Source organism: Triturus cristatus, chromosome 9 (genome assembly GCF_964204655.1).
Source record: "Triturus cristatus chromosome 9, aTriCri1.1, whole genome shotgun sequence".
NCBI lineage: Eukaryota > Metazoa > Chordata > Amphibia > Caudata > Salamandridae > Triturus > Triturus cristatus.
In genome coordinates, this window is record NC_140592.1 from 182,618,590 (window position 1) to 182,762,768 (window position 144,179).

The window sequence follows — 144,179 nt, forward strand, 5'->3', positions numbered from 1 at the left end:
ATTATGAATTTTATTAAGACTGCTGTAAAGTTAAGAAACACTAGAGGGGTGGGTGCTTGAAGGGCCCTGTGTTGAGCATTGTTTTAATCGTTTTTATATTTTAACTAATGAAATGCTGGAATTCATAGTAATGTAACTTTTCTTTTTTAAATTTGTTGATATGTGTACTTTTATGATGTTTTTAACTATCGAATAAAGAATTATAAAGAAAGAAATGCAGAGTAATCCAAGTACAAGGTCTTTCAGCAGCAGCAAACTTTCCTCCTTAGTCCTGTGGTCAGTGCTATTAAGGGGGATAAAAAACAGAGGGGCGTGGGGTCTTTAAAGATGAGTGTGGCTGAGGCATACTTAAGAAACTTTTATTGGAACTGAGTTCTTTGGAACTAAGGCCAAATTATAATAGATTTGGAGTGGAAACCCGTGGATGATAACTTCACAGATATATAAATATGCCTTAATTGTAAATGTATATATATAACACTACCCCGGGAAAGGCACTGAAGTGCTTTTTCGACCAGTAGCAAGCAACACCGGAATCCAAGATCAGTGGTTAGTAAAAAAAAAAGAAATTGTTGTTTTTCCATGCTTTAAAGAAAGTTTAATTGAAATCAGAAAGAATAAGATACTCACCCGTTTATATAGCCCCCTTAGACGATATATGAGCAAAAGATCAAATAAACACTATTAGAACGTAGCTAGTGCAATACAAATTATTAGGTTCACTGTTTGATTTGCTTGTCACAGGCCTTTGCGGACCACAGTTTTAGTTAAGGGTTGCAGTGACTGGGGCACAAGCATTGGAATTAACGTCCTATTTGTGGAACAAGGACTGGCATTTTGAAACAAACATCAGAATAAATCTGAGTTACCTCTCTTGGACCCCGGCACAGGCCACAACAGCACCATCCCCTTCTGTGCCCAGTTAGTTACTGAATCTGCATGATGTTGTGACCATCAGTGCCTGACCTGTAACTGTAGGGGGCGCTGTTGCCCCCTCAAAAATAAATCAATAGAATGAGAAAGGGACGTGCTTTATTTTCTAATTGTGTTTGGCAGCTAGTTTAATGAAACATGGGAAAACGTGTTGTTCTGTAAATTGATACCACTACAATGCACCTTCATTCACATATACCTTGCATCCAAACTCAAAAGAGAAAAATGATTGGCAGCTGTCCACGGTTCGATTTGAACGTGTAACTGGTGTTTTAAAGTGGCTATTTAAGCGCTTAGAACATTGACTTGTAACTGTGACAATGTCCATGTGTAGGTGTGCTGTGACTGTCTCAGCACAGGTCATTTCTAAACGGTAACCTTTACTTTTTAGGCTGAATTGGAAATGGAACAGAACAAATTCCCGGAAGCTACAGCGAGACAAGTGCAGGATGGTCTCCGATTTACAGTGAATGAGCCTTAAGAAGGGGTCAAGTGTGCCAAAAACGTGGCTGAGTTTGAGGACAATGGCGCGGTGCTGCAGAGAGAGTAATCCGACTGTGCAGAAATTACAGACATGAAAAAGAATTAGGAAAACATCTTAAAAGGGTCACGTTTGTGAATGGAACACAAGCAAGAGATCTCTGAGCGATTAAATAAAATGGCTCACTTATGTGTTTTTTAAGGGACCAGTTTGCCTTTCCCTGGGGTCTGTTGAATGAAGAGTCACTTGTGCAGGTCAGTGGTGTACCTGGCCGAGGCACAATTGTCAGCTCGCCACAGCTGCGAGATGAGTGAGAAGGAATAGGCTCAAGAAGGGTTTTGCAAGACGTAAGCGCCTGCAGTGTCTTTTCTTAATTCCCCTATAACTTCAGGTAGACCTCAGCGAGGATGTTCTCGGCTAAATTATGTACTTTGTTCCTTTCATGCAGAAGTGGCAAAGCCTAGACCAGGAAAAATGGAAGGCGGGAGGGAGCACACTGCCTCTCTTCTCAACACAGTTCTCCCAATTGCATTCTGGTGAATGCAGTACACTTACTTTCAAAGTCGCTGTAGTTTTTCACCAAAGTTGGTGCAGGTAGTGCTGTTATCTCTAGACACCTGTTTCTGGGTTTAGCCATTCATCAGTAGAGAGCAAAAGTAGTAGAAAGCAGAGAAAAGTCATCAGAGGTTGCTGAAATGGTGCCCACGTCTTCACAGGTCACAGTACCCCTCCATAGGCACACAGGTGCATCCCAGGAGAGTTTGTCAGCTGGTTGGCTCAAGGGAGTTTTTTAAACACAAGGGGGGAGGGAGCACACTTGGAAGCACTTCCAGCAACCTCTAATGACTTTTCGTTGCTCTCTAATACTGTTGCTCTCTACTGATGAAGGGCTTAACCCAGAAACACGTGTCTAGAGATATACAGCAATGTCTGCAACAACTTTGGTGAAACACTCCAGCTAATTTTGAAGTAAGCATGAACTGTGTACTGCATTTACCAGGATGCAAAGTGGCGTACTGTGCTGGGATGTGAGGCAGTGTGCACCCAACCCTAATTCTACCAGGAAAAATGGACCAGTTTTTCAGAACTGCCAGCGGTGAGGACTGGCTAGTCCCAGCCCACTTAAAGCCTTGCCTGGGGTTCAGGCCCTACCCCTAAAAGAGAGCTAGGCAAGATTGCTGCATTTGCACTTCTATTTAACAGGTTTTCAACTCTTTGTAGTCAAAGAAGAATAGTATATATGCTGCGGGGGTCAGTATTTGTCCAGTCCTGGGGCTATTCGTCCAAATCCAGTTCTCCATTCAGATTTAAACTGCTTGGAACCTATGAATATGGTGCATTTTTCTTTTCGGTAGTCTTTGCATCAACCATTTTAACATGAAATTGCCATTCTGAGTTTGTGTTGCTTTTCAAACGTATTCTCTCAAGCAGCACAAAGAACAGGATGTGGGGGTTGGGCTGGCAGCCACTAATCATTCTAAGCAGTGAGCCACTTGGGGTTGCCTTTTCACAATCCCATTCCATAGGTGTTGCTCTGGCTAGGTCAAAGGTTGACCTAGTGGAACTAGTTTGATAAAAAAAGAATGACCAAGAAAATAGTCTCTTTCTTTCTCCTACAGGAAGTGTAAAAACATTGCTGCTGCATTTTCTGGGGTTGACATTTGTTTTCTGGATGTACGTCCTTTGGGAGGCAAAATATATTTTTGAATTAGTCAATGGGTGTTAGACCTGTCAGCCTTAGGGTGGTCTTTCCCCAAACCTTTTGCCTACCTACCTCCATTTATTTCTAAAACACATTTCTGTTGGCCTTAGGACCCTGCACTTTAGCACTGCTACCCAGAGCTAACTAAATTGCTTTTGCTCATGTCCCTAAACATGGTCTGATTTGCATACACCGGAGTGGCATATTTAATTTACTTGTAAGTCCCTTGTAGAGTGGTATACCGTATATCCAGGGCCTGTAAATTAAAGGCTGCCAGTGGATCTGCAGAACCTATTGTGCCACGCACTTAAGTAGCACGTCAAAACATGTCCTAGACCTGCTGTTGCAGCGTGTGTGTGTGCAGAATTTATGTGACATTCCGACTTGGCATTACAAACCCCCTTGTTAAGCCTTAAAGTCCCTTTTTATTGCGCATAAGTCACTCCTAAGGTAGGCTCTAGGTAGCCCGTAGAGCAGGGTGCTGTGTAATTAAAATGGTAGTGAAAAACCAAGCTGTCTTCATCTCCATAGCCTTTCGATGAGGATTCATTCCTTTGTGAAGAGGGACTTCAGAAAGGCTGAAATCATAATTGGAAAAATAATGTTCAAGATCATTCTTACTATAAAATAATCTAAGTAATATACTACATGTAACTGCATACGAAAGTGGAATATGATGGTAGGTCACAAATCCTAAATGGCTGACGCCAGAAATTGTGAATAAACCATTAGGCATTTCGAAATGCTATAAAGACCTGACTTTTTCCAGCGTAGTGTGTTTCCATTTCCTGGAGTCGTCCATTGGCACTTGTGCTTAGGTAGCGCTGGGACGTCCCGTCACTGGGGTAGCTGTGCGCTGTACAAATTTCGTAAAATAAATAAATAAAGAAATAAAATAAACATAACAATATTTAGATTCCACCATCTGTGTTTACTCTTGAACTAATCTAGAATATACATTTAATGTGAAACCTTCCTTTGAAGCCTTTAATTTTCTCTCATCTACTTCATGTGCAGGTTGAATCCTAGGAGTCATAGGATGCTCAATGGGTTCCACCTCCTGATAGCCCCAAGGTCTGAGTGAAACAACAGACTCGATGGGGAGATCAAGTGAGGGAAGGAAAGGATGGGAACAGCGGTTAGGGAGATCTGTAACGAGATAAATCACTATAAGTATAAACACACAAACACCAATACACAAAAAGATAATTCTCAACAAGGCTACGCCTGGCGCTAGTACCTGTAAAGGAAAATAACGGTTCGAATTTCCATGAACAGGTTGTTCTATACGAAGTGCAGCCACTAGTGAAGGGTGGAACAAATAGAATCATATATAAATTCTAATAACCTTCCTCACGTATGAAGGGTCACGAAATAAATACCAAAAGGACCTTTTAGTGGCATCTAACAGGGGAATGCAGAGCTGCCTCCTGGAAATGCTCGACAAGCCCCTGCTGTGGAAAAGATAAAGAAACAATCCAAGGTAATGGCACAGTACTTATAATATCATAGTTTCATCAAGCTCCAATGAATCGCATTTCCACAAAACAACTGGTTGAGGCTCCAATCTGTCTTGGACCCTTCGCTAAGCATATAAATCCAGTTGGGAAATACTGTAAAACCCCCAATACCTCTTGAGCGTTCAACGTATTTTTAGGCCAGTTGTTATAGAGACAGTGTTTCTAACCCAGCTGATTAGCCGATGTACCTTCTCGGCTACTGCGGGGTTACAACATCTCAGGGAGATGAAACAGCGAGTTTTCAAAATGCTTGGCAAGAGTCCGGCAGCCGCGTAACAACGCGAGCAACCGGTTTCTAAAATAAGACTTTTTGCGGTATCCTGATACTACGATAACGTTCAGAAGCCAAGTGCGCAATCAAAAGAAAGCAAGTACCAATCCACTCGAATAGCCCCACAAGAGCTGGTTCCTCGATCGTCCAACGGTGCTACCCAATGACTAAGCTCAGCTCTCACACGTTAAGTAACTGCAGAACTCACATCAAGAGCAGTTCAAAGTTTGTGGTGCAATATGCACCCCTACCAGTTCTCCTCTAGTTCCACGGAATATCGGCTCAGCTCCTGGAATCAACGGCAGCCGACTGGTGCCCCAGAAACCCTCATATCCCAATGCCGGGAACGTGGTGACGTCACAAGCATCACTACCCCAGCGCCTCTTGAGAAGTGTGGTCCTTCCTAGTGAACCCAGCAGAGGCGATGACAGCGCGTCTCTGCAGTGTTCTCCGACGGCCGTCACGTTGCGCCGTGACACAGGTGATGTAAGTACAGGTGTAGATTTAAGTATTTCCATTTCAGGGGTGTGATACTCATACCAATTAATAAGGCTATGAAAACTAACATAATAACTGTTAAGGTAACAGAAAACACTATTCTACATCTAGCCTTGGCAAGGAAACACAAATCAAACCAGTAGAATAAAGCTGCAGGCAGACTTGATATCCTGCTTTGGTTTCTACTTGTGAAAAATGAGCAAAACTTGTAGTTGTTATTCTACCATTATTTCATTCAGGTTATACACAGAAGTCTTCGTGTGGCATCCAATGTTCCCTCTAATTTTTTTCCTCTGTGTGCGGCAGTGGAGGGTGTCTGTGCGCTGCAACCATGGCTACGTGCGCCAGGAACTAGACCACGCGTGAGTGCAGCGCCAAATATCACTAAATATTTACTTAAAAAAGTGAAAAGATGGTGCATTTCCACACATACAGCGCCACATTAAGGGTCTTAAAGGAGGTTTGTTAATTGGATAAACACGCCATGACATGAATTGGTTACACAGACATGTACACTTCAGGTTTAGAAAAGCACAAGACGCCAACGGTGGTACCATCATAAGGTTTTACTAAAGAAACGCCACCTTTCTCTGCTCCGTTCTGCCATAACCCTGATTGTTCACTGCTGTATTCATGTTAATCACAGCCCCTTCATGAGTACATGCTGTGTTTTTAAACTTGCTGTACTCTTTTGAGTAAAGCGCAGTGCGGGCAGATTGTGTGCTTTTATTTAAGTATTCATGTTAATCACATCTCGTGAAGGGGCTGTGATTAACATGAATACTTAAACTAAAGCACACAATATGCCCCGCACTGTGCGTTACTCAAAAGAGTACAGCAAGTTTAAAAACTCAGTGCGCTGGAGGTTACACGAAGATCTCAGTAACAGGAGAATCACATTAAACATAGCTCCATGGACACTTCGCAGCACTAAGGAGCAACCGACGGGCTCAGCAGTCAATCACAGTGCGATAGATACCGACATTAACAGCATCATTTATGTGCATGCCTGCCAAGTGCCACGCATCAGGCGTGGGAATAATGCACTTCAGTGTGGTGACCCACATCACCGTACAGAAATGGAAAGTCACGCATTTTAGGTACAGTGCTTGGCTCGGTAGTTAAGCCGTAGCGCTTCTATACTGAATGAAACTATCGGGGAGCAGTGGTGGCGCCAGCTGATCCCCGCCCACCCACAGCGAATCTCGGGTGACACAGGCCAGAGCACCGCTAGGTTACCCGGTGCAGGACAGAGTTTGCAGCTGTAAAGTGAATGCGCACTACACACTTGCAGCAGACATTCAAGCACTGAGAGGAGCAGATCGCTCCTCCTGACCCCAGAACTGCACAGCGAGGAAGCCTGTGCCCTGGAGGGTGGAAGGGGTTGTGTCTGGACCGGCCACAATGAGGGAATCTATAGCTAACTTGGCGCTGGACGGGTGGGCTGCCCGGAGCTCAAATGAAGCTTACACTGGCCTCAAGCTTTTTGTCAGCGCACGAAGGGTAGAGCTGAGACCAGCCCCCTGAGATGAGGCTGCAGCTATCTCTTTCGTTGCTGTTCTGCCACCAGTGCTTTCCAATCTTGAGGTGACCGGTCAGGTCAGTGTTTTGTCTGTTTGTGAGCTTTTCGAGCTAGGGCTGGACTGAGGATTTTTCTGAAGAAAAAAAAACCCTGCAGTAAGCTTAAATGGACAGAATCTGACATGCAAAACACTTACATAGCTATGAGGACACCCTGAAACCGTGTTTGCTGTGGTGTACGTCCTGATCTCCTACTGTTGCACTGACTTGCTATGCTATATAAAATTGCTTTTGGTGTCACAGTCACGTTGCTCAAATGGGTGTAGTTTCTGATATTTATGTTTCCCGCATTTTCATTGCTTGCAAAGAAACTGTCACTTATAGTCGATGAAATATCACTCATAATTCCACTAGAATCATAAAAATGTCACACATAGCGATCTGAAACCTTGGCAGCTATGGGTACCTGAACCTTAAACTTGCCTCCTTTTTGGGGACATAGCGCTTTACTCAAAAGAGTACAGCAAGTTTAAAAACACAGCGTGTACTTTCAATTTATTCTGAAAGTACACGCTGTGTTTTTGAAGTGTGAGTATAAGAGGTGTGATGTAAAAATTAGAAATAATTATCTTTCTCTATCATATCATTTAAAAGCATACTATGTTTGATATTCTAAATCATGCTTTGTTGCTTGGACTAAGATTTGACTGAAAATTCCACTTAATGTTTAGTGTGATGGTTGGTTTCATTTCTCAGAGGCACTTGTGCACCTAAATTCAACTTAGCAGTGCAGATGTGAGAGCCTAGCTGTAATCAGTGGAGCATGATGTATAAGTGAGACAAACACTTTGGACATTGTGTCTGACAGCCCACCCTAAAAAGTGTGTACCATCTGATGCTATTTGCGTCCTCTAAACAACAAGGAGAATGAGAACGGTGGAATTTGACTACCCAGTTCCAAATGACCCTCCGTAAGTCCTTTTATTTTTTGCTAGTCATCAATTATGAATACAAGGTTCACGCTTTGCATAAGAAAATTCTTTAAAGTGGATAAGAGGTGACATGTTTTGTTCTATAAAAAAAACATATTTAAACCTCTGATATAAACTATACGTTTAATTATATTTGTGGGACTGTGAGAAATGGCCGAATGAGATACCAGTGAGAAATGGATGCAGGAAATACCAGTGAGAGATGGAGGAAGGAGATACCAGTGAGAAATGGATGCAGGAAATACCAGTGAGAGATGGAGGAAGGAGATACCAGTGAGAAATGGATGAACTAGATACTAGTGAGAGATGGACGTAGGAGATACCAGTGAGAAATGGACGAAGGAGATACCAGTGAGAAATTGACGTAGGAGATACCGGTGAGAGATGGAGAAAGGAGATACCAGTGAGAGATGGACGAAAGGGATACCAGTGAGAGATCGACGAAGGAGATACCAGTGAGAAATAGACGTAGGAGATACCAGTGACAGATGTAGAAAGGAGATACCAGTGAGAGATGGACGAGAGAGATACCAGTGAGAGATGGACATAGGAGATACCAGTGAGAGATGGAGAAAGGAGATACCAGTGAGACATGGACAAAGGAGATACGAGTGTGAATGGACATTGGAGATACCAGTGAGAAATGGATGAAGGAGATACTAGTGAGAGATGTACATAGGAGATACCAGTGAGTAATGGACGAAAGAGATACGAGTGAGAGATGTATGAAGGAGATACTAAGCAGAGTAAAAAAGAAAAACCTGGGAGAATAAAGGACTAACAAGAAAGCAGGGACATAATATAGGAAGCGATGGGAGATGAATAGAAAAAAGATCTAAATAATGAAAAGCTGAGGCAGGAGAGAGGGAGGAAGGAGGGTAATTGATCATAGCGGGAGAGATGGAGGACAAATGCAGAGGGCAGAGAGAGAAAGAAAATGCGAGACATGGAGGTGAGAGAAGGGAGGAAGGAAGGAATCAGGGAAAAATAGAGAACAGGGTAAGAAGTGAGGATAAAAGGGGACGGTGAGGGGTGGAAATGAGAGGAAATGCATACATGCCAACATTTCAGAAAAGCAAAGTGGGAGATTAAAAAAAAAATCGGGAGAATGGGGTCTTGAATCGGGTTACTGTCATGTATGGGCTTTGGAAGTGTGCTGCTGCAGGATTGGACATTTAAAAGCAAATGCACATTTTTTTCTTTTCTTTCAGAAGCATGACAGGTTGCTGGCAGTGCATATTATCCCAGCCCTCCCCCCCCCCCCCCAACGCCCCCCTGTGTGGCAGCCCGGGCTGAAACAGCTTCCCGTGCACACTCAACCGCCCCCGAGTACTTCACAGGTCTTTAAAAGACCATTCCCTTGTTAATGAGGCTTTGTTGGGTTTTCACCCCTTCTAGAGCCCCTGCATCGCCACTCTCACTGTTGCTGAAAGAATTAGCACGTTACACAATACCAAGCCCCCCTGTCTGCTTAAACCCCCAGGAATCGGGTCTTTGCATGCAGGAATCGGGAGGCGGGAGACTAGCCTTGAAATCGGTAGTCTCCTGCCTGAATCGGGAGGGCTGGCATGTCTGGAAATGGAGAGAGAGGAAGGGAAAAGAAACATTAGAAGGGACAAGAGAGGCAACATAAACAGAGGTAGAAATAAGGATGACGGAGAGAACGGAGGAAAAAGAACACAGAAAGTCTAGACATAGGTGCAAAAAAGAAAGGGAGGGAAGGGATTACATGGAGATCGGGGAGAATAAATGGAGGTTGGGGGACAGAAAACTGCTGGACGCAGAAAGAATAAAGTAAAGAGACAAATTGGCATAAAAGGAGATGGCTTAAGGAAAATGGAGATAAGAAATAGTGAGAAAGGGAAGAAGGAAATAGGGTCGAATGAGAGACGACAAAGAGTGGACAGTGGTAGAGAAGAAAGAGGGAAAGGGGTAAAGAGAGGAGAGACATCATCGCTGTGGGTAGGATAGTAGGTGCTGTGTCACCGGTTCCGGGGGTGCCCAGAGCCCACTGTACCCCGGTCATGACTGGCTTTTAATCCCGACCAGCGGGAGGTCAGAGGGCCTGTTTTTTGGTTGATTCGGTCCCATACTATCCTTGCTACGCTACGTCATTGATGACGGGCATCGGGGGTCTACACTGAGCTGTCAGCTCACTGAGTGACATCGGCACTGAAAGAGCCTGCCTTCCTTTCACGTTGTACTTGGGCGGGGGCGCCCCATGGCCTCTCGTCGCCCCCTTCTTCAGCCGTTTCGGTCCCGCCTTGGTAGCCCCCTGACCAGTGATCTTTCAGCGTCGCCCTAATGGCGCATTACTGTCTCTGTTTTCTTAGTTACGCCACAAGACCCGGCGCTGCTGCCACTTAGCTGCCATGAAACTGAGCCTGCGCGGCGCTGCTCGTCTGACCTGGGCTGGCCGAGGAGGGCAGGTCACCGTCACTCACTGCTGGCCTGTGTGAGGGCTGCCGACCCCCTGACACCCGTCAGAGCCCCCTCCCCTCGCGAGGAGACCTCTGTCCTTAAGTTAAGTGCTTGTGTATTGTGTCCAGGCCTGGACAGGTCACAGTCTGTGTAAATTCACCTGACCTCTCAGGTACCAGTGAGCACAGCGCCCGTTATGCGCTGCAATTAAGAGGAATACTTTCAGAAATTCATACAATCAGCCGGAGCCTCTCACTATTGAAAAAAAGGCATGCATGAAGTCCAAAAGCGTGACGTGTGCTTTACACGTCGTGCTTTCTGACTTGCTTCATTTCTTTTCTAAATAGAGCGTGGCTGGGTGCTGATTGTGGGCCATTGTGAAAATATTTATGTTAATTGCAGCACTGCAATTAACAGGAATCCTTTCACAAAGGCCCACAATTAGCACCCAGCGGCGCTCTATTTAGAAAAGAAATGAAGCAAGTCGGAAAGCACGACGTGTAAAGCACATGTCACGCTTTTGGACTTGATGCATGCCTTTTTTCAATAGTGAGAGGCTGCGGGCTGATTGTAGGAATTTCTGAAAGTATTCCTGTTAATTGCCGTGCTTAACGGGCGCTGTGATTATACTTTCACAAAGGCTTCAGGCAACAGGGAAATTGCCGTTTTTCACGCTCACGTCTTAAAAGCGGACAGCGGCGCGAACGTATGCGCGCTTTACACAGGACACGGCGCGCTCAATTAATTAAAGGTGCGCGGGCGCGCAGGCGCGCAGCTTCCTGGGAACACTGGTGGCATCCCTAGCCTTACTCCATCTTCTTCTAAGAATGTCAACCCTACTCTTCTACTGACTCAAGGAAATTCTTCTTAATTCTTTTTATTTGTTTTATTTTTTCAAGCAATGATCGTTATGTTTGTTTATCAGCTGTCACAGTCTTTTACAATAGTTCAGCTCAGACACGGTTCATAGTTCGAAGGATCAAGTATTGTTGAATTAAATCATACATCAAGTGTCAAACTTACTTATGAATTTATTTCAAAGGTTTGAATCGTGTGCTGTAACAGTGTGGTATCTCAGGGGGAATCAGGTGTTTATTTTCTCAGTTCATTGGGATCATAGGCTCCTGGATTAGGCACACTATCTGTGTAATATTTCCATTCAGGTGCTGAATACCTGCAACAAGGTACTCTTGTTCCCTTAGTTCTCCTAGGTGTCTGTGATCATCTCCCATTTAACACATACCACTAGATTCTGTTTCTTCTATAATGGTCTGTGGTATGCATCCAACTGACACACTAGATTTTAGTTGCCTACTCTTTGGCCAGTCTTCCTTCCTTCCTTAGAAGTCTCTCAACCCTCATGCTTGTTCCTTCACCAGGGTTATTTGGTTACACTAGTGGGGATTCTACTCTGACTGCTTTTTCAGGTCTCAGTTCTTTGTCTTCAGGGGATTCTTCCACACTACTTCGCGAGATTTCAGGTACCTGGATAGATGAGGAATTCTGATGGATGTCACCCTTCTTTGGTGCTTCAGGATGTGCGGACATAGTAGGATGTTGTGGACTTGGCTCAAATGTCAAGTGGGCACCTCCCCCTCTGGGTGTTTGAGGTGTGAATCCATTTGGGTATCCCACTGCAATTCACAGCAGTGTTGGTAATCAGGATCACCTGACGGCATGTTCCACCTTAGCTCAAAACAGAATTTTCTAACATGTTTTTTTATTAGGACCCAATCAACTGGGCTAAGATCATGGCACTGCTCCTGACTTGGGATGGTAGTAGCAGCTACAACCTGGTGGGAGATAGAGCACACCAAATCAGTATTTCCCATGCAGTAGTCGAGAATCATGTAATCATTGTTACAGATTCAAATAATCCATTAATTGATATTTCAAGACAACTTAAGTACCACATTAGAAAGAATCATAAATACAATAAAGAAAGTTCAGCAAGTTTGTTCCATAAAGGTAAATCCCTCATCTAAATGAATGGGAATTTTGGCACAAAAGACAATTTTCTTCAATAAGAGGAGGGAAAATGTCAGTTTGAGAAACCCAAAGGAAGGGCTCTGGTGAGAGAATAAAACTGCAGAGGCATGAATCCTCAGCACTTAAGCAATGAGAATTAGCAAAAGCTGGAAAGTGTCCACAAAACATCATTAGCAACACATCTTGCATTCCCTGTTCCCACCAACCAATCAGTTTCCAGCATATTCTGGGAGCAGGTAAACTCCCTAGTTTCTGATGTTTTCACAATGCACATCAGAATCATGTCTTCAAGTTGTGTTTCCTGCCATCACCTCTTTTCTTTGTGAGAACCTCACTATCAGTTGTCTAATAAATAACAAATGCCTATTCACTAGCTAACCGAAGGCTTCTGAAAAAGTACAGCATCTGCAGTGGAAAGAGAAAAACATCTTCTGCAAAAACAACAGTTTAATGCAAAGTAGGCCATTTAAACAAACGTGTAAAGTTGGCATTTAACATGGCATCGGTAGTCAGGCTAACTTAAGTTATGTTATTTACTTTGTGTGCTTTTAATGTCTTAGTATGATTACCTACTACAAATTGTGCATTATTTATCAATGTGTTATCCAACATTGAAGTTTTGCACTTTTCAGTTAAATTGTTTAATTTTCAAAGTGATGATATTTGCTCTAGAAAGCACCAAATTTGCCCTATCTCAGCAAAGACCGTTCCTGATTCTAAAACTCTTTTCAAAGTGTTCCTAGTCTTCTAGAAGGTGACGCATAGTTTTCTCGTGATCACAATGTTTTGGTATAGTGGGTAGACCTCATGTCGTCTGACTCGAGTGCCAGCAACTTAATCTACCACTAGACCACTTAGAGATAAGGTTTTGGCAAGTTTTATTGTTGGGAAGATCAAGTAAAATCTATTGTGCTTTCTAAAAACAAAATATCTTTGGAATAGGTTATTTGATCACTTTAGTGTTCGAAGATTCATGTAACTTGTTCTGCATTAACATCTGTAACAGTTGTAGTATAAAAACAGCAAGTGGATATGTGGATTATGCATGGGAGACTTACAGGAAGGATTCAATCAATTTCTTGTAGCAGCGTACAATCTTTATTAGCATTGTGACAATTGACCCAAGTGACGTATTAATTGAACATTAACAAAGGAATATACTTAATAGTTTGTATGCAAATCAGCTGGTCAGTATATCTTTTATATGTTAATACATGTGAACATAGTTTTCACACTGCAGACTTACTAAATACTGGTATTTCTTTTTTTTTCTTCATTAACTCTGACACAAACAACATTGGATAAGAGATGTGTCCAGATCTCCACTGATGCTTGGGTATGCTTGACATCTCTGCATGCAGATGATGTTCTAGAGGACCTACACATTTGTACTGCCTTGGTTTCCCAAGCGGCTTTCACCGCTGCATCACTGTTTTAAATATTGTTGTCAATGTAATTCCCTTAAGAGGAAATGGAAATTCTTTTAGTTTAGCAAAATATATTGAAACCGTGCAAATATCCTGTAGCTGATAATTTATTTGTTTGCAGTGTGCTTTCAGTAATTGTTAGCAATGCATACTATGCTTTTCTAAAAACCTCAACAAAACCAATTCACCCTAAAACCTTACTCCTAATATGACATTTCTTTTTAAAATTCCTTTTCAGACTTTCCTAGATTTGATCAGATACAGGTCTATACTCTTGGGCAATTACACTGAATGTGCCATTTTACCAAAATAATATCTTTCATCATCAATGCAATTCAAGTGTTCACAGCAAATGCATCTATAATCAGCGGCATGTTGAGAGCAAAAGGGGTTAATGCATTCGTCATTTTGTACCGCTCCTTAGAAGGGATATGAAAGTGCTTGCAAATAGGGTTTTGTAAAACAAAAAAAAAGGGCACAGTACATTGTACCAACTTCCTCTTCCTGTCTCGCAAAGTACATTATAAAAACATAATGCTGTGTCTTATATTCATGTTACTGTTCTATAGATATGTTATGTTATAACAATTTGTTAAGCTCGAACAAATACTCAAAGGTGTCTAGGCGCTGCACAGTGGGAGCAAAACAGCAAGTACAATAAAAATTATTTAGGAAAGCGCTAGGTTTTTAGGTTCTTTATGAACAGAAGCAGGTTTGGAATTGACCTGATAGAAAAGAGGAGTGAGTTGTTCCATTTCCTAGCAGCAGAGTTTACAAACAGTCTTCCTCCCCATTTTGATAGTTTGAACCTATTGACAACTAGTTTTCAGCTGCCCGTGGACCCTAAGCTTCCTCCTGTAATATTCTACTGAAATGCGTGTTTCAGGAACTGAGAGCCACCTCAGGGCCTGCTCCATCCAGAGCTTTGTGGGCAAGGCAGAGAGCTTTAAATTTGATGTGCTGCTTAACAGGCAGCCAATGGAGATGTTTAATAGCTTTTGTGACCGATTGATGTTTCGGGATTCCGGTAAGCAAACTTGCCACTCCATTTTGCAGAACCTGAAGTTTGTTGAGATGGTGCTGCTGCATGTTAAGATATAAAGCATTACAATAGTCAATTTCAGAAAGTATAAGAGCTGTGATCACAGTTTTTTGGGAGTTGTCTGGAGTGAAAGGAAAGACTTTTCTAAGCATCCTTAGGGCATGAAATGTCGAAAATGTGACCGCATTGACCTGCAATCAAAATGTCAGCTTGTTATCTATTATCACTCCCAGATTTCTGGCTTTGCACACTGGTGTAGGAAGGGAACCCAATTTTTTTGGCCAACACGACAGTGTCCATAAAGACGAGGAGTTTCCAAACACGATGACATCAGTTTTTCTGGAATTTTAGTTTTAAACAGTTCAAGGTCATTCAATTTCCTACCGCAGTCATGCGGTCGTAAAAGATGGAACCTGCTTGATAGTTTGAAGCAGACAGAGCCACCACGATTTGGGTGTCGTCTGCATAAGAGGTGAGATCCAATCTGAATGATCTAATGAGTGAGGCCAGCAGTTTAACATACATTTCATATAACGTAGGGCTGGGTGTGGAACCCTGAGGTACCCCGCATGGTATTGCGAAGGGTTTGGACACAAATGGATCCAGGGCTACAACTTGAGATATGCCAGGTAAGGAGGATTCTAGGAATTTAAGTGCCAGCCCCTCTATCCTAACAGCCCAGTGACGCTCAGCCAAGACCTTATGGTTGACGGTATTGAAGGCTGCAAATAAATCCAGGAATATAAGTGCTGCGTAGCCGCCTCTGTCAACTATGGACCTGATCTCCTTGGTTGTTTTGATTAAGGCGCTTCCAGTTCTATGACCGCTTCTAAATCCAAATTGGGTGGTGTCAAACATTTGCTGGTCAGACAGGAATATGATTATCTGAAGATTAATGGCCTTTTTAGTTACCTTGACTGGAAAAGGCAAGCGGGAGATTGGCCGATAAGTATTTGGATAATTGAATTCAGATTAGAATTTTTCAGCAAGGGCAGTATGGAAGCTTCTTTCCATATTGTGGGGAATTCTCCTAGTTCCAGTATGGAGTTGAAAATGGTATTTAGGCATGCTGCCACTGTTTCTGCAGCCTGAATTGTAAACGGCGGGCATGGGTCTTTAGGAGACCCTGATTTGATAGATCTGATGAGGAAAATAACCTATGATAAGGATGCTAAGGAGAACTTTGAGAGTTTAGGGAAAAACTCTGCTAAGGGTGATTGAAATTGAGTTACTGCACCTAGGGAAGGATATTGATTGAACTTGTTAAAAATCTGAACCACTTTATCCAAGAAGAAATTAGCCAGAGTCTCACAGAAGGTTTGGCTATTATTTGTGCTAATATTTGTGGGAGGTAAGATCAAGTTGGAAACCCTGATGAGTTGTCAGCAGCCGCTATCTTTTGCATGAAATAAGATGTTTATTCTTCAAGCAGGAGCTTTATAGTTACTCAAGCAGATTTTATATTTTTCTTTTTCTGAAAGGTCATAGCCCTTACTCCAGAGTCTCTCCTGTCTTCTACATGCCTGTTTCTGAAGCCTAAGGTTCTCAGTGAACCAGGGGGCAGAGGCAAGGTTCCTCCTAGAGCTACAATAGTTTTCAGAGGGATGGTGATAGCTATGGCCGACTGAATATATATAGTGTAGTTGGACGAGGAGTGTTTTAACTTTTTAGAGGGAGGAGGCATTCTATCTACTAGGCCTTTGTTCAGGGTCTCACCCTGTAAGCATGGGTATTAATCTTTTGCTTAAAATGTTTTCCAGGACTGGATTTTTGTTTGACTTATATGTTAAACAGAACTGCGTGGTGGTCGAACCCGGGTTAACGGAATCAGGTCTTTCCTAACTACCGAAGGGTTACTTGAGAACAGTCCATCAAATGTATGGCCAGCTATGTGAGTTGGATTCTTCACTAGTTGACACAATCCTAACCCTTTAAGTGTTTCATTTAGAATACGCGTATCGCAATCCTCAGAGGTTTCTAAGTGAAAGTTAAAATCTCCCAATAGAGTGAACTCATTGTTAGTCAATCCTTCCTCAAGAAGGGTGTCTATGTGTTGAATAAAAGTGCTCCTAGGATCCGGGGGGGCATAGGCTGGTATGCCCCGAAGACAGTTGGACCGTGAACTGAAAAGCTTCACCTCCCCATCATCCTTCTCCATTCCATTGCTCGTGTTAAGTTCTAATACAATTGTGCCAAATAAAGGTGGGTGTTAATCTATTGTTCATTGAGTGAGCTAATCAATCAGGTGATGTTTGCAACCTAGAATACCCGTCCGGTGTGGGCATGGTTCAAGCACAAATCTATTGGAGTCAAATATTTGCTGCCAGAATTGTGTCTTCTGTATTAATATACTCTTGCACATGACAATATATTATGATGAAGCAAGATGCTGAATTGTCCCAGACATGAACCACTCTCTCCTCTTACTACTTCCAGGGATTTTTCATTCCTCATTAATCGAAAACAGGTTTAAATATGGAAAAACAGCGTGTTCTACTCATATTCATTAATTTTCGTTCACAGCCGACAATGACATGACGAGGCACGGGGCAGTGTTTGACAGATTTATTCGGGCAGTTTCCGCAGCTCACAGAGTCTTAGCAGCAGCAGCTGCAAGGAAAACATATATTTTTCAGTCTGAACTTCCTCGTGCTCCTCTTTGAAACCCGCTGGAATTGCTTAGATGTCTGAACGATCTCATCTCCCAGACACTCGCACTTCACGAGCTCCGCTTGTCTTTGAGCAAGAAGTTGGGTTGACTTTTCAGCAACTGTGTGTATGAGCTCGTCAACCTAAGGGAAATAATACCATAGAAATATTATGTTAGAAATAAACATACAGGCAGCTGTATCTCTGATATCATCACCCTCAGTCAGATGAGTATGATAGAACATTTTCAGAAACACATAACAGCATTTTTGAGAATTATTTTAATGGCAGTGATGAAAAATGTTTTCAACTTGTCTAGAACCTACAATTCTGCCACTCAAAATGTATATTCGTGACATACACGTTTATATGTTGTCCTACATATTCTTGATGAATTTCAAGACAATGGCTAACACTACTGCAACCAATTCAAGCTAACCAGGGCAGGGCAAGGTCTAGGCTGATTTGGCCACTCCGATACTGAATTATTCAGAGATTGTTGACAATGTCCAGATTACTTGCTGTTAATCTTCATTACTCTTTATCCTACTTGTCTACGTTACGTGTGGTGGTTCCAACCTCCAGAGATATCAAAACTCTAGAAAATGCTGCAAATGTAAGCGCAGTCCACCCTAGTTGAAGGCTATAAGAGAGCTGGTATTTCCAGCATCCTCCTGTCTCTCTGTTGGAAAGTGGCTTATTAGTAGAGGTAAATATGCATCTACCACTGGCAATGAGGCCCCTAACGCAGTCTAGGGCTCAGAATAGGTCTCAGAAAACTATTCCCATGCTCAACCCTTGGTAGCTGGCTGCGAAAAGGCAGGCATAACTTCAGAGACAGGTATGTAAAGCATTTAAAAACACCAATTCAGTAAAAAATTTAGACACAACACACGCAAATCCAACCCCAATTTATGAAAAAATGTAGGGAACCAGAGGTATGAATTTAAAAGATTTAGCTCTATATAGCACATAGAAACCTATAGCGACTACTGGGACAGTTGGTCACGCTAGACGGGACAAAGTCTACGTTTCAGGCCTTCCTCTTGTTAGGCTTCTGTCAAAGTTTTTACTTTCCGATTTTCCTCCTGAGGTTCCTCTAAACTCTCCAACCAGTCTGGATTCGGTGAGAGTTCGCCGGCTTGCCTTTCGACGCGCTCCTGTCAAACTTATGAAAGTCACACCTCCGGAGCGTTCCAGCGGGACGAACCAAAGATCCAGGCCGGCTCATGGTTGAAGGTGGGTGGCTTGACTCTCACAGTTGGAGCCAGTCAAGTCGGTTACCTTCGGACTTAGAAACTTTTACAGAGTTTACTCCCAGGGAGCCTCAATGCTCTTCAACAGGTCGGATTCGGTGAGGGTTCTCCAGCTTGGGTTTCAACTAGCTCCTGATCAAACTCTGGAAGTTTGACCTCCGGAGCTTTTTAGCGGGATGAAGTGTTGGCCGGCTTGAGGTTGAGGGTTGCCGGCTTGGCTGACCAGGTCAAGTCGGTCCACTTATGGAGTTTTTTTTTCAAAGTTGCTCTAAACTTCTTCAGACTTCTGTAACTTCTTCCTGAAGTTCCTCTGAGGGTCTCAAAGTGTCCAAAACTTCAACTCCCACAATCCACTTGGACAAAACTCTTACAAATTCACTGGACCCACTGCAGGCTGGGGATTCTTTGTGGTGATGGTCCAGGTGAGCTCTGTTAACCTGTAGCTTGCAGGGAGTCCACCCTTTCGTCCTTTAGAAGCAAGTTAGGTCCTCAGGGCTGTGGTTCCAGATTGTTCAGCGGGCCCAGTCAGAGTGCAGGGCCTGGTTGGTGCCAAGCAAACTTCCAGCATGGACACTTCTTCTTCTGTTGCTTCAAGCAGAAGACTTGAGATGCTCTGCCCCTCTCGGATACTTATTCAGTGTTCTCTGGGGTCAATCAGGTGGGCACCCCTGTCCAACGAGGTGCAGAGCAACACCCCAAACCATGACCATTTCCTCCAAAGTGTGGCACAATGGTCTACCAGAAAGCATTCTTCTTCCAAATTAAATATGGCTGAAGTCTCAGCAGAGAGGCAAGGGCCAGCTAATCCAACCTCGAGGAGGCTCATCTCCATAGTCTCCCTCCCCCTGGATTCTGCAAATTCCTTCCTTAAGCCTGCCATTTGGCTGAATTGAGGGGGGGTGTGCATAAATGGCCATGGCTTTCTCTGCCTGTCCTCATCTTCTTTTGAAGCTCGTGGTTTACAAACCCTTCCCTTGCTCTGACATTCCTGTGCAGCAGAACCCTATCCTCTCAGGATGGCTCCTCACCCCTGATGCCACTTATCACTTCATCAAAGAAGCCTGGCTAATCCACTTAACTTTGACCAATCAGGGCAGGCCACTGGAAGGCTGAATTTTGGCTTACAGGCAAAAAATGCTTATAACTTATTTTCTGTACATGGTAGGATAAATTCAACAACAGCATATTGTTGGATTTATCAATACCATTCTCCTAAATCCTTGAATTATATTTTCTGTTGTCCTTTGCTGTATTTATTAATTAATGACGTTTTGCAAGGTTAACCTATGTGGCTGGGGATCTACAATGGGGAAAATGAAACGTCAAATTTCTCAAGCACCAGGGCCTATAAAACGCTTTTATAAGGACCCTGCTTATAACTAGAGGACCCCTCAGCCCTGGGACACCTAGGGGAGACTTTAGGGGTTTTGAATATACAAACGTTATGTAGATCCTCACTCCACAGTGCTCCTAGAACAAAGGTCGATGTTGGGAAGCACTTTACTGCAATAAGGGAAGTAAAATGTGTAATTTCACCATCTCCAAGGCATATAAAATATCTTTTATAAGGGTCCTCCTTCTAAGTACCTGACCCCCCCCCCCCACCCCTGAGACATGTAGGGGAGACCCTTGGGGTATCAAATATGCCATTATATTGTAGGTTATCAATTTTAAGTGCTTTAAACACCAAAGTCGATTTTGGGCACAATTTACATTTTAAAAGTAGTCCTGTAACCCGTGGCTGCTTTTAAACTGACCTCAGGCTTCAGCAGTGCACACAAACAAGAGCAGAAAGGGCTGCTGGCCTCTAAACAGCCATGCCCTATTAAATACTAGGGACTTAAAGGTAGTTTTAAACCCCTTTCCCTATTCTGTACTAGAGCCTTATAGGAGAGGTCATGCCAATCATAAGGGTCCCAAACCCTCAGTGTACCCTAGTGTATGTAGGTGTTTTCACTGTATTCTAAGTGTGTTTTCAGCATATCACTGGCCCTGGGCCTGGTTAGGTAGAGCTCAGGGACAGTCAGAGCCAGTTACCACCAGTACCGGTCAGTAAAAAAAAAGGGGTGTGTGCAGGGTACAGGAGGACTGTTCAACACTCTCTCAAGTACAGTCGAAGGCCAAAATAGTGAGCGAAGGTGAGCAGGATGTTATGAATAGAGAGACAACGAGTAGGGCTACGAGTAATGAAGATTACTGGTAACTCCTCTGGACTTTATCTCTACATCCCTCACTCTTGTCCCAATCATTGCTTGTGCAGTATTCCCAAGCTCAGAGATCTTCAGCAAAAAGATGAAACAAGAGCTATTGAATACAAACCCATGAACGTTTAATGCATAAACTAAACATCAAATGCAAAGATAATCATAAAACCACAATCACTGAAAAAACACATGATGTTTCACGTAAATGAGAACTCCTGAACCAAAGCTTTCTTCATCAATCGGGATTCCTTGCAAAAAACAAGCTTATGTAATGGCCACCAAAAGACAACTGGAGGTATTTCATAGCTAAAAGGAGATCCCAAAAAGGAGACACAGGACGAATAACTGGTCCGAAAAATAAACTTTTTCTAGACTCAACCAACCTACACATTACCTTTCTTGAAACAGTCCAAGACCCTCAAAAAGCTTCGGTTAAAGCTCATTTTGTCAATAAAGTGGATAGAGAAAGAGTTGGAAATCATCCCAAAACAATTGCATCAATGGAAGGAAGAGAACATTCGCCAGCAAAGATAGAATAAGCTGTTCGTTTGAAATGGAGCCCAGCGCTTAGAATGTGATTTTATAGTAGAAGGTTGATCTCTGCTTGGCAAGCCTTTTCGTTCAACCTCTTGACAGACAGGGAGAGCCTGTTCAGAGGTGGAAGAAACAAAACCTGAACGGAGAAGTCACCAGCCGAAGAACGCGAGTGGGAAGACTAGCCAGACACTAAGGGCCTCATGTAGGTAAATAAATTTTACCGGTTCTTAAATACCGAGCCGTACCGAATCGGTAAATTAGAATCGGTAAGTTATATGTAGGTAAAAATTCGGTAACAGTTACCGATTCGGTAACATTCGGTAAATACGAATCGGAATTCACCGATTCGGTAAATACCGAGGTGATAATTACCGATTCGGAAAATACCGAGGTGGTATCTACCGAATCCGAAAATACCGAGGTGGTATCTACCGAATCGGAAAATACCGAATCGGTATGTACGGATTCGGTAAATAACATCACATGACTTGACGAAACAGCTAATCCTGTGCAACGACAGCCCACCCAACCAGGAACTGCCCACACCCAGGCAGGTGTACACAATTAGCCGAAGTGGCCACACCCAGGCAGGTGTACATAATTAGCCGACCCTGGAGAGGCTTGGAGTGCAGAGGAGAGGCAGGGAGCAGTTGCATGTGCGAGCGGGAAACGAACAGCATGTCCAGCCAGAGAACACAGAAAGACGGAGGGGAAAGGAGGAGGAAGCTCAAATTCAGCCCCAAGGAACTCCAGGTGCTGGTGGAGGAGGTGGTGAAGCAGCACCAGAAGCTGTTTGGGAGGCAATCCCTGCAAGTGCCTGAGGCCGAAAAGCGCAACATATGGCTGGCCATCCAGGCGCAGGTCAATGCTGTGGGAGTGACCCACACGGACATTGAGGTCCTCAAAAAGCGCTGGTATGACCTGAGGATTGTGACCAAGAGGAAGATGGGCGACATCCAGAAGGAGGCCAGCCAGACCGGAGGTGGAACCAACAGGGCACCTGCCCTCACCGAACTGGAGGAGCTGGTGGCGGCCACAATCGAGCAAGAGAGCGTCGTGGGTCTTGGGGACGCCGACAGCTCTGCCAGAGCCGCAACACACCAAGGTAAGACGAAAGCACAGCAATGTAGCCTCCCCTACCCCTATCCCACATTCCCCATTGTGAAACGAGAATCACACTGCAGTCCACACGTGTCAGTGCAGACAGGCAATGCATTCCGGGAGATGTAGTCAGGGCAACACTAACCATGACGTAAATGTTACAGGGCAACAAGGCATGTCACGCACTCGAGGCACAAGGAGACTGAGGACAGATTGGAATGTGAAATGATTCATTGTGACGCTTGCAATGCAGCCCTTCGGGGACACTGAGCCAATGTTGTTTTTCTGTCCACAGATGTGACATCATGCAGTACAGGGCATGCTGCAGGGGAGACGGCACACCGGCCTCAAAAATCACCTCTAGCCAGCACGAGTTCAGACCAGGGAGCAGGCCCACTTGCAGCCGCACCACCAACACAGCCAGCCTCGCCGCACACAGAGCCAGCATCACCTCACCGAGAGCCAGCATCACCACAACCACAGCCAGCATCGCCACTCATGTTCGAATCACCGGCCACATCTCCGCTTGCAGGTGTGAGCATGAGGAGGCGTCCAGCAGCCAGGCTACGAGCCTTCGACACCTCGTCAGACGACAGCATGGGCCCAGAAGACCGCACCGGGCCCCAGGAAGGGAGCCATCCCACTGTGCCCCACACCTCACAGGCAGCACAGACGAGAGCAAGAGGGCGCCGCAGGTCGCGTGTCCAGAGTCCACCAGCACCCACTGACGGCCATGGTGTCTTCTTGGGGCTCGAGGGCCAAATGTTGAAGCAACAGCGCCTGCAATCAAAGGCAGTTATGTCAGTCCAGAGGCACATGCGGGTGATGAAGACAAGCTTAGTCAACATGGACACAAACATTGGCGGCATGGCTGCGGGCATTCGGGACATGTCCCAGTCAATCCAGCAGTTGTGCAGCAAATTGGATGCTGACATCGAAGCACGGCGCCGGGAACGCCAGAGAAGGGACACTACCAGCAGGGCACTCAACCGTCTGGCAACTGCGACTTCCCTACTTTGCCGGCGCTCTGTGACGATGCAGGAGGGCCTAACACAGTGCTGCAGCGACCTGTCTCGGGGGATGGTGCAGGTGACAAGTGCACTAGGGGTGCTATTGACTAGTCAGGCGTCGACAACTGCTGCAGGGGATGCTGCGGAGAGCATCGACACCAGCAGCAGCATCACACCCCCCGTCCCCGAAGCACGCAGGAGCAGCAGGCGGCTTGGGGTTGGCTCTAGTGAGGATGCACAGGCCGTGCAATCCACCACTGCAGCGCGTATGCGCAAACATTGATGTGGCCCTGCTTAGCCACTTCCCATTGGGTGACGTAACCCTGGACATACTCCTTGTATAGATGGTATATTGCCAGATTGGCCTGTTCATGTGTTCATGGCGTGGTGCCACATTAAACTACGTCATGACTTCTCACAACTCGCTGTGTCCCCTCACTTACTCAGAAATAGTTGCATGTGATCTCTGCCCGTCTCTCTCTCCCATCGATTGCAGTTGGCACTCTAGCTGCGCTGCCCTCTGGCTGGCCTGACTCATCCTCGTTGTCCTCAAAATATGTTAGTTCCACATCTGTACCTTTTTTCGTTGCAAGGTTGTGCAGCATTGCACAAGTGGCAATAATCTTGCAGCAGGTGATGGGTTTGTACTGGCGTGCGCCTCCGCTCTTGTGGAGGCAGCGGAACCTGCTCTTCAGTAGTCCAAACGTGCGCTCCACCACATTGCGTGTTGTTTTGTGGGCCACGTTGTATCGTCTCTCACTCTGGGTTGCTGGGTGTAGGTAGGGAGTGAGGATGAATGAACAGCATGCATATGCACTGTCGCCTGGATGAGTAAAAGGGAACCATCAGTTACATGCCTCTATACACTCTGATTTGCAGGTTTCAAGGGGCGTCACTGTTACTTACCCAGCAGGTATCCCTCTCCGAATTCTCCGGCACTCAGTCGTGTGTAGATCCCACTATTCTGGAAGATGTAAGAGTCGTGGGTGCTCCCAGGAAACTTTGCAACAATATCTGTGATGATGTTCCCTGCATCACAGGTCACCTGCACATTGATGGAGTGGGTGGACTTCCTGTTCCTGTAGATGTGCTCTGTATCAGCTGGTGGACAGATTGGGATGTGTGTACCATCAATACAGCCGATGACATGGGGGAACTGTGCCATGTGATAAAAGTCTGTTTTTGTTTTCTGCAGTGCAGCCTGTGTGTTTGGGAAGCTTATGTAGTGGTGCATTCTCTGCATCATGGCATCCAGGAACTTCCTGAAGAAACGGGACAGGCAACTCTGGGATACACCACCCACCGCAGCTATCACCACCTGATAACTGCCGGATGCCAGTAGATGTAGGCTGCAGAGCACCTGCACATGTGGTGGTATGGCGTGCGCCCTTCTTGTTGGCTGGTCCAGGAGTGGGTGCAGGTCCCTTATCAGGTCCATGATGGTTTCGGGGTGTAGCCTGTACCTCTCATGTATCTCTGCATCAGTCAGCTGGAATAGTGTGATGCGCTGTCTGTAGATTTGTTCCTCCCGTCGCCACACCCTCAGTCCTGCTGCCTGTAGACGTAGGCGCCTTGCAATGACGTACATGGCGGCCATGTTGTCCACGCTGTTGCATTTTGGGATTGCTTATGTGCATTGTTGATGGTTACCACCTGCTTTCAATCCGTGTTAATTACCGACTCTTATTTACCGATTTTCCTGGATTTCTTAATTACCGACTGCTCCTACATGTCATTTTAAATTTTTACCACTTCATATTTACCACTTCATATTTACCGATTCGTTAATTATGTATTCGGTAAATATGAATCGGTATTTTAGAATTCGGTAACTATGAATCGGTATTTACCGCCTCATATTTACCGAAAAGTGGTTTTTGGACTCCTACATCTCACTTGTCTGGATACCGGTCGGTAACGGCATATTTACCGAAAATCGGCCGTTACCGACCGGTATTTCGCTACCTACATGAGGCCCAAAGTGAGTAAACTATAACTTTTGTGGCTGAACAGAGCCACCACAATGAATTCTGCTCCTGAATTCTGTACATCAATTTAATTAATGGAGGAAATGGTGGGAATGTCGACAGCACCATCTTGGGTCACTTCACTGATAACGCATCCACCATCATTTACCTTCCTCTGGACTGCTGGTGCAAAATATATGAAGTTGAGCATTGCTCTTTGGTGCAAAAGGACTCGGAAATGCAGTGGTTAATCTCATGTATACCTGGAATGTAGCAGGAGGCACAGCAAGTACTGTGATAGGGAGAACCTGGTCAACTGATCTAGCTGAACCTAGTCCTGTTTCTTGATGTGAACAGCTGAGAGGGATGAAAGTGATGCTTTGGCCTAAGGTCTTATTTGAAATGCCACTGCATTCAACGATTTGGAGTGAGTCCTTTCTTGGTGATTTATGTAGGCCACTGACAAAGTATTGTTGATTCTCATTAGTACATTTCATTATTGAACATGCGACTGAAAATGTTGAAAGCCTCGAAAAACTGCTATTAACTCCCTCCAAATAAAAGACGGATCAAGAACCATCAGGCTTGACATGTCATAGAATTCAATGTTGCTCCCCACACAGGGAGCTGGCATCTGTTGTTAACATCAATGGTATCCTTGGAAACATTGTCAAACCTTCAGAATGTGTTGTCGATTCCAACCACCACTGAAGGGCCGACTGTTTTTTATGATGTTAATGGATCCACTGTTTACATTGATTGAGAGGCCAGCTGCCAATGTTTCTGAAGATTTAACAAAAATGGATGAAGAAGTAGTCTGACACAAGGATCTGTAAAGCCACATGCCAATATGTGACATTGGATTTAGCATCTTCTTCCTTTCTGGCTCTTCCGAAGAGAGGTGATTATATGAACAGTAAATGATTTGCTTCTATCAATCAGTTCTGTTTTGGAGGTTTAGACTCATTAGATCCATTAGTCAGCCTGGGACCGAGGAAGATTATTGAATAGTTCCTTTCAGTCTTTCTGGAATTGAACCAGGACTCACAGCTTGCTTCTCCACAAGAAGAGCTATCTTTTGTTTCATTGCCTCCCTATGATGAGACAGTTCAGCCAAGGAGTGGCTATGGTTCCCTAATCTGGAGGAAGAGATAGAAACTCTGGGAAACAGTCTTTATAACGCGGGTAGAGTCACACGTGATGTTTCCCCAAAAAGCGCAACCACGCTTGACTTAACCACGCATATGCCTGGTTAAGGCAGTGTGCGGTCTAGATGTCTGGATAGGGAACACCAGGAACAGAAAGCATCAGGACAGAAAGCTTGACTTGGACAGGAAAAAGGGGCTGGTGCTGGCTTTGAGGGGGTAGGGGAGTATTTTTAGGGGTGTGGAAGTTTTTAGGGCTCAGGTTGTTTATAGGGCAGGGGCCAGGGTTTTAGGGCTCAGAGCAGGGGGTCAGGATAGTTTTAGGTTTTAGGGGTGGGGGCAGTTTATACAGCTCAAGGGGGGTTGGATTGTTTATAGGGCAGAGGCCAGGGCTTTAGATCTCAGGGTGGAGGGGCTGGGGTGTGGCATTTAACAAACATGCCTTTACCAGTCAGGCCTTTACTACAAAATAGCTTGGCAAAGGGCATGCATGGTAAAGGAATGTGTTGTTCAGACGCATTCATTGTAGAGGCAGGCGTGGTTTACCCAGACATGCCTCTGTCATACAGCCAGAAACTCTATCTTGTATCCTCTTCCGATGACTTCTAGTGCAGATGCCTTTGAAATAGATTTTTTCTTTTTTCCCATTCTTCCAGAAAAGGTTTAACCCTGCCTCCATTAAAAAACTTGGGGCCAGTGCCTGCCTTGAAACTTGGCATAGCCAGAATTAAGCATTCTTCCAAGGAGAACTCTGCTTTTGTATATGGGAAAATCAGGTAGAGAAACCTTTACCTTCCACATTATTGGACAACTGTATTGACTGCTAACTTCAGGGTGGCTGATGAAAAGAAGTCTTTCACTTAGAAGATCACGATTTTACTGGAGACATCCAAAGGAATAAGAGTGTTTTCTCTCTTTGAAAAGACAATGCATGTTACCTTCTATTTCTGTGTCAAAATGGCGAACCCCATAAAACAGCATGAACGAGGAAGTGGATTTCTGGGCTACCAGTTTACATAAGCCTATCCCCGTTGAGCTGCACGGTAGGCAGCACCCTGTTTGTTTTAGAAATTGTCCTTTTGTCTTTTCTAGTGACGTCCCTCGTTTTTCAAAGGGTTTGAATTGTTTAGTCACTATTGTTCTAATTTTCAAGTTTGTTGTCCAGTGTCTCAATTTGGTAATACTGAAATTGAATTTGTTTGCTCACTTTAAACACACTTTTTCAATTCTCTAGTGATCCATCTTGTCCTTTGTCATATAGGTCTGCAAAGTAATCTACACTTTTCATCTTGGAACTGTATGTAATTCGTGCCTTAACATATTAGTGTGAAATATACTTTCTCCTTCTTGCTACTGTTTGTAATTTGTGCCTTCATTTGTTGGTTTGAAATCTGCATGACAATGGATAGGTATCATCAGCTCCTTGGTTTGTGCCAAAATACCACATTTCTAAAGCTCTGCTAGTGATCTGGCTGAATTACTGTGTCTGTGGTCTTTTGCTGACTTCAGCAGCCAAAACACTTCCCATATTGTTCTACCGCTCTCCCCATAGGTACCCAGTGGCTGCCATCAGGGACATTTGAAATTCCTACTTGTGAGGTTCTATAACAGTTTCTAAAATCTGGAAAGCCCAGTCCTCCCCAAACCCATATGTAATTAGCACTTTTCATGGGTTTATTGCTCATTTTCCTTGCCACACAATGACCAATAGCTATTGCTGCAACCTTCTAAATGACCTCCCCATCTTAATCAGGAGTGCTTGTAATAAACAAATGAGCCTTGTTACTATTATCATTTTATTTGCGGGTATTCTCTTTAACCATAACCTGTGATTTCCCACTAATCACGGATTTGAGGTCTTCCCACAAGATACCTCATGATGTCTCCAGCTTGTCGGTAGTCTCCCCTTAATCTTGAATAGTTGTGTAGCTATTTCTACCCGTTGCTTCTTATAGTAGATAGCGCCAAAGACTCAATCTTCTATCCCTTGGAGCTTTGTCTATCCCATTTACGTTTACCTCAAGAGGGGGTGTGGTATGATACTTCATGGAGGGACTGGGGAGTGCATGCCTCTCACTGTCCTTCTCATACATACCTAAGAGATGTGAGGCCAGGATATCCCCAAATTTGTTAACATTCTGCCACCAGGACATCGCTTCCCGAAACCTTACTTCTGGCTTCTGGGCATATATTTTATTGGATCTAGTATCTCAGGTGTGAAAATTGGTTAGGGAGCCTCCAATCATGCCCAGAATGGTAGTGACCTTGGGAGGGATAAGGAAACTTATCTTGGTGGACTAAAAACTATTGTAATAAACTGTAAATGGACCTGGGATATCAAGACCGTAGTCCTACACTTGCCCCTCAAGTCTTGCAATTGCTGGGACATCTGCAGAAACCCTCTGTGGTTCTATCAGTCTAGTAAGCATTCAGCTCAATCTCTCACCCTCTTTGTACTGCCTAGCTGAGGTGTACTTGCACTTAAATGTGACCTCCTGTTCAGCTACTTCCAAAATTGTGCCAGATTTCCCTCTAAATGTTCTTGCATGGGTTTTCCTTGGTGCAAGCCTCATCCGGCTGCTCACTAATTTCCCTTTCTAATTTCATGAAATGGTCACATAGGAACCTCAATACTTCAGCATATTTAGACATGCAAATCCCCAAGATATACCTTAAATGCTTCCCAGGTCATGCTAGCATTGTTAAAGGCCCCTACATTCATGTCTAACTATTATAAATCAGCTGTGGTATATTGGTCTTAAACCCTGCATTGAATAGCAACTATAAGACTCTCTTGTCCAGCCAACTATTGTAGACCAAGGTCTACAATAGTTGGCTGGGCAAGAGAGTCTTACAGACAGGTTGATCAGTGAGTGATCTGATAGCGAACAACACTAAATAGAGACATCTGTGATTTATCGGCATAAGGTGCTAGATATCAGCTCCTCGTTAGAAGGAAGAAGTGTGTACCATGGAGTAAAATATTGCACCTGTCCCTGTCTTTGAGTCTCCACATATCCAGTAGCTCACATTGTTGTACTATGTGGTGCAGTGTTTTAGCACAGATGGTGTATGCATTTCTAACCAATGATTTGTCTAAAGTAGGGTCCAGTATTGCATTGAAGTCACTCCCCTATATCATGGCATTAAGGTCAGTGGACACCTTCAAGTGGGGCACTTCCTTGTAAAAGGCTAGATTGTCAAAACAAGGACCTTGTGTATTAACTATAGTCAGATGTGTGTCATAAACCCTGTGGTATGAGGGAGCGTACGTTTGAGTCTGAGATGGTACTCAAGTATAAAGGTTATTCCCTTCCAGCTCATGATGGCAACCCCGGGGTGAAGGTACTGTATGATGAAAAGTATTTATGGGCACCCCACTGCTGTTAGTTCTTTGTTTAAAGTGTGTTTCTTGTATAAATGCAATAGTTATATTGTGTCTGTTCTTTGTTCAGGCCTCACAAAGTCACGAACATTAGTTTGATTCTAGGAATTTGTCTGTCAACACTCATAGATGCCTGGGAAAGGCCAAAATTACCCCCATGAAGTTCTACCCTCTTGTCGCATCATACTACGTGTCATCAGGTTCTGGTTCATCAGTAACATTTTATACAGATGTCAATGTAAAACATCTTCTCAAATGTCTCCCCACCCACTCTGACCACCTCAAATATCAGTATACCCCATCTTCCCTACTCCACCCCATGTAACAAACCACCTGCCCACCTATTCCAGATAGGGCCAACAGGATCCAGTATCCAAATGGTATGTAAGACCAATACAAACTCGTCCTAGGAGCTAAAGATGAGTTGCAAGCTGAAACTCGCATTGGTCCCAAGATCCTGCACTTACACGATCTGCTGTGCCCTGCATATATGAACAATAATACCCAACCATAAGCAAAGAGGGGATTTATACCCATTCTATCCCCACAGCAGTCATATGTCACCATGTGAAAGTACCTTTGTAAGTATTTCCAGAGCATAAGGGCTTCTGGGTGCCCACTCTCCCTACTAGTTCCAACAGCAATTTAGTATGAGAGTATAATGCAGGGCCAAGGGGTTTAAACCCGTTAGTATATACCAAAGTTGTATTGGATAATAATAAAAATCACTCCTGCTTGTTGCCTCTTCCGCTAAGTGGCTTTTAGTTCTGTTTGATCGCTCCCTCCTACAGTGTTTTTTAATTAATGCGACAGCAACCTTTGAGTCTTTGCAAATATGTGCTTTGTTCTTTGTGAAAATCTCAAGTAATGCTAAATATAGCGTAACATATTGAAGATTCAGGTGGTGCAGTTGCCTTTTTATGTTAGTGAAGTCCCTCCTAACATCCTGGAACATCACAGTAAAGCCCGGAGAAATTGCAAGTCTCATGCTTTTGTAGTTCTGATCATTTGTCTCCTTGCCAAGTGCAAGATTGTGTCCCTGTCAATGTATGTAAGGAGATGAGCTTTAATCAGATGTGGAGAAGCTCCAGGCACCAGCCTACATGCCACGGCCCTTTCCAACATGAATATGTTTTTTCAGTTGGGTCTTGACAAATAGATCTGTTGACAGTTGCTCTATGTAGGGTTTCATCATGCTTGTATTTGTCCGTTTGGGGTAGCCTGTGAGTCGTAAGATATTCCACTGGGATCAAGCTTCATGGTTTTCATTTTTCACCTGAATTACTTCTAGCACCCTCTGCATTTTCAGCAGCATTTCACCACTAATGTTCACTTCATTTTCCGCTTCTGGGATGCGTCTCTACACCATATGAAATCTGGTTGCATACTTTTCAAGTTTCTCATTTACGCAGTCCTCGCAGTTGGTGAGCAAGTTAATATTGCCGTCAATGAATTTCAGGATTTTGATCATTTTCATCAACAGCTCTTACATGTCTGGATCGTCTCCAGTATTTTGGATCAAAACAAGTGCAAGTCATTCAAATGCCTGTTCTTTGTTTTCAAATCAAATGAGATTTTGATATTTTAGCTCACTTTTGCCAGTTGTGTGACTCTAAACTAAGTTGCTCCACATCTGATCTTCCCAGGCCAGCAGTGTTCTTGCTACATGGGGAATGTCCAGCGCTGTGTGCAAATATTTTGTAAGCTCACTCATCATTCCCCAGGGGATCATCTAGTACCAAGGTGTCTGTTGTCATCCATCTCAGGTGTTGGTCAATTGTTTTCCAAGGCTGAGCCACATGTCCAGCAAATTACACATTAGCAGGGGCTCCAGGGACTCTTACTCTCACCACTGCAGGTCCATGCATTGGCTCACCAGGTAGGCTCATGCACCCCTTGTTGTCAGATACACCATTCAGGGGGTTCAGTACCCCAGGCACAGCCCTCTCGATTATACAAAGAAGCCCACTGCCAGTCTGGGCATCTCACAAGGGAACTCTGATCACCTAGTGTACTGGTGTAAACAGTCCACCTCAGGATCTGAGCCTGGGCTTGCCTTTGAGCCCCTGCTAGTGCCGCTCTTGGCACCTGTAGAACATAGGCCTGGTTAGGGGACAAGCCACACAGGGAGGTGAGCAGAACCTCCCTCTTAAAGCCACGCTGTCAGCCTCAAAGTCAACATTTTCCGACAGGCCCTACCAATCTGTCTTCTCACGAATGCAGCTCCCATAGACTTACAGCTCTACGTTTCTTACAATGGCCATCACCTTCGAAAGCACAGTGCGTTATGGGGCCAGATGGCCAGTCACTGATGTCTAATTTGGCAGGATTGAGGATGTTTTTGCTATAGAGTATTTGCTGCTCCGGGAGCCTGATCAGAATGCAGACATCTTGGCACCCGGCTCTCCAGTGTCCCGTCAGATTAGATTCCATGACATTCCGCTACGACAACCCTGATGGTAATGCAGTTACTTGTCAATGAACTCCACACTGTTTGCTTTTTAAGACTTTGACTCAGACTCTTCTGGGTCAAACCGAAGTTTGTGTGTCCCTGTGTGTTTTTTTTGATCTTTGATGCAACTCCAATGGTTGTTCTTTGGATAAAAGATGCAAAGAAATGGTATTCATCTTTGATGGTATTTTCTTGCATTGCAGTTTGTGCTTTTGCTAGTATTTCTTCTGGGGCGTGGCATTAGTGTTGATGCAATATGTGGTACCTCTTGCACCAGGGCCCACATGTGAGTTTGTTGTAGGAATTATATCTCATTTTGTGGGAGTCAGTAGCACAATCCTTTGACACTGCTTCATCTGGTGCTAGAGCTGCAAACCTTTCAGTTTAAAGGATACTTGCACACTTGTGCAGAGCAATCTCATCAGGGCATGCTTCTGTCAATCTACTTGACCCCTCAATCAAATTCTCCACACTCAGCACACCAGCCCTTGTCCTGAGGAGACCCCCCTAAGTTATAATAGGTCGAAACACATTGACATAAGTCTCTCAAGGTAAACAGGTCTAAAACCTCCCCACAAAAATCATCCACGCCATAGGGACACCTTACCAAATATAATAATTAAAGGTCGCCCTTCACAAGCAACCCAGCGGCCCCTCCCTCAACTTTAGGCCATTAATACTGGGGTCTAAATAAATAGTCTTTAAACAGTTAAAATTGCAGTATCACTTGTGCTACAAAACGTAGGACTGATGCATATAGTTTATCGTACATAGCAGATGCTATATATAAATGGATAGAACCTGTTTTTAATACTCGCATTTCCTTCACCTTGATCAGTTTCATCACTTACACTGGTGAAGGATACCTCTATCCTTTTCTCATTACCTTACCATTGATTATTTGTCGTCATTGCTGAATATTTTGTTTCAAGAACCTTGTACATAATATATTTTGCCTACATATATTCAGTATGTTTTTTGGAACATTGCAAATAATGAAAGCACGCTACGGTAAACAGAAAGTAGAAATGCAATTATTTGATGCAAATATTGAATGTATGTGATATGTCCACTTAAGACAATGGAACTCATCTCATTTTGATAAAAAATTATTCATCAAACTCTAGCAGAATTGGAATACTCACTATCTCATGTTTCAGAGGTCCTAAGCCTGGGGGGCGTGGCTAGCGCCCGGGGAGAATGGCGGCGCCGGCGTGAGGGCTCCGCCCGAGACGGAGCGCATTGGCGGTTCGCGTGTCCTACACGAACCTTGAAGGGTAGCCTCCGGTGCCTGAGGATGTCGGGAGTGCCCTGAATCCACTTCAGCCGCTGGGGCGGTATCATTTCTAACGTTGCTGCTCCTCTTAGTTTCGGTCGCGGCTCGGCAACAGCCGCGGCCGCCATTTTGTTTATGCAGAATCAGATTCTCTTCAGTAACGCGCTTCACCGCGCATTGGCATTCCGATATCTGGATGAATACATAATGCTTCCAGCTTTACCAGTGACGCGGATGGCATACTCTGGCATGTTTTTTAGGTGACTTTCTTACCAAGTTATGGCTCTTCTGTGACTAAATGGTTATTTCCTACCCTCCTCAAGCTTGGCAGCCATTTTAAGAATTCACTTTGCTTTTCTCAAGTTCCTGATATTTTCTGGTCCCTGGCCTGGCATTTCTACCCGTCAACTCCTTTTATCTGCCTCTTTTATTTTTATTTCTTTGCGCTCTTGGAATCCTGCGAAACGTCTGCTCTGCTTCAAGCTGTATTGTGTGCTCCCAGTGACCTGGTACTTTATAGTCGCGTCGATGGCTGAGTGTTCCACCAAAGTCCATAAGCGTAATTATATTAAGAACTCCAAGCTTTTTACAGAACTGGCCCATCTAGAAGCTTCTCAGTCCCTTACCTCCACTGAGATGACGACGCATATGGAACCCTCCTCGCAGCCTTCCGCGAAAACCATGCCTAAGAGGTTGAAAAAAGATCCACCTTCGCCTCCCAAGTCCTCTTCGACTATCTCGATGGAGTTACTTCTTGATGAGATACGGGCCTTGCGTCCTTTTATGGAGGAAACCAACGCCAAACTGCAGGTTCTTACTGACAGTTGGACTATGATGGATGAAAGAGTGTCGTCAGTGGAACGTGATGTGTCCTCCCTTCAAGACTCTGCTGCCAAGGTTACCCATCTACATGCGCAAGTCTCCTCTCTCCAGCAGCAGGTGGAGGACTTGGAAAATCGAAACAGACGCAACAATCTTCGCCTTTACGGCCTGGTGGAAGGTTGCGAGGGGAATGACTCTATCAATTTTTTCAAGTCCTTTCTTCCCAAGCTTTTGCACCTGCCCGAGGACACCACACTAAATATCCAGCGTGCCCACAGGCTTGGGCGAGTTCCTTCTTCTCCTTCTGCGCAAGCAAAGCCCAGAGGTGTAATAATGTATTTCCTGGAATACACAGATCTACTGAAAGTTCTCTCCGCAGCTAGAGCCTTTCCTCGTCTCACATGGTCGGGCTCTACTCTATTTTTCGCGCAAGATTATGCCAAAGCCACTGCAACTCGCCGTAAGGCCTTCTTGGACATGAGACCTGACCTTCGCTCCATTGGCGCCAGATACGGTCTCTTCCATCCCTGCTTATTCAAAGTCACCTATAATAATAAAACTACGACATATGAAGAACCCACACGACTTCGGAGCTTCCTGAACTCTTGCGGCCAGACCAATATGGAGCTCTCTGAACCCTCCTCTTCTCACCCACCGTGACTTTCTCTGAAGTTGTATCACAACATCCCAGTTGTGCTTGCTTGTTGATTTTTTCTAACTCAAATGTTCTCTGACATATATATTCTCCTGATGAGTTTTTGCTGTTTATTTAATTACTTGTTGCTCGCGTTACAGTTTCTTGTTCCATTCTATCCATTGCTTATTTTGTGTTTTTGTAGTTTGTTCTCACCTAACTTTGTTATCTTTCTTCCCTCATAGCTTATTGTCCTGCGTTCCGCCTTGTTCCTTTGCTCGGACGTCCCACCGACCCCGAGTGCCTTGCCTTCTTCAGTTGGCTCTACCTCCCTCCCCTCGTCTCCACGTGCGTCTTGTTTTGTTCCTGTTCCTGATCGTATCTCCCCTGGTTTACCCTTTGTAAGTATTCCTTTTACCTTTTTGGGAATGTTTGTTTTTGTAGGTTTATTGGTGTCAATACCTTTTTTACGACCTTTTTCCTCTTCTCTCTTACTTTACTCTTTTCTCCTCACCTTCCATTGGCTCCCTCGGTCATGCTTCCTTCTCATTATACACTCTGTTCCCTTGTCACTTCACTTCCTCCTTGACTTATATTTACTTTTCTCTCCCTTTGGCCGTTCTCTCTCTTATCCTGTTTCTTTATTGGTCTTTTTGCGCATGTTCCTTTTTCTCTTCCATTGGACCTTTACTCATATTATCTCCGGACTTTATTTTATCGTCTCATCGATCTTAGTAACACCTTGGCTTTCCTCTATCTTTATGGTATCTCTCAGTCTTCTCTTACTTTTCTTGTTCCTGTCCACTCCATTTCTTCTCTACTCTTTTTCTTTCTTTCTTTTTCCTACGTTTTTTATTTTTCACGAGGCTTTCTCTCAATGTTTTATTCCCTCTTTGCACTATTCTTTTAATAATCTTTAATGTCAGTACGCATTTTATCCTGGAACGTTAAAGGTCTTCACTCTCCCATTAAGAGGCAAAAAATTATTTCTCATTTAGCCAAGTTGAATGTAGACATTGCCTTCTTGCAAGAAACGCATTTGTCTGATGTGGAAGCTGCTAAGCTCAAGAGAGGTTGGGTTGGTGATGTTTTCTCTGCTCCTGGGGATGGTAAAAGGAATGGTGTGGCTGTCTTAGTTCGCAAATCTCTCCCACATTCTCTCCTGTCTTCTGAGTCAGATCCCGAAGGTAGATGGTTATATGTCAAACTTTCCTTGAAGGGTATTCCCATTTCCCTTTTCAACATTTACGCACCTACTGGTGGTGACCCCGCTTTTTGGCGCACAATGGCTTCTCGTATTTCCGAATACGTTGATGATAATTTTATTATGGCAGGAGATTGCAACCTACCTCATGACCCCTTTTTAGATAGGCATTCCAAATCCTCCTATGTCCCTAATAAGTCTCACAAATTGTTTGTTCAGGCAGTATCCCAGCACAAACTCGTTGATGCCTGGCGTTTGTGCAATCCTACTACTAAAGAATTTGCCTTTTACTCCCCATCTCACCAATCACAGTCCCGTATTGATTACATTTTTCTTTCCCATCATATATCTCAGTCCCTCACTCACGCTCATATTGGCCCCATCCTATTTTCTGATCATGCCCCTGTTCTGGCCAACATTGATGTCTTACCCAAGTCCACTGGGCCAAAGCGATGGCGCTTTAATAACACACTCCTTCTTGATCCCAATTTCACAACCTCCTTTGTTGAATTTACCACAGAATCTTTTGCCATCAATGATATGCCCAATTTGCCCAAGCATGTTATTTGGGACGCTTATAAAGCTGCAGCTAGAGGTTTCATCATTGATTTTGTGGCTAAAAAGCGTAAATCCGCACGCAAGCGTACTTGCGATCTCCTACTTACGATCAAAAAACTGGAGCACGCTTTTTATACCTCCCACTCGCAGGAAATTTTGACTAATCTTGTTGAAGCTAAGATGCAATTTAACAAACAATCCACTGAAGATACTTCGTTATATCTGTTGAAATCTAGCTCAATATTTTATGGGAGTAAGAACAGAGCGGGGAAGGTTTTAGCCAATTATTTAAAAGTTAAGCAACATAAACTGAATATTGAATCCGTTTTTGATGATAATTCTGTTTTAAGGCACACGGATGCTGATATTTTAGAAGAATTTTCCCGCTTTTATGCCAAGCTCTATTCATCTGAAACTCACCCTACTCCCCAATCCCTCGCTACCTTCTTCTCCAGCATTTAGACTCCCCCCAATTTTCCTGTAGACCTATCCATTCTTGAAATGCCCATCTCCAGTTCTGAACTACACATTGCACTTCAGTCACTTAAGAAGGATAAAGCCCCGGGTCCGGACGGATTTACAGTTGAATTTTATTTGCAATTTTCTAAAGTATTATTACCCAGATTACATTCTCTTATTGATTCTTTTGTCCTTAGTGGCACCTCCTCTGGCACTTTCTCAGACACCCACATATGCATAATACCCAAAGAAGGAAAAGAAACCCAGTATTGCAAAAATTACAGACCAATCTCTTTAGTTAACATTGATTATAAGATATTCGCTAAGTCCCTTGCTACAAGACTAGACCCCTTTCTTCCCGAATTATTGGGCCCAGAGCAGTCCGGATTTGTTAAGGGTCGTTTCATCACAGACAATACTAGACTTCTGTTCAATGTCCTGTCCAAATCCTCACGATTTCAGGATTCGTCAGCAGCAATTGCTCTGGACGCAGAAAAAGCGTTTGACAGAGTAGAGTGGACTTTTCTTTTTTCCGCCCTCAGATGGTTTGGGTTTGGTCCCAATTTTATTTCCCTGGTTTCTTTCCTTTATTCTAATCCCAGAGCGGCGGTCTGTGCTAATGGCCTGGTCTCTTCTTTCTTCACCCTAGGTATAGGAGTTCGTCAGGGCTGTCCCCTTTCCCCTTTCCTATTTAATCTGGCCTTAGAACCCTTCCTCTCAAAACTCCGCCAAAATCCTAATTTGCACGGTTTCCAATTTTCTCAAACGAATATTAAACTTGCTGCCTACGCAGATGACATCCTTCTCTTTATCTCTAACCCTGCCATCTCCATTCCTGCATTTCTAACTGAAGTTCATGAATACTCCCAAATTTCTGGTTATAAGTTGAATAACGACAAATGTGAAATTTTACCTCTTACAACATTTACTTTCAAACCCGATTTTGTTACGTCCAATTTCACTTGGTGTACCTCACACATCAAATATCTTGGATTACACATTGCCCCCTCCCTTTCAGACACTGTTTTGTTATGCCTTAGCAAATGCACCCAGAGATTGTCTGACCTTACTTCCCGGTGGCACCCGCTTTATCTTTCCTGGTGGGGTCGCCTTGACACGATTAAAATGATGCTCTCCCCAATAGTTCTCTACACTATTTCCAATATCCCAGTCCCTATTCCAGCAAAATTTTTTAGGAAAATCAACACTATTCTTTCTTCCTTCCTCTGGTCCGGCAAAAAAGCGCGTATGTCCCTGTATAGATTACGACTCCCCAAATCAGAGGGTGGGGTCAATTTTCCAGATTTTCCCACCTATCACAAAGCTTTCCTTCTACGACAAGCTTCCCTTTGGTTGCGGGATCCTGCTGAATCTTCCCCTTTATGGCTTGTTATTGAGCGTCTTTCTCTATCCCCCTTTATTTTCGCTGAATATCTTTCATTTTCTCGTAAACCCCAGCTCACTTCCACTCCCATCCACAAATTTACCACCAAGCTTCTTCTTTCCACTTCCCCAAGCCCTCCTTCCTCTGTAGCCGATTTCCTCAACACCACTATTTGGTATAACAATAGCATCCTCATTAATCACAAGCCCTTCTATTGGAAATCCTGGAGACGAAAAGGATTGATCTGGGTATCCCACCTCTTTTCAGGCTCTGACTTCTTATCTTTCTCCGTTCTTTGCCATACTTTCAATCTCCCCTCCTCCTTTGCCCGTAAGTACCTCGCGCTCAAGAGTGCAGTTATGTCTACCTATACCCAACTTTCCAACTCTCCTGTCCAACCCGATCCTCCCAACCCTACGCTGCGCCTCCACTCCTTGCTTCGCACTCATAATACTGCTTCCTTCATTTACCACTCATTTCACAAGACTCTTACACCCAAGCCAAAATCCATGGTAGAGAAACAATGGGAGTCTGATTTTGATATCTCTTGGCCCACCTCTCTTTGGGATAAAGTGTGGACCAAACTTCGCAAATCATCCAGGGCTGAATCCCTTATGCAAACCCTCTTTTTTATCTACAATAGACTTCTTTTTTCACCCCATATGCTGAATAAGAGATTTCCTTTAACCCCTGACCATTGTTGGTCCTGCTCGACACCCAAGGCCACTCTTTTTCACATGCTTTTTTTATGTACTGCTGTGAACAATTTTTGGAAACAAGTATGGGCTCAGATTAATGCCATTTTTCACACTTCTCCTTTGTTAATGTTTTTTTTAGGAAGTCTCTTTTCCTGCTGGGCAGATGTTGATTTTAAAGTGCAGATTGTTGACTTGTTGCTAGCTGTTGCATTCCAGAAAATCACTGTAAATTGGAAAAACTTTGCTAATATCTCTTTTAAAGCATGGTGGTACAATGTATGCCACAATCACAGGCTAGATACCGTTTTTATCCATCCTCTTAGTTTGGCTAAAAAGCGACATGATCTTTGGCAACCTGTGACTTTGTACCTTGATGCTTGTGCTAAACGCTCATCTCATTTGCCTCCCTCTCAGCAGGAGGTTTCCAAGCCTCCCTGATTGCCCTTTTTTTTTTGTTCCTTTGCATTTTCTACAATCCAGTTTATTGCTTATTATTTCCAGCACTGCTTTTTGTTCTATAGCCTCAATTATTTGTTATCTCTCAATTTCATGTTTATTTCCATAGAAATGTTTACTTTCCCTGCTATATTGGTGTTATGTTTTGGTTTTTCTTATGTATCGACACCTTTATTTCTCTAATAAAGATCTTTCGAACTGAAAAGAGGTCCTAAGCCTCTGATTTACAAGGACCCATCCCCATTAGTCTGCACTTTCAGTGATGTTATTTTGCAAACGCCTTAAAAGGGAAAATCCCAGACTGTGGGGCTGTTCCTTTCTTTGTATATTTTTTTTTTTTTTTTTTTTTTCACAGCTAATTGAAAAGTTTAATTCGGCGATAGATGGCTTAAATGAAATGACGGAGCTTCAAAATTTATAACACCAGACATCAGGGTGGACACTAGGTAGACTTCCTTTGAGAGCTTGTGATTAGTCCAACAATTATTATCAATACAGTTCAACATAAGTTTTGGTCCCTTTGATGTGACATAAGGTTTGAAATTTTGTTTGAATACAGCTGCATTAATGGTACAGGTTAGACCCAAAAAACTACAAATTCCTGAATTTCACGCATGAATATATGCACCTTTGGATATTTAAATACCACTTTTTTCCATTATTAATCAATGAAAAAGAGAATAAAACTAAAATCCCACAATGCCATGCATATGCAATATTCGATACAGACTTTATGGTAGCACACAATTTCAAGAAAAGGCATTTCTAACTGGATGTTAGTGACTTTGTCAATAAAGTTTTATAAAAAGTACAATGTGTAATGAAGATTAGCCTGCATACAAGGCAATTTTCAAGTAAGGGAGACCATACACCCTGCTTTTGATGAACTGACCAATAAAAAGGTATTGTTCTAAAGTGGTGGAACAACAAGCAATTCAGCTGAGCGGAACAGAGAAATCACGGAGGACGCACACCGGGAAGAGAATTCAAAAGAAAGTAGTTGAATGTTTCGTTTTTTTTACATTGCACAACAAGTAAGTGAAGCATCGCAGAGTATGGGTGTCATGCTTGAAAGATGAATAGACATTCTTTGATGGCATTCGGAGGTCTGTTAAAGTGAACAGGCCACATGGTTCTAACAGCCGTGCATAAACAATCGTGCTTTTTTAACAGACGTTTCTTTCGACTATGTGTATTCTTGAAGGATTGGGATGGGAAACAGTTTTACTGATAAAGGTTGTTTTTGAATTATTGCAGGTGTAAAGGTTTTTGTGGATTGGTTCTTTCTTACCCAGTAGAAGTTTCTTTGGACGGAAAGATCCCTTCGATAAAAGTGAGTTGCGGTGCAGTTGTTGTTTAGTGTCTAGTGATTTTTTTTTTTTTTTTTTTTTGAAAACCTTTATTTCGAAATTCAGGACACAGCTATTCAGCCGACAGCCCGAAGGTTCGGCAGCATTGCAAGTTAGATACAGTAATGCGTCCCGGATACAGTACGAGGAGTAATGCAAAGGTCCAATTTTAAATAAACACAGAAAAAACACACAACAAACCCCAGCAAGGCAGAACATTGAAATCCCATGGCGAAAGCCCCCGGGGGAGGCAGGACCCCACTCATCTACTAAGTATTAGACTGTGTGCGGAGGAAGAAGGGGAACAGCAGAGGCCCAAAATGGGTACCAAAACCAAACTGTGCTGGAAGGTAGGTCAGGGGGAAAGCTGTTCCTCGGGAGGTTCCGGATCCGGGGCAAGACATATTCCCCCCCTGTATTGGTTCCACCGCCCCCAGATGGCATGCCACTTCCGGGGGCGACCTCTAGAGCAGTAGACCGTCTTCTCCCTAAACATGCTCCAATCCATGTTCTCCTTCCACGCGGTCAGTGTAGGGGGACCCGAGGAGCCCCACAATCGCGCGATATCCCTTTTAGCTACCATGTTACCCAGAGTCACCCATTGGGTCTGTGCCTCGTCGAGATCAGTGGGCCCCCAAACGTTCAGGAGGCAACACCGCGCCTCCGGCTGTAGCACAATGCCCGTCACCTCCCCCATAACTGCATGGACTCTCCTCCAGAACTCCACAATGACACCACATTCCCAAATGATGTGCAGAAAAGTACCCACCATACCACATCCCCTTCTGCACAGGCCATCCTCCGAGAATCCCATGTGGACCAGCCTTGGCCCCGTAACATACACCCGGTGCAGTATTTTAAGCTGCACCAGCCTCAGACGCGACGGGATCGCAACCTCCTTAGGCGAAGAAACCGCTGACTGCCAGTCCTCATTATCCAACTCGAGGCCATCCCTGGTCCACTGTTTTCTCAGCCCCAATAGCAAGTCTGCCCGGACGTTTATCAACTTCTTATATATGAGCGAAATCGTGCTCTCGGGCATATGACCATCAAGGACACGGTCCTCAAGGGGAGAGGACTCCGGCACCTTCTCACCCTCCACTAGGACTGATCGGAGGGCGTGACGCAGCTGGATATACCTAAAATACTCTGAAGGCCCTAGCTCAAACTCAGTCTGCAACTCCTCGAAAGACTTCACCCTCCCCTTATGCAGCATATCCCCCACCCTGGATATACCTATCAGATCCCACTTATCAAAGCCCTTCGTATGCCAGAGTCTTACCAACCTTTCCGATTCAAACAATGGGGTAACGAGGGTTAGCCTGTCCTTCCAGCCCAGCGAGTCGGTCGCCATCTTCCATACGCGCACCGCCACACCTGTGGGCCCCGTGAGGGACGAGTCTAGGGACCGCGAATACAACGCCGTGTAGTAGTTGCCGCCGCGCAGCAGCCACCTATCCATGGCATACCCAGGGCTGAGGGCAGGGCCGTAAAACCCATGGTTGATCGCGCTCAACTGCGTGGCCCAGTAATACCGTCGGACGTCTGGGAGCGCAATGCCCCCATCGTACCATGGGAGCGTCAACTTTGAGATAGCTATTCGCGGCCGCCCATCCCACAGCAACGTCCTTTGGAGGCCTTCGACCTCCCGAAAGTATTTAGCCGGTACCCAGTCCAAGGTGTTCTGGAGGGCGTAGAGGAAGCGGGGAAGAGACATCATTTTGAACAGGGCCGCACGCCCAACAAGGGAGAGCGGCAGCCTCCGCCAACCTTCAACATCTCGCCTCAAGCGTGCCAAGGGGGGGAGCAGGTTCCTCTCATAGCGCACAACAGGATCCATGGATATAAAAATCCCCAAATACACAAAACCTTGCTGAGCAACCTGTATCGAACATGTTCTAGGGATAGGTGGGACCTCGCCACTAAGAACGTACAAGTACGATTTGCCCCAATTAATCACAAGCCCCGAGTTCCTACCGAACGATGTGAGTACGTCACAGACCACTATAAGTGACTTCTTTGGTGAGGCAAGATACAGCAGGATATCGTCGGCATAAAGCGAAATACGGTCCTCGTGATCAGGCGACCACCGAAGGCCCCGTATATCCGGGTGCCAACGTATCCACGCAGCCAACGGTTCAAGGGCGAGGGCGAACAACAGAGGCGACAGGGGGCAGCCCTGCCGAGTACCCCTTCCAAGCTGAAACGGAGCAGATGCCCGACCATTCACCACAACATTCGCTAGTGGCCCCTCGTACAGCAACCGGACCCAACTCACAAACCCGCGACCGAAACCAAACTTGGCCAGCACGGCCCATAAATATGCCCACTCCACCGTGTCAAAGGCCATCGTGGCATCGAGAGATGCCACAACAGCCGGTTCACGCAGCGTGCCCGCCCTGGCGATGACGCCTAAGGTTCAATGCTGTGTTTCGGTGCGGGATAAAGCCAGACTGATCAGGGTGGACCAGGTCCCCAAGTACCCTAATCAGACGGGTAGCCAGGAGCTTGGCCAGAATTTTCGGCTCAGCGTTGAGGAGTGAAATGGGCCGATAGGAGGCGCATCTATCTCGGGGTTTACCCTCTTTGTGTATGACCACGATCGACGCCAGCCGCTGATCCAACGGAAGGATCCCATCTCCCCGCGCCTCCAAAAACATGGCGCGCAGGTGAGGGGCGACCCTATCCGGGAACAGTTTGTACAGATCGATCGCCAGTCCGTTCGGTCCAGAGGCCTTACCCGAATTCAACGCGCGAATCGCCCCCGCCACCTCGTCAACCGTGATATCGCCATCCAAATCGTCCCTATCTATGTCAGAGAGGCAGGGTAACTCGATATCACGGAGGAGATCAGACGAGTCTTCGGGCGGCCTGTCCGACACAGAGGAATAAACCCTATGAAAATACTCCGCGAAACACTCCACAATCCCTTCAGGTTCCACAATCGCCTCTCCCCCCTCTCCAATCAACTCTGGCACCACTCTATTGACCCGTTCCTTCCTGTCCAGCCACGCCAGGAGTTTCCCTGCCTTATCTCCAACATCATACAGACGGCCCTGTTGTTCCTTGCTGAGGGTCTTGGCGGCGTCCGTCACCAGGTCCCTATACTCCGCCTGCTTCAAGCAAAGCTCATGCAATGAGGACTCTGTGACCTCCTCCTCCATATCCCCTTCAAGGGCCGCAATCTCCTCCTCCACTTGCCGCACTTCGCAATCCCTCCGATTCTTGGCAGTCACCACCAGGGAGAGGGCCTCCCCCCGAAGCACGGTCTTAAAAGCTTCCCACAGCGAGATCGCCGAGTCCACGGATCCCAGATTGTCCTTAAAGTAATTATCTACCTTCTTTACCAGGGCGCTGCGCATCTTGGGGTCTCGGAAATACCAAGGGTTAATGGGGGCCACCCTCCCTCCTCCCTCCCGACCGAGATCCAGCCGGATCCACACTGGCGAGTGATCAGAGATACCACGTGCCATGTGCCTCGCATCGGATATCAACGAGGCATGTGCGGCCAGAGTGAGCAGGTAGTCAATCCTGGAGAGGCTACCATGCGCCCCGGAGTGAAACGTATATTGACTCTGTGTGGGGTGCCGGAGCCTCCAGCAGTCTATCAGGCCAAACGTGTCTAGGAGGTCTGGAAGCCATTTCTGAGCCCCCCCTGTGTCCCTGGGCGGGTATCTATCCAGCAGTCCGGAACCCACAGCGTTGAAATCCCCTCCCACTACCAGCATGCCCCCCGGGAGAGTCAGCAAAGCCCTGCCCAATTCAGCAAATGTGGCGGCCTGCAGGGCCGGCGGGACATAAACCGAAACCAAAACCAAAGTCCTTCCTTCCCACCGCCCCGCCACCGCCACAAACCTCCCCCTATCGTCAACAATGGTGGAGTCCACCTCAAAAGGCAGCGATGCTCTAACGAGGATGCCCACACCCCTGGACCCAGAAGAGAATCCCGAGTGTGCAATGAATTTATACCCCTTCCTATTCAGGGCATATCACGTATTGCCTATGAGGTGCGTCTCCTGCAGCAGCACAACGTCTGGCATTGAGCGTTTCAGAAATTGCAAAACAATCCCCCTCTTAATGCGATCCCCCAAACCATTAACATTCCAGCTTATAACACTGAGGCCTCTACCCCCCATCCTCAAACGGAAAGAGGCCCACCCCACACCCGAGGCGCCACCATGGAACAGCCCTGAGGATAATCATCATGCCTTGCAGAAATAAACCCCCCAACAACAAACTCGAACTCCCCATAACTCCCCCCACCCTGCACCCCTGCTGTAGCTTAAAAAGCCCCCCCAACTTGCAGTGTGCCTGTCGCCCTACAAAAACAAAAATCTACAAAAAGTACCCTAAGGGAGGAAAAGAGCACCCATCGTCCTCCCGCAACCCTCCACAGTTACTGCACTCTGTTCAAATCTTCAAATATGGTCAAATCAAGTCAGGCCGGCTTTGAGTTATCAGCCCTGTCCATCCCGGCCACTGTCTCCATGCTCAGCTATGTCGTCCCCGGTCTGTTGCCGGGGCAAAGCGTCCAGCCATTCGTCGGCCATAACAGGAGAGTCAAAAAAGAATGTCCGATCTTCATGCACCACCCGTAGTCTGGCGGGGAAAAGCATGGCATATTTTAGGTCCCGCTCCCGAAGCCTTCGCTTCACCCCCAGGAAGCTCTGTCGCTGTCTCTGCACCTGCTGGGTAAAGTCCGGGTAAAAATTCACCGACGCATTCTGGAAGGGGACTGGGCCCGTCACCCTCGAAGCTTGCAGGATAGCGTCCCGATCTCGAAAATGAAAGAGCCGGGCGACAATCGGCCGCGGCGGGGCACCCGCCTTGGGCCGTCCGCCCGGCACCCTATGGGCCCTTTCCACCGCAAAAAACTTTCCAAGGCCCTTAGGCTTCAGATGATTGAGGACCAAATCTTCCACAAGCAGGTCCGCCGAAGCCTCATCCGAGGACTCCGGGACCCCGATTACGCGCACGTTGTTGCGCCTGGACCGGCTCTCGAAGTCCTCCAGCCGGCGGGCGGCGAGGTCACTCTCGGCCCTCAGCTTCCGGACCTCGTTCTGCAGGTCCGCAACCTCATCAGTGAGGCCCGTGGTCTTGTGGTCCAGGTCCTTAACGCGCTCGTTAGTCTTGCCCAGGTCCGAGCGGATCAAGTTGACATCCACCAGGATGGCGTCCACCTTATGCGCCAGGGCCTCGAATTGCCTCCCCATCGAGGTCTGCATCCCATCAAGCGCGCCCATGACATCCTGCAGGGAGAGCTCCGGGGTCCCAGGCGAGTCCTCCTTCTGGGCATCCGGCGCCTGGCTCAATCCACTCGGCGATGTCTTCAGGAGGGCGTAGCGGTCCATACTGTTGACTTGGGAATACGTTCCCCGCCTGGTGGACTTAGTCTTCAGCCGATCTCCTTCTGCCTTGCCCGACATAATGGACTCCAGGCAGTCCAATGCAGTGAGGACCGTCCCCTCTCAGAGAGAGGTATAAAGAGTGAGCAGGTCCGCCTTGTTCTGCCCAAGTAGCCCACCGAGCGTCCCCGGGGTTATAGAGCCACCCAGAGCACTACAGTGTCCGGGCAGACAAAGGGAACGAAACCGAAAGTGAAAGAGCGAGGGCCTCCGACCGGCAGTTCACACCTCACCAGGCCGTTGTTGATCAACTAGGAGTCGGGCATCCTGCCAACTCTAGCCCCTGGCATCTCCGGGAGTTAGGCCGCAATCTTTCGCCAGTCATAAGTCCGGTTCCCGATGGGCGATCGGACCGCGGGTAGCATCAATCGCCTCCCTGACAACTCAGCAACACGGTGCCATGCATACCATCAGGATTAGAGTCAGGATAGTCGACGGAGGGCGCGAGGGTCTCGGGAGCTCTAAGCTCACGCGGCCATCTTGGTCAAGCGCTAGGCTCCTCCCCCCTTTGTATATATATATTTTTTTTATTTTTTTTTGAGACCGTTTATTGCATTTTAGAAAAAAATTTACAAGTATGGGCCTACAACCATCCGGCCGGCCGCTAGAGTGGCAGAAGCATATGACATACATACAGTAAGAGTCTCTTGGCGGTGCAGATTGGTAAATCAGGAGATATCAATAGCGCAGGCCACATAACTCCAAGCCCACAATACGGTTTCCTTTTATCAAAACAGAACAACACAAAAAGCCACACCCGCAAGGCAACCCGTCATCCAAAGTGACGGCACGTGCTCCTTAAGTGGGGGATCCCAACCAGCAGCCAAACTCTGAAGAGGGGGATGGGAATAGATCAGGGACTGGGGAACCACATGCCCACGGCTGAGGGAGGGGGTCGGTCAGGGGGACGGAGCTGGTGAGGCAGCCGGTAGCAGTGGCGGCTCACAAATACCCCCGCGATAGGCGTTCCAGGGGCCCCAGATTTTCACCCACGCCCCAGGCTTACCCCTCGCCACGTACACTACCTTTTCACGAAACATACACCAATCCATATGTTCTTTCCAGGCCAACACCGCCGGGGGCCTCTGGGATCCCCATAATTGAGCGATGTCACGCTTAGCTATCATGTATCCCAGAGTCACCCACCGCTTCTGCGGGACCGAATAGTCATTTGGTTCCCACACATTCAGCAAGCATCTCCTCGCTTCAGGCAACAGCGCGACACGCGTAACCACACGCAGGACCTCATGCACACCACGCCAGAATCGCTCCACCTCCGGGCACTCCCACAGAATATGCATGAAAGTTGCCAAAGCACCACAGCCACGCTTACACAATCCGTCACCAGCAAAGCCCATACGTATAAGCCTTGGCCCCGTCACGTAAACCCGGTGGAGGATCTTAAGCTGGACGAAGCGAAGGCGAGCCAGGATGGCCACCTCCTTCGGAGAGGCCACCGCGGAGATCCAGTCCTCGTCGTCCAGTTCCAACCCGTCGGCAACCCAGGCCTCGCGGAGACTAGTCAGCAGGCACGATCTGTCGTTGATCAGTTTTTTATATATAAGGGAGATCGTGCTGTCTGGGACATGGCCATCCAGCACTCGGTCCTCCAGGGGGGAAGACTCCGGAATGGACGCGACATCCGGGAAGACGGAGCCCAGCGCGGACTTGTAAGTACCGAAAGTACTCACTGCCTTGCAGCTGAAACTCCGTCTGCAGCGTCTCAAAAGTTTTGAATCCCCCCCTCGTCCAGAGATCTCCCACTGTGCTGATTCCGATCGTGTCACACTTCTCGAAGCCCTTCGATGTCCACAGGGAGCCCAACCTCTCAGACGCATATAGCGGTGACGCCCGGGTCAAACGGTCCTTCCACCCCATAGCTGCATTAGCCGCGTGCCAGACACGCACCATGACACGCGTCGGTCCCGTCAGACGGGAGTCGGGCGCGCCAGAGTAGAGCGCACGATTGTAATCGCCACCGGGCAGGAGCATCCTGTTCATTTCAAATGCCGGGTTCAAGGCGGGCCCGTAAAGGCCATGATTAATTGCAGCTAGCTGGGAGGCCCAGTAATACCGTTTAATGTCCGGGAGGGCAACCCCCCCATCGTACCACGGGAGCGTCAATTTAGCCAGAGCAATACGCGGCCTCCCGTCCCAGAACAGGCGCCGCTGCAGGCTCTCCACCTCACGGAAATAGCGCGCCGGAACCAAGTCCATAGTGTTCTGGAGCGCGTACAGAAAGCGCGGCAAGGACATCATCTTAAACAAGGCCGCTCTGCCAAGCGGCGAAAGCGGAAGACGCCGCCAACGCGCAACGTCCTCCTTCAAGCGCTGGAGGGGGGGTAGCAAGTTCCGCTCGTAGCGGGCCTCCGGGTCTAGAGTAATATATATACCCAGGTACCGGAACCCCTGGGAGGCAATCTGGATCGGGCAGTCCCGTGGTAGGGCCGGAGCCTCCCCGGAAAGCACATATACGCAGGATTTCGCCCAGTTGATGACAAGGCCTGAGTTGCGACCGAAGGAGCGCAAAACATCAACCAGGACAATCAGCGATTTACGCGGGGAGGCGAGATACAAAAGGATATCATCGGCGTAGAGGGACACGCGGTCCTCATGCTCGGGGGTCCAGCGGAGACCACGGATAGAGGGGTGCCACCGCAGCCACTCCGCCAAGGGCTCCAAGGCCAGTGCAAAGAGGAGCGGCGACAAGGGGCAACCCTGACGCGTGCCCCGCCCCAGCGCGAATGGGGCCGAGACTCGCCCATTCACCACCACCTGCGCCAATGGGCCCGAATACAACAATTTGACCCAGCTAATGAATCCCGGTCCAAATCCAAATTTCGCCAGCATCGCCCAGATGTATGGCCATTCAAGCGTGTCAAACGCCATGGTGGCGTCTAAGGACGCCAAGATGGCCGGCTCTCGCACAAACGGGACACGCGCGAGCACCCCGTGCAAGCGTCGCAGATTAAGAGCCATGTTGCGATGGGGTATAAAGCCTGATTGGTCTTGGTGGACCAAATCGCCCACCACGCCGACCAGCCGGTTGGCCAACACCTTGGCGAGGATTTTGGGCTCCGCGTTCAAGAGCGAGATAGGCCTATAGGATGTGACCCGCTCACGGGGTCTCCCCTCCTTGTGGATCACCACGATTGTGGCCAGACGCTGGTCCGGCGGGAGGGAACCCTGCGAGTGGGCCGCCAGGAACATCGCGCGCAGGTGGGGCGCCAGTACATCCGGTCGCAGCTTGTAAAGCTCGATGGGGATACCATTGGGGCCCATGGCCTTGCCGGATGCGACCGAGCGAATAGCCAGGGCAATTTTGTCCGAGGTGGGAGGAGCGTCCAGCAAATCCCTGTCCTCCACCGTAAGGGAGGGCAGCGCGATGTCCCGAAGCAGGGCATGGGAATCTTCCTCCGAGCAGGGAGAAACCGGGGAGTACACCTCGCGGAAGTAATCCGCGAAGCAGGAGACAATGGCTTCCGGCTCGGTGACACGCACACCATCCATCCCCTCGATCAAAGGAACCACACGACTCGCTCTCTCCCTCTTGTCCAACCACGCAATCAATTTACCAGCCTTATCACCCACATCATACAATCGCCCCTGTTGCTCTCTACTGAGGCCCCTGGCCGCCTCCGTGACGAGGGCCCTATAGGCCGCCTGCTTGAGATGTAGAACATGCAACTTGGCATCCGTTACCCCGCTCCCCAGGTCACCCTCTAGTTCCGCAATTTCGGCCTCCACCCGGGTTACTTCCTCCCGCTCGCGCCTCCGGGCATGGGAGATAAAGGAGAGGGCCTCCCCTCTGAGAACTACCTTAAAAGCCTCCCACAGGGAGGTGGCCGAAGGGACAGACCCCACATTCTCATCAAAATATCGCTGTAAGGATTTGATCAAGTCGGCACGAATGGTGGGGTCGCGCAAGTACCAAGCATTGATTGGAGCCACCCTGCCCTCCCCCCTCGGGAAGACATCGAAATGTAACAGTAATGGGGAGTGATCTGAAATGCCCCGCGCCAGATGGCACACCTCTCCCACCCTCCCAGCATGGGCCGCCGGGACAAGGATGTAATCCAGCCGCGAGAGGCTACCATGGGCACCCGAGTGGAAGGTGTATTGCAGCTGCGCGGGATGCTTTAGTCGCCAGCAATCTACCAGGCCCAATGTATCTAAAAGGCCGGACAGCCACGCCTGTGCCCGGGGGAGGTCCCTAGGGGGATGACGATCCATAGACCCAGAAGCTACCGCATTGAAGTCCCCTCCAACCACCAGCAGGCCACCCGGAAGGTCCAGGAGGAGGCGCCCCAGGTCAGCAAATGTAGTAGATTGTAACCCAGGCGGGACGTACACTGATATAAAAACAAACACTCTACCCTCCAGTCTACCCACCAAGACAGTGTAGCGTCCCCTCTCATCATGGCGCACCTCATCAATCTCCAACGGGAGCGAGTTCTTGATCATGATACCCACCCCCCGTGAGCCCGAGGTGAAGCCCGAGTGGGCCACCAAACGATAGCCCCGCCGATTCATGGCATGAAAGGAGTTACCTATAAGGTGTGTCTCCTGCAGGAAGACAACATCCGGTGAAATACGTTTCAGGTACTGCAGGACCACACCACGCTTAATCCTGTCCCCCAGGCCGTTAACATTCCATGACAACACAGTCAAATCCCTACCCCCCATCATACGTATAAGCAATCAGTCGTCCCCCACAGAGCATCTCGAGAGCAACAATACGGTAAAGGGTTTGCCTTGCGGTGCAAACAAACAACACCCCCCCCCCACCCCCCCATCCCAACAGAACTCCCCCCTCCCTGCACCCCTGCATGAGCCCAGACAGCCCCCCCAAAGTGCAGTGTGCCTGTCGCCCCATAGATGAAAAACCAACTAGTCCCCCAGAGGAGGAGGGAAGCCCCCAACAGACCCCATACGACCTCCATAGGAGGGGAACATACACGATCAGTAAGTGGTAAAGGAATGTTGTCCAGAGCAAGGCCTATTATTCACCCCTCAGTTCTGATCCGGCGGGCCCTCCCCGCCAACCGCACCCCCCCCACCCCCTCGGCCCCGATCTCCAGGCAGAGTGTCCAACCAGTCCCCAGCCGCCTCGGGTCGGTCAAAAAAGTGCGTGCGACCATCCACCTCCACCCTTAGCTTAGCTGGAAAAAGCATTGAGTACTTAAGGTTCAGGTTCCGTAGGCGACGTTTAACTCCGAGAAAACTCAGTCTCTGCTTTTGGACCGCCGGAGTAAAGTCTGGGTAGAAATGCACATCCATGTTATCAAGCTTGACCGGTCCCTGTTGCCTGGAGGTCTGCAGGATAGCGTCTCTGTCCCGAAAGTTAAAAATCCGGGCAATGAGAGGCCGCGGCGGGGCACCGGCCTTAGGTCTGCCCCCAGGGACCCGGTGAGCACGTTCCACCGCAAAAAGCTTACTCAGCCCCCGGGGCTGGAGATGGGTAAGGATCAATTCTTCCACAAAAAGATCTGCCGCCTCCGCCTCTCGTCCCTCCGGCACCCCCACAATGCGAACGTTATTCCTCCGGGCCCGACCCTCGGAATCCTCCAGTCGCCGGTCCATCAGGGCGCTCGCCTGGCCAAGCCGGCGCACCTCCTTTTGGAGGGCCACCACATCCGTCGTGAGGCTCGTTGTGGTGTGGGCCAGGGAGTCGACCCGGTCGTTTGTTTTGGACAAGTCAGCCCTCACAAGGCTCACATCCACAAGGACCGAGTCTATCTTTTGCGCTAGGGTGTCGAAGCGCTGGTCCACCGAGGCCTTCATCTCTGCGATGGCGCCCATGACGTCCCGGGGGGTCAGATCCACCGGCTGAGCAGACGCCTCCGTCGGGCCCGCCGGGGATGTGCGCGATGCCTCCGGAGATCCCTTCTGGAGGGTGTAGCGGTCCATACTGTTGGATTGATGCGCTGGGCCACGGCGGGTCGTCTTCACCTTCGCCCGGTCGCCATCTTGTTTGGTGGACATGCCTGCTCTCCCACCGTCGTGCCAATCTCCTCGAAAGGGCCGATGAGCCAGTTCACGGGTTCCGGGGGGGGAGGGCGACCACTGGGTCGAGGACGACTCACAGCCGGCGGGTCAGCCGGGCACCTGGACAAGGCCACACCACCGCACCCCGCTCCGCAACCCTACCTCGCTTGAGGGCAAGGTGGGCGCAAAAGCGAAAGTGAAAGCGCGGGGTACGCGAGTCGCCCAGCCCTGCCCGCCGCTGTTGTTCGCTTTGTCCCCGGATCGCCCCACTACTCCAATCCGGGGGGCCGGCGCGGAGAAGGCCGCAACCTTCGATCGGTGCTCCCACCGGTGTCCGGGGTCCGATTCGAAAACGAAAAACGGGTGGCGCCTCAGCTCGGGTTCACCGACACAGTCCCCTCAACAAGGACAGGATATAGCCAGGATTAATTCAGGAGGTCGCGGAGGTCCTCGGGAGCCTCGCACCTACGCGGCCATCTTGGTTGCGCGCTAGGCTCCTCCCTCCTTTGTATATTTTTTAATTATATTTTTACATATTGTTTTAATTTGCAAAAACAAAAAAACTCGCTAGCCAGGGCTTGTTCCTAGAACACTCACTTAAAAAAAAAAACTAATTACTATTTCTCTAAAGCAAGACACTCTTCTTGTAAGATTCCTAAATGAAAGACATAATTTTAATAAATATTATTCTTTATCACTTAAAAGTAATAATACATTTTAAAATGTATTAATGGCTCGCTGCTTAGATGTCCCATTCAGTGTTTCAGCCTACTGAGACTTCTGCTTCAATCCCCCATCATAGTCAGACAAAACCATTTACGGGTCAAGGATTTTATTATTTCTTTACAAGAAGAAGTACATTATTTAAAGGGACAGCTGTGGGTGCCTTTTGCAGGCATGGCCACATCTCACAATGTAATGATTGTGACTAGGAAAAAGGATACAGTGATATATACTCTATAGACCACCTAAGAAATGCTAAATAATATGTTTTAATGTGTGTTTAATTTTAAAACTAAATCACTTGCCATGAAGCTGGTTTTAGTGAAAACACAAGGGAATCTGGATTACAAAATACAAATAGACGTAATTGCATAAAATATAGTAAAGATAAACATTTAATGTTACTGTACTTATGCACACAATGGTTGACATTTCTATATTTGTTTGATTAATAATTTCAGGCCATACGAAACAAGAGGAATTTGTTTGTTGAGACCATCACCTGCATCTGAAGATTCCCAATGGTTAAATCTGACTGTCTTCTGCTGTCATCCACGTTTTTGTTTTTCTTTCTGACACCACGGAAGTGCTTCTTTTTAGGTCGATAAGGAATCTAATAAACGTTACAAAAATATTATTAACTTTTTTTTCTTCATACGTGCTTGCTCAGTGGAAAAAAAAACACTGTCATTGACATTTTAGTAAAATAGGCAACATTCGTGTTTTTAATAATAAAGAACTGCTTAAACTATCTACAAACTTCTTCAAGTGCACAAGGTTATTTGAAAGCAAATTTACTCATATTTTTGGATTGAGAGGGGTAGCAATCTAACGTGTACTTACACATTTTCCTCAGTGCAGCATGGATTCATTAATTTGCATTGTATTGCTAAACAAACGGTTGCACATTACAAAAATGCAAAACTGACTTTCCCTTTTATGGCCATTGAAATTAGAATGTGACGCTAACTAACTTTGCCCTATTTTTAGGCCGAGTCTGAGCCAGTGTGCGAGCGTTGCTCTGGCGATCTGTTGTAGGTAGAGTATGGAGGAGAAGCCCCGCCCATATTTTTCATTGGCTTGTATCTTTGTCCTTCGTAAATGCTGGCTTCTGATATCTTAATAGGCTTGGTAGTCCCTCCTTAGTACGGCCATGTGGTTATTTGTAACGTCCCATGGCTACTGGCCCCTTTACTTAGGTGTTACATGGTAGACGATGTTTAGTCTGTAAGCACTACTTTTATTAATGAGTTTCACATTAGTAAAGCTCCTATGGTGTGCATGTGTGGTGACACTTCACCCATGAGGTACGTGCCAAGCACTTGTTGACACAATGCACACTTTGCGTCTTTCAATATATTTATTACATTATGAAGTGTAGGACCTTACCAAGGGATTTTGCACACTACATACATTCACTCCAAAAATAAAAGGCATAGGTAAAAAACATTGGACAACGTCAATAGCTCTAACTCACAAATGTGAAACCTATTTGCATTGCAAATGCTTGTTAAAAGTCTTTGTCATCTTAATGACCATTGATTCTAGACTGCTTGTGATCAGCCAGTGTGCAACCTTTACAGCTGAAATGTTTTCAGGTACTGGCCGCGAAGTCTGGCGGACCTTGTATGGTCGCAAGTGAAGACACAGGATGTACATGAATGGCAATACTTTATTTCTTGTAAACTGTTTACAAGTGACCATTGCCAGAGGAGCTAGTCGGAGACTTCTTTTAAGGAACACTTTGAAAAAACAATGTTTTGCATTTGAGAATGAAAACACAAGGATGATAGTCTGCTGTTCCTTGCAGGCCACCATTACAGTGTTTGTAGCCAATCCCAGGGGTCTCAAATAGTTGGCTGCCTAATAAGCATTCATTCCGCTGGTTGCTCGGCGATGTCCTGAGACTCAAGATTTTGCGATGTGACCTATCCGTACACAAGTCTCCTTGAAAAAATACAGACAGGTTGAAAATAAGTAGATGGATAATTTGAGACCACTATTTATGACCTGTCTGCACTTACATTGGGCAATCGTCTCTTAAAATCTTAGCTACGCCCTAATATGAGGGAGATATACTTTTGATGTGGCTTCTCAATAGACACTTACTTTTAAAAGTTCTCACATTTCTGGGTTTAGTAATACGTAATGAATCCGTTGTTTTTGTAGAGTTCTCACATAATCAGGAGCATGCTACAGAGCACTAATGAAAAGAGAACATGTTCACACACTTCTGTGGTCACCTAGCCCACATCTCCACCCCAGTGGCATCTCCCCAACTAAGGCAGAGGAGCGTCGCCCCACTGCTTAGCAGCAGTGAAAGAAAGGAAAAATAAAATGATAAAAAACATAATTTTATTTGTTTGTGCTGCAGCGTTTTGGCTGGGCGGGCGTGGCGGCTCTGCTTGGCACACAGAGCAGGCCAGGGGAGGAGTGGTGGGAGCACTGTAAGAGTGCATGACGTTTTGGCCAACTGTCTCGGTCAGGTCAAAGCGGCATGCGCACTTAGCATGTTCTCCAGCCAGGCTGCATTACAGCCTGGATGGAGATCCTGCCCAGGCCCCCATTCCCTGGCTGAGTGCCAAACCGCAGTGTTCAGACCCAATTACACAGCTGCATTGCAGCGTTGTGATTGGCTCAGGGGAGCCTGAGTGCTACCTGTTTCCTATCAATCCCGGACGCGCAGGAGAGACTACGTGGGAGAGACGCGGCAACAAGGTAAGTTGTTTTTGTTTTGTTATCATACACCCCCTTACTCCTTTCCCCTGCCCTGCCACCCCCAATCCATGCTGGCCGCCATTGCTCCACCCTCACAGGGTCTGTGAATAATTCACAAAATGCTTTGCATGGTGCAATGGCGGGTGCAACAGAAATGTTGAGGTCACTGTAGCCAATCTCATTGCAGATGTTTGTGAACTGTCCACAGACCAGCTGCTGACCAATCACAGTCCATGAACAACAAAAATACAATGGGTAAAGAAACGCTATACCCCAATCAAATATGTTTTACATTTAAAAATGAGTTTCGAAAACAGTTTGCAAATGTTTTGCAAACCACAAATCTATGGGGGGTGGTCATATAGGATAATTCTACCAATAATACATTTTATTTTCATTTTAACTTTCAAACGTTTCTCACAAACTTGATGGGTCTATAATTCATTGTCCTGTCTTGTATGAGTAAAGAACTTAATTGAAGGAAACATGAGTCATCTTGTCAGATTAAAAATAGATTGAAAACTTTCTGAAGAAACAAAAAATATTGAAATATAAATTCAAGCATGAAGAATGATGATGATGTTAATCAATCAATTTAGTTTATCAGTTAAGAAAAACCATAAACATAGAAACATACATTATTATAATTTATCAAAGCAGTAAAATAATAATTATAAAAGCCCATTAGGGGCGAGAAGTTAAGTGTATCAATCAGGCCTTAACAGCGGGTAATGAGAAATATAATTAAAACTTATATCAAGAGGGGGAAGCCGAGTGTTTAAAAGGATGTTACCTTTCCCCTCTTAGTACAGCAGATTTCAAAATAGTGTGCCACAATACCAACTGTGGGCAAAGCAATAAAGTGCACAATGCAGTAGATCAATACAGATACCCACAGAGAATGCTACCGGGTCTCCAGCCTGAACAACAAACCCTTGTCCTTCTAAATTTCACAATCGAGACATAACACAATTGAAACATAACGTGGATTTGTAAAGCAATCAATCGATCAATCAGGGGTTTATAAAGCACGCTACTCACCCAGGAGGGTCTCAAGGCACTGGGGGGGGAGGGGTGCAGTTCCGGATCAGTCGAAAAGCCAAGCCCTGAGGTTCTTCCTGAAGGTGTGCATAGTGGGGGAGCATCTGATGTTGACTGGGAGCTCATTCCATGTCTTTGCTGTGACGTAGGAGAAGGCTATTCCGCCTGCTCCGGTTCTGCGGATGCGTGGGGTCTCTGCCAGGGCGAGGTCGGCGGAGCGGAGGTTCCTTTTGGGTACGTGGAAGGAGACTCTTTCGTTGAGGTATTTGGGTCTGATGGTGTGGAGGGATTTGTAGGCGTGGGTGAGTAGCTTGAAGGTTACTCTCTTCTCGATGGGGAGCCAGTGGAGGTCTTGTAGGTGTGGGGTCATGTGCTCGTGTCGAGGGGTTCCAAGGACGAGTATGGCTGCGGTGTTCTGGATGGTTTGGAGCTTGTGTAGCAGGGTTTTGTTGATTCCGGCATAAAGGGCGTTACAGTATTCCGGTCTGCTAGTTACGAGTGCATGGGTGATGGTCTTTCTGCATTCGTGGGGGATCCACTTGAAGGTCTTGCGGAGGATGTGGAGGGAGTTGAAGCAGGTTGAGGCGACAGCGTTGATCTGGTGGGTCATGGTGAAGCGTTCACTGCAACAGGTATCTTGGTGCTGAACAACAGATGTTTATTGTTACCCATTGGTACTCATTTTATTGACCTCAGAATGATGAAAGGCTGAGTGAAGTCACCAGGATTTGAACCTGTGACCATGAGGTCAAACACAGGCCCCTACAGTGGACCATTAGTCCACAAGCGACCCGGCCCTGTCACCCTGTCACCCATGCATGTCATCCACTGCGTGCCCTTACCACCGAACCTAGACCTCCTAGTGCTTCCCGCACTGTCGAACTCTGAACCTCACCCTAGGGCCCACCTCACATGTCAACCCAGCCCCGCCATCACGCTTCCAGCACATAACACCAGAAACGTCCCTAAACCCTTAACCTCCTGCTACCGGCCTACCGTAACACCCGCTAGGGTTCACAACACTAATATGGAAATGCCTAATATGGCCCAGAACTCTGGTCGAGTTAGCCCCTCCACTTGGTTGCAATTTCAGTCAGACGAAACCGCTCCCACCCTTTTGGCCCCCTGCCCGCAAGATCTCCCCTCTCATAGGGAGGCGGATCGACCTAGCCCCCATCACTCCATCCCAATAGCTCGCCTGCTACCAGCCCTCAGCCCGCCTGAACCCACCTCTAGGCTACCTGCACATACCATCAGAACTGCTCCCTGGCAACTGGCCCCCGATCTACCAGAACATACCTCTCTTAGAGATATTGATATTCTCCACCGTAGATCCTCCGAGTTAACACTGAGCATCCACAAATTGATTCTGGACCTAAAGCAGCTCCTTCACATCACTGAACTCTCCTTCTCGAATCTATGGCTCTCACAGAATGCGACCCACATCCCCCTCACAAAGTCCCTCTTTCACCCTCTACCACTATCCCTGAGACACTTGCGCCCATGCAAGCAACCCTGCCACCTCTCTGAGGAGGAAATTCTTGCTATCCACCACACCTACAAACCCACCCCTGACACGATTAATCCCTCAGAACTCACGGAGGAAGAAGTGGCTGACCTCCTCAGTAACTACGACTCTGCCTTGACAACCCCATGCCCCTTAGACCTGAGGGGAGAACACCCTATCTGCACGGTTACAACCAATCCTAACAGATCTGCTACCATCCACATCAGAGGGGTGGTCAATAGCAACCTAGCTAAAGTTCCCACCTCTGTTTCTACCTTCGACACCCACGGCTACTCCTACCCCTCCCTAGCCGGCCTCCTAATAAACTGCCGATCAGCTGTAAAGCATGCATCTGAAGTCGCCGACCTCATCCTGAGTCATAAATTGGACCTACCGATCTTGACTGAATCTTGGCTCAAGGATTCCTCATCGCCCTACCTAGACCTCTTAGTACCGCCCAACTATAACATCGTAAGTATGGACAGGCACTCAAAGAAAAAAGGGGGTGACATTGCCTGTATCTACCGCTCCAACCTCCTTGTTACAAAACTGCCAGTGGACCCCATGGACTCCTGCGAATACCTCGCACTCGCCATCTCCAACAACACCTCACAGCTTTGCAAACTTCACATCTTTTACCACCCCCCTGGCAAGAACGACACCTTTACGGACCTCCTCATGGAAATCATCACAGCCAAGGTGTCTCCAAACTCCAGTGACTTTTCCCTTGGCGACTTTAACTTGCATTGGAACGATCCTAAGGACCCTCAGGTCAATGCCATCAGAGACTTCTTGGCCGATCAAGCCCTTATCCAAGCCTGCTCCCTCCCTACTCATTCGAAAGGTGCCACCCTAGACTGGATCATTGCTAAGGAATCAGCTGTCAAACTTATCTCCATTGATCCTTGTGATTGGTCTGATCACCACGCCATCACCTTCCTCCTGCCCATCACCCACAAATCATGGACACCTCAACCCGTGATTCCCAAACGATGGGTTAGGGGCACCAAGAACCTTGACCACGAGAAACTGGCAGTGCGTTGTGAGTCTAACCCCCCCCCCGCAATGCACATCGGTCGCCAACCTAGCGGACCATTACTCCTCCAACATATCCGTCATTCTCGATGACCTGGCACCTATAAAATGAAAAAGAACCCAGATCAAAGACAGAAATCCCTGGTTCAGCGGATCCCTCAACAAGGAGAGGAGATCCCTATGACAGACTGAATGAATCTGGAAACAACACCCATCTGCAGCACATCTAAAACTTCTCCGACAGGCCAGAAATGCCTACTGTTAGACCTGTCAGCCCTTTGGGTGGTCCCTCCTCTCCATTATTTATTTTGTCCCACTTTTGCCTCAAACCCTGTCTGAATTTTTCCTTTTTGGGAACCACCAGACTTTTTAGTATTGATGCAGATTCAGGGAGCCATTTTATCTACCCCTGGAACTTCTGTCTGAGGGCCTGGAGCACAAAATGGTGGCCACCTGTGACATCACCAGCACCCACTGGAACCTACTAGAACCTTCTGCAACATTCTGGAGCCCTGTGACAGTTGGAGGCGGTTTAGAATGTTGGGAAGCTAAGACAGAGAGTTGGCAGTTGGAGCTGGCAGTTGGCACCTGACTGGTGAGGAGTGAGCAGCAGAAACCTGAAGGAGGAAGGAGTGAGGCAGCAGGGGTGGAAACTTGTGCCTGGAGTGGGGTCCATAAACCCACCCTTGATACTAGTCCCTACTGACTGAGCCCAGCCTGAAGCCCTGTGTGGGAAGAAGCAAGAAAAACCATCTTAAGGACCTGGACAGCAGGAACAGGCCTTAGAATCCAAGAACAGCAAGATCCTGACCTGGATACTGGTTTCCCTGGAGTCCGACGTCGAGAAGCCTGAGACCCGGAGCCCGAGGTGGAGAAGCGGCGCTGACTGGAAAAGCAGACGTCGTACCCGGAGCCGCCAGAGGTCGAGAGAGGGCGCCGACGGAGGTCGTAGAGAGTACCAGAGGTTGAGGAGGAAGTCACCCGAGGTCGAGTGAGCGGCGTCGACGGGGGAGTGAAGTCCGCCCTCCGGAGTCGCCGGAGACCGAGGTGAAGCGTGCCGGAGGTCGGGAGTGAGGTCGCACTCCGGAGTCGCCGGAACCTGAGGAGAGGAGCACCGGAGGTCGGGAGTGGGGATCGCACTCCGGAGCCGCCGGAAGTCGACATCGAGCCAAGGCCGGCCGACGTCATCGAACCTGAGGTCGCCATCGGACCGGAGCCGCCCGAAGTCGACATCGAGCCAAGACTGCCCGGCGTCATCGAATCGGAGGTCGAGATCGAGCCGAGGCCGCCGACATCGATCCGGAACCGCCTGCCGGCGTCGTCAAGAACTGACATTGTGCCGAGGCCGCCGACATCGAACCGGAACCGCCTCACGGCGTCGACACGACTCCAGCGGCGTCGGAGCTTCAGAAAAAGGGCAGTAAGTGGAATAGAGGGCGCCTAAGGCCCTGTGGAATCCTAAGAGACTACTCTAGGGGTTAGAGAGGTGCTGGAACCAGCTTGACTGTGCCAGGGGTGAGCTGAGACTAATTCTGAGGGGTTGTGTAGAGTGAGAGATCCAGGTCTCTAGTATTCCCCCCTTGATCTACCTCAGTTTAGGCCTCAGCCTCGTCCAAGCCAGGGAGTAGACACCCTCAAGCCATCCACATAACTACAAGCTGTGCCTGGGCCAAATCAGCCCATAGAAATCTAAATGTGATCTGATTCTAGAAGTGTCACTGTCAGCTTTTAATTATTTATTGAGAGCACTGTATTTATTGTATTTAACCTATTTATTGCTTCACTGTATTTATTGTTCCACAGTATTTATTGTCGCACAATATTTATTGGTTTACAGCATTTATTGCCTCAGAATATTTAATTGCCTGTATGTATTGCACTTATATTTATGCCTTAATTATTTATGATCACCCCTATTTATTGAATCATTAAGCCAGTATTTATTTGACCTGCACTATTTAAAAAGCCTTGTATATTGCGATTGTGTTATTATTTATCTAATCAGCAACTAAGAGAAAAAGAAGATAAAGAGAAATATTTTCATAATTTTTACGGTGTAGAGTCGTTTTTGGAACGGATGCACGCATGGTTATTGTATGGGTATGTCGTATGCTTAGCACGGTGCCTGATTCCTGACCACTCGAGCCAAGCTACCACTGTGTATGTCCTGGAAAGACCCCGTTACCACCACCCTTCCCGGTGTAGGAGTGGAGTATTTTCTAACATAATTGGTGTTCAGTGGTGGGATAGAGCTGTGCCTACGTGTACTCAACAATAACTGTGGGTAGTCCATAGGCCTACACCGGGAGTTTTCTCAAAGCGGCCTTCCCAATTGTGAGTTTTTGTTTTTTCCAAATTTACTCTGGTGGTGGGAGGAGGTATTATATAAGGTACCCCCCTGCATAGTTACTGCAAATAACTGTCCTCTGACCTGAGTGGGCAAGATGGAGTTTGTACTGGAGAATTTAGAAACGTACACTGTGGCCCAACTCAGGGAGTTTTGTCAGCGAGAGGGGGTGTATTGTCCCCCAGGAGCAAAGAAGGGTGCACTCCAAACCAGCTTAAGGGCTTGGGGGGAGGCACGACGAGAAAGCAAGGCTGAGGAGGAGGACAGGGATAGAGAGCCCGACAGTGAGGGAGCTGGTTTGTACCAACCTGAGGTGGGGAACCTGTCAGCGGGGCCCAGGACACTTTCCAGGAAGGGCAGCAGTGCCTCTAGCGGTGGCTTGTCTGAAGTGGAGTTAACAGACCGGAGGGAGAAAAGACAGCTCACATGGGACTTAGCAAGGCTGGAGAAGGAGAAGGAGGAACAGAGGATGGCTCATGAGATAAGGCTGAAAGAGATAGATCTTCAGATCCTGAGAATCGGGGCACACCCTGTACCTAACGGTGGCAGCGAAGAACGAGAGTACACCAGGGAACCCAAACCCTACCTGCCAAAGGACATAGTAGCTAGCTATGGGGTGGGTGACGATATCGCCAAGTGGCTAGCGGCCTATGAGGTCTCGTTAAGGGCCCATGGAGTTCCAGAGAAGTACTGGGGAGCGGGATTGTACAAGTACATGCCTCCAGCTGGTAGGGATGCATTATTGGCCCTCGAGGAGGATGAGCAGACCCACTACCCCACCATGAAACTGGCGCTCATAAGAAAGTTTGGACTAACACCCAAAAAGTACAGACAGAAGTTCAGGGGTAGTCACAAACTGGGCACACAGAATTGGGTGGACTTCCTGGACTATGCAAAGAAGGCACTAGAGGGTTGGATTCAGGGCAGTGAAGTGAGGAACTACGAGGGGTTGTTTGATCTAGTACTGAAGGAACACCTGCTTGAGAAATGTTTCCCTGAACTGCGTCAACACCTGGTGGATAGCAAGCTGACCAGTCCCCGGAAGCTTGCTGAGGAGGCGGACATTTGGGCTAGTACCCGGGTGTCCACAAGGGGGACTGGAGGGGATACTCAAAAGGCCGGACAGGGCGCCCCCCAGAAGAAAGAGGGAGGGGAAAAGAAAAAGGAGTTCTCCAAAGGCCCCCAAAATAATTTCCAAGGAAAGGGAACAGGATTCACCCCTAGGGCTAACCCACCCAGCAACCCTAATCCTGGCCAGAGTCAGCAGCCAAGGGTTGTCCATTGCTACGAGTGCGGTGGCGTTGGACACTATAAAGGAGATCCGAAGTGCCCGAAACGACCACCCCCTCCCATTGGAGGAAAGACCCCCGGAGTAGCTAGTGCAGTGCTCGGGGAGGAGATGCCCTTAACTAAGGGAAGGGAGTGGGCGGGTGTCACTTTAGTGTCCCTGGGAGAACGGGAGATGGTTCCTAAGATCCAGGTGCCCGCAAATACCGTAAAGTATGGGCAGTGGGTCACCATCAACGGCCAAAGAGGGGAGGCTCTGAGAGACACAGGAGCCAGTATGACTATGATGCGTAGCCAACTGGTGTCTCCAGAGCAGGTAATTCCCGATGTACTCCACCCAGCCGCGATGGCTGACGGCAGAACAGGCCACTATCCAGTGGCCGAGGTTCCCTTTGAATGGGGGGGGGGGTTGCAGGTTCACTTCGAGTTGCCGTAAGCCCTGCCGTGCCAGTCGATTGTCTGCTGGGGAATGACATGGAGCACAATGCTTGGAAGGAGGTGGAATACCGGACTCATACTGAGATGCTGGGTACACCTGACTGGGCCTGTGTGAGCACAGGGTCCGCGACTACCCGGAGAGGGAGTTCGTTTCGGCTGGAGCCTGGAACAAAGGCCCAGCCAGCTGCCAGTCAAGGGAAGAACCGAGGACAGGAGGAGCCTGCCTCGGCGTCCACACCCCGTAGGACGGATAGGCCACCGGAGGTGGTGGACCAGGAGTCTGCGGTGGGGGATGTTACCAAACTGGAGGACCTACCCATCCCGGCCGAGTGATTGATTGATTGATTGATTGGGGTACTTATAGAGCGCAACTATCACCCTACGGGCATCTTGGCGCTTGCATTGGGAACCCGTCCTGGTTTTTCCCTGTAAGATAACCCGTACTGGGCATCCCCAAGGTGAAAGCCAGGCATCCCGCCGCGGGGGGCCGTTGTGGAGATTAAGCAGGCTTGTTGCCCAGAGCTGCATAGTGTGAACACGTGCTTAGAGTGGGCACCGAAGCGAGAATTATCGAGTCCGTGGACAATTGGGCTCTGGACCCTGCCGCGTCGGGAATCGAACCCAGGTCCCGGGCCTGATCTCTGCTTCAGGGTATGCCTCCTCTAACCAGTGAGCTACACTTCTCCACAGTGGCACGTGGAGGGAGGCCCGTCCAGGGAGGAATTCTGCCAGGGCCAGAGGGAGTGCCCTACCCTTGAGGGGCTGAGGCGACAGGCCGAAGCCCAGGCAGCAGGGAACGTTGAAGGGAACTACAGTGTTTACTGGGAGGATGGCCTCCTCTACAGTGAACCCAAGGCACCCCCTACACGGATCGTCACGAGCCTTGGTAGTCCCTCAACGTTATCGAGCCTTCCTTCTGGAGTTGGCTCACGAGATCCCATTGGCAGGACACCTGGGGCAAGACAAGACCTTCGCCCGTCTTGTCCCACACTTTTATTGGCCTCAAATGAAAGTGTCGTCCGATACCTACTGCCGGACATGTGTGTCTTGCCAAGCCAGTGGGAAAACAGGGGTGAAGCTGAAAGCTCCCCTGGAACCACTTCCTGTCGTTAGCACCCCCTTTGAAAGGGTGGGCATCGACATTGTGGGTCCGTTAGATCCGCCAACATCAGCTGGTCACAGGTTTATCCTGGTTCTGGTGGATCATGCCACACGGTACCCAGAGGCAATACCTCTGAGGACCATAACAGCACCTGTTGTGGCTAGGGCCCTGATGGGAATCTTTACCCGAGTGGGTTTTCCCAAGGAAGTTGTGTCCGACAGGGGGACCAACTTCATGTCAGCGTACATGCGGGCGATGTGGAAGGAGTGTGGAGTGACATACCGGTTCACCACTCCTTACCACCCCCAGACCAATGGTCTGGTGGAGAGGTTTAACAAAACCTTGAAAGGCATGATCAGAAGTCTGCCTGAAAGCCTGCGGAGGAAATGGGACGTCCTCCTACCCTGTCTACTCTTTTCTTACAGGGAAGTGCCACAGAAGGGAGTGGGCTTCAGCCCCTTCGAGCTTCTGTATGGGCACCCTGTACGTGGACCTCTCAACCTGGTGAGAGACGGATGGGAAAGAACTCCCAGAAAGCTTCCCCAGGACGTGGTGAGCTACATGCTGGCCTTCCGGAGCCAAATGGCTAAGTTGTGGAAGCAAGCTTCTGACAACTTGGAAGCCAGCCAAGCAGTGATGAAGGCGTGGTATGACCACAATGCTCACCCGGTGGAGTTGGAGCCTGGCCAGAAGGTGTGGGTGATCAAACCGGGAGAGCTTAGCGCCCTCCAGGATCGCTGGTCAGGACCCTTTGAGGTGTTGGAGAAGAAGGGTAAGGCTACCTACTTGGTGGATCTTAAAACCCCTCGTCAGCCCCTACGGGTGCTGCACGCCAACCGCCTCAAACCCCACCACGAGAGGCCCGAAGTCATCTTGATGATGGTGACTGACGGAGGAGAGGACGTGGAAAGCGAGCCTCTCCCTGATTTGTTTGCGTCTCAAGAGAAGGATGGGTCGGTGGAGGGAGTGATTCTCTCCCCATCTCTAACTCCTGAACAGCGGGAGGACTGCCGCCAGGTCCTGGGACAGTACTCTTCGTTGTTCTCCCTTGTCCCGGGTAGGACTCACCTGTGCGTCCATGACGTGGACACAGGAGACAGCCCACCTGTGAAGTCCAAGATCTACCGGATGTCAGACAAGGTGAAGGCCAGCATTAACAGTGAAGTCACTAAGATGCTGGAGCTAGGAGTGATCGAACCTTCTAGCAGCCCCTGGTCCAGTCCGGTGGTACTAGTACCAAAAGCTGCACCACCGGGTGCCCAACCGGAACTGAGGTTCTGTGTGGACTACCGGGGACTGAATTCAGTGACCAAAACTGATGCTCATCCGATCCCTAGGGCGGATGAATTGATTGACCGGCTGGGAGCTGCCCAATACCTAAGTACCTTTGATCTTACTTCTGGGTACTGGCAGATCTCTTTGACTGATGGAGCAAGGGAAAGGTCAGCCTTCTCCATGCCCAATGGCCACTACCAGTTCTGTGTGATGCCCTTTTGGGCTCAAGAACGCACCTGCCACGTTTCAGCGCCTGGTAAACCAGATCCTCACCGGAAGGGAGAGTTTCTCTGCTGCTTATCTGGATGACATAGCCGTCTTCAGTAACAGCTGGGAGGATCACTTGCATCACCTGCAAGCTGTTCTCCAGGCCCTGAGACAAGCTGGATTGACGATCAAGACCAGCAAGTGCCAGATCGGGCAGGGGTCGGTAGTGTACCTTGGACACTTGGTGGGTAGGGGAGCGGTGCAAACCCCTCCAGGCGAAGATCGAGGCCATCATGGCCTGGGAACCCCCCAAGACACAGACTGAGGTCCGAGCTTTTCTGGGCCTCACGGGATACTACCGCCGCTTCGTGAAGGGGTACGGTACCATCGTAGCCCCCCTCACGGAGCTTACGTCCAAGAAACAACCTCGACGGGTAGTCTGGACGGAAGCTCGCCAGCAGGCCTTTGTGAGATTGAAGAAAGCCATGTGTGAGGCCCCGGTCTTAAGGGCCCCAGACTTTTCCAAGGAGTTCATTGCCCAGACGGATGCATCAGAACATGGCATTGGGGCAGTGTTATCGCAACTCAATGAAGAGGGTCTGGATCAACCCGTGGTCTTCCTATCCCGGAAACTACTTCCCAGGGAACAGAAGTGGAGTGCAATAGAGCGTGAAGCTTTTGCAGTGGTATGGGCTCTGAAGAAGTTGCGGCCATACCTGTTTGGCTCGCACTTCCTGGTTCAGACCGACCACAGACCCCTTCGTTGGCTGATGCAGATGAAGGGGGAGAATCCCAAGTTGTTGAGGTGGTCTATTTCCCTACAGGGAATGGACTTTCAGGTGGAACATCGGCCTGGAGTGGACCACGCCAATGCAGACGGTCTCTCAAGGTATTTCCGCCTTAGTGATGAGAACTCCCAAGGGGTTGGGTAGCTCTCCCCACTTTCAGCTGGGGGGGACGCGTGTTAGACCTGTCAGCCCTTTGGGTGGTCCCTCCTCTCCATTATTTATTTTGTCCCACTTTTGCCTCAAACCCTGTCTGAATTTTTCCTTTTTGGGAACCACCAGACTTTTTAGTATTGATGCAGATTCAGGGAGCCATTTTATCTACCCCTGGAACTTCTGTCTGAGGGCCTGGAGCACAAAATGGTGGCCACCTGTGACATCACCAGCACCCACTGGAACCTACTAGAACCTTCTGCAACATTCTGGAGCCCTGTGACAGTTGGAGGCGGTTTAGAATGTTGGGAAGCTAAGACAGAGAGTTGGCAGTTGGAGCTGGCAGTTGGCACCTGACTGGTGAGGAGTGAGCAGCAGAAACCTGAAGGAGGAAGGAGTGAGGCAGCAGGGGTGGAAACTTGCGCCTGGAGTGGGGTCCATAAACCCACCCTTGATACTAGTCCCTACTGACTGAGCCCAGCCTGAAGCCCTGTGTGGGAAGAAGCAAGAAAAACCATCTTAAGGACCTGGACAGCAGGAACAGGCCTTAGAATCCAAGAACAGCAAGATCCTGACCTGGATACTGGTTTCCCTGGAGTCCGACGTCGAGAAGCCTGAGACCCGGAGCCCGAGGTGGAGAAGCGGCGCTGACTGGAAAAGCAGACGTCGTACCCGGAGCCGCCAGAGGTCGAGAGAGGGCGCCGACGGAGGTCGTAGAGAGTACCAGAGGTCAAGGAGGAAGTCACCCGAGGTCGAGTGAGCGGCGTCGACGGGGGAGTGAAGTCCGCCCTCCGGAGTCGCCGGAGACCGAGGTGAAGCGTGCCGGAGGTCGGGAGTGAGGTCGCACTCCGGAGTCGCCGGAACCTGAGGAGAGGAGCACCGGAGGTCGGGAGTGGGGATCGCACTCCGGAGCCGCCGGAAGTCGACATCGAGCCAAGGCCGGCCGACGTCATCGAACCTGAGGTCGCCATCGGACCGGAGCCGCCCGAAGTCGACATCGAGCCAAGACTGCCCGACGTCATCGAATCGGAGGTCGAGATCGAGCCGAGGCCGCCGACATCGATCCGGAACCGCCTGCCGGCGTCGTCAAGAACTGACATTGTGCCGAGGCCGCCGACATCGAACCGGAACCGCCTCACGGCGTCGACACGACTCCAGCGGCGTCGGAGCTTCAGAAAAAGGGCAGTAAGTGGAATAGAGGGCGCCTAAGGCCCTGTGGAATCCTAAGAGACTACTCTAGGGGTTAGAGAGGTGCTGGAACCAGCTTGACTGTGCCAGGGGTGAGCTGAGACTAATTCAGAGGGGTTGTGTAGAGTGAGAGATCCAGGTCTCTAGTATTCCCCCCTTGATCTACCTCAGTTTAGGCCTCAGCCTTGTCCAAGCTAGGGAGTAGACACCCTCAAGCCATCCACATAACTACAAGCTGTGCCTGGGCCAAATCAGCCCATAGAAATCTAAATGTGATCTGATTCTAGAAGTGTCACTGTCAGCTTTTAATTATTTATTGAGAGCACTGTATTTATTGTATTTAACCTATTTATTGCTTCACTGTATTTATTGTTCCACAGTATTTATTGTCGCACAATATTTATTGGTTTACAGTATTTATTGCCTCAGAATATTTAATTGCCTGTATGTATTGCACTTATATTTATGCCTTAATTATTTATGATCACCCCTATTTATTGAATCATTAAGCCAGTATTTATTTGACCTGCACTATTTAAAAAGCCTTGTATATTGCGATTGTGTTATTATTTATCTAATCAGCAACTAAGAGAAAAAGAAGATAAAGAGAAATATTTTCATAATTTTTACGGTGTAGAGTCGTTTTTGGAACGGATGCACGCATGGTTATTGTATGGGTATGTCGTATGCTTAGCACGGTGCCTGATTCCTGACCACTCGAGCCAAGCTACCACTGTGTATGTCCTGGAAAGACCCCGTTACCACCACCCTTCCCGGTGTGGGAGTGGAGTATTTTCTAACACCTACAATAAGAAAATCCGGAACACTAAAAAAGAATTCTTCAGAACTGAACTGGAGAACGCCAAAAATCGAGCTCGCAAGCTGTTCGACTTGGTCAAACACCAATCCAACAAACTAGCAAAAACCTCCAAAGAAACACCTGAAACCGCTAATATCAAGCGAGGATTTCTCTTACTTCTTCTGCGAAAAAATCTCTGCCCTTGGAATTGAACTTAAATCTGCAACCCCCCACCAAAATCTAAATCTGCCAGCTCCACCTCTTCTCTCAGCGTTGTCCTCCCAAACCTCACCCAAAAACCTAGCACACTGGTCCAACTTTAAAATCTATGATGATCAAACTATCTCGAGAATTCTTGCCTCCTTAAAACCAAACAATCACTTTAATGATCCTCTCCCCTCTAACTGCCTAGCTGCCGCCTCTCAGGCTATCATACCTTCCTGGACCTCAATAATCAACGCCTCCCACCTACAGGGCTCAATTCCTGATTTGCTCAAGGTTGGCCAATTTGTCCCCATTCCAAAAAAAACCAAGCTGGACCCTGCCTCCGCTGAGAACTATAGACCCATATCCAACACCCCACTCCTTGCCAAAGTTCTGGAAAAATGTGTGCAACAGCAGCTAAGCCTACACATCAACAACTTTCACCTGCTAGATGACTTCCAATCAGGTTTCATACCTGGACACAGCACGGAAACCACACTCCTCCACATTGTGGATGACGCCCTCCAAGCCCTAGACCTATATAAAACCTGTCTTCTAATCCTTCTAGACCTTTCCTCCGCCTTTGATACGGTTAACCACGAAATTCTCCTAGAACGCCTCAAACTCAGGATGGGGTTGGATGGCACCCTCCTTGAATGGTTTAGATCCTTCCTCCAAAACCGCTCACAGAGAGTCCTCATCAACGGTGATCTATCTGCCCCCTCTCCGGTCTCTGTTGGAGTCCCCCAAGGATCAACCCGCTCCCCTACCCTCTTCAACCTTTACCTTGAACCTCTCAGCGAGGTGCTTTGTGCCGCCAACATCTCCTACCTTATGTACGCCGACGATACACAGGTCTACATAAAAATCTTTTACCCTGAGGACATTTTCTCCCTAAACGAGGCCCTGAAGCTGACCGTCCATTGGCTCACCGCAAACCAGCTTAAACTCAATGCAATTAAAACTGAATTTCTTCTGCTCTCCTCACCCAAACCCAATCCAGACATCCAGGAATGGATCAAGACCATCACTACACTAAACTGCCCTCCTACCATTGTTGACTCGGCAAAATCCCTTGGAATAACTCTTGATGGCAGCCAGAATATGCATGGCCATATAAACTTGATGGCCAAAACGGCTAGATTCCACCTGAGCTACCTAAGAAACCTAAAACCCTTCCTTGATGTGTCCGACCTTAACACGTCAACCCAAGCTCTAGTCATTTCCAGACTAGAATATGGATGCTCTACTCTTGCAGGGCTACCCAATAACTCTCTGGCCCCATTGAAAGCCTGCCTCAACACCGCCACCAGACTCCTAACAGGTTCAAAAAATAATTGACCACATTTCTCCCCACCTCAAAGCTCTGAACTGGCTTCCCCTATAGGCCAGAATACAATTTAAACTGGCCTGCATTACTCACAAAGCTCTGTACTTGAATTCCCCTACATTTCTCGAACAAAAACTCGTGATATCTGGAGGAACCAGAAACTCCCGATCTGCCAAAGACCTGCTGCTGCAACTAGCAAAAAACCTACAATCGGGCCTTCTCTGGGGCCGCACCAAGAATCTGGAACTCTCTCCCACCCGCCATCAGAAGACTTCCGTCCTTGGCACACTTTAAGAAGGAAACCAAAACTTTCTTAATGGGAAAATACCTAATCTAATGAATACTTTACAATCACCTCATCGACATGTTCTACCCTCCACCGCGGCATTATCCACGGCCTCCACGGATGATACATTTTTCTGCACTCCTGGGCATCCCCCCAAGAGCTGAGACTGCGTGCCTTCTTGTATCTTGTACTTACTTGCTTTAATTTTTATCCCACATGTAGTAGCTTGGACCTCAGACGGCGTGCTCCTCCTGTATAATGTAGGTTTTTTGTATATTATATCTACCTGCCTTAATTTCTATCTCACATGTAGCTTGGACCTTAGACTGCGTGCTTCTCCTGTATATTGCATCCCTATCTCTGCCAATTTGATCCCTCCCATCCTTACGCTTTGTATTCCTCTCCCTCAATCCTGTAAAGCGCTCTTATACCCTCACGGGTCTGGTTTGCGCTCTATAAAACTATAAAATAAAAATAAACTATAAAATAAATACTAAGCCACCAGCCCTGGCATAAACCTAAGGTGAAATAGTGCATCAATCAGACCAAAAGTGGGTAATACGCGAAAGACTTGGATTCCATTGCGACTTGTCGGTTTTTAAAAACAGTGCCAAAACACCACAAAGTGGCAGCGTCACCCCAGATGTAACCACAGGTGGGTTGAGCAATTAACCGTACGATGCTCTGGAACAATGTTGGTACCCACAATGTGTACAGAGTGCTGCCAGTTCCCCAACTTGAGCCCCGGCAGATCCATATCTTTTTATGCTTTATGATCAGAAAACAAAGAAATTACTTCAGCCTATCTGGTCTGAGAGCTATTGCTCTAGTGCCCCACTAGGAGTCTTCTGACCTCTCCAGCCAGGCTAGAAGGCGCCGAACTTCACCCAGTCTCGAACATAGTGCGCCCTCTAGCAGCCCGGCCAGCAGAGGCCATTCACGCAGACCAGCACCATTCTATTTGTGCCATTCCTGACAAGCAGTTCAGTGACCCTCTTCAGGAAGTTGCTTTGCCATTATCAGGTTTTTGAAAACATAAAAAACTGCACTTGCCAATGTTCAACATGATGTATAATCGCCAACCTACAGGTTCTTATTCCTAAATAGATTAATTAATTGTGTAACAGGGACCTCCGGTGAACAAATAAGTGCGGGCAAAGCAGGTGACATGTAACAATGTTCCTTTGCCACATGCATTAGCCGACACCTCTTATCCTCCAGTTGAACCTCGACCTGCAATTTAGGTATGTAGTCCAGAGTGGGAAGCAGGCCAAATTTCATCACCATAAACTTTCTCTTGATGTTAACAGAGTATGCTGCCTCAGAATAAGGCTGCTTATTTTGGACCTCAAAGGAGTTTAGCACCAGCCCCCCTTGTGTTCGCTTGGCTAGGGCCATTTTGTCCTCCAGACGAATTGTCAGCTGAATGAATTTGTTTACTGTTTTCTTAAAAATATCTTCGCTTATGTTCGATAGCCACCGCTCACGGAGGCCAATACCATCCTGCAGATATTTTTTTATAACATCCTTTCCCTCTTTGCAGATTTATTTCAGACCATACATAGTGAGCCAAAGTTCTGTTAGGGGCATTCCTCATGTTGTGGCAATATTTTAGGAAAGGCCCTTGTTTGACTAAAGACTTTTTTTCCTGGGGGAATTCTAGTCTAATTTGAGCAGGCAATGCCGACCTTGGGAGATGAAGGATTTGTTTATAGGTCTGTATTATGAGTTTACCCAGGAGGTATGCATCATTGCCTAAAATGATCCCACTTCCATACAATATCATTGAGACCAGTTTTGATTTAGTCACCGTGATAAGGGGCGTGCGATTGTGACCCCTAAGCTTTTGGCTAGTTTGGAAGGAAAAGTTTAGAGATACTGCTTTTCCTTTAATGGCTTCATTTTGTGGGGAGTAGGATGCCCTCAAATCCAATTTGGCGCCCGGATATGTGTATGTAGATGTTTTTTAAATCTGAGACCCTTTTAGCAGCCATTTGCCCTGCTTGATAATGCGCCAGTTTAGGGAAATTACTTTTCTCTTCTTACGATTGATCTTGAGGAGGTTGTTATTAGAGTACTCAGTGAGCCGATTAATCACACTTTGCAATCCCACTCCTGTGTTATTCAATAAAACAAGTCATCTACTTAAGACGTGTTCGACATGGGTAGTCCATCAAGGCTCAGGGCATGGGACGTCACCTCATCAAGAGCCAGTTGGGGGATCTGAGCTGAACAAATTAAACATGAGTGGCGCGAGCACACCCCGTTTCAGACCAACTGAGGTTCCCACTTTGCTGGACAGGTGACTCCCATCCCCATCTTTGAGCCTGACCCCCGTCTCCATGGATAGCAGTGTTATTGCCTACAGCAGGTGTTATGGAATCCCCAGCACAGTTGTTTTCCCCACAGTTTTCATGTGGCTCGCAGTTAAAAGCCACCTTAAAGTCCACGAAACACATGAACAACGGTGTGTGTGTATCACATGCTCCTTCCATTATCATGCCCATTAGATTGGATAGAGTCCCTTGATTCTTTGTGAATGCCATCTCATTCAGGGGCAGTCTTCCGGGGTCTGATCCCCACTCAGATAGATCATTCATACAGCAACACGGTTGAAAAGCATTCGAGATTCACATCCAGCAAAGCTATCAGCTGGTATCTGCGTGGTGATGAGGTTGACCCACCCTTGATGATAATCAAGCCTCACCAGCGTTCTGGTAGATTCCCAGAGACCAGGATAGTGTAGAACATCACAGCCATATGTTTCCCCTGGATTGATGTATTTTGTTTTAATAGGGCTTGAATAATATCATTTAGGCCAGGTGCACAATTGGAACGGGAGTTCTCTATGATTTTAATTACTGTCGCTGTGGAGTATTCCAAAGTATTCAGCAAGAGCGTCATTGTCTCTGAAAGGTAGAGTTGAGGGTGAGTCGGCAGGAATTGGGCTACCTGTACTTCCTGTAAGGTGTGTCCTGAGATACTCCACCCAGGCGTCCTTGCCAATGTTCACATTGTTTGCTGCCCGCGGGCCTTTTTCAATCTCATTTATTCGCTTCCAGAACCTTCTCAGATCATTTTGCATTCAGTAGCATAGGGGCTTGGCCCATAAGGATTCATGCTTGCTTTTCTTAATGGACCATATCTCTCATTCATACCTTATACAGTCATCTCGTATTTCTTTTTAGTAAGCTCCATTATTCGGAGAGCGTGTTCTATTAATCCGCGCTCTAATAAGACGGATTCCCCTTGGTGACGTCACATCACCAGCTCCAGCACCAACAACCAACAACCTTTCACCTTCAGCAGCATCAACCTTCCTTGATATCAATACAGAACATTCTATCTATCTATGGATAAATACGGGTGCAGGCTTTCAGTGTATCGCTTTTTCTGTGCCTGCCGTTGCTCAGATATTAAGTACTTCTGCTTTAGACCAACAAGTATAGACAGATGTTACCAAGGTCACAGGTAAGGACAGTGGAAATCCTCAGAAAATATTTGAAAGCCTGCAAAAATGTTTCTAATTTTCTGTTGAAATAAAACAATAAAATGCAGAGGTAAAATGTGAGAGAAATGCTCGGAAACAGTGGTCTTAATTTTATGTCAAAATCAGTAAAAGAAACTAATCCAGACTGCATGCAATGTATTAATTTGAGTCAATATTCAGGGTCCGCGTCATGATTCTGTTCGCTGCACTATGGTGAGGCAGAAGGGGACTTTGCAATGCCGCGAGGCACCAGAACTCAGAAACGCAGGGCAGTATTTGTCTCTGTGTTTCTTAGCAGCACGTGCACTTATTCAGAGATTTTTCGACTTAAAGTATGCACTGTGGATGGAAAAAAGAAATGCGCAATCCCTTCTGCATTGACGCAGTGCCAAGAATGGGATCATTATTTGGTCCCAGATGGTTTAGAACAGCTCTAATTGAGCAATGTACTTGCTGCACTCGTTCATATTCCTCCAGACACCCACTTTGTGCACCTGAATGTCAATATTTTATGCCACCCTCAAATGTATCTCTTGTCAGCTTGTGTGGTTGGATGTCAGGGTTCGTGCCAGGGACATCTTAAGGATTCTGGGGGCCCTGGGCCAAACATATTTTGGGGGCCCCTGTTCAGAACAGCTTTGAATTTATGATCCAATTTGAGCCCCTGTTTACCACGCAGTTTCCGCTTCCTCAGCTGCGTTAGCGATCCAGTTTGCATCATAGGCATTAACCTATATATTCCCGATGTAAACGGATGCGTGCAGCTGACAGCGGTAGGATTTAGTGTTTTCTGCCCTGCTTCTAGGTTTTTATACTTTTAAAATTGTATATGTGTGGCTGAATTACTCTGTGCTTTTTAACAATTTCTCCTACCTACGCGCACTTGCACTTTACTTGATTCTGCTTGCCTACACCCCCTTAGCTGCTCCGATTCGCATCTCGCTTTTCCTCCAGTCCAGGTCCGCCACGGCTGATACACCGATTGTGCGGAGGGCTGGGGTTACTATCAGGCTCCTCACTTCCACCCATGCAGTTTCTGCTTCCTCAGCTGCGTTAGCGATCCAGTTTGCATCATAGGCATTAGCAAACGGATACGTGCAGCGGGCACGCCACTGGCCCCCAAAGGCAGGCCCGTCTGTGCCCGTCAGCATCCCGGAGGCATCTGGCACCGGCCATGCTACCCAGTTCTCCTCCGGTGAGTTTCTTCCACTATATTACAATAGGGAGAAACTGCTTAGCCTTAGGCGGCTACCATTACGTCAGTGTACAGCGGCTGATCCGAGCCTGGAGGTAGACTTTCGATGCAATAAGTGCAACTGGTCCCTCCTCAGCCCAGGAAACTTGCACCCAACATCTTTCCATAAAAGAACGGATCGACTTCAAAGCGATGACCATCTTCTTTAAAGCTTTCCACGGCTTAGGAGCCGGCTACCTAAATAAGCGTGTTAATCGCTACACAACATCTAGACCCCTAAGATCTTCCAATGCCAACCTGGCCATTATGTCTAAAATATGCCGTGCCCCCACTGGAGGCAGATCCCTCGGCTTTCTAGGTGCAAAATTGTGGAATAGACTCCCTGGGTTTCTGAGACTAACCACAGACCTACTCTCTTTCAGGAAAAACTTAAAAACCTGCCTTTTTAATAACTGATGGGTCTTTTATGCACGTTTTCCTCCCGCTGTCACTCGCCAGGATACTGTAGTCTGAGTAGCTGCACGCTTTATTAAATACACTATTTCCTTTGGTCCCTGACAGTGCAAAGGAACACTCGTCCAAATTCTAAGTACCTTAGTTATGAGGCCTTGCTTTACTTTTATGATGCCGGTGCGCACTGCAGCATAAAAAAATGTGCCATGTTGAGCCATATTTACAAAGTGACGCATCTAGGCCGATACATTATACCAGTGCCAGGTATATTGTATGCAGGGTTGGTGTTCCCCTTCAAAAAGCCTCGGAAATGGCGCATTGAAATCTATGCGAACTCAGTGCACCACTTCTAGGACTCCATTGCGTCAATATCTTACACCTGCCTCATGGCAGGTGTAAGACTGATGCATTCCCTTTCACGTGGGGCTTGCCCCATGTGAAAGGACACATTGCTGGAGTTGCGTCTATTTTCAGACACACACCAGCAATGCATCACTTTTGCGCGACAGATACGTCAGAAATACTGACGTATCTGTAACTCCTTGCGACATGATGCGTCATACAGTAAATATGACGCATCCATCATGTCGCAAGGAGGGCGCACTAAGAAGTGACGCATCCCTGTTTTCACACAGCGATGCATCACTTCTCATAAATAAGGCCCTAAATGTGTTTACATCTAATATTCAGGGATAGGTATGTGTGTTTTCAATATTGCAACAGCAGCAGCTCACCAATATTACTGCAAATAATCTCTGTGACGCCCTCCCATTTCTTATATGTTAGGCCTTGTTTTGATCTAACAGAAACTTTATGTATATTGCGTGAAACATAAACACAACATTTCTCTGCAAAATGGCTGTATTAGACTCACACATCAGGTACATAAAAAAATAAATGAAAGGAAAACAGTATTTAAAACAATCTGTTTAAGAAATATTCAAAGGTCATTAGGGCAAAACACTGGAGAACGGAGCTGACTCTGTCAGGGGGCCCCCTGAAAGGCTTGGGCCCTGGGCCAGAGCCCACTTTGCCCATGCATTAAAACGTCTCTGGTTCGTGCACCCTCCCACACCTTGCTTCACACCCCTTTCAGTGACTGTTCCCAGCTGAGTAGACACGTGTTTGCCACCTTGGCTCTGGTTAGTCCTCTTTCCTTTTGTGATGCCGCCACAGAATTTTGCTTAAAATGCTCAAAATGTGTTGGAAATCTGCAGGAAATCATGAAATCTGCTTTTCACATAAAATTCTGTGTAGCAGCCATAGGCAGAGATGGTTAGCTACAAATTGACATTATATTTCTCTAAAGGTCGGAGCAAATCTATTAAGGCTTCAATCAATCAATCAACTCGAAGAGCCAGGTCTTGAGTTGTCTCCTGAAGGTCAGCAGGTCTTCGGTTTGACATAGGTGGAGGGGGAGGGTGTTCCAGGTCTTGGCGGCGCGATGGGAGAAGGATCTGCCTCCGGAAGTAGTTCTCCGGATGCGTGGGACCGTGGCCAGGGCGTGGTCAGCGGAGCGGAGTTTCCTGTTGGGTACGTAGAAGGAGAGTCGACTGTTGAGATAGGCTGGGACGGTCTTGTGGAGTGCTTTGTGTGCGTTGATCAGGAGCTTGAAGGAGATTCTTTTGTCGACGGGAGCCAGTGCAGGTTCCTCAAGTGGAGGGTGATGTGGTCACGGCGCGGGACGTCGTGGATCAGGCGTGCAGAGGCATTCTGGATTCTCTGTAGTCTGCTGATGAGCTTGGACGAGGTTCCGGCATAGAGGGCGTTTCCGAAGGCTTCCTATCTGTCAATGCCCCACAGGTTCTGGTATACATCCACATGCGCACCAACATACTCATATTTTCACTCTGCCAACTTGCTTTAAGTCCGGCAAGGATTACAAACACACAGGGGCTTATTTACAAGCCCCTTGCGCCGCCGGTGCGTCACTTTTTATGTGGTGCGTCACTTTTTTATCGGCGCAAGAAACTTGTAAATAAGCCTCACAGTTTCCCCAAATAAAGAGGACTGGAGTTAGAATAGTAAGTTATCCTCTCCTCGAATAAGGTGTATTTATGTGCCTCTCCTGCGATGACAGGCATAGACATGCAGTTAATTTCCAGTCTGGGAATCATGGACAGAAGGGTTAACTTCAGAGGTTAGAACATAGATTGCCTTTCTATTAATTACTCTCATCCACAGGTGCTCTCTGCCAAAGGCAAGTCTGGGTTTCTTCAGGTCATGCTCGGAGGAGGTACTAGGAGAAACTGATAATCACAGACCACACCCCAATCCCTTTCAAAGTAGCAGTGTCATACTGCAAAGTAGGAATAACATCACTAAAGAATTATATGTGCATTGGATAATAACTGCTAATATATAAAGGCTAAAGATCCATATATTACCATATATTGTAAGAATACTGCAGGTCTCCAAGGAGTTCTATAACCATATAGTAGAATGAAGCTGAATGCCAAGTTCCTTTATAAGGTTATGGAACTCGAGGTGACGTGCGATATCCTTTCCATGTACAGCTGGGGGTCTTTTATCCCATATAATACATGCTCACACCATCACCATTCCCACAAACCACTTAAAACCTTGGTGCGTAACTCTATCTTATGCAAGAGAGCATGTTTGTAAACATGAGGAATACAAATTTCCTGGCCTCACGGCTAGGGCAGTCGACCTGGAGCTGGGTAACCGGGTTCGAGTCTCGGACGCACAACATTCTGTGGTTCTAGGCAAATCACTTAATCGCACCATGCCTAACAAAAAAGGAGTGTGTACTTCTGTAACTTAACTAGTGCTCATGTAAAGCACTCTGATACCTTTGGGTATAGTTTGTGCTAAACAAAACTCCACGAAAAAGAAAAAGTAACCTCTAGTGCAAAACTACACACATCAAAAACCTGTTAGATATTTGTTGTAAAAAGATATTAGAAACAGTTCAATACAAGTCAGTTAAAAAAAAGAAATTGAAGTAGCTCAGAATATGAAGAAACATGCAGAAAGATCCTAACTTTTCTATAAATATCTAAGGAATGCAAAAAATAGTCATGTTCTTTCTGCTAGTCACTGTAAGGTAGAAAATAGAGCAGAAGAAAAACACTTTCATTTTTGTTGCTTGAACCAGCTACTCCGTGAACTGACCTGCCTTTCATCTCAGCTGCTGGCTCTGGCAGCAGGCATTGTGATGTCAGAACTCGACATCAATATCTTATATTAGAACATTGGAATGTGGAGCACTCCATTGAAGACAATGGAGTGCTCCGTGCTTCTTATAATAGTCTAGTTCTGTCGAAATTAGAGACAGGCTTTTAATACAGGGATTCCAGAATACCATCTATTATAGCATCTTAGTGTGCTGCTGGGAGCAAGACTATAAAGCCATTACCAGTCATTAAAGGGATTCTACCTGAGCAGTGCTTAAAGATGGGCATTGCATAATGAAGGCCTATAATGAGATTAGAACATCCCACCACTGAGGTTAGAATGATTTAAATTAAATGGAGAGAAACAGATCAAGCTCTGGCAAAACCAATTGGTCTCTCTTTGACTTTACCAATGCAGATCTGAAGGGGGATTTGGCACATGAAGGAGAAGGCAAATACACACATGCACTCACATGGAGTGCTAATGGCATACTAAAAAATAGGGTTCTCTGACTGCAAGCAGTGAAAGGAATCAGGTTATCCAATGAAAAGGGTGGCGGAAAAGTTGTGCTTCAAGCAAGTCTTAGTTTGCTCCAGTGGTTGCAGGTGGGCCCACCAACACTCATTTTTGAGACAGGAAAACAGTGGCAAAGGGAGAAAGCAGGAATGAAAAAGAACCTGCAAGAGTGAGATACCAGGGCACACTCAGGGGCAGATTTATGTTTCCTGGCGCATCCCTGCAAATCAGCAGGGATGCGCCAGGAAAGATGCCTTTGTCACTTAATACACTCGTCTATGTCAATGGCCAATTAAACCTGACAGGACATCCCCTCTTGTTTTTAATCTTGCCTTACTATTCCAGCATAACATTTTAAGATCTAGTAAAGGCAATTGTATATCACCGTATCACTCTCCCTGCACCTCAAAAAAACCCACTCCGCTGTAATCAGGCGTTGTAGCACACCCAAGAGGCATTTGGTCGCTCGGGTTGGGACCTTATGATGAAGCATGTCAACAACTAGGTTGGTGAGTGAGGGTTCTTTTATAAACTAAGTGTTCCGCCTTTTGCCTCATTTGATGAAGTAACTTGGAATTACTCCATCTTTTGTTGTTAAGACGCAACCCAGACATTCAGCTCTGCCATCTATGTGCTCTGAAAAAGATTTTGGGCTATGGCACTTATTCTTTTACAAATTAATCCCTGGCTGCAAAGGGGGGACTAAAAGAAGGAGCAGAAGCAAAGCCATTGAATATGTCCCAAGCAAATGAGACTGACAAGAAAGCCAACCAATGATAAACAATGGGCTAACCCAAAGCCCAATCTTTGTTATATTTTATTGTATCGGAGACAATTGAAATAGAAATAGCTAAAGCTGTTGTTAAACCATACCTAAAAACAATCATTGGAATGTTGGAGAAAAAGTTCTGAACCTACCATAACTGTCCCTCTGATTCTGCGTTGTCTTCAAAGGAACTCTAAACATTCTAATGTTCTAATTACTTTTAGTTTCATTGTTATAGACCTTTGAATTCAAACAACTCGCATCAATATCCCAATCCATTCTAAATTTGCAAATGCACATTTTGTCCTAAGAAGCAACCCCGCCAGTATTTTGCATTCTGTTTAACTATTCACCTTTTGAAGTCCGGCGGGTACTGACGTGACGGAAACTCGTCGCGACATACGCCTGGATCTCACTATCACATTGTTCTGTGTTATCCTTTCGGACTCCGCTTCTACAACATTCACGTTGAGTTGGATCGTTGCTTTAAAGAAAGTAAAAAACGTTAAAGGTGTGACCACCAAAGAGTAAAAAAAAAAACATTTTCTCTAACCCTGGTTCTATTTGTCTGCAAAGAAAAACAATAAATTCTTCATTTTATTATAACTTTGAGATTTCAGATTAATGGTGTCTTGTTGGACTAAGGATGTCATAGAGCTCTGAAAAACAGTTCGATATAAAATGTTTGGACCTTCTTGTAGACCATAAGTGTTTAACACAATGTGTACATGTGTAAATTGTTAAAGTAAACGAAGCCATTTACATGTAATGATCATCATAGCTAATTTCAATCCAGTTACCATTCTGTGAAACCCTCCACGCTTTAAGTTTTGGGAGTACTTTCGGAGATGGAAAATCCTTCATAATTCTCGGCAGCAGGCCCTGTGTTGATGAAATAAGAGATTCTTTACTTCGGGCAGGGCAGAGGGGCTTTGTGTCTTGTAACTGCATACATTTATGTTCTCTTTTATTTGATGGGAGCATTTTCCCCAGTGAAGTCTTCATCTTCTTAACAAAATTATTTTTCTTTCCCTCTTGGATGTCGAAAGTTTCAAAGTCATTTTCACTGGATGAGTCGTCTTTGGGAAGCAGCACATTTTGGTTCGCTAAATTCTCGGATACAGCTCCGTGCCACCTAGAATACAAAGCAGAGTTATTAGCACACATAAAATGCAATGTAGTAATTATGCAACATCGTACGGATATCTATAGTGGGGAAGGTTCCCAGTACAGGGACCGGCAAACACACAGCAAGCCTTTACCCAAGCTTTACATCCATACACGAATATCAAGGGGAAAGAACAAATAGGAAACCATGCAATTGTCATTCTTGTAATCAAAACAAAGTTTATTTAGCATTTTGGGAAAAACCTAAAAAGGTATACATCTATAAAGGAAAATAAAACAGAGAAAGCAATCAACAATTTAAAGCAGAACTAATACCATGGCAACAACCCTGAACTCCACTCCGTTTGCGGAGTTTGTAGAGTTTTTCGCACCCCGCGGAGCCCGCGGAGTTCCCAAAAACTCTGCTCCGCACAGGGAAGTTTTTTTCTTCGCTCGCGCTTGCCAACGGTAAGTTGGTGAGCTCGAGCGAGGAAAATCCAATGCGAAACCGCATCCCTGCGAGATTTCTCAACACCAGCAGTCATGGATGGTCTCAACTGCTCGCATTGAGAAACCTTCCGTTCGCGTTGAGGAAGCTGCCACTCAAGTAGAACCTGTACTCGAGAGGCAGAAAGAAGCAGCGCCCTTTTACGCTGCACGTGATACCATTTGTGCTTATTTTACACCACGGGACAAACACATGGTGCTAAAAATCAACACAAACGGCGTGATGGAACGCACTTTACCGCTAGTAGAACTCTGTGTAGCTTGCAGAGTTTTTTTGACGCTTTGCGGAGTTCCGTGAACTCCTCCTAGGCCTACTAAATACTGTGACTGCCTTTTGACAGCTCACGATTGGCAGGTCCTTCATGCCAGATGCCTTGCTGCCTTTGTCTCGCTTGTGCTTCTTTGAAGCGCACCCGCTTCACTGTTACCGCTAAGCCCAATAATGCACTTTGCACTTCTGGTGTTACTATTCTTATTTGCTGCTCAATAACTGTTGTAAGCCTTAGTTTTGGTTGCTATTATAGTCTTCGTATAGTTTATTTTATCACTGATCTGCAGTTTGTTGTAGCTCATACCTGTTGTAACCATTATATTTTGTTCACTATTGTGACCTCATTATAGTTTATTTTTTAACACCGCTCTGCTGTTTGATGTAATTCTTATTTTATATTGTTAACACCCTGCTGCTGTTTGTCTCTGTCCAGCTTGTTTTTCCCGCCATTGCCACAGTTTTTCCCTCCGGCTTCCCACCTCTTGCTAGACCTGCCAAATGTCTCTGCCAGAATCTACTAATGGAGGCTGCAGCATGGCCACACCACTGAAGTGCCTTCGGGCCAGCCCATCAACTCCTGTCTGTGCCTGGACCGCGCTCAGCTCCAGGAACCCTGGATCTCCTGCCCCCTGCAACTACACCGCTGCTGAGCTCTTAGCCATGGACCCCAGACTCCACAACAACAACTGGTGCCGCACCTCTGCATGTACAACAGTAGGGCCTTTCTCCTGCCACCACTGTCTCTTCTTTAACACCGGAGCACCCACACAGACAACCACCACGCCTACCACGACTGTGCCTGAAAAATTCTACTGCCTCCTGCTCAACTCCTGATCACTCTGCAAACACGCCACGAGATCTGAGACAACATCACTTCCCTCACCCTGATGTTGTCATCCACACCGAGACCCGGCTCAATCCCACATCGCTATGGCCACGCTCAACTGCTACAAGATACCACACCGGGACCGCATCAAAATACGTAGACATGGAATTGCCATCGTCCACAAAACAAACAATCCACTGCACCACCGCCATGGATGACAACACCCCGATCCTGCACCAGCTCAACTTCCAACTCAAAAAAGACGGTAAAACCACCATCAAAGGCAACCTCACCTACAGATCACCAAGACCAGGCCCCAGCTTCTGCAACAACATCCCAGAATTCATTGCACCACAAGCCATTGACACCGAACAAAACATCCTCCTTATAGACCTCAGATTTCACCTCAAGGACCTGAATGACTCTAACACAACCAACCTCGTTGAAAGCTAGAACAACTTCAGCCTCACCCAACCAGTCACCAACACCACACTCAACGCAGCACAAACGCTCAACCCTATTTTTACTGCCAGCCTGTCACACTGGTCGGACCTCAGGATCGGTTTGTTGCTCAGAGGGGTCCACCTCTTGATATCCCCAAGCTTAGTAGCTGTAATGGCACAGGTCAGTGGGAGAGTCAAGCGAGGGAAGGATAGGATGGGAAAAACAGGGACGGAGACCTGAAAAAGAAAGGAACAATATAAGCACACAAGTTCACTTCCACTGGATCTAAACCTTAAGAAACAATGGCTACCAACACAGTCTCTCTACCTATAATGAAAAAGAATGACACCCGTAGAGTAAGACACTTCTACCATAAGTCGTTGATGTGAAAGTATTAATTTCTTTGTTTTGGCTTTCTAGACTCCACTATGCCTCACAGGGATAGAGCATAGTCCTATACCACTCCTTGTTACCCCTCTCTGGAATCTCGGGACCCCAACTCCACCTCTACAGACGAAGAATTTCTGACGCATAGTCTTGCTGTATTTCTGCCTTTATGGGAGTCCCCGCAAATTGACGTGCGCGCCGGGCCTCATGGGAACTGTAGTTCTGCGTGCGGCCGGCGTCATGGACTCTGCTGATCGAGGTTTAGGCTGCCGCAACGTGCTCGATACAACGCATGTGTAACACAGCCACAGAGTCAAGTGCAGTCATGTCACCGAGCTCACCTGGACAGAACACTCCATCGTCCAGTTCACCATCACAGTAGTCCCCAGCAGGCCACCAAGCAGCCAATGGACCGATGCCCTCAACAACTTAAAACACTGATACCACAACCAACCTTGAACAGAGTGCCCCAACAGAGTCGCCCCCATCAAACCCACCAAACTCAAGAGATCCACCAAATATGCCAGTTGGTACACCTCAAACTAAAAAAACGCGAAACACAACTGTAAGTGACTAGAAAGGAAATGGTGCACCAGCAAGGAGCCCACAGGCAGTACCACCTTCAAGACATCACCCAACCATTACCACCAACTCCTGAAAGAGAGTAAAAGGAATGCCCTAGCTGACCACATGGAAGTCAGCTCCAACCACAGCAAAGAACTCTTCAGTATCGTCAAGGACTTCTCCAACTCGTCAGCCAGAGAAAACATCATCACTCCTTCCCAAGAACTCTGAGAGACCTTGGCTGACTTCTTTCACGACAAGATCTTGAACATCTATGAAAACTTCGAACCACAACCGGCTGCCTTTGACAGCCTCAGGCTCCTCGCTGCCACAGATGCAAATGGCAACCACCAGGTCATCTCATGGGACCAGCTCACCACACAAAGCACCACAGCCATCATGCACTCCATCCACTCAGGAGCACCCACAGACCCCTGTCCTCAACACCTGTTTAACTTCAGAAGTAGGACTACCAGCAATGAGCTCACTTCCATCTTCAATACATTCATCACCTTGGCCACCTTCCCAGAAGAACAGAACCATGCAGAAGTAAAACTCCTCCTCAAGAAACCGTCCACTGACCCCAAAAAGCTCAAGACCAACCCGGTCCATTTCCCTGCTTCCCTTTCCCACCAAAGTCCTCAAAAAGGCCATCAGCCACCAACTCACGGAATACCTGGAGAACAATGATCTCCTGGACTCATCCAGATTCCACCCAAACCACAGCACCGAAAACACCCTGATCGCAGCCCCTGATGATATCAGAACACTCCTAGACCAGGAAGAAACAGCCACCATGATCCGCCTCGACCTCTGAGCAGCATTTGATACCATGCCCCACAAAACCCTGATCAAAAGGCTTTATCAAATCAGAATCCAAGAGGATGCTCTCAAAAGGATCACATCCTTGATCACTGGAAGAACTCTGAGAATCAGTCTACCAACATTCACCTCCGAACGCAAGAACATCATCTGCAGTGCTCCTCAAGGCTCATCCCTTAGCCCTACACTGTTCAAGGCCTACATGACCCCCCTGGCCAATATTGCCAGAAGCCTTATACTGAACATCATATCCTACGCAGCCAACCTAGCTCATCCTCTCTCTATCTGAAGACCCATCTACCACGAGGGCCAACTTCCATCTGTGCATCACCAGCATCACCGACTGGGTGCAGAACAACTGCCTCAAACTTAACACAGACAAAATGGAAGTACTGATCTTCAGGAACAACACCTCTCCTTGGAATGACTCCTGGTGGCCTGCTGAACTAGGACCGTCACCCACTCCTACAGACCATGCGCAAAACCTAGGCATCATCCTGGAGAGCAAGCTCACCATGAAAAGCCAGATCAACTCAGTCTCCTCCGCTTGCTTCTTTACTCTTCACATGCTCCGCAGATCTTCAAATGGCTTCCAGTCAGCACCAGATGTACCATTACTCAAGCCCTCATCACTAGCTGCTTGGATTATGGCAACACACTCTACGTAGATGTTACCACACACCTCCTGAGGAGACTGCAGACTATACAGATCTTAGTAGTCAAACTCATCCTTGATCTCCCCTAACAGCCCCACAACACCCCACACCTCAAGAAACTGCACTGGCACCCCATCCACAAGAGATGTCAATTCAAGATCATGACCTGCACCTACTAAGCCCTGCACAATCAAGGATCAGCATACATCAACCACTTCCTGAGCTTCCACTAACCCTTCAGACACCTGCGCTCCATCTCCCTCGCCCCCGCATACTCTGAAACAACAGTTGAGTATGCTTCTTCTCCTACCTTACTGTTAATTCCTGGAACAGTCTCCTCCACCACCTCCGGACCTCCCACTCCCTTCAGCAATTCAGAAAAGAACTCAAGACTTGGCTGTTCAACTAATTTTACCCTCAGCAGCAAGGCTCTCAGTGCCTGGATACCACTCGTGGGTGACTAGCAGCACTTTATAAATCCTGTTTGGTTGATTGATCGATCATGATAATCTGCCCCCTAAATCCGCTTCCTCCACCAAGCCTTCTGGGAAGTGTAGTTCTTTATCGGCATGGTAGGTGCGGCACGCTGGAAACCCTGACAGAAGCGTTGTGAAATTTTTAAATCCATGACTTGTGTGGCCTCGTTAATAAATTGTTAATGATGAACTATATTAACTTATTACAGTTGAGTTCTGAATCACAATGCCTGCTGCCAGAGCCAGCAGTTGAGGGGAAATGCAGATCAGGTCACAGAGCATAATTAAAGCAGCTGTTAAAAAGAACAAACAAATAAACGTTTTTGTTTTTCTGCTCAGTTTTTCTAGCTGTACTGTGACAAGCAGACAGGAGATATTTGTGGTAATGTTTATTTTTTGCCCTCCTTAGTCAAATATACAAAAGTTAGGATATTTCTGCATGTTTCTACACATTTGAAGCTACTGCACCTTTTTTAAAATGCTAACTTGTATTAAACTGATTCCAATCTCTTTTTACAACAAATATCCAGCAGCTTTTTGATGTGTTTCTTTTGCACTAGAGATTATTTTTCTATCCTTTATGTCTGCAAACATGCTCTGTCTTTCATATGAAAGAGCTACACAATCCCTGTAGATCCCTCCACCATTTCTCCCTCCAACCTTTGCCTGCTCAGGAACATACATTTTGAACAAAATATCTTACTATGGGCAACCTAGTGCAGTAACCTCCAAAGAGGACTGTGATAATTTGAAATACCATAAAGGGACCAGCAGAGCTGTTCAAACTTGCCAGCTTACTTAAAACCCTAAACTGCGCGCCTCTCTCTCACACCTCTTCATCCATCACACTGCTAAGTGCTTTATCCCATCACACGATAACTGCACCTTGGTGGTTATTGCACACTACATTGAGTGACTTTCCATGTACGATCAAAACAAAGACAACACTTTTCCTACCATACACTCTACATAGTGAAGTGTGCTACCCGTTAAGGCAGGTGCTTCAGTGTCCTAAAATTGGGAGGTAAACGCTCTATAAATGTTGCAATGCAATACAAAACAATATTCACCATTGCAGAATTCATTTGCATTTACATTCTCGTAAGCAAGTGATTTCACTTTTTTTTTTGTTTGGGGAGTTTTATATAGCACGAACTAGACCCGAGGATATCAGAGCGCTTTACATGAGCACCAGTTGCGTTACAGATGGACACATTTATTTTTAGGCAAGGGGAGATTAAGTGATTTTCCCAGAATCAAAGGATGTTGAGTGTCCATGCAGAGACTCGAACCCGGTACCCCAGCTTTGAAGTTGACCGCCCTAGCCGTGAGGCCACATCCTCCCCAACACTTCTTAGTTTCCATTAACTTGCTGTATGTGCTCCTTGGTTTAAAACTTTTGTGACAATAGTAATACATTTTGTAATTGTAATGCCATACACTACTGTGTGCCTCCCCTTGATCACATTGCATAGAATCATTCCAGGTGTGTGTATTATATTCTATATAGAAAGTGCACAAATATTTAACTCTCTGAAAGTATAGACCACAAGTATTTATGGGATAAATTACTCTGCTGTTCATTAGAAGAATATTGCAAGTCACAGAGGAGCTCCATGACCATGTAGAGGAACGAGAACGAAGTGCTATCGAACTATGAGGTGACTTACAATATCCTTATAATGTGTCACAATAAGTGCTTTATTGCAAATGTATGCTCACACCATCACATTTCCCACAAACCACTTACATCCTTGGTGTGTAGCTCTTTCATATGAAAGACAGAGCATGTTTGCAGACATAAAGGATAGAAAAATAATCTCTAGTGCAAAAGAAACACATCAAAAAGCTGCTAGATATTTGTTGTAAAAAGAGATTGGAATCAGTTTAATACAAGTTAGCATTTTAAAAAAGGTGCAGTAGCTTCAAATGTGTAGAAACATGCAGAAATATCCTAACTTTTGTATATTTGACTAAGGAGGGCAAAAAATAAACATTACCACAAATATCTCCTGTCTGCTTGTCACAGTACAGCTAGAAAAACTGAGCAGAAAAACAAAAACGTTTATTTGTTTGTTCTTTTTAACAGCTGCTTTAATTATGCTCTGTGACCTGATCTGCATTTCCCCTCAACTGCTGGCTCTGGCAGCAGGCATTGTGATTCAGAACTCAACTGTAATAAGTTAATATAGTTCATCATTAACAATTTATTAACGAGGCCACACAAGTCATGGATTTAAAAATTTCACAACGCTTCTGTCAGGGTTTCGAGCGTGCCGCACCTACCATGCCAATATAGAACTACACTTCCCAGAAGGCTTGGTGGAGGAAGCGGATTTAGGGGGCAGCGGCGCTCAGGAAGCCGCGCATTTTTCTGTGTTCTGGACGTCTTCGCTCTCTCGGCTGGGAGAACGGAAGAAGTCAGCGTTGCGGAACTACTCTGGCTTTATCGAAGTTCTACTCACTTAGTCCTGAAGACCGGAGAAATCCCGTGAGTACCGAAGGGAGCCCTTGTTTGGGGGACATTTGTGGAGCGGAATACGGCGGTAGGCAAAGACGCGTATTACCGTTCCTTCGGGGGCCACAGTGCGCTGTTGGTGGTGTTGTAACGTGATTTTACTTGGAGAAGGCGCAGCGGAGTACGGCGGTAGGTTGCCGCGTACTTCCATGGGCGTGAGCTTTGGGACCTTGACACTAAGCTCCACAACGGAGCACAGCGGCTTTGTGGACCGCATTTTACCGTGTGTGGGTATTTTGAGAGAGACTAAACACTCATTGAGATCCAGCGGAATACAGTAGTGACAATAACCACGTATTACCGTATGGAAGCGGATTACCACATACTATGTTACTGGCAAGACCTAAAGGCGGTGAGGATTAAACCGCTATTTGAACAGTTTATCTTTCCTTTTTGTATGTTGAATGACTATCGTTTCTGGTGCTGAACATTCACAGCTGCCGTTCATCCTGGAAAGTATTTGTTTTGAGAGGTGAGTAAAACCTCGGGGGAGAACTAAGGGTTTCTGGCGCTTTGGCTCTGCATCAAGGAAAGGGGAATCTTGATCTCTGATATATGCACCATGGTAGTTGGAACCTAGGATTTGGCTGTGGATATCAATAGCGGATAGAGAATACGTCTGTGGGGTATGTATGAGTGAGCATTAATGAAGGTGAAGATTCGCATGAATGCGGTGGTTGAATATAACGCTTCTGCTTCTCTTCCCTTCTTTTAGCACCATCCCGGGTGTGCAGAACAGGTGTGTCGCCAGGTCATGAAAGTGCCCTCAGCAGTAGCCAGATTTAGGTACGCAGCGAAACCCTAGAGAGATCTTACTGAGAGTAGGCTGTTTGTGGTATTAACCTTTTACATTTCTTGTTGCAGGCTCTTTTCCCACGCTGTCCCTTCCTTTTCCCTTTCCCTCACCCGATCATTCGAGCACCCGGTGCGTATTCTCTATCTGGGTGCTGGAAAGATCAGGAGGTGGACCTCTCATTTCTACTGCGACTGAATCCTGCGGAGCTGGGTCTGACAGCTTCCACTTTCCACGGTAGTCAAGTTTGTTAAGCTCATGTAAGCATATTTTCCAAAAGTCTTTTCTCATGAGTGGCTGATGTCCTGTTCTATGATAGCCCTTAAATGTATTATGTTATATAGCTGTTTTAAACCTATTCTGATTTGTAACTTTTTAGTGCAAGAATGCCATTCTCAACGATGCGCAAACAGTAAATCATGTTATTATCATTCATTGTTAGGGGCACTATTGAGTACAGCTTGTGAATGCCAAATATATACTGAAAAATAAAACTGTTCTCCCATGGAGGGTCAGCAGCCTCTGTGGCAACCTATGGTAACAACAAAGAATAGAAGCCGATAAAGGCCACCTCCTTTATCCCATAGGTACAGTGGTAAGTGTATTCTGTGGTGCTAGTCACTGGCAGACTCTCTTTCCCTGACAGTGCAGAAGGTCTTGGACACAAGACAGACTATAGACAGCCTTTAACAGTCCTCCCCCCTCTCCTAACTTTGGGTGTAATGTATTAGACTCGAAGGAAGGAGGCCTGTTAAACCTCCTGGCTCGAAACAATAATTTATTGAAAGGGTGTGTAAACAGTCTATTGATGTTTGGTGATTTAAATTTGGAAAGCAAGAAAAAAATCACTTCTGCTTTTGTCAAATTTTAAGACAAGTCGTGGTATCTCTAATACCCATATTATAAGACCAGTTGTGGTATCTCTGATACCCAGTCATATAACTTGTAGAAGAATTCTCCTAGTGCAGGTAGGTCAGTTAGCCCTTGAGGTGAAGACACTAACTTACTGGGCCATCAAGACAGCTATTTTGTTACTGTATTCAGAAAAGACCAGACATACCACTGTTGTGCCCAATTTCACATCTAAATGGAAAGTTTAAAAAAAAATCTTTATTCACTGGGACATGGTTTGGTGCCGATTAAAATGGCAGCTAGATGACTTAGCCCTGTTCGGTGAGAAGTCTTCAGCGTTCTCAGTTCATCTCATCTGTGGTTTGATGACAGGAAACATATGTATGAATATTGGAAAGAGGGCTCTACACGATGATGAAGCTTTGGATTTTGACAGCTTAAGTTCTTCTTGATTTTCTGGCATCCCTTTTCAATGACTGATGATGTGTCCTCCGGTGGTGGGCATTTTGAATATGTTTCCTGTATACTGTCAGGCTTGTTTTTTCAAGCCATATAGTATTTTATGTGTAATATAATATGTTTCATAGGAATTCCTTACTATTAGCGTGAGTGTTTACACCCTTGGATGTAAAGTTTGGATTTTACCTCTATTTTCTGAGGCCATTTAATGGATTTCTGCCTGCCCTACTGCTTGAGTTTGTGATCTGGATATTTTGTGGTTTTCGTTTTGCTTTTTAGTATAAATGTCCATTATTGAATCAAATACATGTTTATACCATCGGTATATGAGCAGGAAAACAGTATAAGCCCCTGCCTAGGTTGATATCAGATATTCATAAATTGGCCAATACTACTGGAAAGGAGGTATTTCAGCTTTCGCTGAACACTGGTTCTTCCACTTTGCATATCTAAAAAAACAGGAGTTCCAAATTGCCAATATACTAATACCAAATGTTTTCACTTCTTCCACTAATTGTGCAAAGAAAGAGTCTATTGAGGATGTTCAAAGTGGGGGACCCCTAACCCATTAAGACAAGTTCCGTGAAAATGGTGAAAGACAGAGCTGGGCAACTGATTAATCTTTCCTATTATATTTCCAAAATTGAAGATCAAATCCAGAATAATGAGAAGATAAGTCTTTATTCTTCTAGTAATCCAATTTGATTTCTAAAAGGGAAAGAAAAGGTCAATATCCAGAAAACAGCCCACACGTGTTTTAACCCCTCTCAGTGTGCAGGCCAGGGGGTTTCTAAAGGCATGGATCAATGGAATGACAAGTATGTAACATATTGACTTAGTGATGTTGAGAAAAACAATATTAAGAACTTAGGGGCTGATTATGATGGCAGAAGGCCCGCCACCGCCAGCTGTGCGGTGGCAAGCCCTCCACCATGGAACGACGATTCTCCGCCCGCCGAATTATGATGGGGGGGGAATCCGGACCGTGGTGGGCGCAAAGAGGTGTTGGTGAACTGGTTTTCACTGCACTAAGTGGCAAGCACCGCCATGGTGGCGGTCGCATCGTAATTTGGAGTGCGGGACCGCCGCATGACTGGCGGGCAGTCCCAATCCGCACTACGATGGCAGACAGACTCAAGTCCGCCCGCCATCGTAATCGGCACCTAAATCTCTGCAAAAGATTAAATCCCGAGGCTAGCACAAAATCACGGATAATAAGCTGACAGAAAGCCTAATAATAACTCCACCTAATCTGGTTGAAGATGGAGATATAGCGGCTGCTAACTACTCCACTCGGATCAACAACGCTGTTAAATAGCTAGCTCTGCTAAAAAACTACAAAAATCATAGCGAAAAACCATCAGCCCCCTGGTATTCAGGTAAATTAAAACTACAAAATCAAAAATGCAGAAGACAAGAACTAATATGGAGGAAAACTTACAATCTCCAGGAAAGAGACTATGATTTTGTCTGAGAAATCAAATTATTGTTCAGATAAGATTAACACTGCTAAAAATTTGACCAGAGAGTTATTCAAAACGGTTAGCTCTTTATAAACATGAACAATAAAAACCTCTGGCCATAATCAAGGATTTTGCGATGAATCTGGACGATTATTTTCAATGTAACGTAAGCAATGTTTACAATGGATTCTCTTCATATATGTAAGGGGGATCCCAGATGAGTTTTTGTCTGAAGGCCCTAGCTCAGCACTAGAGACTTTAACAGAATTCTCCCCATTGTCAATAGAGCTGGTAATAAAGCTAATGAATCCACTAAATCTGGCGCTCCAATTATCCTTTCCCCACCAAAATCATGCATCTTGTACCAGGGGACAATAGCCACACGTTATCATGCTCTTAAATATCATTCTTAAATGAGGGTACTTTCCAAAAGTGTTGAATTAGGCATCAATAATACTGTTAGTAAAGTAACCCGCATTTAACCCCCCTTGAAGTTAGTAGCTATTGCCCTATCACTCTACTTTCTTTTCCAGCCAAAATAGTAGACAAGGCCACGAATACCAAACTTTCATCTTTTCTTGTTAGTAATCAATTGCTTGATTCATCCCAGAATAGTTTTAGAGGTAGTCACAGCATGGAACCTACTTTGATTGTAGCTACCAAGGAAATTACAGAGATAATTAACAATGGTGGCAAAGCCGCTCTCATTCTCTTAGACCTTTTGGCAGATTTTGACACTGTCAATCACAAAGTTCTGCTGTCCCATCTGTTGAATATAGGAGTCAGTGATTCCTCCCTTACTCTGTTAGGATCTTTTCTAGCGGGTTGAGGACAATCAGTTGCTCATGATAATTTCATCCCTGAATCCTTTTCTCTTCCGTGAGGAGCTCCACAGGGGTCAGCGCTAAGCCCCAAATTTGTTTAATGTGAATGTTGCCCATCTTGCAAAGCTAATCCACTCATTTGGATTCTGTATAGTTTCCTACATTGATGACACCCAGACAGTGGTCTCAATTTCCACCAACCTGCTCGAGGTAGCCAAACGATTCTGTAATTATGTGCTGGAGGTGAGCAAATGGATGCACAAAACGTAATTCAGGAAAAACCGAGGTTCTTTTATTCGGCCACAATACCTGGTTCTGGTACCACATGTGGTGGCCTCAGGATCTTGGCAATCTACCCTGTCCGGTTAGGAAAGTCAAAGTTCTGGGAGATTATTTTGACAACAAGCTTACCTTTACTAACCATATCAGCCAAGTCTTTTCGACTTGTTTCTATTTTCTGAAAACCTTGATGAAAATGTTTCCTTTTATTCCTTTCGAACGAAAGAAAACTGTAATTGTTGCACTGTTACAATCTAGAATCGATTACTGCAATACTCTGTATGTTGTCCCCCAACAGCGATTGCTAGCGATTGCTGAATAAACTCCAAATCTTTCAAAGTGCCGCTGCCTAGCTGTTATTAAACTTCTCAAAATGCCAGTGCGCCTCTCAGGCAGTTGTCAATCTACACTGGCTGTTAGTAAAATAAGTGTTACTTTTAAGGACCTCTGTGTGGCTCACAAAGCACTGCATGACCTAGGACCAGACTACCTGGAGTCAAGGTTCTCCTGGTATGTTCCTAATAGAACCAGATGCTCTGCCTTCTCTAAGAATTTAAGGATTCCAAAATTTAAAAAGGCTCTTTGGGGCGGGAAGAGCTTTAGACTGTCAACTGGAAGAATGTGGAACAAGCTATACAGGCATGTAAAAACTCAGTCCAACTTGAATCCTTTTAGAAAAAGGCATAAATCCAGGCTTTTCTCAATCAAACTCTTCCATAGACTTCTTCAGTTCAGAAAGCTCACTAGCATCAAGAAGCCCAAGGGCATTTGCACGCTTTACAAAATTAAACTTAAACGTAAACTTGAATTTGATAATCGCTCCAATATTATATTGCTTGTTGCTATGTAGTTCCAATTCATGCATCTGTGCTCAGATCCTTCCAAGACCTTTTTGGCAAGGATATGAATGAATCCATTCATTAAAGGTGTCCCCTACTCTGATACATATGTTACATTTTTCTGAATATGTAGCTTATTGTCTTCTTTACATAGAGGATCCTCTGATTTCTCTTGTAACATTTTTCTGAGGAGGTTAATTCATTTCTTAGGGTTTCAGTTTAAAAGCTCAATTTGCATAAGTCTCTAAATATACCTTTCAATATGTTTTGTACAAAGGACATGTGCACAGATTCCCATATAGTTTATAGTTCTAAAATTAAATATTTAGATTAGTGGTTTACTAACACTTGGGAAAAACTATTACATTGAATTTAGATTATATAACTCTTAAATGTAATAATTTGATTAGAAAAGGGTCCCTTTCATATTTATATAAAAGGGACCGCTGTCGCTGTCTCCGTGTCTCTCTGCCCGGTTTTGCCTTTTGTTCCTTAAGCTGCCCCTGTAACCCTGTGCTCGTTTTTCCTTTCTGTTCCCTCGTTGGCCCTGCATTTCTGTGTCCTTTTGCCTTTTGTTCTACTAGTTGCCCCTGCATTTCTGTGCCCTTTTGCCTTCTGTTCCACTTGTTGCTCCTCTATTTTTGTGCCCTTTGCCTTCTGTTCCCTTAGTCGCCCAGCACCGCTCCCGCCGCTGCGTCCCCTGCATCCCCGCTCCCCTGACTGCCCATTTGCTGCCCCCGCCTCCCAGCTGCTCCTCCCTCCCACCTCCCCATATATGCCGGCTGCTGCGCGAAAGGCGTGCCTAAGGCAAGCCCCTCTGCGCCCGTCCGCGCCTGGACCGGCCCAGCGCCAGAACCCCTGGTCCCCGCACCCGCCACGAGGAATGCCGCCTCTATGATGCCAGCACACTCCACGCTCTCAACCCTGGACGGACCCACACCTGCTTCAAGGCCGCCCCGAAACGCACACATGGCCTCTTCACCTGCCGGAACTGCAGCTACACCAGCCTCAGACCCGACAAACCACCCGCCAAGAAAGACCTCAACCACCTCCGATGCATCCTACTGCACCCGCTCCGCACGCAAACACGCACACAAACACGCCGTAGAACTCTGCGACCTGCTCGACACAACATCCCCGGAGGTCGCCTTCCTGACAGAGACGTGGATGAATGACTCCTCCGCACCCGACATCGCCATAGCCATCCCAGACGGCTACAAGATCACCCACAGAGACCGCACCAACGGAGTCGGAGGAGGAATTGCCATCATCCACAAGAAAAACATCAGGGTCTCGACTAGCACCGGCGACACTCTCAGCACCACCGAACACATGCATTTCCAGATCCACACAGACCCCAACTCCACCCTCAGAGGCACCCTTGTCTACCGACCCCCTGGATCCCACCCCCAGCACAGCGACTCCATCGCCGACTTCATCAGCACACACGCCCTGACCTCCACCGACTACATCCTCCTCGGAGACCTGAACTTTCACCTTGAGAACAACAATGACAGCAACTCCACAACCCTGATCGATAACCTCGCCAACCTCGGACTGAGACAACTCGTCACAACGCCTACCCACTCCGCCGGCCACACGCTCGACCCCGTCTTCTCCTCTAGCCCGCACGTCTCCTTCAACCACACTAGTGAACTCCTCTGGACCGACCACCGCTGCGTCCATTTCACCTTCCAGAAACCCACCACACACCACCGCACCCAACAGATCCCCCGCCGCTGCTGGAGCAAAATCCCCGAAGATGAACTACATGCAAACCTCGCTCTCAACCCATCCACCATACCCTCCAACACCGATGACGCTGCCCACAGCCTCAGACGCTGGATCGAGGACTGTGCCAACACCCTCGCCATGCTGAAGAAACCCCCCCCACAGAGACACTAGCAAGAGGGCCAGCTGGTTCACCCCAGAACTCCTAGCCTCCAAGCAAGCTTGTCGGAAACTAGAGAAGAAATGGCACAGTGAACAGACCCCAGACAGACACGCAGCACACAAGGACGCCATCCGCAACCACCACCACCTCATCAGGGCTACCAAGAGGACCTCCTTCAAAAACCGACTCGACAACAACGCACACGATAGCAAGGAGCTTTTCAACATCGTGAAGGAACTCTCTAACCCCAGCTCCAACACCAACGACATACCGCCGTCACAAGCCCTGTGCAACTCCCTCGCCACCTTCTTCCACCGCAAGATAGCAGACATCCACGACAGCTTCAACACCCAGACAGCCCCAACAGACAGCAACACAACAGACTCTCCGCACATCATCGACCACAATCTCCTGCTAGCCTGGGCCAGCGTGAGCACCGATGACACCATCAAGACCATGAGTACAATCCACTCCGGCTCTCAGTCAGACCCATTCCCGCACCACGTCTTTAACAAAGCAAGCAGCTCCATCGCACCCCACCTGCGCAACATCATCAATCTCTCCCTCAAGACCACGACCTTCCCAGAGAGCTGGAAACACACCGAAATCAATGCCCTACTCAAAAAACCCAAGGCAGATCCAAGAGACCTCAAGAACTTCCGGCCAATCTCTCTGCTCCTGTTCCCGGCCAAGGTCATCGAGAAGATCGTCAACAGACAGCTAACCCGATACCTCGAAGAAAACAGAATCCTGGACCCTTCCCAGTCAGGGTTCCGCAGCAACCACAGCACCGAGACCACCCTCATCGCCGCCACCGACGACATCAGGACCCCGCTGGACAACGGTGAGACCGCAGCACTCATCCTCCTAGACCTCTCCGCTGCCTTCGACACCGTCTGCCACCGCACACTACCCGCACGCCTCAATGCCGCAGGGATCCGAGACAAGGCTCTGTAATGGACAATCTCCTTCCTCTCAGGCAGAACCCAGAGTGTCCGCCTCCCCCCATTCCGATCCGCAGCCTCCGAAATTATCTGCGGCGTACCCCAGGGATCCTCCCTCAGCCCGACACTGTTCAACATTTACATGGCCCCGCTCGCAGACGTCGCCCGACAGCACGACCTCAACATAATCTCCTATGCCGACGACACTCAACTGATCCTCTCCCTCACCAAGGACCCCATCACAGCCAAAGCCAACCTCCACGAAGGAATGAGGGCTGTCGCCGACTGGATGAAGATCAGCCGTCTGAAGCTGAACTCGGACAAGACGGAGGTCCTCATCCTTGGCTCCAACCCTTAAGCCAGGGACGACTCTTGGTGGCCGATGGCACTGGGGGCACCCCTGACACCCACCGACCACGCACGCAACCTGGGAATGATCCTCGACTCAACGCTCTCAATGACCAAGCAAGTCAACGCCGTCTCCTCCTCCTGCTTCAACACCCTCCGCATGCTCCGCAAGATCTACAGATGGATCCCGACCGATACAAGAAAGACAGTCACCCAGGCTCTCGTCAGCAGCAGACTCGACTACAGAAATACCCTCTACGCGGGAGCCCCGATCAAGCTCATCAAACGACTACAACGCATCCAAAACGCCTCGGCACAACTGATCCTCGACAAACCACGCCACGGACACATCACCCCCCTCCTGAGAAACCTGCACTGGCTCCCCATCAACAAGAGGATATCCTTCAAGCTCATCATCCATGCACACAAGGCACTCCACAAGACCGGCCCAGCCTACCTCAACAGACGACTGTCCTTCTACATCCCCAACCGCCAGCTACGCTCCGCCGACCTCTCACTCGCCAACATCCCGCGCGTCCGAAGAGCAACCACCGGCGGGAGATCCTTCTCCCACCTTGCCGCCAAGACATGGCACACCCTCCCACTGAGCCTACGATAGACCCAAGACCTGCTGACCTTCAGGAGGGCACTCAAGACCTGGCTGTTCGATCAGTAGCGCCCCCCCCCCCCTCCAGCGCCTTGAGACCCTCACAGGTATTTAGTGCGCTTAACAAATGACTGATTGATTGATTGATTACAGTGATACAGATTAGATCTATCTCACAGATATGGGAGGGAGGTCTTGAAGACATATTCTTCTTACTATCAAATATACTCACAAAAAGAGAAATATGGCTACTATGTGATCACCAATCTTGGACAATTAAACAAATGGCAATTGCAAGGCATTCACCCATAAAGTGTAGCATCCCTTATCAATGGTCAATCTTACACTTAATCTCATTTGAGTTCAAGTGGGCAACAACCACCACTAGTGGGAACATGGTTTTTCAAATATTCAAAGTAGACACAGTCTCCATTAACCAGAGAAACAAATACAGATAAAAGAGTATTTGTTAACCCAACCAGATGATTTATTGATGGTTACTTTGACTAGTTTGAAATATAAGCGATAACAATATAATTTACTATCAGTGATGGATGGGGCTATTAGTACCCTACCATCTACAAAGTGCCTACATGTTTCAGCTGTCTTGCTAGACCTTGCTGGGTCTTACGGCTTTGTTCGGGACTAATGTAAGTCTCTGACCAAAATCCACATTGTCTACGTAGCAAGTCTACTGGACATATGCATACACTGGTGTCCTAATAATAAGGTCACCTGTTCTGGGTATGGAGGAAGTTCCTCATCGACTAATTTCTATTGAGAAAAGCGAGAGCGTCCAGCAACTCACAGCATTAGAATTCGAACTGAATTAATAGAATTGAGTAATGCAAAATAGTGCAGGCATGTGGGCACAGCACACAGTGATAGGGTTCTGTTCTACACATGCTAGGTGTGAATAGTGATGTGTGATAAACTAATCACATCAAAATAAAAGCTAAATAACAATACAACAATATCTTACTATGTTAGATTCATTTATCTTAACCCAGGGAAGAGAAGGGGGTGACCCCTGCATTCAAGCACTCAAAAAAAGAGGAAAAAGCATTTCATTTATACTATTAACCACCAAGTTAACTCATCATTTCTTGGAAGCAGAGCACACTGAGAATGATTAGAAGTGGGTAGTCACTGGAACACCTTGGATTCCAAGTAACAAAAAAAAAAACTACAAATATCCTCCTGGAACCTGCGCAAAGATGAAAATACAGAGTTGGTAGTTCACATAGGGGTCTAAACAATGACATATTATGGCATATATTAATATTTTAAAATGCAATTAGAATAGTCAGAGTTCCATATGAAGACTCTGTCACTTATGACATATAGTATAGCATGTAGATTTTTTTCCCATTGACATCTAGAAGATGTCTGTACATCTTGAGTGATTACATGTAAATTAAACCAGTCCAAGATGGCAGCTGTATTTTTGGACTCAATCAGCCAGTCTTGCTCACATACACTCTATGTTTAAAAATTGTCTTTTGTCAGTAATTAGTTCACCTCATTGGAAGGTCTAGTAAATGTAGAGGTGAACATATACAACACAATCTAAGCCATCATTTCCAAAGGGTAAACATACTCAAGCGATGTTCTAATCATTTTCAGCAAAGTTCCATAAACAGATTGGCAAATGAAGTTAGGACCTCTTTTCAATTGTTCCAGTGCAGGGGATGTTTATTAAACACCATCGGAGTTAACGTTAACGATACATGGGTCCCATTTATTCCAGGGGATTGGAATTAGTGAGGATTGTGGGTGGAACCTTGAGAATCACCTGGAGTTCCACAGACTTTGTAATTCCTGATGGGGCTGATAACTCCGTTACCAGTAACATCAAGAATTAAGGCACTAAAAAATAAGGCCCCGGGTGCTTACAATATTGCACAGTAGAGACAACAACTAAATGCAATCGTCAAGACTGGCAGCCATATATGTGTAGCAGCTCAGAACCTGGTTCTCATAAACTACTTCTGAGAGTAAAGACCCTGCCAGTTGTATTAAGTAACCGGGTCAAATACACCAACGTTGGCATAGATAACTGTGAAGGATGAAGGATAAGTGCAAAGAAAGGAAAAGTTCAGACTGAATGATATTAGTGGCTAATCAGAGTTGAAGTGAAAACAAGAAAAGTAATATATGAGGAGAGCAACACGCTCTTCTTGAGGGAAACAGGGCAAGAAACAAAATATCCTGGAGAGCTTGAGAGCAGGAAAAACAGTTGTTAAGCACTGAAAATGGCATCTGACTCCCTTTCATTGGGGTTATTAAGCAAATGACAATGTTCTCTTTGAAGAGCCTCTCATTTGGTGTGTGCAAAGACAGAGTTGCTGCACCTATGTTCATGTGCAGTCATCCTTCATGCAAAGAGGAAGAAAATAAGGATCTCTTATACTTCCACTATCTCTGTGTGCTTGCCAGATCATGGCTTCCATTTACATTTCTACTGTCTTGCCTTTCCTGAAAGTGACCTTAGAAGATCTCTGGAAGACACTCATACCTTCATGCCAATTCCAATACGCACACAGCATGATGTGGGTAGATCTTGATGTGTGGCGGTCGTTGACAGCAATGCAGAAGTAGAGGGTGGAAGTTGGATAAAAATACAACATGTATTGAATTATGAAGCGACTGACTCTCATTGTTTTGCTGGGAGCTAGAAGGTGAGCTATGGATAATTGTGGCCAGTTCCTAGCGATGCAAAAGAAAGTAGAATTATGGTAACTTGATTCTGGCATGGGGCACTGAGTTCAGAGTTGATCTTACAATAGTTAAAAATATTGCTTTTTCAGTCTTGTGTTGTCATCTCTATATCTTGCCATTCCTTGTGTTTTCAAGGCATTTATTGGTTGGAGATTAGCAAGATAGAGTATCAGTCAAACAACAGAATAATACATATGACTGTGTCTAGTATGGCTAAGATGCACATTTGCAAACCTTACTTATTGTGTCTTGTTCATCAAACACTTCTCCAATTAATATCTGAATACTTGCCCCCACTTCCCGCTATCCAACCTGGCCTCCTCAACCAATTCCTCCCTCTGTGCTTCTCCTAAGCTGCAGGAATCCATGTACCATTAACCCTTATACTGTCTTTGCGGCTTCACCTCCCTCTGGTGGGAACCAAAAAGCACTAGGATAATCAACTCACTGTGCTCTCTACCACAGGACTGGCATTTGTCAGAAACAGAATGAGAGACTCAGAGTTCGATTCACAAAGAGCCTTCACACTGGTCCGGAGGCCTCGTAGTCATGACAAGGGGCCTGCATTAATGGTAGGACCTCCATAATGAGAAACCGCAATGCAGAGTTCCTGCTATGAGTGCGGGCCTCCGGTCACGACTGTGGGGCTCCCACCATTAGTGCGGAGGTGCTTTTTGAATCGGTCCCTGTGTGTCTTCAGAGAATGATGCTAGATGGGGAAGGTCTCCTGGTCTGAAGACCTGATTGAATTGTGCTTGTATAGCGCAACAGTGAGAAATACTGAAAGCTGCAAACATGTGCATCCTTTTGCAACCCAGAAAAAGCTTTGCCAACTTTTCTCTTATACTGCTGCATAGAGCCAGAAGGCACATAGACAATTGTTGCCGGACAGTGATTTAGAGTATCAACAGACCCTAATCTACAGTTTACTGTATTATAGACTATATTATTAGATTAACTATTGATACTTAATAAAAAATAAAGGCTTATTATTTCAGTAAGAAACATGGGCATTTTTCCTATTTCATGCTAATTTTAAGATTGTAATCAATGCTCATGAAGATTAATGTTCATTAACAAATAAGCATAACAGAAGCTTCTGCTACTAGAGGTCCACTAGACATACGTTAGATGGGAAGTTCCAGGGTTTGCTGGATAGCAACAAGCTACTGAACACCAAATATATTTACGTAGTCACCAACTAGCTAAGTCATGGACTTTGGGGTGGCAAGACCATTACTAGGTCTTCCTTGTTCTGTAGGAAAGCACTTGATTTGCTGATTGATGGGTCTCTTATGTTATGGACTCCTCAAGCTGAGTCAAAATTCTAGTGGAACTCTTGAGGATAACAATACAGTATGGGATTGGTAGGCAGCACAGTTAGCGGGGTCACTTTTCTCCTCACATGCATCAACATGATACAATATGTAATATTATTAATTAGAATACCTCAGTCACCTTAAAACGGACAGTAATCACAGCCACAATGAGCAGCTGATGTAGGCTGGAGGAAATGTGTTTTACTGTGTAGTCAAAATTATATGATGAATTGATATACACCCTTATGCATCAAGCCAAAATCCAGTCGGTAAAATACCGATTCCTTATTAGCTCCCGGTATTAAGTAAAAAATACCCAATCCCAATGCATCAACCCAAAAGCAGAAATCGGTATTTAAGGAATCCTTAAATAGCGATTCTTTAAATAGGGATTCCTTAAATACCGATTCCTTAAATAGCGATTGCATTTAAGGAATCCCAAAGTGAGATTCCTTAAATGCAATGCATCAAAGTTAAAAAATTAGCGATTTCGCTAATAAGGGGAGCAAATTACCATGAAGATGAACTGCATGGTAATTTGCAAAAACTTTGAAAAATGCACTTTTGTGCATTTTTCAAAGTGTCATGTTGCGCACACACATGCCCTTAGAGCATGTGTGTGTGCAACATATGTGCACATATCATTTTCAGGGGTGCAACAGGGTGTCCTTTTGACACCCTGGCACCCTTGAAAGTGCTCCAGCTATTAGCGATTCGGTAATACCGAATCGCTAATACAGAATGGCTTTACATTCATTCCTATGGGCCTCCAAGGCCATAGGAATGAATGGGTAGGTATTCCTTATTACCGATTCGGTATTACCGATTCGGTAATAAGGAATGTTAAGGAATCGCTATTTGAATAGCGATTCCTACATGCATAGCCTTTTGCTATTCCTTATTAGCGATTCCTTATTTTTCGCTAATAAGGAATCGCAAATGCTAATGTTGATGCATATGCCCCATTGTCAATTAGTACAGAGATTGAGGAGACCATCTCCGTACAGATTTCACTCTTTAGTAAGGTAACATAATGGTTTTAGGTACACAAATACGGTGTTATATTACCGCCAACGTAATATTGTCAGTAAGCAATCACATAGTCAAGGTTAAATTAAGTCTCACACTTTTCCTCAGCATGTGAATCTTTCTTAACAATAGTTTTTTTCAAAAAAAAATCTTTATTGTTTTCACCTTACACTTTCATCTCAGTTGATATTTTTCAGAGCCTCTTTTATAGTGACCATAAAATGTGATGAAAAAAAGTAATCAGATCACATGTTTTACATTTGCCTGTTTTAGAAGAATACAATGCTAGAGCTTTCTGGAAGGGTGTTAATCCATTATGGAGTCTTTACTTCACTCCCAAAAGCAGGAAGCCTGAAGCAAACTTTCACAGGGAATGGTTCCGGAATGTAGAATGCCATTCCACCTGCCTTTAGGACAAAACCCTCTCTAAAGAAGTTCATAGGAGAACTTAAAAGTCCTTCTCTTCCAGCATACTTCGTGTTATAATGGGAGAATATCAACTTCAAAAAGGTTCCCTTTACCCAGGTTGTTGGAAAGTGGTTTATTAGTAGGGCTAAGTAAGGACATATGAGGCTGCAATAAAAGGTTCAGTCAAGGACTCAATAAATAATTCCCTTGCTCAACCCGTGGTAGCTGGCAATGAGCAGGCAGTCTTAACTTAGGAGACAGGTGTGTAAGGCATTTAAAAACACCAATACATTAAATATGTATGACACAATACACAATAAAAATCCAACACCAATTTATGAAAATAGGTTATATTTTTATGAACAAATAGAGACCAAAACAACAAGAGTGCAATTTAGGGAACCAGAAATATGATGTTTTAAAGATTAAAATTAAAACTAGTGCTTAGAAGCAAATAGAGTTAAAAAGAAAGTCATGCTGGACAAGAAAAAGACGAGTTCTTTACACTTACTTCCAGAAGTGTTTTTTGTGCAGGAAAGTGATCCACAGCACCAGCCAAAGGTTCAGATGCTCTGGTTTGCCTCTTGGGGTCTGGGACTACAACTCCCACAATGCACCTGGTCAGCTTATAAACCTTTTACAAAAGTTGCTCATAACTTCTGGAACTTCTTCCTGAAGTTCGTTTTGTGTGTTCAAGGTGTCCAAAACACCAATCCAAGAGTCTAAAAGCTCCGAGTCCTTGGGATGTTGTGACCACAATTCCCAGGATGCACCCGGCCAGATCCTTAAAGGTCCACTAAACGCACTCCAGGATGGGTACATCTTGGTGGCGATTATGCAGGTGGGCTCTGTTAACCTGTAGCTTTCAGGAAGTCCACTCCTTAATCCTTGTGAAGCCAGTCAAAATCCTTAGGACTGCAGTACCAGATTGTGCAGCAGGTGCAGTCCTTCAGAGTGCAGTCCTTTGGGTGCAAATCAGGGTTCCAGCAAGGCAGTCCATCTTCTCCTAGTTTCAGGCAGCAGATCTGAGTTGCTTGGCAACTGTCCCTATTTATTCAGTGTTCTTGGATGTCAAGTAAGGGGAAATCCCTGACCAATGGGATGCAGGGTGCCACCCTTAGGCATGATCACTTCCTGCAAAGCGTGGAAAATTCTTGTTTCAGAAAGCACTATTCTTCCAAAATCCAAAATGGAAAAAGTCTCCTGAAGAGTTAGATATGGCTTAGCTAACCCACTGGGGTGGCTAAGATTCTCTAACACACCCCTTCACTGATCTAATTACAGGGGCTCCTGTGTGGCTGGGGCTGCAGGTGAGCCTGTGCTGTCCTAAGGTGTCATTCCATCTTTGAAGACCAATTTGACTACTCCACCCCCATCCTGCCTTCTGCTTTTGCAGTTTCAGTTCTTCTCCTACAGGAAACCCTTTGTCTCTCTGGCAGGCCACTTCACACCTCATTAAGACAGCTTAGCCCAGCCTGACTGAAGCTAGCCAATCAGGAGAGGGCAGATGGTAGGTTGGATTTTGGCTTACAGAAAAGAAAGTCCTATACCTTTTTATGTAGTAGTTATTATAAATCCAACAGTGGCAAGTCGTTGGATTTATCATAACTATTGTCTAGAGTCTTTGAAAGACATTTCTAGCTCACTTCTGTCAATATTTATACTTAAATAAGGTATTTTCATGTTAGCCTATGGAGCTAGTTTTCTAGAATGGGGAAAACAAAATTGGCAGTTTTTCCCTCACTAGGGCTTATAAAACATATTTTATAATATCCCTGCATATAGGTATTAGGCACCCTACACCTGAGGAACCGAGGGGAGACCTTAGGGTTGACTTATATGAAAATCTAAGGTAGTTTGAGACTTAGAAAGCACCTTTCATTCCAAAGACGAATTTGGATAGAATTTACTTTTAAAAGCAGCTTGCAATGCAGGACTGACTTTTAAAGGACAGCAGGCACCACAGTAGTACACATTTAAGTGCCCTACCATATACTAAAGACTTACAGGTAGGTTGTCAGTACCACTTGTAATTATAATGAATTACCATGTCCTTTTAATCAGATCACAGGCCCTGGGTCTGGTTAGCAGAGCTCAGGGCACAATCAGATTCAGAAAACCAGCATCTAGTATGGAGTCAAAAAGTAGGGGGGGGGCAAATAGTAGGGGGGGGGCACTGCAAATAGGTCTGGGCTTCTCATACCATAAATAAATGTTTCTTTGAGACCAGTACTATCATCTCATAGATGCTATGCTATAGGTTTGATGATGACATTGTGTCTCTGACACCTATGACAAATGCTCTGATGCCCAAGAGGTCTAGTTTGTGCTAGATAAAACCACAAAATAAATAAATAAATTTCAAATGCGGTACTACCATGGGAGTAATGTGCCCATTAACCGTCACGAAAATGCTGGTGGAAAGTTATTTAAGAAGTTAATACTGGTTTATGGGCGAAACAAACAAAATCTGTGGCAATTCTGCACATCCTGACTACAGTCATATAATTAGCACTTCAAGCACATTGCATATTTTAAAGGAGTGCCTTCAAATGTTTGACAGAGCAAGAATATGGCACAAGTCATACACGTGTGTATGTTCATTAACATGATTGCTTAGTCTTTTCAAATGGAAGGGGTAAATTATTAAGGCTGGAACAACAATTATATGCCCTTCTCAGAGGCCGTTCTTTAATGGCTGTGGCATGCCCATAAATTGACCAATCCCGTTTTTTGTTTGAACTAGTGACTACTATATTGGAACACAGACGAATTCAAACAACTTGAAACATAATGTATCTCTTCCAGGAATGAAAAGGAAAAATGAATCGACAATACGCATATTTATACGTTAGCGTGTTCTAAAAAGTACCTGGTTATTTGCATACACGAATATAGACTTTTTTGGGAAACAAAACGTTGTAAGTGCTGTCGCTGGTTTTGGATTCACGGCTTCAGCTGGAATTGTATGATACCTTGCAGGTTACCTACATTCGCCTGACCTGACTTTTTATTTACTTTTATTTATTTTGAACTTGGATCACTTCTTGAATAAAAAAAAATACAAACTACACAAAATTCTACATGAAACTGATAATAATCGCAGAGAACTACAGAATAATTTATAAGCAGTGCATTTAGTGTCATTTTAGTTTAGCAATTTTAAATAACGGGAGCAATAACAACACTTACCGAACAATTCCCTTTTTTTTCTGCTGGGCTGTTTTCCTTTTGCTGTTCTTCAGACTGGATTCTGCTGCTTTTCTGCCGGGCATCTGTAGAGATCTGGAACAACGCCCTTCACTTTGCATTCCCCTCAGGACAAGAGCATTGTAAGTCCATTGATTTGCAGACAGCTAGTACACATTTGTAAAGTTTTTTTTGCTGAGACTGAGCTGAGGTTTAGCTTCTTTCTGAAATTCCATCACCACTTCACTTGCATCTGTTAAGTCCATCATTCTTTCAGTTAAGCATGCTATTGGCTGGAGACGAGAAATCTGCCGTAGCCCAGAGAAATTCCAATAAACCCTCCATTCCTACTTTGGAGCACATGTCGTACAGCTAGTTAGGTACGCTGCAATAATCAGAAGTATACACCTAAGTAACGACATTCTTATCACCTCATATTGTAAAAATGTAATTACGCACTTTGATGTGTGAGTGTGCTTACCACGTCTCAGTGTAACACAGAGCTTCAGTAATTCTCAAAGTAACACTACGCTGACCGTCTTTCAGTATTACAATGTGCTTACGAGCTTTGAAAATAACATTTTGCTCAGCACTTTGGGGTGTAGCACCCATCGGTGATTGTGACACTGTGCTTACCACTTCTATGTGCAACAGTCTACTGACTGTCTGTATCTAATGTGCTCATAACCGAAGACTGTAGTACCCTGTTAATCACTTAAGAGCATAACAATGTGCTTACCACCTTAAATAAAACATTAAGCTGACCACTTAAGCTTGAGAAAATACACTGCCACTTCTGAATGTCACTGTGTACTTACCACCCCGGAAGGTAAATATATGCGTACCACCTCTCAGTCTAACATTGTTCTTGGCTCTTCTGAGTGTATTACTTTGCTGACCTTCTCTTAACGTGGCAATCTTTTTTGCTGATTTATGTTGTTTTTTGTCTGTGAGTTTAGATTTTTTTTCCTTGGTTGTTTTCGTTTAAACTTGGCACCGAGCCTCCCAGTCGCATGGCCCTTGCATCCTCTCCTTCACAGCCTTATTCAAGAGCTTCACCTCAGGGCTTCAGTCCCTATGCTGACGCTCGTACAAGGTGTGGTCACTAGTGATTGACGGGTCCATATGCCTAGAGTATGTAGCATTATTACCCATATCAAACCCTATTCCCACGTTTTCCTTTTTCTCCTCCTCTCCACTCCATACAGTCTCACCTCAGCGTTTCTCACCATTTGTCGGTCCCTCATGGAGGACCTATCCAACTATCGCCCAATTTCCCTCTTACCTCTCCTGAGTAAGATACTGGAAAAACATATCAATAAACATCTATCTGACCATGTCGAATCCACGGGATGCCTTGACCCATCTCAGTCTGGATTTAGGCCACGGCACAGCACCTAGTCAGCATTGATTGCTGTTACCGACAACATTAGGCAGTCCCTGGACGGTCAAGCAGTCCCATGGTCTTCCGTTCGAAGACCATGTGACTGACTAAGGGAGTACCTCAGGGCTCCTGTCTCAGTCCCACCTTAATCAATATTTATGTTGCTCCATTATCAGGATTACTTAGGAAACTGGGCTTCACACCAATTTTGTATGCTGATGACACTCAGCTACTACTTTCATTTGACAAACACACTCCCAATGCCCAGTCTACCTTCTCGGAAGGCATGATCGCTATCGCCAGCTGGATGAGGGATAATTTCCTCCAGTTTAATGCTGGGAAAACCGAGATTATGCTGTTTGGAGATGCTCCACTGCCGTGGTCCCCAAGTTGGGGGCCAGAGGACCTAGGTGCCACCCCGGTTCCCAAGAATGTGGTCAAGAACCCTGGCATATGTTTGGACCAGAAATTGACAATGAAGGAACACGTTGCATCCACCGTAGGCTCTTGCTTCCATGTGCTAAGCCTTCTACGGAGGGTACTCTCCTTCCTCCCTCTGACCACTCGAAAAGCACTCATTCAGGCACTAGTGTTGAACCAATCTGTAAGTGATCTACAACGTGCAATCTGTTTTTAAAGTTTGAGTAGGCTCACAATCTCTAATAAAATTGGAACCTGAGACACGTGACTCCTATTTTATCTGGAGAAATATTTTATTCTTATGTACATTACGGGGTCTTTTTTTAGGCATATACGTATTACTGTCTATACCTCTTTTTCTTTGACTGGACACCTGTTTCCTTTTTCTTTTCTTACTGGTGAGAGAGTTACCAATGATGAGAAACATGGGCAAACCTGTGAGAACCTACCAGTAGCCCCTCTGGTGAAGCGCACGTCAGAGACTCTCTCACCTTCACACACATTTTCTTGGTGATTTATATATACCTTTTCAGTAGGGGGTATGTTTGTAGAGAGTGGACTGATAAACATGTGCTTATAAATGTACAATTTTATTTGGGCAATTTGAGACTGGATAAGACTGGTAATTGGTTGTAACCAGCAAGTGGGTTGAGGTTCTAGACCCCCGCCACCAGTTTTACAAAGGAAATTGGATTTTGCCCTTTTTAAACAGGTCTTTTTGTTTATTGTCACTTGTGAGTGGAGTGCGACCTGATTGATATTTTCTTATTGTGGTTTACAAGTGTGTGAGCTGCGTGGACTACTGTAATGCCCGTCGGATCTCAGCAAATGAGTCTAAAACACAGCGGCCACCTTGTCTTGCAGGAAAATTCAATCAATACCTGCCACCCAGATCCCAAAGTTCAGGAGCTAAATCTCTACTCCTTGTACTGCGTTTCAAGAAATCGCACTTTGGTGGGAAAGCTTTCTTCCACCTACCTCCCTTCTATTGTAATCAACTCCCTATGATTCTTCGGCACTGTCCTGATCACCTTCAGTTCTGAAGGCTCCTCAAAACTGCACTGTTCTAATCCTGTCTCTCTCCCCGGCCTACTGCAGCTCCTCCACAGTGCGGAGATACCCCTTTGGAGGTGATTTGAGTGCTTTATAAATAAATAAATATCAAATATTTTATGTGATGTGAGCTCTCTTGATTAGCTATCCTGGATCATGGACTGGGTTGGCATGTGCTCCTTACTTAAACCCTCCTCATATGACACTCTTCTAGAGAAGGTGCGAAATATCGAGAAAGGAGTATCGACTTACCACAATATCATAGCCAAAATATCAAAGATCAAAAAAGCGACAGGTAAGTATGTATATGTAAGTATACATTTACTGTACTTAACTTCAGAGATATGTACATTGACAATACATACATGTAATAAAAACAATAAAATACTATCCCCTATAAACCAAGTTCTGAATGACACTGAATGATTGAGTACCATAAGTACCTTAAGCGAGCCATGTTCGGGGCGGGGGGACAGGGGGATTTGCTCCCATGAGAGATTTCTGAAAACAAAACAACGTGGCTGAATAAATAGTGTGTTTTACACCTTCATCTGTCAAAAAACGTGATCAAAAAGACAGAGGCTTTTCCTTGTATTATCCCTCTTTTTGTCATTTTTCCATCATAATTTGCTTCCTTCTCTCCTTCCTTCTTTCTGACATTTTTCCACACATTCATCTATTCTCTCCATCCATCCTTTTACCACTCCATCTATCCCTCCCTCCCACCCTTTGTTCTTTCTTTTGGGCTCTCTTTTTCAATTTGTGATTCCACTCCACAGTCTTGCATTGGTATTTATGAACTTTTGTTTAGAGACCAGGGTCTCTGATCAAAGTCAAGGGACGAAAAATAAGAATTGTAAGGCTTTGTGTTACACACAACTGCCCAGTAGCACCCCCCCCCCCCCCTGCTCAAGCTGCTAAAGTAGTGGGGCTATGACACCACTGTCTTAAAGGTCCTTAGATGTTGAGGTAATATTAGTAAAGCTATACTTACCTATATGCACTTACCTCCTTGATATTTTGTTCCTCAATATTTTGGCTCCATTATTGTGGCAAGTCAATATTCCCTATTCAGTATTCCAGACTACAACACAAATAGGTAGCTTGTTTTGCAGATGGTACAGGCTGGCAAGGGGAGTCACTGGAGTTCATTCAGAGGGTGAGGTGGTCATATTTATTTAGGTTCTCGAGGAGGAAAGATCTATTGAATACCCTCAAGGGAGGCAAGTGTATTGTCTGTGTGTCCATGCAGCATGGCGTTCCCACTACCTAGATGTGAGAGTATGACTGCTTGATTTGCAGTTCTGAAGTTGTCTTCAATTTCTTTAATAGTGAAAGCTGGTGCCAGGCTATGTTGGTTTTCTTAGTGATGTATTAGTTTAGGGTGATATCAATAACCCATTTGAATCTGAGTGACTTTGCATGAGGTTCAGAACCATCCATGTTCATTTCATAGAGCCAAGATTGGACTATTAACTGCTGTTGTTCTTGATAAATACCAGGAATTCTTTTTGTGGGGTTGAGTTTAAGGTAGGAGTTGGAGAACTAGGTTTGGATGAGGTGGAGGTGGTGTTAAAGTGGCTCGATGTATGCAGCAGAGAAGACTATCAAATAGAGATGTGAGTCATAGGGGTATTGATTAATTTCTATTCACCTTGTGAGGGCTCCATGGTGAGGTTGAAGATGATGGGAGACAAGCTGGAACACTGAAGGACTATGCATGTGAGAGGGATTATCTGGGACTGCATAAATATATATGAAAAAACTGATGCTTGTTGGATTCTTAGGAGGAGAACCAGTGAAAGACCATTGAGTCCCATTTAAGATTTCAGGGTGTGAATGAGAGTAGGATGGCCAACGGTGTCAAGAGCAGCTGTGTCACATCAAAGTTTCTTTCTCACTGCTGGCCACCTTATGTTGTGCAGACTCTCCTAATTGGCTAGACCAGATTCTCATTGTTTCCTAGTTAAATCCTCATCAAGATATCCAGTGTGGAGTCTTAATATTGATGTCAGACTATCGATAGTACTTAATATCAATGTCATTAAACCGTTGCTGCTGTTATATTAAATTTTGGAATATCATTGCCAAGTATATTTTTACTTTTACCAATACTACCACAATATTAAATATCTATTACTTAAATATAGTGGTGTCTGATATGAATTTTAGTATCATTAATAATGTTTAATTTATTTGATTATTATTTTTTGTAAAATATTCTTTGAATTTGGATTTTAATGATATGTTTTATTTTATTTTATGTTTACTTATATATGGAATTACTGTTTGACTAATATATATATTAGGCAGTTATAGTTAGGACCTAGTTGTCGGCCCGAGCACCACCACCTCCCTGGAGCCGCGCCTTGCCAATTAAAAGGAGGGGGGCCACATGGCCGCCTCTCCTGGAGCCATTAATGGCCATAGCAACCGCCACATCCTAGGGCCGGCTCCCTATGTTCTGTGGTGCCCACACTCTGAACACAGATGTTTGGTTTCACTTGGTGGGAACTTTGACAGCTCCCGCCAAGCGAGAGCAAAAAGTAAGTCCACTCCCAGTGGGTGGGTGCAAGAAATGAGTTTTCATATGTTTTCCTGCCCGCTGCCAAGCACTCAGGAAGCAACGTTTTTCCTGCTCTCTGCTTGCTGGGGCACTGCCGGCTCCCGCTGGAGGCAGGGAGCCAGCAGGAACTGTGGGGGCATTGATGTTCCCCCCACAGTCCCCAACACCTGGGGTTCTAGGTAGGGCCAGGACACCCAGCACCAAGTTGCCAGGCCCCAGGGGATGGGGTCCTTCAGGTCAAAATCAGCCTGTGGAGGGAGCGGTGAGGCTTCCCGCCACTTCTGCTAATTGGCCAGGGTCCATGGGATGGGATCCCCAGGGCTAAAATCAGCCCGTGGAAGGGGGCACCGTGGCGGCCCTTCCCTTTCACTAATTGGCTGGCCCACAGGGGGATTGGATTCCTGAACCCTAATTGGCCCAGGGATGGGGGCTGCACGGCCTCCTGCCCTTTTTCTAATTGACCGGGACCTGGGGGATGGGATCCCTGGGACCAAAATAATAAAGGTTAGAGGGGCTTTTTAGTTAGGATCAGATTTTACACACACAAAAACATAGAAATTCAACAGTTATAGTTATACATATCTCAAGAAACTACAACTCATGCCCTAAGGCATATATATATATGTATGTATATCAGTGGGTAAAAGTGGGGCCTTGGGTTCACTGTACCGCTACCAGTGACAGTGAGTTTGTAGCAAATTCTGCCCTGAGGTGTTGGCTACACCACTGCACTGATCACTTCAGGTTGAGGTGGGTGGGGTGTTCTCCGTGCCGCAAAGGTCTAGCTAGGGTACTTTTTCTGCCTGGCGGTTGCCGACGGATGTGGGACCAGTCGTGAACACGTGAACCTGGTCAAGCCACATTAAAATCGCTACCCTCCACAAGCCTGTCTTTATATGGTTGGTCCCCTCTCGCTAAACAGTTCAGGAGAAGGCTGATCAGGGTATTGGGTTCTGTTGGGTCCAAGTGCCCAAAAGGGGGAGAAGTGGTCCTCCTGAGACTGACAATTAGAGAGCAGCAGGAGGAACGTGGCCCTGTGGAGAGGCTGCAGAGATACCAACACTGAAGAATGGGAGATGATTGAACTGTGCCCTGTGCAACGTCCCCCCAGCGCATCGGTTTCTCCCAATCAGCTGCCTCATTTGTCCCTCATGCCCTGACTGCAGAGATCACCCTGTGAGGTAGGTGCAGACTTGCCCAACGGATCCCCGCTGCTCATTGTCTGTTGTGATTAATCCAGGAATCCATCCTAAAAGTAAATTTTCCATCTAGGGTGCTTCATTTCATTTCAACAGTAATAGAAGAAATACAAAGAGGACCACCTAAGTTCCTATACATACAGGCCCTATTCCCTCAAAACATAAGTAACAGAAACAAAAAGGTCCATTCAAGCCCAAGAGTGGCAGCCATTTTGGACTGGGAGATTGCTTCTCACATCAACTCCATTGTACTGCTCAAATGGCCCATGCTACAGTACTTATTATAGCAACTAGGAATTCCCCAACTTCTGCCCCCCTCTCATAAGATCATCCTACACACTGAAGAGACATAGCCACGTGATTCACTGGTTAACTGATTAACTTTCACTACTACCCTATCCCTTCTGCGGACATCATGGACTGGTCTGCCACCAGTCACTGCTCCTCAAATCATTTGGCTTGATACCTCAGTCCATACTGGATCGGATATTTTAATAGACATTTTCAAGGCTCCTATAACAGATGGCTCAAATAAGAGGAACACCCCTCTTTGCAACAAGAACTTTAGCATTCCGACTCAGACTTTCCCATCCTCCTGTCCTTGGCAACATATTTCAGAAGACACAGTAAACCCCATTGCACAGATCCACATCTCTAGAAGTTGAGTGACCTCAAGGAACCCCTTAACTTTTTGGTAGCTCATAATTTCTAGCACCCAGGACCCCCGGGGTCTCTAGGGGGCAGAACGCGTAGATCACATTCAGCGTGAACCTATCCAACAGGCCCAAATAACCATGCCTGCCTCCACAGCACCCCACACCCCTACATCACCCAACAACATGAAAGCACATGGTCTGAACTCTTTCTACATCACTTACCCCCGAACCTCTCAGATACGCTACCAAATAATTCAAACATGAACTGATCAAACAACATCATGAATCACTCATTGCAGATCTGTATTACAACTCCTCCATAGGTCAAGAGAAAATGGATCTTATCTTCTACACAACCAACCTGAAAAATGGAGTGCAATCCTAACAAACTACCTACACATAACTAAAACTGCTAACATCCCGGACGGACGTAGATTGATGATTTCTAACTCACCCATGCTGAAAGGCGATGGCACCATAACTACATAAAATGGAATTGTCATGATCCAATCCAATGACGCCAACCTACGTTTTTTTGAATCTATATTCCCTACAATGTTGTTTCTCACTCACCCAACTTCCCCCCAAATCAACCTCCCGGACAGGTTCTCACACAATAAGAATGCTCATGAGTCACCCCAGAACTTACCACTTTACCTCCACCCAATCACATATTCTGATCATGCCTCCTCCCTAACAGAGCTGATATCACCATTCCACTAAATTACACCAGAACCCCCTCAGATCAGAGCAACAATGCCAGTCCTTCTCTCCAACCAAGCAAGTCTCCCGACACCCCTCCACCCAATCAACCACTACCCTACTCCTCATCCCCCCTGCACCTTGAGATATGCCAACCTAACAGCACCTGCACACGAAAATCACGACATGCCATCACCCCTCACCAAATTGAACACTGATAAATTTCAATGCCCACACAACTCGTTCACTGCACATGACCCTACCAGTAAAGAAACATGCGGCACCTTTAATCACATTTTCACTGAGCTGCACCCCGTGAGTCTAAAACTCCATATACCTGACAACTTGCAGCTAAACATCTGCACACCCTCATCAGTAAACCAAATATCCACGATCGATCAAAATGACCAACTAAGTCTCATGGAAAGTCAGCTGGAGAATTTATGCAGGGTATCAAAAAAATCCTAATGAACCTCAAAACCTATCCTGAGGATGTGCATTGCCCACGCCGCTCCCCTACCTGCATCACCAGGCAACCCTTACAGCTGTCTAAAATACAGCTGAATACCTGGATCACAACTCTGCTCAACAACCGAGACCATAGGCCAAAAGGATTGAGCCTCAAGATGTCTCAAAATGAGGCAACAGAGCTAGCCAAAGCTTTTGACCTGACCCCAACCAGGAAACAAAAACCCACTTCCAAGATCCAGTTGATCACTGGAATTGGGAAAGACATCACACTGCCAAGAAAAACGGCTAGGCCAAGAGCACACCACATTATGCCAGAGCACCTCACTCTCAAAAGTACATCAGAAGCAAAAATATCTGCATGCTCATAAACTGTAGAACAAAACCAAAGGGCATGATGGACGGAGTGTTGAACAATGCAAGCACTCACCCCCAGTTAACTGATCTGGGTTTAATCCATCATCATTCTTTAGCTCACTCCGCCACCCCAGTTCAGACATGGCCATATGCAGATCAGTCTTGACCCTGTGCCTCATGGGAACAGTCCAGGCCGAACTGCCAAGCCATGTCTTCCCTGGACCGGTTTCTGGCTAATTAGCCGTTATCAGCCAGGCTAGCTTGAATCCAGTGGCAAAACTGTAGATCAGCAACCAAACATGCAACTGAACTGGCTGAAGCCATCCTGAACCTCGACATTGATATAGCATTCATTACAGAAACATAGCTTAATGAATCATTTTACTCGATTCTTGACCTACCAATCCCTCCTGGGTTCCCGATCAACAAAAAGACAGGGGGACCACCAAGGTGGGGGCTTATCCATAATCCACAAGACTAGCAGCACTATGGCAGAAACAGACACCTTCACCTACAACACATTTGTATATCTAAGAACCACCATAATGAGGAAAAACAATAAATCAATGATATGCCAACTTCTCTACCACCCACCTGGCAACATTCACTCCTTCGATGAACACCTATCAGACCTTGGAACACACTGCTCACTCTCCAACATCAATAAAATAATCCTAGGTGACTTCAACCTCTATTGGAATGATGAGAAAAACACACTATTCTAATCCTTTAATAATCTCTTACTCAGCAAAAACCTTATCTAGCACTGCAAAGAGCAAACCCATATCAGAAGCTCAACCATTGATGCTATTATAGCCCACAACAAAGCGATAACTATTGATAACATTCTCCCAGACGACTGGTGAGACCACCACATCATTCTGCTCCACATGAACACATCATTCTGCTCCACATGAACCAAGCAGAGTTTCACCCTATCCATACTACGGGCCTGATTATGAGTTTGGCAGTGCTACAGTGGCACCAGTCCTCCACCATCTGCTGTAGGGCAGCCAAACCTGTGGTGTGACTGCCCACCAGATCAGGAGTTAAATCCTGGTCTGGCAGGTGGTGTTGGGTGGTCTGACTGCGGTGGTCTGCAAGGCTCATAGAAGCACCTATAATGCAGACTGCCACAATCAGACTGCAGACTACACCTTCCTGCACAGTGTGGCATACATGCCACACTGTGGAGGAAGTGTGGGTGCAAATACATTGGGGCACTACATGTGCCCCCCTGCATGCACCCCCTGTGGCCTGAGGCATAATGGGGCCAGTTGCCTCACCACCACCCTTTCATGGCAGGCTCACTGCCATGAGAAGGGTGGTGGTGAGGCAATTAGTAATATGCTCAGCGGTGCTGCTGCGGCACCACCAGCAAATTTCTGACTCTGACCACTGTGCTAACGCTGCAGGATCCTGGAACCCTGGCAGTCGCAGCGGTCCTGTGGCAGTCGGACTGGCTCAGTCGTAATACTGCGGGTAGTTCTGCAGTGCAGCAGTGGTCGGACTGCCACCATGGGTTCAGCGGTTCTGTGGACTGCCAAACTCTTAATCAGGCCCCAAGAAAACTCTCCAATGGACTAGTAACAGCAGTCAGATTTCCCTAGCTGTTCTTGAGGAAAGAATAATGTCTCTACTTCCCCCACTAACAGATAACTTCTCAACTAATGAACTGACAGCCCACTTTAACTCAACGATGTCTGCCATCCCAGACCAAGTAGCCCCTCTGAAACTAAAAAGGATTAGGGACACTCCATCGAGGTCCTGGTTTACCAAAGAACTCAGCACTGAAAGAAGGGCCAGGTCCCTGGAGAAAATTTAAATTGGTATGTTGGGAAGGAGGCATACGCGGTCCCCCCCCCCAAGTACTTTATAGTTAAGAAATAAAATTTAAAAAACCTTAGAAATTCAATCAAAAAAACAAAGTTTAGACTAGAGGGACATTATAGTTAGGTTCAGATTTCACAGGCACAAAAACATAGAAATTCAACAGTTATACTTATCTCAAGAAATGATAACCTGTGTCCTAAGTTAACTATAACTCACACCCTCTTGTCCTGCTACCTACACTACATATTACATCAGTAATGACATCTTCTATGACATCATTTGTAATATAACAGTAACATTTGCAATAAAATTATTGATGAGAAAACTGTGCATGGCGGGGTCACTAGTTATAATTATTTAGGGCACAAGTTATAGTTTCTTGAGATAAGTATAACTATAACTGTTGAATTTTTATGGTTTTTTTGCTTGTAAAATCTGAACTTAACTATAATGTCCCTCAAACCCTTGGTTTTTTAGTGAATATATATATATATCTCTATATCTCTATATATCTATATATATATATATATCTATATATCTATATATATATATATATATAGGACAGTCCTCCGCTTTTAACAGCTGGTGATGTAGGTCTTTTTGAAACAGCATGGGCTTTACAGAATGATCAAGGTGGGCCAATAGCAATTGGTGACATTTCTCAGCAAAGTGCAAAACGAGCATTTTCAACATCTTTCAAACCAAAATCCACCTTTCAACCGATCATGCTACGTGATAATTTGGATATTTACCATGAACTTGTTGTTCAGGATTTGAAAAAATTATTAATTGCCACCAATAAAACCCGCTATGGTATAAACAAGCAAAATCTTTGTTACCAGCAGCTTACAAAGAAATTAGAAGCAAATACCAATGTAATTATAAGACAGGCGGACAAGGGTGGCAATGTGGTCTTATGGCCACAACAGCTATACATGGAAGAAGCTGAATTACAACTCTCCGACACAGAATGTTACAGAAAGAGCAATATCCATATTGTTAAAGCAGCATGGGATGATCATTATCGGAAACTTCTTGCTTGGAAATGTGGGGGTTTGATAACAAATGAAGAGTACCGGTTCTTAAAAAAAGAACACCCAGTCATCCCCACATTTTATCTAATACCTAAGGTGCACAAAAACATTGCTAAACCTCCTGGTAGGCCTATTATTTCGGCCATCAATAGCGCTATGGAGAACACTTCCAAATATGTGGATTTTTTTCTTCAGGAGTGGGCTAGGGGACTAACATCTTATGTACAAGACACATCGGATTTCTTACGAAAAATTGAATATGTAACTTGGGATGCAGATTTGTTATTAATGACTCTTGATGTGACATCCCTTTATACCTCAATAAGACATTGTGATGACTTGAAGGCAGTGGAACATTTTTTAGATCTGCGACCAATGACTTGTGTGTCTCATAACAAGATGCTTTCACAAATGGTATCTGCATGTCTTGAGCAGAATTTTTTCCTTTTTAATAATCAGATCTACTATCAAGTTAGGGGCGTCGCTATGGGGGCCTGCTTCTCCCCCATTTATTCATGTCTTCACATGGGACTGTGGGAGGAGCAGGTCCTGATGGGGGATTTTCAAGGATATTATGGTGGAACATGCTGTTATCTATTTAAGGTATATAGATGATTTGATTTTTATTTGGAAGGGCTCGGAGCAGAGTGCACAGGCATTTGTAGACAAACTTAACATTAACTGTTTGAATTTGCACTTCACATCGACTATAAGTAAGAAATCTGTATATTTTTTGGATGTGGAGTTATATGTTGACAACAGCACATTGGCGACAAGATTGTACAGAAAACCCACTGCAGGGAACACAATCCTTCACGCCTCCAGTCACCATCCGCATCACCTAATACGCAGCATCCCGTATGGCGAGATGCTGTGTATAAGACGAATTTGTAGCTCAGATGCGGATTGTATTCATGCACAAGGGGCCAGCAAACTTCATTTTTGGCAAGGGGCTATTCACGCAATGTGATAGAAAGCGCGATTAAGAAAACAAGAAGTTTACCTAGATGTGAGGTTTTGGTTCCACAAACAAAGCAAATTCTTTCCAGTGAGACTACTTCTAATACCCAATCCAGGATTATCCTAACCTATAGCAGGCAACATCAGGAGCTTAGGAAAATTTACTACCGTAACTGGAACTTGGTGCAAGGAGACCCTGTTATTGGCGACCTAGTTGCAAATAAACCAGCTTTAACCTTCAGAAAATCACCTTCGATGAGCAACAGGTTAGTTAGCAATAGCCCCGAAATGGCCACTCCAATAACTTGGATGGCACAAGTCAAAGGTTTTAAGAAGTGTTTTACTTGTAAGGCTTGCCAATTTGGACACAATAAGACTCCTTACAATAGTCCCTTTAAATCTGAACCTGTCCTGATAATGAAAAGATTGACATGCAAGACAGAATTTGCTGTATATGTGCTGGAGTGTCCATGTGGGCTGAGATATGTGGGTAGCACCAGGTTACCAGCCCACAAGAGGATACTCCAGCACATTAGGGCTATTACAAGCAAGGATCAGGCATATCCTGTCGCTAGGCATTTTGAGCTGTCACATGATAGTAATCCTAATTTTCTCCACTATTATGTGATAGACACGGTCCCACCAATGAAACGCGGTGGCAATCGTGAAGGTAAATTACGCCTTTTGGAGACGCGTTATATTTTGGAGCTCAATACAAAAAATCCGGCTGGATTGAATGCTAGCGAAGACTTTTTTACCTGCTTATAGCCTTTTCTAAAACTCTTATTAATGTGGGCTCACATTATGACTGATATGAGATACATGACAGCTTTTTTTATATACAGTGATAAAGGATGCGATAAATGAGATCTGAGGAAGCAAAGTAATTATTATCAATAAACAGATTATGATAAATAAGAATATAAATCCCACTTATCATTGTAACTTTTTTAATGGGGAAATTATCTGGCATTTCCTCGAATCACATTGAAAAGATGAAATAAACTCATTTTATATAGATATTTAAACAAAATAATCTTGCACTATTTTGCACATAACTCTTTTAAGTGGTTACATTTTAAGGTTTAGTATTTTGGACAGTGGCGTAAAACAATGGCCCACTTGGGCATTATTCTATATAGAAAATTAGTGATTATTACATTGTTTATGAAAGTGGTGGCAGCAAATTGACATAAGACACACTGAAAATAATGCGATGAATTTAGGAATTTCTATTTAGAAACCTAAGATTTACAATATTTATCGATGTCGCAACATGCCTATATTTGTTATCACGCATATGGATTATAAGATTGATAAACACAGAAAAATCGTTTTTATACATTCAGGTTTTTTATATATTTATATATTTTTATATGTATTTATATTTATTATATATTTATGCATTGATAGGTTTCTGTGTACTTTTGACACAAAAGGCAATGTATATACGATTATGTTTCAGTATTTCTTCTCTGTCTATGCTGATGTCATATCACTTGAAGGCCACTTCCTGTAAACTACTTTAAATACCACTTCCTCCGTTAGCAATGTGTCATGTGCTCTTCGTTTCTGTGTCTGAGTAAGGCACTGGCAGCGGCGATTTGCATCTATCTATATATATATATATATATATATATATATATAAAACGTATGGGCGGACAACTCCTTCCGTACTCGAATGGACCCTTGGAGAGTGGCGTGCACGCCGGCGGAGAAAACCGGCTATTTAGATATGATAATTGAATCTGTTTCAGTAGGTACGCTCTCAGAAATCACTCGACCCAGAAGAAATGCTAGAAAACTGCTGGTTTAATCAACACAACGCGTTTCGCCGTCCGGCTTGATCACGTGTAGATGACAACACTGAAAATGACCACATATATCATAACGTAATGTCATGGGCATAGAAAGAGGACATCAAAGTGAAAATAAACTTGATGCTGTTCGCAAATGTGTATACATAAATGAAAAACATAATAGTTGTTAAGTGTTCCACAAATGCATAATCTCTTGGTACCCTCTATTATCGTAACAATATAAACACGAGAAGAAAAATAAATAAACAAATCGTGCAATGTTAGACAGCGATGAAGGACTGGTTATCGTTGTGGGACGCGTCTCCATTAAAGAGTATTGTAAGCTTTTCACCTCTTAATAAAGTTGCGAATACTTAAAAAATAGTAGTAAACACTTGGAGACAATCAGTCATCTATCGGAGTACGTCCGTACATATCGAATAGTGTCTCACTAAGAAATACCAAAGAGGATTGTAATATCGCCCTATTCACGTGGCAAGTGTCACTGGTGAATGCTAATATTGCTCAAATTCACAACATCCGCCCCTCTGAGCCTAATGTCTAAAACATACATGATTCCATTGTTCAAATACCCGTGAATACATGTAGATCTGTATCAAGCGGTCAAAAAATAATAATAACCAGTGTGTCGTGCTCAATAAAGAAATGATAAAAGTGCATGTGCAGTAATATAACCATGAGCACATAATGTAACATGGTTAAGGAAAGTATAGTTATCACTTGTAAATAGATGCAGGTCGGAATGATGTGAGAAGAAAATGAAGGCGGTTGAAGAAGAGGAAGTTTGCATAAACCACATCGGTGGACCTCACATCTCTAAATCAAATCTCCACATCCTGCAATAAAACATAAAACCACCAGTTAGAACTCTACCAGTGGGAACAATCACATTGTATACTTTTTGTGTTCAAACAATGAGCACTTTATCTGTACAGTCATGAATGTGAGGAACGCTCAATACAAAACAGGAGGAAGGAAAACACTCCTCAAGGGCTTATCTTAAATTCAAGTGATGGATACATACTTCATTCCCTTAAGTGTATGGATAATTCTTCTTCCTGATTAAGCCCACCCGGGGTCTTGGTCTGGAAATCAATTATTAGCTTTGATTCTCGTTGTCTCAATTTGAGAACTCTATTACCCCCTCTGGGTTTTTTTTCTACCTGTTCTAGGAGGATGAAACACAATTCCTTGGTGTTGGAGGAGTGCCTTTCCCTGAAGTGGCGTGCCACAGGGTATTTGGGGTCAAAATTGGTGATGGATCTACAGTGCTCCAGTATACGTTTCTTGGCCATGCAGATTGTGCTGCCAATATACCACAAATTGCAAGTGCACTCAATGGCATATATGACATATACAGAGCTGCACGTCAGAAACTGGGTGATGTTTCTATTTATCCCATTGTATGTTACTTTTTTACATGATACACTGTTGCTGCATACCTTGCAGTGACCGCAGGGGTAAAAACCTTCTAGTCCTTGAATATTTGTAAGTGGATATGTAGTGATATCGCTGTGTACCAGCAAATCCCTAATGTTCCTATTTCTGCGGTAGGTAATGCTGGGTCTGTCTGGCATACTACCTCCAATCACGGAGTCATTCTTTAGGATGTTCCAATTTTTTGTAATGATCTTCTTGATTTTCTGTGAGTCTGACCCAAAAGTCATGATCATTCTAGTTGTTCCCTCTTCTGTGTCAACTATGGGAGATGTATCAGAGATGGTTTGAGCCCTTTCTGTTTCTGTGGCGCGTGTCAATGCCTTCTTGATAACCCAATTAGGGTATCCCCTCTCTCTGAACCTGGTTGTAATGTTAAAGCTTTCGAGCTTGTAGGCTTCTTCTGTGTTGCAGTTTCTTCTCGCCCTCAACAGCTCACCGTAAGGGATACTCCACTTGAGAGTCTCCGGGTGGCTGCTGAGGGCGTGAAGAACACTGTTTCCTGCTGTGTTCTTGCGGTACAGGGATGTGTGTATGCGGTTGTTAATAATTACCAATTTGACATCCAAGTAATCCACCTGTGTTTTGCTGATGGTGCCACTGAGTAGAATATTCCGGCTATTGTTATTGAGTTTGTTGATGAACACTTGTGCTTCTTCAGTAGAGCCCTTCCATATAATAAACAGATCGTCGATGTAGCGGAGCCACATCAACACCTGTTTCCAATCCTGTTGTAGGGATGGTTCCGAACGTATGCTCTCCTCCCAGCTCCCCATGAAAAGATTGGCGAAGCTGGGAGCAAAGCACGACCCCATCGCCGTCCCATTCACCTGTCTAAACAGGGCGCCATTGAACAAAAAAATGTTGTTCTTCAAGCAATACTCCACCATCAGGAGGAGCATCCTCGTGTGTTCACGTAATCTGATGGCCCTATTCTTTAGATAGTGTTCACATGCCTCAAGGCCCTGTTTGTGGTTGATAACAACAGCCGGAATATTCTACTCAGTGGCACCATCAGCAAAACACAGGTGGATTACTTGGATGTCAAATTGGTAATTATTAACAACCGCATACACACATCCCTGTACCGCAAGAACACAGCAGGAAACAGTGTTCTTCACGCCCTCAGCAGCCACCCGGAGACTCTCAAGTGGAGTATCCCTTACGGTGAGCTGTTGAGAAACTGCAACACAGAAGAAGCCTACAAGCTCGAAAGCTTTAACATTACAACCAGGTTCAGAGAGAGGGGATACCCTAATTGGGTTATCAAGAAGGCATTGACACGCGCCACAGAACCAGAAAGGGCTCAAACCATCTCTGATACATCTCCCATAGTTGACACAGAAGAGGGAACAACTAGAATGATCATGACTTTTGGGTCAGACTCACAGAAAATCAAGAAGATCATTACAAAAAATTGGAACATCCTAAAGAATGACTCCGTGATTGGAGGTAGTATGCCAGACAGACCCAGCATTGCCTACCGCAGAAATAAGAACATTAGGGATTTGCTGGTACACAGCGATATCACTACATATCCACTTACAAATATTCAAGGACTAGAAGGTTTTTACCCCTGCGGTCACTGCAAGGCATGCAGCAACAGTGTATCACGTAAAAAAGTAACATACAATGGGATAAATAGAAACATCACCCAGTTTCTGACGTGCAGCTCTGTATATGTCATATATGCCATTGAGTGCACTTGCAATTTGTGGTATATTGGCAGCACAATCTGCATGGCCAAGAAACGTATACTGGAGCACTGTAGAGCCATTACCAATTTTGACCCCAAATACCCTGTGGCACGCCACTTCAGGGAAAGGCACTCCTCCAACACCAAGGAATTGTGTTTCATCCTCTTAGAACAGGTAGAAAAAAAACCCAGAGGGGGTAATAGAGTTCTCAAATTGAGACAACGAGAATCAAAGCTAATAATTGATTTCCAGACCAAGACCCCGGGTGGGCTTAATCAGGAAGAAGAATTATCCATCCACTTAAGGGAATGAAGTATGTATCCATCACTTGAATTTAAGATAAGCCCTTGAGGAGTGTTTTCCTTCCTCCTGTTTTGTATTGAGCGTTCCTCACATTCATGACTGTACAGATAAAGTGCTCATTGTTTGAACACAAAAAGTATACAATGTGATTGTTCCCACTGGTAGAGTTCTAACTGGTGGTTTTATGTTTTATTGCAGGATGTGGAGATTTGATTTAGAGATGTGAGGTCCACCGATGTGGTTTATGCAAACTTCTTCTTCTTCAACCGCCTTCATTTTCTTCTCACATCATTCCGACCTGCATCTATTTACAAGTGATAACTATACTTTCCTTAACCATGTTACATTATGTGCTCATGGTTATATTACTGCACATGCACTTTTATCATTTCTTTATTGAGCACGACACACTGGTTATTATTATTTTTTGACCGCTTGATACAGATCTACATGTATTCACGGGTATTTGAACAATGGAATCATGTATGTTTTAGACATTAGGCTCAGAGGGGCGGATGTTGTGAATTTGAGCAATATTAGCATTCACCAGTGACACTTGCCACGTGAATAGGGCGATATTACAATCCTCTTTGGTATTTCTTAGTGAGACACTATTCGATATGTACGGACGTACTCCGATAGATGACTGATTGTCTCCAAGTGTTTACTACTATTTTTTAAGTATTCGCAACTTTATTAAGAGGTGAAAAGCTTACAATACTCTTTAATGGAGACGCGTCCCACAACGATAACCAGTCCTTCATCGCTGTCTAACATTGCACGATTTGTTTATTTATTTTTCTTCTAGTGTTTATATTGTTACGATAATAGAGGGTACCAAGAGATTATGCATTTGTGGAACGCTTAACAACTATTATGTTTTTCATTTATGTATACACATTTGCGAACAGCATCAAGTTTATTTTCACTTTGATGTCCTCTTTCTATGCCCATGACATTACGTTATGATATATGTGGTCATTTTCAGTGTTGTCATCTACACGTGATCAAGCCGGACGGCGAAACGCGTTGTGTTGATTAAACCAGCAGTTTTCTAGCATTTCTTCTGGGTCGAGTGATTTCTGAGAGTGTACCTACTGAAACAGATTGAATTATCATATATATATATATATATATATATATATATATATATATATATATATATTCACAAATAACCCAAATGTTAGAGGGATGTTATAGTTAGGGTGATATTACAATCGTACAAAAACTGATAAATTCAGAAGTTATAGTTAGCTGAGCTAACTATAGCTCGTGCCCCCACAATGCACTGTTTATGACCTCACATATTAGGAATAGGTATAGGAATAGGAATAGGAAAGTGATTTATAAAGTGCAAACTAATGCCCAAGGCCGTCTTGGTGCTATGGAAACGGGTATAGCTACAGATCTGATAATTCCTACAAATACTCTGATATCTCCGAGTCCTGAGAGAAGAGTCAGGTTTTCAAGGCCTTTTAAAAAGCAAGTAGAGAGGGTGCAGCTTTTATTTCCAAAGGTAGGCTATTCCAAAGCATGGCTGTGGTCCTGAAGAAGCTCTTCTCATCCCAGGTTGCCCTCCTAAAAGGTGGGACTACCAGGTTCATAGCTGAGCCTGAGCAAAGCGTCCTCCTTGGGGTATACCATTTGAGCTTATCCTTGAACCAAGCTGGCCCCAGTCCTTGCAATGATTTGTAGGCCATGCAGAGAGCCTTGAAACGAACACATTGTTTAACTGGGAGCTAGTGGAGTTTCCTGATGGCTCCTCGAGCAGTTTCAAATTTAGGAATTTTAAACCGAAATGATGCAGCTGCATTCTGCAGAATCTGAAGCTTATTCATAGAGACTGAGGCAAGATTAAGATATAGGTAATTGCAATAATTGAGCTTTGAAAGTACTGGTGCGATAATTCCTGTTTTCAAAAGTGCTGGTGGCAGAAATTTTTCAATTTTTTTTACAAGCCTCAGAGTGCAAAATGAAGCAGATGTAATTTTAATCACTTGGTCTTTAAGCTTCAGCTCCTTGTCTAGTAGGAAACCCAGATTTTTAACTTTATTAGTTGGTTCAGGAAGAATGCCTAACTCAGGAGGCCACATTCCGGCGTACCGAATGAAGGGTTGTTGCCAAAGATGATGACCTCAGTTTTGGCAGCGTTAAATTTAAAACAATTGTTGTTTATCCAATCACTTACATTGCTCATGCAAGTTCTGAATGCAGAACCTGAGTTGTTGTCAAGTTTTGCTAGTGACACCATTATTTGAGTGCCGTCTGCGTATGATGCTAAAGAGAAGCCAGCTTTTCTAATAAGTGAAGCCAGTGGCGTGACATAGAGATTGAACAGTGTCAGGCTCAGTGCCGACTCCTGAGGGACTCCACAGGGCAGGGAGAAAGGCCTAAAATTAAATTTGCCCATCACCACGCTTTGTTCTCTATTGACTAGAAAGGATTGGAGGAGACATTTTGCTGTATCCTCTATCCACAAACTCCGCATACGGTCAACCAGCATCTCATTGCTGACCGTATCAAATGCAATGGATCGGTCGAGCAAAATATATACCACAGTCCCCCTCTTGTCAAGCATTTCTCAGATGCCTACGGTGGCTGCTACCAAGGCAGATTCTGTGCTATGGTTTTTCTTGACCCCGTATTGGGTATCATCCAGTAGATTATTTTCTTTGATGTACGCTGATAGCTGTTCGTTCATTACTTTCTCAATCAGCTTAGCGGCAAAGGAAGCCTAGAAATGGGGCGATCGTTATTCAAATCCAAAGCATTGAGAGTGTCCTTTTTTACCAGAGGCAGAACCGAGGCAGATTTCCAAAGTGCAGGAATAACACCTGCCGCAAACACTACAATACATATTTGCCCATCATTTTGGTGTGCCACCTGTGCTGGAATCATGTGCATTATTTTTGGAGGGCAAGGGTCAGGCGGTGCGCCAGATTTTATTAATGGAATTAGATTTAAAAGTTGTTCTTCAGAAAGAGCCTTAAAGGTAGAGAATCTGGTTTGACCTAATGCCACATTCAGGGATTGGTCTTTCAGTTGCGTGGCTGTCCTGCCTCTGGCAAATTTGTTGCAGATGTTGGCTAGTTCTTCTTCAAAGAAATCGGCCAGAGCATCATAAAAGTTTTGTCTAATTACTCCTAAATTGGGGCTGGCTGGCACTGCCAATTTTTTATGACTTGAAAGAGAGTTTTATTTGCATCACATGCTAATTTTATCTGCTCAGAGGAATAGGCAGTTTTGGCAGCTAGAATACTTTTTTATGTTCAGCTAGTTTATTTTTGTATATGGTTCTCTCTTCAATTCATAGTTTTTTCTCCACTTCTGTTCTTTCCTACGGCAGTCTCGCCTTGATGTCCTAAGGGTTGCATTATACCATGGCTGCAAAACTTTCTTTGCCGTTGTTTTTTGTTTGACCGGGGCTAGGGTGTCAAAATCTGAGTTTAGTCAGAGTGAGAAGTTTTCAACATTCTGCTCCAGGTTATCAGCTGGTTGCCAGGATGAGGTTGTAAGGATGGATCAGTTTGGCCAGCTGAATTTTATGCCAGGCTCTACTTGGAGCTTGTTGTGCTACATTTCTGTGCACAGAGGTTTTCTGAGTCTTAATCTGCCACTTGACTGCCCAATGGCCGGACCAGGTAAGAGGGAGGGATGGTAATGTATTGATAGATGGATGATTGGAAAAAATCCCTTCTAGCATATGTCCATCCCTATGCGTCGGTCCTCTGGAAATTAAGGCTAGTCTGAATGCATTCATGGTGTCGATCAGCGTTATAGAGTCTGAATCTGTCTCATTTTCCAAATGGAAATTAAAGTCACCTAGCAACAAATAATTAAAATAGTGAATAAATAATTCAAGGATTGTGCTAAGCTTTTCTACAAAAACCTCATCTAGATCCTGGTGTGTGGTACATTAGTAGACGCTTAAATAGCTGAATGTTGGGTGGTTGCACCAAAAATGCTAGGGCTTCTAAGCCAGGAGATGGTAACAGCTCAAAAGTAGCTTTGAAATGATTACGATACAAAACAGCTTGGCTTCCTCTCTGACAAGGTCAGTGATAACGGATGACATCACTGATGACATCTCAAATGACATCACTGATGACATCATCCAGTGACTGTGAGTGTTTTTAAAATGTTTATGAGTGTCAAAAGTATATAACAAGGTGTATTGATGAATCAGTGACTGTATGAGTGCCTGTATTGATGATTCCATAGGTGTGTTACTGACTGTATAAGTGAGTGATTAGGATTTGAGAATTTCTGTATCAGTCTGTTAGATGGTGTCCAAGTGGTTGAATGGGTTGCTGAGTGGGTACATGAGTGTCTGTATGGGTGATTGATTGGGTGTCTGAATACTTCTATGGGTGCATGAGTGTCTGTGGGGCTGGGTGAGAGGGTGTGTGACTGCCTGCATGGATGAGTGAGTGAGTGAGTCAGTGGCGGTATGAGTTAGTGAGTGTGTAAGTGAGGAGCTGTATAGATGACTGAGTGTGTATGGGTGTGTCGGTGATATGTGAAAGGCAGTATAGGTGAGTGTTGGAGTATATGAGTGACTGTATGTGTGAGTGAGGGATTGTGATTCTGGGTGTATGGGTGAATGTGTGCTTGCATCATTGACTGTATAGGTGAGCGAGTATGTGTTAGTATATGTATGAATAAGTGACTGAGTGTATAACTGTAAAGGTGAATAAATGGCTGTGGGAGTGACTCTCTTGGTGAGTGAGTAGGTGTATGAGAAGTTCTATGAGTGACGGACAGTGTGTGAGTGTTTGTATGGGTGTATGACAGGATATATCAGTGGCTGTATTAGTGAGCAAGTTGGTGCATGATTGGCTGTATGGATGACTGAGTGGATGTATGTGTAGACCTATGAAACAGTGAGTGTGTGTGTAAGTACTGGTATGAGTGTGTCAATGGTTTCGAGAATGGTAGTGTGGAAGTTGGAGTGGGTGTATTAATGGTGACATGGGGGTGTGAGTGGGTGTGTCAGAGATTCTGTGGATGATGTCATCAGTAATGTAATTTGAGATGTCATGAGTGATGTCATCAGTGATGTCACTGACCATGTCATGAGTGATGTAATATGTGAGGTCATAAGCAGTGCATTGCGTGGGCTCGAGTTACAGTTAGCTCAGCTAACTATAACTGCTGAATTTATCTGGTTTTGTACGAGTGAAATATCACCTTAACTACAACATCCCTGTAACCTTTGTTTTTTTCAGTGAATTTCTAAGATTTGTTTTTAAATTCTATTTCCTAACTATAACGTCCCTGTAACCTTTGTTTTGTCAGTGAATTTCTAAGGTCTTTTAATGCTAAATCTTGACTATAATGTCTCTGTAATCTTTGTCTTTTTCAGGTTCTGAGGTTTTTTAAATTCTATTTCTTAATTGTAACAGTAATTTTTTTTAAGTGAACCTCTAAGATTTTCATACTTTCTTTCTATAATTGGATATTGTGTATGATATTTATATTAAACACCACTCAGTTTTTTATTTCATGTGTTTATCAGAAAGTACTTTAATTAATGGTTTTATTTTTACCAACTTTGTTAGACAGCACAACATTGTTGCATTTACTCTGGAGAATCTGTCATCAGTAAATGTATAGTAAAATATTGTTTTAACTTTTCTTTCTGTGATCAATTTAGAAGAAAGCCACCTTTAGATTTTTTTGTTTGTTTTTGACAATCTTCGTGATGACAACGCTATCCCCACGGACACGTCGTGAATACGGAAAACAAAAGCAGACATTCAACGACCACAACACAACCAAAAATATTAGGTAAAAAAATCCTTTCTGAACATTGCCCTAAACATATTACTATGTACATACTTCTTTCAAAGCATGTTTAAACTCATATTTTTGTACTAACTAAGTTTCTTTAAAAGCAATCTTTCAGACCTATTTTCCGTTTTCGCGGTTATATGGGATGTTGCGTTGACGTTGTTAACAGCGACAATAACGCCTTTTCCATAAAGTGTAAAACACATATATCCACACATATGATAGTATTTTACACAATAGGGGTTTAATACAGTATTCTCTAAAGTCATATGTTATTCTAGAGAGTGTATAAAAAAAATCCCTAAAACCTATTTTCCATTTTCGAGGTGCCTATGGAGACCGCGATGACGCTGGTAATCACGATCCCCATGGACACGTCGCAAAAACGGAAAACAAAAGCAGGGATTCAATGGCCACAAACACATCCAAAAATAATATATAAAAAAAAAACATTCTGAACAATGCCCTACACATATTACTATATACATACTTCTTTCGAAGCATGTTTAAACTTATATTTTTCTACTAAGTTTCTTTAAAAACCATCTTTCAGAAAGTTTTCCCATTTTCGCGGTTATCCGGGATGTTGTGATGGGATCATTAACTGTGATGATCACGCCTTTTCCATAAAGTGAAAACACATATATGCGCACATATTACAGTATTAAACACACTATTGGTTTATTACTGTACTCTTCAAACTCATGTTTTTCTAGTGTATTTCTAGAACAACCATCTCTAAAACCTATTTTTTGTTTACATGGTGAGGCCAGGGATCGCAAAGACATCGGTAATTGGGATCTCCCTCGGACAAGTTGCGAAAGCAGAAAACAAAAGCAGGAATTTAATTGCCACCACAACTTAAAAAAATTATAACTATATAATTAATTCTAACAATCATAGTACATAACTCACTATAAAAATAACTCTATAAAAATATTTATCGATATCTTAATATCTCTATAACAATGTAGTAATGATTCATTGATATACTTTTTTATATTTTCACCAATATTTGTGACGACGCTGATAGTCGCGATGTCCATGTGATGCTAAACGTGGGCCGCATTGGCGGTCGCGCTGTTGTCGCAATTATCACTCGTGATTAAAAAAATCTATTTTGGACACATAACTTGTGTCACGAACACCTCCATTTCTCAATCATGGGGTCAAAGTATCTCAACCCTAACCCCTTATGTGGGCTTTCAAACAGATTTTCAGGCCTGGGAACCGTTACAGATAGATGAAATGTCCGCAACTTTCTATTCATTTTGCGTCCAGCCAATCTGAGTATTTCTGTTGGTGCGTGCATCCGCGATTCATCGCGAAACCACCGTGAAATATATGCAGCCAGAGAAATCATTATAATTTTATAATTTTAAACTTACATTTCTAAACAACTACTGGATGGATTTACACCAAATAAGCAAAAGGCACTTCCTTGAACCGACATCTACCTCCTTGCCAAATTTAGTGTAAGTCCATTAAGCAGTTTAGGCTGTAGGTGTGGCTAAAGGTTCCTATGGGAATTAATATTACAAACGCAACCTCATTTTGCGCCCCAAATTCCCCACTGCACGGATCACCCCCAAACTTTCAATAATATAAAGTACCCACTGTGACACATTTTTGGCAAAATTTCATGCAGATTGGTTAAACAACGGCAAAGTTATAGCCAAGTAAAAATTTATTTTCCTATGGAAACTAGGTCCTAACTATAACTACCTGCTGGCGACTGCCAGTAGGTAAAAATAATATATATATATATTCATGTGATCAAGCTCCCTGTGTGGAGCAAAACGCGTCATGGAGGACACTGGTCCGAATATATTTTTGCTTTTTAACTTTGGGTATTAAACTCTTGCTTCACCCACTTCTGATTGTGGACTGACTAATTTTGGGATTGGAGGCGAGAGGTCCGTGCCTACATTTCCGCCGTGAGAAGAGCGGATTGGACTATTTCTATATATATATATATATATATATATTCCTCCACTGGCTCAGTTATACTGGCTTTCCAGCACCCCATATACAATATCAACAAGGAGGAGGGACTTGGAGCTATAGAAAAAGGTCCTGAACCAAAGCTCCTAAAAGTTATACATTTGTCCAATGGATGGTTGCAGTTCCTATAGTGTGAGAGAAAAAAATGACTAGCTGCAGGTAAGCTGTCAATAAGGGGGAAAGTCTCCGAAGGTAGGGTGAGTGTGCAGAGTGAGGAGAGGGTACTCCTAGTGATGTTCCTGTGTGCCCTCACACACCCTCGCGGATGTATAGCATCATCATTGGGCACGGTTGCTCCTCGTGGGGGTGGCGCTGCAGTCCCTCACGGGCCCTTGGTTAGGGGCTCTCTGATGGAGTTCTTTTAAGGAGTTGCCGCATTTGTGAGTGAGGGTATGTGGGTAGAAATGTGCTAGTGAGTGCGAATTTTAAAAATGAAACAGGGAACTGAAAACCTTTTAATCATAAGTTCCCTGGTCCAACCTAAAAATACTCGGGGATGGAGATGCACTGTAGTGCTGTTCAGAGAGGGGACAAGACAAAATAAAAGTCCCACTTCTCTCGACCCGATTAGTGTGTTAACAAAAGTGATTTAATGAAAAGGTCAACATGTTTCGCGCTATAAAACGGTCCCTAGTGGATCCTAAAGCGCTTCGTCAGGACCGGGAAGGTGTGTTAGAGAATGGGATTCGGGTAAAGACTGCCCATAACCCCACTTACTACCTAGGTCTGGTATGCTTGACAGTTAGTGTCCAGGATCCGTCGTTATACGTCAATCCCGTTCACAGCCTACAAAGGGAGACAAAATCAGGGAGGGAGAGAGACAAAAAGAAAGGGGGGGGGGAAGAAACAAGGATAATGCCTTAAATAAGATATATGTTCTGTATATCTTGTGTGATCAGAGACACTGGTGCACAGTCGATGCTGTGATATCTCATGCAAGACGAGGACGTCGACTGATGAGTGTGTCCATGTGGATCAATTAAAATCAACCGGGGAGATGGGATCGTGCCCCCCAATGTTGAGACAATATGGTGATGATCATGGGCTAGCTGGGCTCCAAGCTCATGTGGGTGACATACAACGAGTGAGACTAAACGTCATAACCTCTATGGTGACTACATATGGCGGTGGTAGGAAGGAGCATCCCGGTACGGTGTAGAAGTGGGGATGTTGTGCTCATCATGCCTAGTGTCCGGACGATATTAAAGGAGTAGAAGCTTAATATTGACGAGGTGACACGGAGAGCAGGTGATCACAACCGCGGGAAAGCCTGGGTGGTGCGGTGACTCGAGGGTCACCCCGTGCACATATCCCGAAAAGAACAGTCTAAAAACAAAACACATATTACATGAGTGCATCGCCAGCCTACCCTCTCCTCCTTGATGATGGGCTCCGTCAGCAATGCCGCGGAGTAAGGCTGGAAAAACATATGTAAAAAAGCTCTGTGTTGGAAGACAGGGAACCTATGAAAGCCGCTGAGGGTCCCGCAATAAAAGAGCAGTAAAGAAGAAGTACTTACAATTCTGTACGCCTTACGTCTCGGGGAACCTACCCGTGCGGTTGCACTGCCGGTTACACGGTTAGTGCGGCTGCAGGGTCGTTAAATAATGGAAACGGTGATGCCACGGGCCCTGTGTGATGACGTTGCGTAGATGCGCCCGGAGGGCTCGGGCGAACGTGGCCGGGGCGGTGCGCGGCTGACGCGGCCATCTTGGAGTGGAGTCAGGATAGAGGAAACGGGATTGTAAAGGCAGGATGCCTTTGGCCCCAAAGGTAGGGGACTGAAATAGGAGTGAAGCAAGGTGTTGCTTCAAACAATAAAGACATGATCCATAATGCTGCACAGATGAATCAGGTCAAAGATCTGTGGTGTCATGGGCATGTTCGTGCTGATAACACACCGAACCGGAGGTCTATGGTAGTCACAGGGGTGGAGTGCCCGTGCCCACAGTCAAAGGGGGAGATGTCAACTGGAGGGAGATCGTATTACTAGTTTGGAAAAAATGCTACGGGAATATATTATAACTTATTCGATAATTAGATGGTCATAAGAATACTTATAACAATGCAATATACACAGGACAGCTAGGTACCTGCAGGTCCATGGTGGAGAGACGGGTACTGTAACAATGTCAAAAAAGATATTTATAAAAACAGTTTTTTTAAAAAGTAATCTGTCCACTGGGACGTGAGGTGTGCATCGCATGTAACTTGATGTCTCTGTGTGAGTGAGGTTGATGCTGTCCCTCTATATCTTGCCGTCTATGCGGAGCTCATATCGCTGTATATTAAAGAAAGCAGGAAAAACTGGAAAACGGTAACGAGGTTACCCACCCCGGTGTTGGGACGGAGGTTGTTGGTACAAACGATGAGCATGACATTAGCAAGACTTAGGGTGAGGTGGTCCATCTGGGGGGTGGTTTTGGCTGTAAGTGATTCCTAGTGAGTCTCCCTGGGGATACTTAACAGCCATGATCTCATTTGAATAGATTGTGAAATGTTGGTACAGGGTTGGACATATAGTTGTTGACAGACGTTTTGTAGGTATTCTACATATAGACCTATGTTCTGAATACCAGGCTCTCTGTTCATGATAGGGAAGATACTTAACAGGCTCCCTCATGGTATGTATTATCTGGAGAGTTCAATCCAGGGAATATCCTCATTGAGTCCCCTTTTATTGCTTTGTAGTTTGAACACCCATCGTTGCTCCTGTCTGAACAGTGTGGATGGTGACCAATGTGGGTTGGATTCAATTATGGTCCATCGTAAGCTATCGGGAGGGTGATTCTTTTCCAGAAAATGGCTTTGTAGTCTTGTCGCTGTGCGCTTGCATCGAATTGTACTTTTGTGTTCCCCAATTCGTGTTTTGATTGTTCTTGTGGTCATTCCAATGTATCGAGAGCCGCAGGGACAGGTGATCATGTATACACAGTTTCTTGTGTTGCAGTTGGTATGTCGTAACTGTTTCCATGGGCTTGATAAACCTAAGTCGATTTCCTTAGTACTGCTTGTCAGTGGACATGCTGTGCAGGACCCGCATGGGTAATGTCCCGTAACCGGAGGAAGATTCCATAATGTCGGTTATGTTTTTGTGATGTTCTTGGGTCGTGTGTGCACTAAAATATCCCTCAGGTTTTGTGTTCTCTTAAAGGCAAAAAGGAGTTTTGGTCCTGGTTGGAAATCACCCATCTCTAGGATCTTCCAATGCTTCTTTATTATCCTTTGGACTTTGTTCGAGTTAGGGGTGAAGGATGTAACACATGTTAATATGTCTGTGGTGCTCTTCTCTTTGATTTCTAGTAGAGCCCCTCTGTGATTGTTCCTTGCCCTTTTGCGTGCCTGTTTTACAATTTTCTTCGGATATTCTCTCCTTATCAAATTGTCTGTTAGAGTGTCTGCCTCCTTCTCAAATTCTCTGATGGTATTGCAATTGCGGCGTAAGCGGAGGAATTGTCCCACCGGTAAATTGTTTTTTAGAGATTTCGGATGGTGACTTTGGAATAGGAGGAGGCTGTTCCTATCCGTGGGTTTCTTATAGTTGGTGGTCATCAGGCATCCTTCTTTTAAGGATATCAGCAGGTCAAGGAATGGGATGGATTCAGATGACAATGTGCCCACAAATTGTAAATATGGATTGAGAGTATTAATCCAACTGAAGAATGTGCGGCACGTATCTTCATCCCCTTGCCAGAAAATTATGATGTCATCTATGTACCTACGCCATAGTAAGATGTTGTTAGTATATGGGTTGGTCTCTGCTAGGATGTGTTCCTCTTCAAAGTTGGCCATGTATAGGCATGCCAGGCTCGGCGCAAAGGTGCTCCCCATGCTCGTGCCCTGTATTTGATGATACAAATTATTCTCAAAGGCAAAGTAATTCTCTTTCAATGCTATCGTGGCACAGTCACAAATGAAAGTGATGGGGGTAGTTGATGGCCATGGATTGATGTTACGCAGGGCCTTGTCAAGGACCGTCAGAGTGGCATCTTGGGGAATGTTGGTGTACAATGATTCCACGTCTAGCGTGACTAGGAGGGTGATAGATTCTGGTGTCTCAAATCGTTCAATCAAGTTCAATACCTCTGTAGTGTCTCTCAGATATGTTGGAGTTTTCATCACAAGGGGGCGTAGAAACACATCACAAAATTTGCTCAGAGGTTCTAGAAGGGAATCGATCCCGGACACAATCGGTCTGCCTGGTGGGGGGGTGATTCCCTTGTGGATTTTCGGGAGGCAATAGAAGTATGGTGTGCGTGGACTCTTGTTCATAAGGAACTGGGCCTCCTCCTTCGAGATCCATTCCTCTGTCTCCGCTTCCGTGATGAGATGTTGTATCACGGTGGAGAGGCGCGCAGTGGGGTCCTCCTCAATGGGTTCGTAGTACCTGGTGTTGGATAATTGTCGTATACATTCCCCCTCATAGATGTTCTTATCTTGGATGACAATGGCTCCTCCAGCACCCCAGTCATAATCATTTTCACAAGTTCCTTCTGAAAAAGGAGGTTGGGTCGCACTCACAAAGGATTTTTGAATAATCCTTTTATTCCTTACTTCCTTTCACAGGGTGAAAGCCAAATTGATGCGTTTCGGTCTACACAGAGACCTTGGTCATGATAATGATTACGATGTTTAAACCAGCCAGTTAAATACATCGCAAAGCATTTTGGGAGATGTGGTGTACTTTACAAGAATTAGTATTTTTTTCACATCATTTTTTTGATTTCTAAATAAAATTAAAGGTGATGAAATGTGCAGTGAGTAAAATAAATAAAGGTTATTTTATTTGTCTGGATCCTTAACAATATTTTGTATTTTATTTCATTTGTTTACAATTTTACATTTTGTCGATTAATTAATTCATGAGTACGACTTTTGATTGAAAACTGTTGAAATTGTATGCAATGGAGACAGTAGCGTGGAGTGATCGTGGTGGTAACAAGGAGAGAAAATTACGTCAAAGAGAATAACAACAGATTCTGAATTTGTGACCATTCACCCCATATGGATTGAACCAAAGCGAGGAACTGTATATACATTTATAAACCGAGAAATTTGTTTCCCATTATCTGTGTTTTAAATCAAAAATCACGATTTATGTTTTTCACATGATAGACATTGGACTGATCCGTTCAAATAGAAAAACAATTTATGACCAAAAATGCCCACTGAAGGGCAAAATTGTATCTAAAAGTCGTACTAATGAATTAATTAATCGACAAAATTTAAAATTGTAAACAAATGAAGTAAAATATAAAATATTGCTAAGGATCCGGACAAACAAAATAACCTTTATTTATTTTACTCTGCACATTTCATCACCTTTCATTTTATTTAGAAATCAAAAAAATGATGAGAAAAAATACTAATTCTTTTAAAGTAATACTACATCTCCCAAAATGCTATGTGATGTTTGTTGTAAACAGGAAATTACTTCATTTCAGCAACAATGTATTTAACTGGCTGGCTTAAACATCGTAATTATTATCGTGACCAAGGTCTCTATGTAGACCGAAACACGTTGATTTGGCTTTCATCCTGTGAAATGAAATAAGGAATAAAAGGATTATTCAAAAACCCTTTGTGAGTGCGACCCAACCTCCTTTTTCAGAAGGAACTCATGCATATATATATCCATTTCACAATCCCACCAGGCGGCCTAACTCAGGGCAGGCGCTGATTCCGTTAACAAGGGTGGGGCCTCATTTGTTGTGCAGCAAATCTTCCAAGAAATACGGAGCACTCATGTGGTTTTTGGCAGATATTTAATAAACACATCCCTTACAGAAGCATTTCAGCGTTTATGCCTTCCTTAATTCTGGGATTGTTCATGTCTGCTACCCAGTTAAAAGCAATATCCATCCTTCTGATTGGCCTCTGTCTGGCCAATTGTAGGGCTCGGCAGATTCCTCTGATATTTTGTCATGCCGGTTCGGCCCTGCGGTGCCATCTAATATTGTACGACGCCAAAAAGTTTTGATTGGTATTTTTTTTCTTCCCCCAATGGGCACATCAAGATGACAGCTGCAGTGCCTTAAATCCGTTGCTGGACTGCACAGTCCTCACAGGATTTGCACAACTTTCTTTAGTTTTGTGACAGGTTCCCCTATCTTAAAGGTCATACCATCTTAAAGAGACTGTTTTCTTCCATCACCCATGACAATGTTTGCATCACAATCTGTATTTCAATGTATATATTTCCAGGTATTCATCCATAAGTATTTTTGCACTTGCACTTTATTGTGTTATATTGGGCTAACCCGTGGTTTCATGGGATTCAATGGCACTCATAACTATTATTATTCATACATTTTCTTGCTGTTTTGCACTTACTCTTGCACTATGCACTTTGGGGAGCGTGCAATACTGGTACATGAAGACTAGTTTACATTTTTTTTATAGAGAGGTTTTAACATCTATTTTATCATGGGATGTTTTTAGACATTTCTTCTATATCTATTGTTTGTACAGGCATTTTTAAGATTTGGCTTTTTATCCACTGTGATTTGATTGTAAATACAATATGTATTTATTCAAAAGCCTGCTTTAGCCTGTTTTTCATGATCAGGAATTTTTCATGATCAGGAATTTCTCTACCTCATCAATTGTCGCATGGTTAATCATTGGTTCACTGTATCTTTGTACCCATGTCGTCATTCTATATAATGTACAGTCTGTTACCAATTGCCATTGCTCAGGGGTGCGGAAGCATTTTTTTCACCAAGGGTGTGTCTTTACATTGGTATTTGTAGGCATTGGATCCGCTAGCGTGCCGTGTGATCAAGACCGTGGCAACGCGGTCGAAACGCGTCATGCTGGACACTGTCCAGTAATTGATTGTAATGCTGATGGATTTTAGTCTGCAATAAAGCACTGCACATTCAATTCTACAAAGGTGTGGTCTGTACCTGATGTCTCCGTGTCTGTGGATATGGCGTACCAGGAGTTTAACTTTATATATATATATATATATATACATGTGTGTATATTACCTCCTGGCAGTCGCCAGTAGGTAGTTATAGTTAGTACCTATTTTCCATAGGAAATCCGCAACATTCTATTTGGAATAACGTTGGCGCCGATTGACGAATCTTTGCAAAATTTTCCAAACTTTTGGCCAGCTCAGGTCCGCTCCTATCCTAAAAATTTCACGGTGATTCGTCAAGCGGGGGCCGAGATAAAAGGGGGGTCCCACAACGTGTTTTCCCCATGCTTTTTCCCATAGGACCAGTTGACGCAGCTACAGCCCGAACTGCTGAACGGAATTACACCAAATTTGGCAAAGAGGTAGTCCTCAGTTCAGACTCGTGCCTTTTGCTTACATGGTGTAAATCCGTTCAGTAGTTCCTGAGGAAATTAGAGTTAAAAAGATAGATATATCTGGGCGGAGCCTAACCACACATCTCATCGTGAGACCTGATTGGCTGTCAGTACTTCATCCAAGAAGTGTTGGCAGCCAACTTGAGACCAATATACATGATAGCACCTCATTAAAAAGCATTGCAGTTAATAGAAGGTTTTAAGACTTTAGTTACATTATAAATCATTTGTTGATGGTACCATACTCGTTTTAGGAATTGTGGTGTGTTCTAAGGTTATTTTAGCATGTGAAATAGCCTTCTGCTGTGATATCATCAATCATGTTTGAGAGAAAACTATTTTCTCATGCTTTTCCCCCAGAGGTTTGGAAGGTGATCTATAAGCTTAACTGAGAGCATATTTTCTGTAAATTCGCATTATCTTTCTCAGTCATGTGAGAATGAAGTCTGACATTCTCAGTAAAACATGTACATCCAACAAGGGCAGAGGCTGTCAGTTGATTCCTTTGTGTTCTACTGCAGCTTCCCAGAGTGTTCTAAAGAACAACTAGAGCGCTAACAGTCCTACTTATGACAAACGTATTGCACACCTGAAGCCATCTTGATTGGAATAAAGTGGTAACTCTTAAAACATTTAATTTAAATAGGAACACAGTGAGGGGGTTCATTTTGTCACGGAAAGTATGATTAGTGTTACAGAAAGAAAAATTAGGGCACATTTTGAGTGACTTCTCAAATCCTCTTCTATTTCATAAAAAAATTCTGACATGCAGACTGAAACATGCACTTTGAATACCAGCAGCAGACTTCCCTGGTGAGCAGTAGTTTTACTACAGTGATCTAATTAGCAACTAGAGTGCTAACATTCAGAATTTATGGCAAAAGTGTGACACATCTGAATGCCTTCTTGATGGAACCAAAGTAAAAAACTGAAAGTATATCCTACTGAGGAGACTGCAGTAAATGAGGAAATTAGGAAACTTCATAACAAATAAATCTCCCAAGATGGCCACCAGAGACAAAAGAGCCCAAATGTAGCCAAAATATCACCCAGATGTAGCCCAAGTATAGCCCAATGACAGAATGTCCCAGAGTATTCTAACGAACAACTAGAGCGCTAACAGTCTTACTTATGACAAAAGTATGGCACATCTGAAGCCATCTTGATTGGAATAAAGTGGTAGCCCACATGTAGCCCAATGACAGAAGTGTGCAAAACACTTATTTTTTGTGTATTTGTAGTTTTATATAGTGCAGATGACGTTAGACGTTCCACACTTTTGTAATAAATATAGAATGTTAGCAATCTAGTTGTTTATTGGGATACTGTTAAGAGGCAGAGGCCAGGGGCACGGACTCTGAAAACTGAAGGCAGGTAGGAGAGTGCAGAGGCAACAATTCGACCACACTGGGCAGGCAGGAAGGGCAGTGGCAGCACAACAGACTATGGAGGGCAGTGGAAAGGGGGGCAGGGGCAACAAACCAACAATACAGGACTGGCAAGAGAGGCTGTGGCAATATAATAGACCATTGTGGGCAGAAGGAAGAGGCAGTGGTAGTACAACCATACATGCCAACAGACCCGTTTCAGCCAGGAAACGTCCAATGTTTTTAAGCTCAAATGGGCTTTATTTGATCTGTCTCCTGTCTACAATCTCCTCTTTTTCAATGTAACTCAAAGGGGAAAATCAATATCCCAGTTTTTTTCAAAATCTCCCTCTTACCAAGTTCAAAATGTTCGCAAGTATGGTACATTGGATCATGGTAGGCAGTAGGAATTGGGGTAGGGACATGGACTCGGATAACAGAGGACAGGAGGGACATGGAGAGGTGCACCAAACTGACCCTACAGGGCAGGCATCAGGGTTTGCAGCAGCACAATACACCACACAGGGCATGCGGGACGGGAGTGCAGCACTACAATCCATAGAAAGCAATAGGGAGGGGACAGGACCATGCACATGGACAACAGAGAACAGAGGGGAAAGAAGCAATGGTAGCTAGCTGACCATAATGGACAGACAGGAGAGAAAGCTGCAGCATAACAGACCATAAAGGACAGGAGGGACGGATCAGGGGCATTACAATGGAACAGACAAGCCAGGAGGGAGGGAATAGGGGTCTGCACATGGAAACAGAGGGCTGGGGGCAAGGGGGCAGGGCAGGAGCAGCAAGATGACCATGGAGGTCAGGCAGGATGGGCACTAGAAACAAGACACACCATGGAGAGCAACAATGAGACTATGATGGCATACACACAGACCATGGAGGGATGGTGGGAGGGGGTCAGGGGCAGCTAGCTGACCACACAGGGAAGGTGGGAGGGGCCATGGCAGTACAGAAGACCATGCATGGCAAGTGGGAGGGTTAGTGGCAACACAATGGCTATGATGGGCAAGAAGGAGGGTGCAGGGGCATGCACAAAGGACCATGGAGGTTAGAAGGGAGGGTCAGGACCTGGGCACATGCAAGAGAGTTCAGGGGAAGGGGCCTCACAACAGACCGCGCGGGGCAGGCAGGAGGAGCAGTTGCAGCATAACAAACCAGGGAGGGCAGAAGGGTGTGGCAGTAAAATGGACCATGGAGGACAGGAGGAAGGGGATAGGGGCATGGCATGTGGACAGGCAGGGTGGAGGTGGCAGGGACAGGTTACAGTCATCTGACAATGCTAGGCAGGTGGGAGGGGAGTGGCAGCTCAACAAAACACTCGGAGTAGATAGGAGTGGCAGGTCCATGGAACATGGTGGGCAAAAAGGATGGAGCAAGGGCATGCACAAAGACATCGGAGGGCAGGGGGAAGGAGAATAGGGGCAGCAAGCTAGGCACAGAGGCTAAGCAGGAGGTCAATGATGGGCCATAGAATTGGGCAATGGAGGGCAGGAGGAGTGGACTGGTACATCATGCTAAATGGAGGGCAGTGGCAGCACATCAGACCATGCATGGCAGGAGGGAGGAGGTTAGTCCATGGATTCAGACAACAGAGGGTAGGGAGGAGGTGGATGGGGCAGCAAGCTAACTGTTCAGAGAAGGTGGGTATTAGGAACTTTATTGTTTTTAAAATGTGTGTCTGTGCGAACTACTTAAAATATGAACAAGTATGCAGCATAATCTCACTTTTATTCAGGAAGAAGAGGACGTTTGTGACTGTGACTCCGGGCTCACTTGGCAGAAACACCCACTGACCCTCCACCCCCCATCGCAAAATGTAATGCCCGTGAAAAGGGTAGGTGGACGCAGTCTTATATAGAACATAGTCCTGAGAGCACGATTGAAAATGAAAACTAGATATAGTATATGGTATAAACTATGCACCAAAAAGTGTGATATAAGATGAACCGGGCGTGAAATATAATATGCAATACATTGTGCGCAATGACAGATTCATTGGAGAGCGCGAGATAGCACAGGCACTAGCGCGTGCCATGCGATATGCGCCTTGGAGTGTAATATGCACAGGGCAGTGTTGTGTAACCTAACTAGTCTCTAAAGTTGTAATATAAAATATGTGCTGGGGAGTGGAAGGTTGCATATGCACTGTGACAAAGATATGGATCCCAGATTGTAATATGTATGGCATAGCGCTGTGCGTTATAACATAGGCATCGAGGAAGGTACGTTAGATGGGGCAATATAATCTGTGCGAAGGCAAGTGTGGCATGACATATTCACGGGGTGGTGTTACAGTGCACATGGGCTAGAGAGTGTCATAGCATACGCACTAGCTGGTGGAATACCACACAGAGGTGTGTGGCACTCAGCGGGCACTGGTGGGTGTAACACAGCATTGGCACAGCTAGGAGCACGCTGTGACTCTCAAGTGAGGTTTGTCTCCTTTCCAGAGAGTAAAATAAAAAGCATTACACATCCGGTGGTGGATGTGTGTTTTATTAACCGTGAGGGGGGTTTCTT

The 144,179-nt window shown here is 45.3% G+C and overlaps 1 protein-coding gene across 1 annotated transcript; it reads right to left on the bottom strand.

Moving 5' to 3' along the window:
- Positions 1–17,347: 17,347 nt before the first annotated feature.
- C9H3orf49 (chromosome 9 C3orf49 homolog) lies at positions 17,348–107,426 on the bottom strand. The gene is made up of 5 exons (XM_085624704.1): positions 107,269–107,426; positions 81,520–81,854; positions 81,073–81,203; positions 53,962–54,072; positions 17,348–17,589 (listed from the first exon to the last, which is right to left on the bottom strand). Exons 1-5 carry the CDS (start codon positions 107,385–107,387, stop codon positions 17,395–17,397), a joined length of 891 nt encoding a protein of 296 aa, XP_085480830.1. The 5' UTR covers positions 107,388–107,426; the 3' UTR covers positions 17,348–17,394.
- Between the last annotated feature and the right edge of the window lie 36,753 nt (positions 107,427–144,179).

Bases quoted from the DNA above. Each gene is read 5' to 3' on its own strand.
- C9H3orf49 (XM_085624704.1), bottom strand. From the start codon at position 107,387: ATGCAAAGTGAAGGGCGTTGTTCCAGATCTCTACAGATGCCCGGCAGA. The intron at 81,204-81,519 runs GTAACTGGATTG...CTTTCTTTAAAG, and splicing joins GTGGAGGGTTTCACAGAATG to CAACGATCCAACTCAACGTG. The intron at 54,073-81,072 runs GTGAATAGTTAA...AACGTTTATTAG, and splicing joins TACCCGCCGGACTTCAAAAG to ATTCCTTATCGACCTAAAAA.